Source organism: Copidosoma floridanum, unplaced genomic scaffold, assembly GCF_036245765.1.
Source record: "Copidosoma floridanum isolate Cflo_tuat_1 unplaced genomic scaffold, Cflo_Japanese_pri ptg000005l, whole genome shotgun sequence".
In the NCBI taxonomy this organism is placed as follows: domain Eukaryota; kingdom Metazoa; phylum Arthropoda; class Insecta; order Hymenoptera; family Encyrtidae; genus Copidosoma; species Copidosoma floridanum.
The window spans coordinates 7,847,819-7,991,997 of record NW_028321882.1 but is presented as its reverse complement, the minus strand read 5'-3'; the positions used below and the strand labels follow the sequence as shown (position 1 = coordinate 7,991,997).

The 144,179-nt window shown below is 34.0% G+C and overlaps 1 protein-coding gene across 1 annotated transcript; it reads right to left on the bottom strand.

Moving 5' to 3' along the window:
- Positions 1 to 29,604: 29,604 nt before the first annotated feature.
- LOC149375665 (uncharacterized) lies at positions 29,605 to 32,210 on the bottom strand. Its single transcript, XM_089598082.1, has 5 exons — positions 32,094 to 32,210; positions 31,575 to 31,977; positions 30,403 to 30,878; positions 30,107 to 30,345; positions 29,605 to 30,049 (listed from the first exon to the last, which is right to left on the bottom strand). The coding sequence occupies exons 1-5, from the start codon at positions 32,208 to 32,210 to the stop codon at positions 29,605 to 29,607; spliced, it is 1,680 nt and encodes a 559-aa protein (XP_089454208.1).
- Between the last annotated feature and the right edge of the window lie 111,969 nt (positions 32,211 to 144,179).

Genomic DNA, 144,179 nt, shown 5'->3' with positions numbered 1-144,179 from the left:
ACATAGGGGAATTAGTATAGGAATACAGCAGGCGCGTTTAAAAATTATACGATAAAATAATAACCCTATACGATTCGGACATGACACTATCAATCGGGCAACGACACGCATTAAAGGAGAGCGCTAAAAAAGAAGTAATAAAGCAATATACGTACGGGATACAATCACCTTACAACTACAGGGTAACATGCCTTAAACCGAAAACGTTAGGCAAAGCTATAGTGGCCACGCTGAAAATGAAAAGCGACTTAAGCCTACGAGAAATAATGGTGGCACGAATCGAGGCCTAAATATACCAAGCGAGAGCAGAAACAAGAGATACAGACGATCGTGCGAGCAGCCACGAGCAGGCAAAAATACGCGACACAACAGATAAAAATAAAATAACAGGGGACTATCCATATTGCTCTTATTGCAATGGATACGGGGAGCATGCTACAAAAGTATGTATGAAATTAGTAGCAGACGCAGCGAATAAGAGAATTCAAAACCCAGACATAAAAACAAATGATCCACCAGTGCAGGTATCACAAGATAAACAAAACGTAAGGGATAAAAATTGCGCTTACTGCAAATGCAGGGGGCACTATACAAGCGAATGCTGCATACTAGTAAGAGACGCAGAGAATGGGAGAGTAAATTGGAGTGACGGACGCGAACAATTTAACAACGATAACATACCGGAATGATTATAATTACCCTCCTAATACGTATAGCCAAAACTATAACAACGATTATAAAAGGAAGAGGAGTTATAGGGTATAACAATGCAGGCTACAACAGATATAATAACTACAACAGAAACGCTGATTACTCAAGAAATAATAATAACAATTTCAACAACCGGTACGGTAACTACAATAATTTTAAAGAAAATTATAATTATAACAGAAATTATAATAGAGATAAAAATTATAACGACAGAGGACCTCTGAATGGAACGAATGATGCACCTGATGAAAAAATATCCACGCGTAGCACGGAAAATTTAAGCTCGCAGGACGCTCGTCATGCTCCCCAAGCAGCGAGCGGGTCCCGAGAATAGAGAAGGAGATAGAGCATTAAATATAAACGGAGTCAGCTGAAGAAGAGGAGCAAGCAGAGTCTAATAAAATACGCATCGGAGGTAAAGATAGCGAGTCATCACGCAAAAAAAAATATACGAGAAATGAAACAATTAAAGTATCGCTAGAAACAGACTCGGAACAGGCTCCTCAAATGGCTGAGAATGCTCACAAAAAAAAAGAATTGTAACAGAATTTGTAACTAGTAGCCCTTTAGCTGGTGAAGAAAAATCCATGAAAGCATAAACCTACCCCTCCGCAAGGTTAATATATTGAGTACTGGAAGCACACCACCATCAGTAATATTAAATAGCAATCAGCTGCAATCTTATAGCGCAAAATTTTACGCAGATACTAGTGCCGAAGTATCAATTATAAAAGAATGCTGTCTCACTACGGACACGCATACAGAGAGCAGAGAAAAAGTCCTAATAAGTGGCATCACACATGGAGCACGCTGCACGTAAGGGACGACTAAAATACTTCTTAACAATATAATAATGAATCTGCACGTAGTACCCGATACCTTTCCGATAGAAATGGAAGGCATTATTGGCTGGGACGCATTTAAGTTGTATAATGGCCTCATAAGTGCCGAAGAGAATTATCTAGAATTAAAAAGCATCAGAATCCGATTATTAAAACCAAAATATTTAAAAATTCCCGCAAAATCAAGAACAATAATATTTGCGCGTATGAAAGATAAGAGCAGCCACGTACAAGTCAGCTGCGTCCCTCTACGAAATGTAAGGGAGAAAATTTTATTTGGAAATTCTATAGGAGAAAATGAAAACTTTTAAATATATGCAGAAATCATAAACATAACAGACAAACAAATTGACGTGCCAGTACCAGAAATAAATGTTTCCGAATGTGAAACCAAACAAGGGGTGGAACCATTCAGCATCGCTGGGGACGACGCTGAAGGGTTAAACGAAACCATGATTGGGCTTTTTAACACTAAAGATTCAGATGGAAAGGTGAAAAATAATGAAATTATAAAAAAAAGAAATGCCGTAAGCGAAAAAAATAATGATGATATAAAGAACAACATCGAAAATTTCAAAGATATTAAGAAATCGGATATAGCGGCTCGAGTTAGCAAAATAATGGAAATCGTCGATACATCTGGCTGCAACATGGAAGAATTTAACTACATTCGGAGCCTCATAGAGTACAATCCGTTCGTATTTGGCCTCGACGGCGAGCCACTAAAGGCTACAAACTTACTTAAGCATCGAATAACAACGGCAACAGAGAAGCCAATAGTCGCCAAAAGGGTACGCTATCCAATAAAACTAAAGTAACAGATGCAAGTAGAAATAGATAAACTACTGCAGCAACAAATAATTGAGCCATCGACATCTCCATGTAACTCAAATATGTGGACTGTCCCGAAAAACGTAGGATCAAACGAAGATAAACGCTGGAGGGTCGTAACAGATTTCCGGCTATTGAACGAAATAACAGTCAGTACGTGCTATCCACTGCCATTTCAGAATGAAATTTTGGAAAATTTAGCAGCTGCTAAATATATAACCGTGGTAGATCTGAAGAGCGGGTTTTTCCAAGTAGAGATTCACGAGGAAGACGCTCTTAAAACTGCGTTCTCAGGACCAAACGGACATTACCAATATAAACGAATGCCGATGGGATGCATAGACTTACTAAGTACATTCATGCGAGTGATAACACTGGCACTAGTAGGCTTACAAGGATTGGAGATAGAGGTATATATGGAAGACATCATGGTATTCGCAAAAAACTTGGAACAACACAAAATAAGATTCAAAAGGCTCTTAAAACGGCTAGCCGACGCAAACCTTACAATAGAGCCAAGAAAATGCCAATTCCTTAGAAAAAAAGCGAAAGTGCTCGGTCATATTGTAGGCAACGGCCAGATTAAAACAAACCCGGAAAAAATTGAAGCTGTAAAAAATTTTCCTAAACCAACAAATGCGAGGAAAATGAAACAATTCCTTGGGCTGGTGGGGTACTATCGACGCTTTATCAAGGACTACGCAAAAATAGCCCAACCTCATTCAAAGCTTACAAGAAAAACAGCCGAATTTAAATGGAAAGAGGAACAAGAACATGCATTTACAAAACTTAAAAACGCTCTGTGCAGTGAGCCAGTGCTGAGGGCTCCAGACATAAACAAACCCTTCATCGTAACAACCAACGCATCTGACTACGCCATCGTAGCAATTTTGAGCCAGGAAGAGACAGGTAAAGATCACCCTTGCGAATATGCATCCAGATGCTTGAAGGGCAGTGAATTACGATGTCCGACATACGACAAGGAATTGTTGGCGATAGTGTACGCCAAGGAGCGATTCAGGCCATATTTGTTCGGTCATAAATTTACAGTCATAACTGACCATAAACCACTCAAACATTTCTACACATCAAAAAAACCGGACTTAAGATTCATAAGATTGAAGGCAGAACTCCGTGGATATAAGTTCGATATTGTTTATAGACCTGGACAAGAAATCGAAGCACCGGATGCTCTTTCTTGCAATCCAGTACTCAAAGAAGGGAAAGAAAATCCAGAACTACCACGCCGGGAGCTATACGAGCTTGCGGAAAAACAGGAGGGAGACAATCACGAAGACATAAGTGCACCACCGGCACAAATATATAAAATTCGTACAAAGAGACAGAGGAATCTAATACGAAAGAACAGGAAAGTAAAAATCGAAATGGCTGACTCAGACGAGCCAGGCAAGAAGACAATTAAAAAGAAGACCAGAAAACTTGGAGAAAGCGAACAGATATCAAGTACCCACAATTGCAGTAGTACAGACACAGGATCAGAACGGAAAATGATGGAAAAACAAAAAGATAAGGCAGATAAAAACACCCTTACAGTGGTAAATGATAAAGAAAAAATTCTGTCGCAAGGACCAGTGGACGATAAACTGGCGTACATGTGCAAAGAGAAAAACATGGAAAAAGAGGTAAGAACGACTAGCACACCATTTATCAACAAGGGTGTAACAAAGAAAAGACAACACAGAACCCGTAAACGACAGTTAGATACTCTACATAGGAAAATTGCAGATTTATTTAACACCGCCGAGCAACTGCACAACTCAAAGAAAATTATCATCGCGCATTGTGATAAACCGGCAGCAACGCAGAGGGATACCGAGCAAGAAAGACATTGGGGTTACTAACTAGCGCGGAATAGCGAGGCAGCAGAAAGAGCGGAGAGAGAGAGAGAGAGAGCGGAAAGCTAGGAAAGCAATAGGGGAGACAGCAGTAACAAAAACACCTGACAGAGACAAAGAAAGCGTAGGGAAATCGGAAAATAAAGGAGGGGTACATGACCAGAGAGAGAGTAGAGACAAAAGTAGACAGCAAGTAGATAAGCAAGTAACGGAAATGACCGAACAAAGCCAAACGGCACCGAACGAACACGAGAGCCAACAACCGCCAGATACACAGGTACCCAACGGCGGAAACGATAAGTATAATAATAACAAAGGTCAAATTACCAATTCAAGGTTAATATTTAATGAATCAACCAATCGATTCCGAGCAAAGGTATCAATCGACGTTGAGAAGAAAGACATCAAAGGAAAAGAGGGCATAAGAATTGATGTATGGGAAAGCGATAGCACACCAACCGCAATGAATGAAGAAGAGGATGCAAAGATTCGAGTATCGGGGACCCAATGCGCAGAACCTTACAGACAGCTAATAATGATCGATGTCTCTAGAGACAAAAGTTGTCTGTTCCATTTTCTAAAACTTCTATACCGATTGACAGAATCAACAGACGAGCTCAGAAAAATTGTACGTGGGTCAGAATAGATAAATAAATGTAAGGACCCAGAAGGAACCAAAAAAATATTAAATAACAGCCATAAATTTGGCAACGGAAAATTTGCTTTTATATTTTAACAAGAATATGAAGCAAACATATGTATACACTTCAAAGTATCACCCGATAAGATAGTATACCAACCATTCATGGGGGGGAAAGACGAAGAATTTAAACATATGCATCTCAGTAACCAACACTATCAAGCCCTCGTTGAAGGTACTAGCGGCGATCACTCACCCAAGGATGATAATGAGAATCAAAACGACGATTTTGATACCCAGGAACCTCAAGATAACACAGAAGGAAATGTTGATGGAGATAGCAATGATACGCCATTAACGAACAAGACGAAGAGAACGATGAAGAGGACGCATAAGATACGGAGAGCGAGAAAAAGAGTGAGAGAGAGAGGAATAAGGAGTGTAGGAGCTCAACGAAAAGCGCATAAGGCCCCCACCTGAACCACCATCCTCACTAGACCAATAGTATATCGTATAGGAAGTCAGGATACACAGAAATGTACGTGTATAAATATATATAAGAAAAAGCGTTGTTTTTCATTGATTCGCGGCCCTCGGACAAGCCACGAGAGAAAGCAACAAACTATACGGAAAGAAAATATAAAATAACTAATAACTACGTCACCAACAGTCATTTAAACAATTAGCACCCTCCTTTTCTTAAGAAATAATATTAATAAAATACAGGAGAAAAAAAAAAATAAAGAAAAATAAAAAAAAAAAAACTTTTTCTTGTTGTAACCTTCAGACGCACGCGCGCAATAAAGGCGAAAAAAAAAATTAAAAAAGAGAAGAAAATACTTACGTGAAATTTTTATTTGGCTGTACAACATCCAACTTACAGAAAAATGAGTAATAGGATAAAAGATATAGTTATTGTATTTTGCAACCCTTAAAAAGAACAGGCATTGTCAAAAAAAAAAAAAAACCAATAAGAAATATTGTTTATAATAAGAATATTATATGTTTGTACTCGAAATTATAGGAAAAAATATAGTAAGAATAATTATGAACAGGTGAATAATAATTTTTATTTTTGTTTTCTATAAGGAAAAAAACAATAAAAAAAAACATTGTTAACAACACAAAAAAAAAGGATTTAATAACAAAATAATTACAAGTACAATCACGATTGAATGTGACGCACTTCAGAACAGTGTTATTAGTAGATTTCAAAGGACGTGACACATGCAAAGTTTTAAAAAAAAAAAAAAAGATCTTATTTTTTAATAATTTTAATTTTAATTATCAAGAAGTACGGTTGCAATTAAAAAATTTTTTCCAATTGCGCACTCAGCTATAATTCGTCAATTAGTCTATTCAAGCCAATCCTGATACTCCTTACCTACTATCAAAATCAACGGTTATCAGAGTATGACAACAACTACTGAAAATTCTGGCGATTCGGTTACACAACGAGACTAAAATAAAACTCAACAAGGGAAATAGTCACACACATTTAGTTTGGAAGCCATATAAGATAAGATTTCCGCCACTGTATAAGGGATCAAATCACAATTAAATCTGAAACAAAATTTCACCATGACAATAACAGTAGCATCTACATGCACGGTCATACAACATAGCAGAGCCTACAGAGGATAGTTCTCAACAAAACAACAACAAAAAAACATATTTATACATTACATATGTTAATACATACGTGTTATAAGGGAAAAATACTACAATACAAGTCATCAGTCTCATAAACGAAGCTAGAACATGCCAAGCGGACACCTGTGATGAAAATTCCTCTAAACCCACAGTAAACATAAAACATAAATTGCCAGAACAATGGAACAACCCTGCTACAGAAGCACTACACAATACTATTAGTGAATGCTAGTACTACTAGGGCAGAAGAGATACACACCAGAAAAAAAAAACAACTCGATTATGACAACGTAAAGAAAAGTGAAAAACTCTCGTATTGTCTGACCTAGATACATGTATCCAGAAAAAAAAGAAAACCAAACATTTGCGAATTATACGGAAATGAAAAAAAAAAAAAAACCAACAAATTACCGCCAGAATACCAACGAATTTCCTATAAATTTCCCTTCCAACAACATACATGGTCACCAATCAAAGAAAGAAACAAACATGTATTATAGCTGAGAAATATTTCAAATTGACATCAGACGAAAAAAAAGACACATTTAATATATGATTAAATCGCGTATGCAATCAACACATCCTTCAGAGTTCACTAATGTACGCGAAAAAAAAAAAAAAAAAAAAACAACGTTACATTTAATAAGAAAATTAGAATAAGCATTTTGTACACGAAAAACATAAAAATAAAATTTAACATGAGGCCAGAAAAATATAATGTGTAAAAGGGGTGCAAAAAAAATAAGTACGTAATAGCAAAATCTATTAGCATATAATAAATAATAAACAATTCGTTTATATCCTGTTACGTTGGGTGCAAAGATTGACTCAGCTTGCCTTCTCTTTCTTATAGCAATAGTCGAATTTAAGTGCCATTCCCACGGGGGGCCCCGCTATTTACTTGTTATAGAATGATTTAAGGTAACAAGCGAAAGAACACCAGTTAGAGAGTCAACGAAACGTTACTGGACAATAGGTTGGCACTGAAACCAGCAATAATTTTACAGGAAGGTATCAAGACAAATTTAAGTGGCGTACTGATACAAGGGCAATGATTGTCTAAGCAACCAAAACGAAGAAGAATTTATTAATAATAAAATAATTGAACGCAGTAAGACCTTGATCCTCGACATCCTTGACACAAAAAAAAAAAAAAAAAAAAAAAAAAAAAAAAATATGAAATTGACAATTATATTAATTTTTATCCAATGCAAGAATAAACTGTTTCATAACCCTGTATAGTACATATGTACATAAATAATAAGCAAAAAACTGTAACTAAGCGATTATATAATATAAGTAACTGAGCGAATTCTAAAATAAATTTTTTGTAGAAGGGAAGCGTGCAAACAATAATCAAAAAAATGTATACACATAAAATACAGCGAATTAAACCAATAGAGCAAATAGGGATAGAGCGCTTTAAACCTGCCTCTTCTTTCTAACCGAAAAATGCTATACAACACAAACAACATATCACAGACATACACGTCGAAAAGAAAATTGCCGCCGAGGACGTCAGCGTCGTGGCCTCGGACGTGTTACGTACGATAGCATATAGCTATGCGTGCGTGGGCTTCTGCTGGCTTGGGCCTGAAAGGTAGGGGAATAGAGAAGAGAGGTGATAGGAAAGGAGAGAGAAGGGACAGGGAGATCAGCTAGAGACGCGAGAGGGTAAGGACGAAGTCCACGAGACGATAATACACGTACAACTTCCCTCAATGATAAGTAATTCTAATAAAGCATAAGTAACAACAAGTCACGCTTCTATTTATTCCCGCACCGAGAATCTCACGTAACAATTATGTTTAACACACAAAAATCACAACTTCGAAAGTAATGAGAATTTGTTGCTTTTTTTGAAGCCTACAAAGTCATAGATTCTACTGATCAACTTGGAAATTTATGCGTGCCATTGCATTTTTTTTGTACAAATCATTACAGTATGTATTTATACTTTTGACTCATATTTTTTAAGAATGATGCATGAAAAGCACGTTCATAAGCTATTGATTAAAAAGTTAAAAGCTCTATTGAAGAGACTTATTCCTTGTTGTATGTTACGAACAAAAAATGCAAAATACATCGAAAAAATATAATAAATTTTTTTGTAGGACTGTATATATTTTATAAATGAAAATGAATAAACTAGGGTCTTGGAGATTGAAAAAGAACTAACGCAAATAGTAGTTAAATGAATGCAAAGTTACAAAAACTCTTTCATTTGTAGAAGAATGATATTTTAAGTTTTCCCTTTATTCATAAAATCAGGTAATCCCAGACATTTGATTTCACAGTCATCTCTTCCAAATTATTTATTTGTTGGTATTTTTGGTTTAATTCTTTTAAAGAAATGTAAGAAGTCTGCTAAACTATTAACGATCGGCTAATTTTAACCCTCAGTGATTTGGGCCAGTTGATTTAAAATTAATCCATTATTTTTACCGTTAGCTTAATATCTGTTAAACCTTTACTAAGCTACTAAACTACGAAATAATTGTCTAAAAAAAAAGGCCTTTCACACGCACAAAACTCTGTTTTACGTTGCAGCTTGCCTGTCCCTCTCACAATACGTTCATGAAAAAAAAAAAAAAAAAAAAAAAAAAAAACCAATTAAAAAATTAGAAAATTAGAAAAATAAAGTAGTAAGAACCAAAAAGTTATGAGGTAAAGTGTAATTGAGCTGTCAGCATCATGCACCGTGGACAAAAGCTGATTCTACTCGGCTACCATAGCACTTGTACGTTATAGAATGAAAGTCACACACAATTATCCATAAGGTAGGTAAACTCATGTATTTGTTTAAACTTACATTTTTTTGTAAGTTATTTAAGAAATATTTATGTGGTTAGCTACTTATGTACTCGCATGAAGAGTAAAATAATTAGGACTTGATAATAAAATACTTGGTGAAGAAGATACACGAGACACGTTTCGAGAAACTGGCTTCATTTGTCTCAACCTTTTAATCATTCACAATTGTACTAGTAGCGCCATCCACGGTGACCTCGGTACTACCAAAATTCATCGCCAGCCCATCTATGCTAAGTGGGCTTCTATAAGCGTCTATATTCGTTGGCGTTTCGTCAACAAAAATAACAATCATCAATATGATTTGATGTTTCTCGCTAAATTCTAGGAGTCCCGAGTGGCATACACTTTTTGCTACCGCTCTTTCACAGTATTGAATGCACTTTTAACATTACAAATATTGTAAGGAAGTTATTTTTTGATTAAATTAATTTTTGTCTTTAATACTTATCTTTATAGCATTTTTATAAAGATGCTGTTACTGTGCAAGATTGCTTGCCTGAGGTAAAATTACCACAAACGTAAAACTTCTACGAGTATTTTATACACTTTTGTGAAGACATTCTATACAAAGAACCTTACAACTGATTTTTAACTTTTTTTGGAAAATGTACACTAACAAGCATTACTGCCATAAAATTAGCTTTGATAGGATAAGGTACTAGACAAGCTTTAATTTTGAACAGTTAAGAGTTATAAATCTGAATAAACGAGACTTTGGTGACCAAAGCTAACATTTTAAAAATATTTACAATAATAAATTTAAACAAGTGAATTAACACACAGTAACATTTTATTTCACATGCTGTTAAATGTTAAAAAAAATTTTTTTTGTGTTCTTTTCAAGGCTCAGAGAGTTTTAGTCACCAATAATTATTGTTTGAAAGTCCTTTATTATTTGTATTTTTAAGATCGTATGCAATAAGAAATAAGAGATGTTAAGACAATTCAGGTTGTGTAGGGTGGATAAGATACTTATAGTTTAGATATTTTTGTATTTAAACGGGATTTTTTTAACCTCATAAGTCAAAAGTATCAACTTCTTTTTAACATGCACGATGGAAAGTAGTATTGTAAATTTAAAAAAAATGCTTTGATTGTGATTTAAAAAAAAAAACCTTAAAATTTGTTTCAAAGTTATATAAGGTTATAATTAGTCAGGGAAAAAGTACTGTTTGTAGATAAGGTAAGACATGTCAGTTTAATCGAGAAAAAATACAAAACATTTTTTTTCGTATGTATACGATTGCAAAGTTCAAACTTCTGACAGATTTTTGGGCACTAAGAGAAAAGGTAGAGTACTTGTGGACTAGATAAAGGTACAATCAATAAGGCAAGAATACCCCACCTTTTTCTTATATATGTGATTGTCTTATTTAAACGTAGTATACGCTTTTAGGTAGTAAGAAAGCGGGTGACGTACTTATAAATTAGGTAAAACTATTTAATGAAAACCACCCAACTTCTATTTAAAATATGATTGCAAAGTAAAAACATATTATATGGTTCTAGAAAGTTAGAGGGTGGGTAGGATAATTGTGGATAAGGTATATTCTGACGAGAAAAAACATGTTACTTTTGTTAAATGTAATAACTGTATGACATAAAAAATTAAAATTTATTGTACGCTTTGGAGTAGTGGAAGAAGAGGTAGTTTACTATGGTTTAGGTATTTTTTATTATCATACATGATTCATAAAGCTTTCTAAATAACGAGCATTGCTTCTTTTTAAGAAGCTATGCAATAAGAAGTAGAACTGTATTATTTTAAAAATATGCTGTACAAATGTTCTAGATTTTATTTTAGAACTGTACATAATGTTCCTTATTGTCTGATTTCTAACTTTTCTCTCTTTTTTTGAACCATTAAAAAGATTTTTTTTAATGATTGTCAATGAGACTTTACAAATGCGTTGCTTTTTTAAGATTCTAAATCCATTAGTTTTCTAAAATCTGTACGACAATTGCAAAAAAAATAAATTTCATCTTTTTTGTGAATTTTTTTGGTCTTTTTACACTTTTCAAGCCATAAACAAATAATTTTTAACTCGTATCTCATGTGAATTAACTATGACACAACTTTATTTCATTCTATCGTTAAAATAAGGTAAAATGGGGTATGTAGGACAGCGCAGAAAATGCAGGGTGTAGTGGGACAGGAGGAAAAAATCGTAACTGGTAAATTCATTTGTCAAAAAATATTCTTAAAAAAATTTCCTAAAATTCCTTTATCTTTGAGCTAGATAAGACTTCCAAAATTAATTGTGGTAAGCGTTCAAGGGAAAATGAAAAAAATGTATTATCAAGCTGTCAAATCTCTCATTTGATGTATACGTCTTAAACGAGGCATTTCGTCCATTTTAGATGTAACACTAAAGTTGACTATCAAGATAATATACCGAAAAGAAACTTTTTTCGTGCGTTTAAACTATTTTTATGTTATGATATGACACACAGGAACAAGTCTTATTAATTAGATCTAAAAAATAATTACTTCGTCATTAAATATAGCCTGTCCTAGTATATCCTTATTTTCTGCAAACACCATGTGGAAATAAAACGAGGCTTATAATTGCTGTCCCACTACTGCATTCTTTTTTTTTAAATCTAAGTAGTAGTAGGACAACTACTTAACAAGACCAAATTCTTTTTTTAAGGACTGTGGTTTCATGCTTTTCACTATAGTAATCGTGCGAGTGTCATCAGTATAATCTTTAATAGTAAAATTAATCTCAAATACATTTGTAGGGTATGTAGTTAAGTAAATGAGAGTATTGTTACCTGGTAAATAGACATAATTTAATACCTAACCTCAATACAATCTGTATTTATTTATCCTATCTAATGTAAAAAATGAACTTTGCAGAAAATGATATACATTTTTAATAATTAATCATCATCATACTAATATTAAAAAAAAACTGAACAAAATTAATACCTCTGAAAATTGTCAACAGAAAAATACAGATATTAGTTTACTCACATTATATTTTTATTTGGTATTTCAGCCTTTAAAACTTGCTTCTTATCTTCACAGAAAAATCAAATAATTCTTCTTGAAAAGATGTATTTTCTGTAATCAATCCTAATTTTAAGATTAACAAGGAAGCAGCTAAGAAAAACTGACCCATGTCGGTTGCTTATAATTTGATACAATTATTAAAAAAAAAAAAAAAAAAAAAAAACAAAGAGAAAAAACATTGAAAAAGCAGTAGGTTTTGGTTATAAAACAAGAAAAAGAAGGAGTTAAAACGCTCAAGAGTACAAAAAAAATTAAAACAAAAAGTTTTAAAAGCATAAAAACTGTTAGCAACAAAAAAAGAAGTTAACTTAAACATTAAAAACTAAAAAAAATTTTTATATAAGATAACCGTAATAAAAATAATGACTCACTAGCATAGGAAATATAATAATGTTTATCTAAACTAGAAGGCAATGAAAAAGCATTAAATGCGAGTGAAGTTCATTTATTGCAGATCAAAATAAAAAGGAAAAAAGAAAAAATTTTAAATCAAAAACCTTAGAAACTAATATTTGTTTTAAACTTGTGTTCGCTATTATTATTTTCGTAGTTTGTATTATTAAAAATTATATTTTTAGGTTTGTGTTGTATTAGACAGTATTTTTTTCTTCATTGTGAATGGACATGGTAAATAGGGATTTTGTGATATTGTTGAAAAAAATATATTAAAGAGAAATCTCTATCAATCTATTATTTTTATTATTTTTATACTTTTAAGGAGGCTTGGGCAATTTTGAATTAAATGCTGGCTAGGTCTGAAATTCAGAGATAAAATAGAGAAAGTTTGCTAGATTTTTTTAGGAAAACAAAATAGGTAGGTCAATACATTTATTTTCGAGAAAATCGCTTGTGAAAATTCGTCATTTTAACACGCAACCTTACGGAACCCAAAATCCAATAGACTACCGTACCGCAATAAAAAGCTGTGGGCCCACACATTAAATTGGTACATGTACTTAAAAGTGTAAAGAATCTATTATTTAAAAAAAAAAATAGGATCAACACGTTAAATTTTGAGAAAATAGCGAGGAAAACATCGAGCATGAGAATTGTTTTGTTCAGGTGCTGTAAGTGCGCACGCGCTGTACATTCATAAACATACAAGCATGAAAATTTAAGTCTAACACAAGTATAGGTATATAGTAGCAGATGAGAGCAAGAGAATAGTGTTGTCAGCTTTATCGTGGCAGGGCCATTTTCTTTACACGAGGTACCTCGGGAGAACTAATAAATTTTTTAATATCGATTTTTTCAATGACTTTTCCGAAGATTTCTCCCTCCAAACTTTATGTTACAAGTTTTAGTTCAAAGACTGTTAGCTTAAAATTTATCAAACTTACATCTTGTACGATTAAATATCTTAAAAATACGACTTGACATAGCCTCTTAGAGAGCTAAAGACAGAGTTTTTTGAACTTCTAGGTTAGGATGTAAAAAAATTATAATGAGCTATAGCAATTCTGAGTCAAAATTGGAATGAAGCGACGCAAAATCAACTGAAAATTACAATTTTTACCCAATATACAAGTTTCACATCAAGCTATATAAATTATTCATACAAATGCATAAAATTTGTATTAACGATACCAATATCAGAGTGTACAATGAATGCCAATACAGCCCCTAAACCTAAAAGACTATTGATCTCTTAGGAAGCCTTTGAGGTTATAGACTTGTAAGTAACTAAGATGACTTTACTGCAAGAATTGTATGTACGTACGCTGATTTATGTATAAATTGACCTTATAATTATTTTGAAATCCTATAATACAAAGTTAATCTGTTTGCCTATGAGGCAGTGAAAAAACGAAGACAAAAATTTCAATGTAATCATGTATTTCTTTGTACTCTTATATAGATACGTGCCCAATCAGAATGCTGGCTAGCTTTGTAAGACAGGAATTATATGAGCCCAGTTTTTTCTCTGTCATAAATAATATTGTTAACCTATCGTACAACAACAAATAGTTTTTGATACAGTTATGCATTTCCAATATTTTTTGTGGTAGCACTTTTAATTCCTAGTTCATCTTATTAGGAGACATAACATATTTTGATGCAATTTAGGGTCATTCATTAACAACGTAAGGTCTTAATGAAAAAAAAAGATTCCAGAAATCTCTAAATGACTTTACTTGGGGGAGGGGAAGCCAGTATTTCATAATATTTTAATAATATATTTTATAGTGTTAATAAATTAAATCACTGAGTCTTAAGCTTTTGAACGACGCACATACTGCTCCATCAATGAGTGACAACCTGCGCAATACTTCATGCTATCTTAAAGTGACAAACACGTAGCGTACATAACATGCCACGTCCATACTGACAGCTCTTAATAGTATTGTGTTTAATTTTTGCTTCCATACACTGTCATATTTAAAATGGCTAGGTATCGAGCTGTGTACGATGTGTTTGTATAACGTTACTTAAGTGAATCATCTTAATAGTGTATTCGAAATAAGGGCAATGCAAACAGACAGGTTTATTTTTATATAAATACGCATACGCATGTACAATTTTTTTTTTTTTTTTTTTTTTTTTTTTTTTTTTTTTTTTTTTTTTTTTTTTTTTTTTTTTTTTTTTTTAGTTAAATCATTATTGTAGATATAACTTTTTTCTTACCTTTTTTTATTACGTTTTTTGTGGCCGTCTACTTCTGCAAAAATGTACTAGTTGTGATAGCCTAAGGTCTTTTACCACATTTACTGCAAAGTCTTGGACAAGCTGCAGCAGTTGGACACCTATTGATGATTTTGAGAAAATTTTTGATGACGTGGAGAAAAATTAGGTTAATGCTTGCTCGAAAAATGAACTTAGACGGAAGTATGAGACCCTGCTACTAAATGGTACGCAATAAAATGTAAATTCATATTAAGGTCAAGTATTATCTGTTTTGTTAGCAAGAGATGTTGAGTTGGATTAACATGTTGAAACTTAGTTAAAGAAAATAGGCAAAGGACTATTAAAGCAGCCACTATTTCTTAGAAACATAAAGAAAAATGCCATTTACCAGAAAAAATATTTAAAAAATGTCATAGATAATTCTTAAAAACTGCTATTTCTAATTCTAGAATTGATGTGGGATTGAAATCTGGATGTCTCTGCATGAAAAAAAATCAGCACAACTTACTCAATGCTGTTACAATGGCTGTCATCTACTAAACCACCACTTATGATCACTGTCAGACAAATAAAATTAAATGTTATAAGACTTTAGATGAGTTGCAGTCTACAGTGCAAAAAAAGGATTATACTTTTTTTAAAAGTGCTCTTCATACTAAGTTTATTCCCAAGAATTCTCGAACTGGACAAAAAATATACCATATAGTAACAGTACTGGCTCTTCTCTCCAAACCGAGCAATGATTTGCACAAACAACACCCCAATGGACAGTTTTATACTGCAACTTTAAGTAATTAAGAATTGCTTGCATCGATACTGTGATCTAAGCAATATTCCTTTATGTCTTAAGATAACATGGCGCGGGTACTAATTGTAATTTGCACTGACAAAGAGCAACAATCTTTTGTCATGCATCATAACTTTATATTTGGAAAGAGGCATAAACTTACACTCTCAATGTACGCTGAAATTTACACGAAACCGAAGGGTGAAAGTGTTTCTGATATTGTTACTTATAGTGGCCCAACACTTATTGCAGTTTCAAAATAAAGGAACGCTTAATCTAGTGTTGCGACTTATGCCTATGATATTTACACAATAATTAAGAAGTTAAGCTTTACAGAGATTTTGAAAGCTGGAACGGGCAGTGTTAAGCCAGTTATGATTTTTACTGTAGATGCTGGGCCAGATAAATATCTGACATATATTATACTTCAGTTTAGAAATTTTGTACGCGTATGTTGCTTCAATAAACTGGGCTTCATTTACCTCTTTTTTACAGGTATCCTGAAACCATCGGATTTGCAACTAAGAATTTCGGAACGTTTAATTGAGAAGATATATTCTTAGCAAAAAGTATTCTAGGGCAAAGTGGTTTTAATCGAGTTACACGAAGGATGGTACCATTAAGTGAACAGCTAACGGGTGTTGTCTTTGAACACAGAACTAGCGATACCTGATTCTGTGGATGCAAGGTGGTAATCTAGATATGGCAGGAAGTCTCAGTTTTTTTGCAGACGAAAAGACTTTTTTTTATAAACTGAATGTATTAATTTTAAAATATTTAAAACCATTCATAATATATATTTTATTTCTTATAGGTTGTGAAATATGACGGTGCCAATTGCTGTAGGAAACTTTGCAATGATGTCAAAATAATCCTGAAAAACGAATTTTTCTCACACCTATAGAGTATTTTCCAGTTTTGTCCTCGATCCAGTACAGGACGTTTGGGCGCATCAGAAGAGCTTAAAAACATACAGAGTGCTTATTTCCTGCCACTCTTTATTTCGTCAACCATCATTACTTCCTCTGTGACCCTATCGCATGATTACGCTTATGCTTTACTACAGGGTAACATCAAATGTGTCTACAAAATGTGCAAATCGCGTTGGGATTCAATTATTAACTTTTAAACTTGCAATTATTTTCACTCCATTTTACTTTATCGTAGCTGTATGGGCTATACTTTGCATTAATCACGGCCTTATACAGCCACTATCATGCTGTCTATTCTCGCTATCTAGAAACTTCTTAAATGAGACTTTAGCAAAAACAGTCAAAGAGGCCCCCAGTGTATAACAATTAAAATAGTAATACTTGTAAAGAAAACGATATGCTGTACGATACATTTTCTGATTGGTAAACAGGATGTTGAATTGCTACGAGAATTTAAAGTACCCATAGATGTGCGAGACAAAATTCTGTCTACTGCTACTATTGTTGCTTACAAAGTGCGGCTGGTACTTACTAACTAGGAAGCATGGATTGTCAATTTGCATAGCCCTGACGATTGATACTCTTAAGACTCATTTTTCTAAGATTATTTTAAATCCAGTCGTTTGTAACATGATAATAAGATTTCCTTACTTATGGATTCTGTTTGATTTACGTTTATTTATTGACGTCATAAATGATCGATACAGAGCGCTGATACGTGGCTGCTAAGTTTAGCAGAGTTTACAACGTAAGAGTGATACACGAGGATAGAGCTGTCAAGTCAAAAGAATGTGATGGCAACTATACTGGCCTGACTCGGCGTTTTCTTCTACACTGAAAAATTTTTTTGTAAGCAGCTCAATCATCATTGGAAACGCAGCACCCCCTCTATCTTTGTTTGACCTCTGCCTCGGCTCGGGCGCGCTGCGCATCCTGTGAATGGAGTGGGAGTCGCTACATATGTCGTAAGGAAGCTGTCTTACCGTGTAAGAGAAATCTGCTCATAGCTATATATAAGAATAACGTGTACGCGTTATTCTTATTTATAGTCTCTAGGTCCACCTATAGGTCCTTTGTGAAATGCTGTAGCCTTTGAGCTCGAAAAAAGTAATCGTGAGTACGTTAAACTTAATGACGAGTAAACTTGTTTTTTTTACTGGTGAGAAGTAACCTCTAACAAGGCATCTCGTATACAGTGAACAGCTTACAGCTGGATGCTTGTGTACACTGTCAAATTTTTATCAGTTTAATACATTTTGTTTCATATTCCTAATGTGCATAAGAGAGAAAATAATCTGTGTCATGCAATGACAAATTTTTAGGTTAGTCTTATTAAAATTTTATCACAAAAACCCTTACCTACAAACAGATCACGTAAATGAAAAAAATTATGCGCGTCTAGAAAAAAATCCATTTTGTTTATACAAGATACGTTTTTTTGAGAACGCATCACTTATCGGCTACCGCACGGCTCCCGCAGAAGGTTCACTGCCTTACTTACTCACCGGGTGAACTGCTTAACATTTAGGACAGGCTGCCTGCCCTGAATGAAAAGGTAGCATTCTCAAAGAAGCGTGCAGCATTTCTGAATGGATAGTACATAGCTGACAGCGTGCTTTGTCAAGGAGCTTACTCAGTTGGGCAAGCCTCACTCCCTACGTTTTTTCAGTGTACACTCCCTTTTTGACCGTTGATGAGCAGCTGCTGCAGCATGCCGGGTCTTCGTACAAGCGGCTGAGGGGGCAAGACGGTAGGAGCCGTGAGATACAAATCAATAACCTGCTCGCCTCGTTTCGTAAACGATTTAAACTCCCACTTGCCAAACTGGATAAACATTTAGTGTTGGTGTCCGTGGGGTTAATGTCGTCGCGGTTGGAACAGTGAACTGGCAGTAGGAAAAGCTTGCTGATAGCTTGGCAGGCAAGGGCCGGGGTGCGCTCTGGCGCGTGATGATAAGTCTCCATTTTCTAGGAGGGACGTGCCATCGCGCTCCTGGCGTCGTAAAGACATGCCTTCGCACTAAGGTAGTGTGGCTCATCGTATTTATATAGGAGTCTAAGAAGGTCAACCTTTTTCTCGGGAGTACATCTAACCAAGTCGGGCTGGTTGGCCTGAGAATCAACCCAATAGCTGCTGAGCAGCTCCAGTCTGGCCTCGAAAAGACCCATACTCCAAACTTTCATGCCTTGAACGGATTGTGCAAACTGGTTGAGCACCTTGAGAGGTGCTTGCTGCGTGAAAAAACCGTCTAACCAGCCTTTGTTTATCCTAAAGAGATCACATGTGAGACTCGTCACTCGTCTTCCGAGCGGAGCCTGATCACACATTATACAGTTAACAGTCTGAGCTGAATAATTGCGTTAGAGCGTGGGCTTCACGACACAAACTGCATGGCAGTTTTCTAAACGGTTCCCTCTAAGGCCATCACACGAGGACTCTCCTGAGATCGCATTGCTCGTTACTTGGTGCAGCTTCGTACGATTGCATCATATGAACTCAACGCCCGCATTCTCTCCTATCCTCGCAGTTTTTCGAACGAAGTTCTTTATGTCACGTAACTCGGGGGGCTGAAATTCTAAAACCGACAGATTTTTTTTTTTTGGAAATGAAAGTGGTTTCACCCAAAGTCTCTTCCTTTTAAGTTTCCCCCCTTACCCCGTCCCCCTCACCAACTGTTCTCTATACACTTTCCCTCTCCCCACTACATATGTATATTTTCCAACCGTGCCGTAGTACTCTTCTCCACACCTTTATCTACCATTCCCCCTCACACTTCCAAGCAATTATTAATTTCCCACAATAATTTTTATTTGACTTTGAATTTTTTCTTTTACAATTCTAAAGAAAAAAAAAAGAAAAAAAAAAAAAAAAAAAAAAAATTTTCCAATAAAGAGATTTAAACTCTCGACCTCCTGCATGTGAGTCCAGTTCCTTACTCACTCTACTACGAGCGCTGCCAACTTTAACAACTTTGTTTCTTGTACTTATCGTCTGGTTTGTAACTACAATATTACACTTTTATATGCATTCACTGATACTACTTTAAATTCATGATAAATTATGTATTTGTTTTCTAAAAAAAAAAAAAAAAAAATTTATTAGCATAAATATGGTTATGTCAATTAAACATAATAAGGCATGTTATTACGCATTAAATGTTTGTATTTTATGCATTTGATGCATAAAATACCGACTGATTTTTATTAAACCTGAGCTTTTTTTTGGCATAACAGTAATGCTAATAATTACTGTTATAAATAAATAAATTATTAAAATAAAGGAAACACAAAAGAATGAAAAAAAAGTAATAAAATTAAAAATGAAAAAAAAGGAATGTTATATGAAAAAAAAAAGGGAATAAAAAAAAAAATTGAATATAAATAAGAAAAAAATTAAATAAAGGAAATAGAAAAAAATGAAAAAAAATGTAATTCAATGAAATATAAAAAAAAATAGAACAAAAAAAAAAGATAAATAAATAAAACAAGAATTATAGGAAAAAATGAAAAAAAAATGTAATAAAATATAATATGGAAAAAAAAAGAAATATGAAAAAATAAAACAAGAAATAAAGAAAAAAAAAAAAAAAAAAAAAAGAAAAAAAAACAACAAATCAGGGGGGATAAATGGATCATGGGACCCACGGTAAGAAGAAAGTTCTTTAAACATGAGATGATTATTGACACAATTTCTCAGGTAACAAGGGGGTCGCCAGACCCACAGGAAGAACGAAGCTCTGTAAACGTTAGTACTGCGTTGAAATTGTTTACTAAAACAAAAAGTTGAAAAACGAATAAAAAAAAAAAAAAAATATTTCACTACTCACAATGGTTAAACTTCATGAGTACTGTATTTTTGCACGACGTTCTCACGAAGTTCAACCATTGTGAGTAGTGAAATATTTTTTTTTTTTTTTTTTTTATTTGTTTTTCAAGTTTTTGTTTTAGTAAACAATTTGAATGCAGTACTAACGTTTACAGAGCTTCGTTTTTCCTCTGGGTCTGGCGACCCCCTTGTTACCTGAGAAATTGTGTCAATACTAATCTCATGTTTAAAGAACTTTCTTCTTACCGTTAGTCCCATGACCCATTTATTCCCCCTGGTTTGTTGTTTTTTTTTTCATTTTTTTTTTTTTTTTTTTCTTTATTTCTTGTTTTATTTTTTTATATTTCTTGTTTTTTTTGCATGGCATGACTCTGTCTGACTGCATCACGTGCAACAGAGGCCCAATTTTCTCGATGCGAGCTCAGATGCAGAGAATTTTGTTCCACATGCAAACAACTTACTTACATTGCAAATACGATGATGCAGTTCTGGCTGTCCCTAGGTTGACAGAGACCTTGAGGTAACCTGTCCTCAGCTGCACGATCTAACCAACTTAATCTGGCTTGAAGGACCAATGTTTGATTTACTTTTATTTATTGACGTAGTGGATAATCGAAACAGAACGCTGATGCGTACGGAGACCCAGTATGCTACCACAGCTGCTCATCACTGGTCAAAAATAAAGAGTAGAAGAAAACGCCAAGTCAGACCAGCACAGCCACCATAATATCCTCTTAACTCAACAGCACTGTTCTCGTGTATTACTTTTACGTTGTAAGCTCTGCTGAACTGAGCAGCCACAAGCGGCTGAGGGGGCGAGACGGTAGCAGCCGCGAAATACAAATTAACAGATTTCGACAGGTAAAATTAACATATTTTCTACGGTACTCTAAATTTTAGCTAAAATTAAAAAATGTATTGTCCATGGATTAAACAATTATTGAAAATAGTAGTAATCTTTGTTTTATTTTAAATAATGTTTTCTACTGTATTAGACAGTTTAAGCTTTTATAAATGACATTCATTTATTTTTATGGTTCTTTTTTCTTTCATCTCTTACTTTGCGTAAGTTTCTTCAATAGATAAAACAATTCAAAAGCGATGTCTAGAATGAATGTTTTTATTTTAATAAAATAATGTTTCTCCTTTTAAGGAGGCCTCTTCAGGATATATTAATAGCTCTATCCATGTAGGTGCCTTGTGCTTTTTAATTGTTTTATCTATTAAATATTTGTTTGTTAAAGAGCTTTTTAGAAAAATTTTTAGAATGATTTTACGTATAAAGGTAAACAGGACCTTAGGAAACTTAACGTATCTTTATACAAGGATACGTAATTTAGTGAAAGGCTACTTAGACACTTCACTACACTTGAACTTTTAGTAATAGGTACAATATTTTCGCATTAAATAATAGACTCAATTTATCACCATTAATTTTCACAATTAAACCACTATTGGAACACAGATATAGAAGGTTTGGGAACTTGAGAATCAATTTGCTAGGAGCAATTGTTAAAGTTATAGGTCTGCACATGTCTTCACAATAAAATATGGTTTATTGGTCAAGAAAAAATATTTATTACTTTTTTAAATGATCAATATCCGTTTGAACTTGAAGCTACAATTTAAAAAGCAGTTTTATGTCACCTCAAGTATAATATCTTTTGTATACGTGACAAAACTATCCACAATCACTATTATAAATAATCATAGCCTATAGACGTCATAATAAGACTTATACGAGGTAATAAGAGTATTGTAAAATAAGGAAGCTACGTAAAAGTTGAATTAATTCATCGTACTTATGCTTTTAAAAGGGGACTACTATCTAGTAAATCAACATTATTTTTAGGTAGTAGATATAAACTATAAATCGTCAGCAATTTCTATAGTTATGTGCGTATAAATTTATTTTTATTTTTAACATCTATAGGAATCTGCCTCAAACTATAAGTGCTTCCTGGTAAAAGCTACCTTAAGTCAGCAGAAAAAGCTCTGGACGCCCTTAAATATTATTGCCTTTAAAAAAGGCGTGAATATTCTGTTGTGAGTTAATTTTTTCAATTAATTATTTTACTCTAACAGAAAACAAATGACTTACATGGTCAAGAAAAGTCCAGATTCTCTTTATACTATAATCTCAATTACTAAGATTGTTAATAAACATGGGTAAAAGCACTTTGTACCGAATTTCGTAAAAATGATGGTTTGCATTTAAAAAATTGCTATTTATTAATATAACAAAACTGTATTTCGAATCAACGGTACATCATGTCACTACAGCACAAAGTAAAAAAATAAGCGCCTAAAGGGTGCAATTGTTATATGTTGGTACCTGAGTCATATGAAATGTTAACCTTACCGAAGGTGAAAAGTACAATTTTACGCTTATAGGCACACTTTGCATCCAGCAAATAACTTTAGACCCTAGGGGGTGACAATGGCGCAAAGTGTGACGCGGGGTAGCAATGCGGCAGTTGCAGTTTGTACCCATGGTAAGAAATGGTAGTTTAATCTAAGGGGCGAGGTTGTTGTACTGTATGCCCAAGGTAAGAACGACATTTTTTGTATTAAGGGTGGAAAGTACAACTGTGCGCCCGTGGGTACAGTTTTGCCTACCAACTACTTTTCGCCCTAGGGCAGGAAAAAACTTTGGGCCTAGCAGAGCCAAAATATTTCTTCCTGCCTGTGGGTGAAAAGTATACCCTAGGGCGCAAAACACTGTGCCCAAGGGATAAAATGGTAGTTTTTATACCTGGTAGTGTATCTGGCCAGGGCAATCACTAGGCCCAAGGGACCTGTAAAGTAGGGTCTGACGAATTTATTGTTCTTGCACTGATTAGGGCGCACTAGGTGCAAACCCTATTTTTCCTACTGCGGGTGTACTAAACGTCTAAATGTTTAAAAAATCGCCCAAAGTAAGAGAAGTACTTTTTTTTACATTGGAAATTTTTGAGGGTTATATGTGCCATTGGTAGAAAAAAAGGATTCGTACCTGGTACGCATACAATTAGGATAAGCACAATGAATTTTTCGAGCCTGGTGCTTGCCCTGAGAACATGCACCACCAGATACAAAAACTACTATTTCCTATCTCGAATGTTTTTAAGAGGCTGGTATGTCCTTGGTAGAACTACTATAATTTGCCACATGAGAGCCATCGCACTGCAGCTACCTCACGTCTTACGGACCTCACTTTGCAGGTCACTTAAGCTGCAAAATAGCCCCAGAGACGATGGCACTTACCTAACTAAGACTACTATTCTGTACTTTAGGCAAGTTGGGCAGCGTGAGGAAAAATACATTACGAAAAAACGTAGCCACTCACAGTGTAGCCCAAGCCCTCTTCCATAATTTCGTTTTATACACTTTCCCTCTCGCTGCGTTCCTCTCTCTCCCAGTACGCGCTACTTTACTGTCTACTGCTCCGTCTTTTTCTCTCTCTCATGTATGCCACGTGCTGACTTCCCCTCATGCTGCTACTTTACCTATGAATATATACACATGTATCATAGGTATGTATATTTCTACGCTACACCTAAACCAATGCGCTTACTTAAGCTGATTAAGGTGCAATTATTGAGGTGCAAAAATATATGTTACACGGATTCTTACAAACAATTTTTATAATTCTAAAATAAAAAGTCATATCTCAAAGGCAATCCTACATCCTGCATATTCTAGCTATTAATATATTTACTATCTGTTCTTTATCGTGTGTTACTAGAATTATTGTCACTTGACCAAAACCTATATTATTAATTTTGAGAGTTGTAGAAATTAGATATAATCACATTAATTAGTTTGAATTAATTTTAATCACTTAATTTTAATAAGGAATAGTGGATTATCTTACTTTTATGGCAGACAAAATTAAAAAAAAAATTTTTTTGTTATATACAATGCTTTTAGAAAGAATTGATTCTACACATACAAAATCATAGCAAATGCACGAATATAAGTTATTATTTTTCGGGACAGTATGGTAAAAGTTTTTGCTTTGTTTTGCATAACATAACCATCAACAATTAGTACATGTATTAGTTTATACATCATAGCAATAATGGTAATACTTAGAATGCGCGAATCACGTGTAACGCAAGTAGTACGTGTAAGTATAGGTAATTCATGCACGTACATTCTTGAATACGTTATCATACTAAAATTTTTACTTCTTTAATATTAAATCCTTAAGGAGCTATTAAAGTAAGGTGTAATTTAATCTTAGCTTCTGTTATACAGAGCTTAGTTACGCGTAAGCAGGAAGTTTGACTTCTGCCAGGGATCCCGTCACCCACGCCTGTTTTTCTTTGCTCTTGAAACATATTAGCTTAATAAAATGCAAACTAATGTTACCAAAAATACGAACCCAAAATACTAAAACAAATTTTTACTTATGATCTAACTATATGGAGGGAGAAGTCATGCATATTTCTCATGGTGCATGTGAAAATGATCTACGATAAGAGAAGACTAGTGTTAAAAGCATCAAGCTATATACTTTTGTGTCAATGCACTCTATGTTCCGATAGCAAGAACTGTAACCGTGGACTACGGTCATTAAACTATAGGTACTTTCTCATGTAAGCTACAGCCTATATAAATAGTGTACCGTTTTCCAAACGCGTGGACTGTAGCCAAGAATAAAACGCACGAACTGGCATGGTACACTTATATGTAATATACAGCCAAACTACATAGCAGTTGATTCTCTAAGCGCATCTGCAACCGTGAATAAATCTTATAGAGGCATTGGTTCTTTTTCTATCACCCTCTTGCGCTTTGTCGATGCTTTCTCTGTGTCTGTCTATACATGTATGACTGTTAATGCCGCGACTTGTTGCTCAAACGACGTTTCCAGCCCTGATGCACGAACTGAGGTTAAAAATATAAATGCAAAGATCGATATTTAAAAATTGAAAATATTGTTTGCATGCACAGTCACTTTTTAATTTTTTCACATGCATGTAAGGAGTATAAATAGTAATATTAACAATTTTTACATAGTCAAGTTGCCAAGTAATCACTTTACGCTTTTAATGTATGCATTAAAAATGCTTTAGCACTCACTTATTTTAGAAAAAAAAGAAGAAAAAATATGTTGTTAATTTTCTCGGTTTTATCAATAAGAAAACTTATACGTAACATTAAAATAACTATTACTGGATCTTTTAACAGAAACATAAGTTTTAATTTTTGAATCAGTACTTATTCTTGGAAAACCATTTACTGTAGAAAGTTTTTGATATAACGGATAAAGATCTCACATGTAGTATAATACAAAAAATTCTTATGTATGGAAAAACATGTATATTTTTGAGATAGAGAGGTACATGTGTTGTATTTAAATGATTATTTACTATTTTTCTTATACTGTTCATTTAAAACAATAATCTTTCTGTGTTAATTAATATCAACCTCCTGACAAGAACAGCACACTGCTTAAGCGTTATTAAAAATGAAGTATCATACATAGCAACTCGATAAGATTTGTAAAATTGATTGAATTTATAATGTACAGATATACTAGAAGTCTTGCAAAGCAGATGCAGTTTATTTTATTGCACACACACATTACAGTCGACTTTCGCAAATATTATTTTTCAATACTGTAATAAATATTATACATACATTTCATAATTTACAGCTTTTTCTTTTTTTTTCTCAGCTAAGTAGGGGCTGAAGCACTTTTTTGGCGTATTTTAATTGAACTGATGACTTATTGGTAGTTAACACTTCAAATCATTAAATCAACTTACATTGGACCTTATTCATTGAACTTTAGTTCCTTAATGGTCTTAAAAACTTTACATTTATACAACAAAAAATTATATCCACAATGACTGGTGCACACATAACCTCTTTCCCTATGATGGTATTATTGCGGATACCTAGTTGGTTAGCATTAAAATGGACCACAACAATACGTGCACAATAATACATAAAGGCCCGCAATAATGCTAGAGTTGACAAGTGAACTTCAAAACCTCTTTTTAAGTTGATATTCATGAGTTTATACATTTATAAAAGTGAAATTTAATTATTTTTGAGTCTAACATTAATAATAAAAAAAATCACAACGATTTGAAGCACTGATTTTCTTAGACAATCAGTTAAAGCCAACCACTAAAAAAAAACCACGATAACACCCCCGTTTACCATAGTCATATTCTGGAGGATCAGTTTCATCGGGGCACAATTTTCTGTTACTTACATAAAAATAAAATATTGCAAGTGGCAGTCACCTGTCAAAAAATTAGTTATTCTTTGGAATTATCTAAACAATGGAATGTTAAATCAACAGAAAACTACAGGATACATACAAGACTATGTGACTCATGAGAGGAGTTGAAATAGCAATTAGAAGCTTAACTGTTTCTTAGTTACAAATAATAATTATTTTAACTTTAGGAGATGTAAGCTCTTATCATAAATAAATATCAATGTTTTTAAATTATAAAAAATAAATGAATACGAGCTTGAGCAAGTAAGTTCTGTTGGTAAAAAGCAAGTTCTCTTTTAGTTATAAAAATAAACTTGAATACTTGGATAAAAAAAAAGCGCAGAAAAAAAATCTTTTTACAGTATTTAGTTCTCAAATACTTTGCATCGAGTTCAGCTTGTAATTAATTTTTTTTTTTTTCACAATATAGGTCAGTCAATAAAAACGTCCAAAATCTACATTATTCTTGACATTACAATGTTTATTCAATCTCAAAACATACTAAATTGTAAAAAACATTTACCCTTTTTTTACGACAGTAGAAAAATTGATTTTAATTTTATGAACAGTACCAAATGCATAAATTTTTTTTTACTCTTAATAATATTGTTAACTTTTGTATATACACTACAAATACTAAGAATCAAGGACAATTTAAAGGAGGATTTACATGTGACTCAGGATGAAGACGTCACTAAAATGAGATATATTATATTGTACGTAGTATTGTGCCGAAATGTTACAAGTTAGTGATTTATAAAATTTAGAACCTATCTTGTATAACAGTAGCTTGTTACTGACAGAACAAAGAGATATTTGACTTGAAGTGGGCAGATATCTTAAATAAAATGTTACATAATATTAATTTTTACTGATAGGTCATACATTATTATCTTATATAATTGCAACTTATCTTAAACTCTAATATCTTGTTACCGATCAGAATAAAATCTCTATACGATTTGGTTAAAGGCATGACTTTATTTACATAACGTGATATTTAAAATCATGTCTATAGGTATTTAGTTTGTAACATGCGATTAATACCTTAATGCCGTTTACGCTCACCTAGACTACGCCAGAGAGAAAGGCTGGAGAGAAACAGGGGGTGCGTACAAAAGAGAAAGAAAAAGAGAGACGAGTGTCTTGCTATGAGTATTAAAGCTGAATGCTCTGGACTATCAGGCCAAAAGGGATAAGGTATAGGTAGGGCTTTTACCTGCCATTCTTGCCTAAATAGTACACCAAGTCATGAAGAAACAGCCTCGCCTTCGCCTTGTCAGCACCTATCATCTTACGCCTGCGAGCAAACGACTTGCCAGCAAGATACCGGGCCAAGGATAAGTGTTGAGAGATCATCTGCTCGGCCAACAAGCGTCAACACGAGGCTAGAAAAAGCCAGGTAATGGCAGTGCGTGCGAAAAAGTCATGATAACTACGTAATTTTCCTTTGTGCCTGGTCAAATTATTGCGTGCTATTGGCTCCGAGAATTAAGCCTTTCCTTTCTACACGGGTCTTGCTGTTAATGCGATCGAGTTAAATACACTGACACATACACACATATACTTTTGTTCAAAATGGACTGTATTTCTTTGATCTTTTTCTTTTTTTTATGAGGAGCGAATGACTCAGGGAGCCAGATACAGGTTGAGGAGACAAAGAAAATGTACAAGAGATGCGGAGAGAGAACGACGAATATCGTTCCTCTGAAATAGAGCATGCACGTGACAAATGTTTAAAGTTCACTATGCTTTATTATGAAAAAAAAACAAAACACTCGATTTGAGTTAAGAAGTCTTCGCGAATAATTACAGTTAACAATAAAAAAGATCGCACTAACGAAGTTCATTAAATTAAATTGAACGAGGAGTACAAATCATCGTGACTGATACACAAGGTGACAAGAATTTCTGGTGACTAAAGTAAAGTACGCCTATTTGAGGCACAACACTAAAGGCAACTGGACTGCACTGTGCAAGCGACGAGGGCGAGCTACTGTCGCTACCGCCTCTAGGCTTATTCTTACCTCTCCTGCGTGACTCACTCGAGCACTCATTGGCTAACGCTGACATCAGTTGATACGAGTGTCTCGAACACCGTGAGGCGCGTGCGCCGCACTATATCAATCCTGAACATACTCCCCGCTTGATTTATCATATCAACGAGGACAGAAATCAAATTTTAAAACTAACTAAGAACCGCTGTCCTTTTACAAGAAAATAATTAATAAAATAGTTAGACAATAAATAAGAAATCTTTAAGCCGAGCCATAGTTCTTATCACATTTGAGTTTGTTATCTCTCAACTGTTTTCTGGTAAGTAATAAAACTAATTTAACTATGGGTCTGGTAAAAGTGGAATTTGCAGTTCTCAACTTGACTACTCGAATCAAACCGTCTGGACCCGAGTAAGTTCTGACGATCAAAGCTAGTGGCCATTGTCGCGAGGGAAACTGGGAGTCCTCAATCAGAACTAGATCACCAACCTGCACAGAAGGTCTCTCGTGAGGCCACTTTTTCCGAGCTTGAAGGCTCTGCAGATATTCGGTAGACCAACGCTTCCAGAAAGATTGAGCCAGTTGACTGATAAGTTTCCATTTATGGAGCGTTGGAACTCGTTCACTGGTACTATCTACCTCGGGCAACAGAAACGTAGATTTTATGATTAAGAGGTGTGCTGGGGTTAGAGGAAACGAATCAGTGACATCTAACGTTAATGGAAGCAAAGGGCGAGAGTTTAAACAAGCTTAAATCTTACAGAGTAAAGTGCAAAACTCTACAAAGGTGAAGATTTGTTCTCCCACACTTCGTTGAAGATGGAATATCACCAACATAACGGCTGCTTCCTAGATACTTTCAAAGTGAGGAGCATGCGGCGGGTTAAAGTGCCAGTTAGTCCCTAATGATATTAGACTTTGAGCTAATTCAGATTCTTTCAATAGGTTTTTTAGAGCTAAATCTAATTCCTTTGCAGCCTTCACAAAATTGCTGCCACATTCGCTAAAAAGATCAGAACAATTCCCGCGCCAAGCTGTCATCCGTTGTAAGGCTGCAACGAAGGACTCAGCAGTGTAGTCCTCGACCACTTCTAAATGGAGAGCCTTAGAGCTGAGACAAATGAACACAGCTATATAACCCTTCGTGGTCCCCTTTCCTCGAGTCTTTGACAATCTGATGGCAAATGGACCTGCATAGTCCACACCGACTTTACTGAAAGCTGGAGCTCGTCTTACTCGTTCAGCAGGCTGCTGAGTTAAATTGGAGGCTTGGAAGCGACGACATTTCAAACACCTATTGACACAGGACCGAACACATTGTCGACCATTTTTTATCAAATATTTAGCTCACAATGTGGTCAATGTCAGCTGTACGCCACCATATAAAGTGACCTCGTGGATAGATCTAATAATTAAATTGGTGAAATAATCGTAGTGGGCCAGAATGAGAGGATTTTTTATCTGATCATCTAAAAGAGAGGCTGCCAAGCGTCCACCAACTCGGAGAAGTCCCTTGCTTAGCACAGGTTTTAAACTGGCTATTTGACTATTAGAAGGTAGGGAAATTCCCTCAACGAAAGGTTTAGACTCCTTACTATTAAGAAGGCGCAATTCAATTGGAAAGTGTAAACCTTGATAATAGCTTACCCAAAAAAGAGTTGCATTGTTTATTTCTTTAGTGTCTAAGATTTTAGTTGACGATTGAAAGTGAGCCGAAATATCAAGGAATTTCAGTTTACTCAATTTATTCACTTGATCATAAGGGTACATTGAGACGTTCAGTTTCGTCATTTGAGCTTTGACACAACACTTGAACACGAATCTTAACACATAAGCTGAAACAGCTAAAAGTTTCTTCAAAGTTGAGTACCTGTGATACAAAAACCACGGTTTTTGAACGACTTTATCATTGGTTTGTATCGCAACACAAGCGTGAGCGTCCATTCGAGTAGCTAATTTAGAATCTAGTCTGAACGAAGGGTAAAGTGGTTCAATTTTCTGTAGGAACGAAGGTCCCTTTACCCAATGCTCCAGTGCAATAAATTGGCTTGGTTTTACTCCACGAGACGCAACATCTGCGGGATTGAGCTTGGTCAAAATATGATGCCAGTGAGCAGAGGGTACTAAGGTGTATATGTCAGAGCACTGATTAGCCACAAAAATGGGCTACCGTGACGGTACATCCTGTAACCAATACAAGACTTCTTTAGAATCGGACTACAGATGGACTGAATCAGGAACACGAGTATAGTTGTTCAAATAATGATTCACCAATTTGGCAGCCAAATGAGCAGCACACAATTCAAGTCGAGGAATACTTAAAGTCTTAGGTGGTGCTACCTTTGTTTTGGACAAGAGCAAGGCGACAATGACCTCACCGTTATTATTCACTACTCGAGAATACATTACCACTGCGTACGCTGTTTTAGAAGCATTGGCGAAGCAGTGTAATTCCCATTTAACCATATTGTCGGTAACACCATTCCAGCGCAGAATTCTTACTTTATTCAAGGTAGGAAGTTCCTTATACCAGGCAAGCCAGTCTTGAACTATGAGCTCTTGAATCGGTTCATCTCATGACAGCTTCAAGAGCCAAAGAGATTGCATGAATGCTTTAGCCGAAATCACAGTAGGATCTAACCAACCCAATGGATCATAAAGTTTTGATATCTCCGAGAGAATCTTTCTTTTCGTCCAATTATCTACTGGCACTTTAGTTTCAATCAACGCCTTAAATTGAAAAAGATCCAGAAGGAGGTTCCAGCTAAGACCCAAAACTGAAGTAGACATAGCAGAATTTTTTAATTCCAATAACGAACTTGCGAGCAGAGAGGGTGGCAAATCATCTAGCAGTTTTGGAGAATTGGCACTCCACTTTCGAAGAGGAAAACCTCCTAATTTAGTCAATTTTAACAATTCGTCCCTACGCTGAATGCTTTCAACCAAGCTGTGACCTCCGGACAAAATATCATCCATGTACTTGGATTTCAAAAGAGTTTCGGAAGCTAAAGGGTACTGATTCTTGCAATCCAAAGCTAACTGGTTTAGAGTTTGAGAAGCCAGATAAGGCGAGCTAGCTAGGCCGTAAGTTACAGTAGTTAGAAAGTAAACACGCAGAGGTTTGGACTGATTATCTCTCCACAGTATAGCCTGATAGAGTTGATCATTTGGATGGACTGACACTTGCCGAATCATTTTGGCAATGTCAGCTGGAAGACTTATCTATAATATCTCCAATCAGCGATTAGATCAGCCAGATTTACCAATAGATTGGTCCCTATGTGCAAGTACTCATTCAAGGAGGGACACAAGAAAGAACGAGAGGAACCATTAAATACCACTCTCAATTTCGTAGTACCACTCGACTCCTTGATAACACCATGATGGGGTAAAAAGCACTTAGCCTTTTCAAAAGATCCTTTGACCATATGCCCTGATTCCAGATATTCTTCCATGAATTGGACATACAGTTCGCGAAACTAATGATTCTTACTAAGTTTAGTCTCCATTCATTTGAGCATAGCTTGGGCAGCTTTGAAAAATGTTTCTTTAATTACTTCGGGTGTTTGGTCCTTGAATGGATAACGAACAACATATCGACCTGAAGAATTCCGAGCGTGATGTTCAACAAAATGCTGTTCGCATTGAATCTCTTCAGGTGACAGAGGTAATACAAAAGTGAAGGGTTCTTTAACTTGCTAGAATCGTTTCAAAACTTCGAAAACTTTGTCATTCTCAGAACACTTTAACGAGTGAGACACGTTCTTACTGTTTTTAGTGGTAGTTTCAACCAGGCCTGAAACGATCCATCCAAGCTGTGTATCAGATGCTATGGGTTGGAAAGAATTTCCCTTAACAACTTCTTCCTCGATAATAACAGCATGAACAGTTGATCCTAGTAACATATCTATTTTGCGAGTTTTAGTGAACTGCGGATCAGCTAAGACCAACTGGTGCAAGTGCTCTACAATTGTGTCGTTAAACAAGTAGGGGGGCTGGTAAGAAGTTACTTGTGGGAGGACCAAAGCTTCTATTTTCAATTTAAATTTTGGATCCACAGTTGAGCCCAAGAGGAGTGAGACCTTCCTTTTGCTATTTGAAGAAGTCTGACTACCAACCCCAGTCAGGGACACGTTAATCTTAAAGCCACGCAAACCTAATAAAGAGCCCAAAGACTGCGAAATGACTGAGCACTGGGAACATTGATCAATCAGAGCTCTGACTTGAAGATATTCACCTAGTGAGTTGTGAACGTTGACTAAGGCAGTGGCTAATAAGACACCAGTTGGTGTTTTGAGAAACGAGCTATTGACACAATTATTACAAGATATCTCATCAAATGATGACTCAGACTCCTTTACCGCCGTTATAGCCAAAAGGCCTTCTTACCAGAGATCCCTTTATCCCTTCTACTCTGAGTAGACTCCTCTTGTTCTTTGTACAGAAGGGTATAATATTTTTTTTAACATTTTTGACAAGTTCGAGTAGAACTACAGTCTTTAATTCAGTGAGAACCCAGACAATTAAAGCAACGATGGTGGATTTGTAAAATCTCGCGTTTTTCAAGCCAAATCATGCTTCAGAAAGTGTCACAATTCCAGAGAGGGTGAATGTCCTCACAAACTATGCAAGGTTTTTCATTTCTTACAACCTCATCATTAACAGTAGCATGAGACGAGTATTTAGATTTGAAGGTAGACTTGAGTTCTCGATCGAAGGAACGATCTTGATGTGACTCAAGAGTTTGTATCTGATTGTAAAAGAAAGATCTTGATTGATCGAGGGTTGGAGGCTCTGCCACACTGCCAATATGTTTAAACCACTCCTTACGAAGACTAGAATTTAACTAACTGACAGCTAAAGCGACTGTAACGTCTTCGTTACCTTAATCTTGCCGAAGAGCTGAGAGAGTATCAACCGCCCTAAAGACCTCTTTATTTAAACGTTTTACTTCTGTAAATGATTCCAACTTTATAGGTACTATAGACAACAGCTAACTAAAATAACTATTTACTAAGCGCTTATTACTATTTTAATGCTCAAGAAGAGTATTCCAAGCCCTGTCATAGTTACCTTCAACTATACTGATATTTTTAATCAGATCAAGCGCATCTCCTTTGACATGGGTGCATAAGTGTTGGAATTTAACTACAGGAGGATACTCTTTTCTGTTGTAAACTAAGGCTTTAAACAGGTCGCGGAAAGACTCCCAATTGGCGCATGAACCGTCAAAATCCGGAAGGTCTAGTCGGGGCAGGCTAAGATAATTCGGATTTATACTTGGATTTATAGGATCCGGTGATGGCCGAGGATCGTCAGTCAGGGCTTTACGACTTAAAAAATCACGATACTCTCCAATCTGACTATAATAAGCCTCCTTGGTCAGGTAAAACGTAAAACAACTTCGATCTGAAATCAGTATGATTCAGATCAAGATCCTCCGATTCAATGATTTCATCATGGATTCGTTTGAACTGTTCGAATAAGTTCTTTAACATATCTAATCGAGCAGATAATTGACCTGCGGTTATCTTTTCTGGTTTCCTTTTAAAATTACCGAAAGAGTTACAGATTTTTTCATAGGTCAAATTTTGTTTATCATATTCATCCATAATGATAAGGAAGAAATCCAACAATCAGATCGAATATTAATAACTATTTACACTCAAAAGAAGTCGAGAACTAGCTATCAGCTCGAAGGTACAAAACTAAGATAATTATGTACAGAGACTTTACACTAATACGACTATATTAAGATGAAAACAATGTTGACAGCTATCAGGCTATGCTTGAGCCTGCAACTTACTATGCAAAGAAACTATTAAGACAAGAAAACAATATAAAAGGTCATCAGGCAATTTTAAACCAACTTCTCAAGTCAGGAGAAACTGTTTTGAATCAAGAACTAAAAGATTGACAGCTATCAAAAGTATTGAGCCTGTCACTCTAAAGCGAAGAAATTATAAGTGGGAGAGACTATAAGCGGGAGAGACTATAAGCGGGTGTACTATAACACAGCAAAGACTGAAGAGTTGACGGCCATAAACTACTCTTGAGCTCGTAACCCAGCAAACAAAGTATGTAATGACCACCAACTAGTAAGTTAAAGTATAAAGGGGCTAAGTAACTATATAAATGAGAACTAATCAATGCAAAGAGAGGGTATACGAGAACAAAATAACTATTAAACAATTTAACTGAGGTAGTGATTCTGAACAGTAGCTAGATCTATAGAGGTTATAGCAACGTACTTGAAGGCAACGATAAACAAAGGCGCAGTTAATGCAGTAGTGTATCGACAAACGACGAGGAGATACAAGTAACGATTACTAATGCAATACAGTACATTTAGCAGACCAGATTCGATAATGAATATAACTATGATTGAGTTCAGTGACTAAGGTATCTGCAACTGAGAGATAACAATAACTCTTAAAAATAAATGAGGTTTGTCTACACACTAAATCGAATTTTATCCATTAATTTAAATTTCAAAGTGGGTTCGCAAAATTACTATCAAGTTGATTTATCTATAATTTTCAAATTTATCTAACATATGTTAGTATTTCGCAAGACAATAATTAACTAATTGTAGTTATCAAACTATTTCAAAAGAGGTATGTTATTATAATTAATTTTATGAGTACTCAAGTTTGTAAGTGGAATACTAAATACTATAATTGAAATTGAGTTTCAAATTCACATGAAATTCACACCACCAAACTAATTATGAATAGTCAATTGTCTATTTTCACTAATCACAACCCTTTCGCGAGCACTCGTACTTATCTGTGAGATATTCATATAACTCTGCAGCAACTAAGGAGAGCCAAAGATGTACAGCAATCAACAATCAGCACTAAGCGGCAGCTGGGCTCGTGGCTAGCATCTCCTACCAGACGTAGCGGTATAGCATGCCCAGAAATTCCAGGTACCAGCTCGGACGAAAGGCCGTTGTTGATTAGCATCGAGGTGATGGTCGTAGGCTAAAATTTACGTGACACGCACGCCAACTTTAGTTAACATTCAACTAATGTTAACGTGAAGAGTGCGCGTACGCAACCTCCTCATGTGTGTAGGAACAAGGGAGAGAAAACGAGTCAAACAACAAGGCTCGGAGTCCACAAGGAGAAAGAGAGTGGGAGAGGGGGAGAGAGAACACAGAGCTCCGAATGCTCTGCGGCATTCGCCCTCTCGTCGCTCAACTATATATTTGCTCTCTCCCTCTCGCACGCGACTATGCGTGAAGAAGACAATATGGCTGCCGAAAAGGCATAAAAGGAGCGTGCTACTCTAATGGCGCAACCAGCACGGTACAACTTCGTGGGTCTCCCAACCGTATCCGGCTCAAAGGACAATGTTAAAAATGGACTGTATTTGTTTAATTTTCTTCTTTTTTTTATGAGGAGCGAATGACTTAGGAAGCCGGATACAGGTTGAGGAGACAAGGAAAATGTAGATGAGATGCGGAGATAGAACGATGAATATCGTTCCTCTGTAATAGAGCATGCCCAAGACAAATGTTCAAAGTTCACTATGTTTTATTATAAAAAGAACCAAAACACTCGATTTAAGTTAAGAAGTCTTCGCGAATAATTACAGTTAACAATAGAAAAGATCGCACTAATGAAGTTCATCAAATTGAATTGAACGAGGAGTACAAATCACCGTGACTGATACACAAGGTGACGAGAATTTATGGCAACTAAAGTAAAGTACGCCTATATAAGGCATAACACTAAAGGCAACTGGACTGCACTGAGCAAGCGACGAGGGCGAACTACTGTCGCTACTGCCTCTAGGCTTATTCTTACCTCTCCTGCGTGACTCACTCGAGCACTCATTGGCTAACGCTGACATCAGTTGATACGAGTGTCTCGAACAACGTGAGGCGCGCGTGCCGCACCATATTAATCCTGAAAAACTTTTGTACAAGACAAATTAATATTATTTCCAGTCTTATGATCACTAAATGTTTGTGTCTTGCTTTGCGTGAGCCTTTTCATGTACGAAGCCCTTCTGGCTACTCTTTGTTTACGAGATTGTTTTAGAGATCTTAACTTCCAACAGAGAGTTGTCAGCAAAGAATTGGCCTTCTGTTGTCACTTACGTGGGCTCATGTGTTAACACTCACGCGCGAGCATCTTGAGTTAAGCCACAGCTAAGTTGGCCCCTCAGCAAGCAGATGAGAGCAAGGAAAAATGGATTCGTTGTCCATGTTGTTCCATGATTGTGTTTCCGAGGGTATCTGGGAAGAACAGTCCTGGTCAGAGTACTCCTTGCATAAATTACTGGCTTTTAGAGCTGTAAAAGAGTATAAACGCCCCATTACAACTGGCGCCTGACCTTGCGGTTTGTATCACGTGCTCAGCAGAGGCCTTACGCTTTCTAGATTACATTTACTGAAATTTAACGTTCTGTTATATCACGTTAGTTGATTTAACATAATAAAATGTAATGTGTGCACGCTTGGGATTTGTCAAGGTTATGCGTGATTACATGTGGGCTTGGCAAGAGAGAGAGAGAGAGAGAGAGAGAGTCGATTTGTCACTGAGGGCACGAGCACGTGTCTCACTGTTGTTCGTCAACGAGAGCTTACATTTATTGTGTACGTTCGTTACCCGTATATAGTCCCTTGGTTAGGGCTTTTCATTGTTGTTCTGATTTTATGTAACAGCTAATTTATATTTTCTGATAAATCGTTTTTCTTAACGTTATCTTACTACGTTTTATGTTTGTTGTTTACTATGAATAAGATTTGTTGCCAAAGCTCAAATCAAGGTGTACAAGCTTACTTTTTGGCTTTAAGGAACATTGAGTTTGGCTGAACGCCTTGTTGACCATGTGCGTAAAAATGGAGATAAGTAGCTGTGTGTAGGCAGATACACACAAACACGATTGTATGTATCTGTTTCTGTACTACATAGACTCTACACAAGTGGAGCGGTACAGTTTTTACGCATAAAGTTTCAATTAAATCTCTATTTAGGAATCAAAATTTGTTAATTTTTTCAAATCAGATCTTTCGTTCTTTTTTACTTAAACTGTACAGCTTAAGGTGGCTCCAGCGCCTAGTGCCGTATCAAAATGGGAAGACTAAAAATTAATCATTATTTTCTTTAAAATATGGTACAAAATTATCGTAGAGACCGTTGTAAGCCATATTCTACATTTTATCTGTTACTTTAGTGAGTAAATATGAAAAAACAAAAAAGTTTTATGGTGCCTTAATTGATGAACTGTTACGGTACGCTCCTGAGTTCAAGAGTAGTTATACCTGTATATATGTACTCTGCAGAATGCAGACAGCTGAGAGCTGACTTGAACTCGCAACTGTATACTTAGTCTCCGATTATTTCAAGATTTTGTTCGATAACAAGACACTTTTCTCATGTCATCGAAAGCTGCGTAATGATATATATATAAGATAGTATGTTTTTTACACCTTAAGGGTTATTTATATAAGTGCAGCAGTAGGTTGTATATTGCGTAAGCTTGCATTTCCTATCCAACCCGTCTTAAAACTACGATTTTGTAAGCATGATTTCTCACAATTTTCATCGTCAACCTTAATTTTTTTTTATACGAATAGAAAGATGGGAATTCAAAGAATATAATTCAATTTTATTAACCTCGGTTGGGTTATTTATAATTTTAACATTTAGGCCACTGGAGCCACCTTAAATGAGATATTTACTATGTTTAATTAATGTTTAACCGTAGAGTCAACAAAGATGAGTGACGACGGGCCACAGGCCAAAGAAATCATAGAAAATTATTGTCTAGATGTCACAAGTCGATTTACCTTTAAAAAAATTTAAAACGGCGCTCGGACAGCTCAAGAATTGAGAAAGGTGCCAGACTAGCATGCTGGTTATCTAAAGAGTATATTCCTTATGATTTTATAAGGGAAATCGATCAGATCGAAGGTAGGACTAGATGATGTGCCATTTGCTCCTCGTTCATTGAAGCTACATTGGACAAGAAGCTCAAAATACCTCAGGAAAGTGCAAGGGAAAATGGTGAAAAATTTCACCCACTACAACTTTTAGATGCAAAAGCAGTGCAGGAAAATCAACACCGCATCTACCAAATAAAAGTGGATCACTCCGAGTGAGTAGTCTAAAAGTGATCATTACGAGAACGTAGCTGGCACTTGTGAAACAGTTATCGACGATAATATAGTGAATCAAGGGAAGATGGCTAGACACACTGAAATCACAAAAACACCGTTTTTACAAACTCCAAAATATCTCTAGAAAAAAGGGCCCCACCTTAATCCAGATAAAAAAGAAAAAGTTTTTTGGCTCATGACTTATGGTGGTGAACCGTTTAATGTGCCCACAGAATTAACCAACGAAGTTTTACAAGTAAAAAGTAAATTGACGATCTGCACCTTATCTGAAATGACCAAGAAAGAGAAATAAGAAGGTACAAAGAGTTGATAAATATCAATAGTCCCCTCAAAAATTCGTCGATATTAGCAGCAAATCGAGCACGTTTCACAGATGGAAAAAATAATAAAGTACAATTCCAAGACACCTTCATGCAGTACAATTTAAATAGTGAGGGTTTTGGTCATAAGACTAAAGGGGAAGGACATTAGAAGGAGAGGTAGACTACTCAAATTAATGCTCAAGCAACCAGCAGCTTCAATATTAAAAAACAAATTAGCGATCTGGTCCAAGTAGTGCGAAAGTGGCACCTTAAGTCCACAAAAAAAGGAAAAGAGAGCTTTGACGGCTTTTGTATAAAAGTACAGGAATGCTGAGAGTCTTCCATCGTCAATCTTTCGGATGATGAGATGCTTCGAGTGGTATCTGCGCTTCTCAGCGACGATGCACTTCTCCAGTTTTTCAACGAGAAATCGAGATGAAAAATCTACACTGAGTCTCTGACTGCAGCAAAAAAGTGGTTCTTTATGAGAGATTTTCAGGTAGTCTTCGATGCGTATGCAGCTCAATTTTTTTTCAGGGAACGAGAAGTTTGACCTTGAGATCACCGCAAATTAATTAAAAAGTTAAATTCAACTGGCTTCAATCGGCTTTGCCAACGTGACACCTTTAGAGAAGGAGCAAGTCCGCTGGCTATTCAACAGCTTAAAAAGCGATGAGGCACCTCTTGGCTGTACTTCGTGGATCGAGTACGATATTGGGCTGACCACAAAAAAGCCAAATTAATAGTGTTATTACCCAGTGTCAGGAAAAATACAGAAGGAGATGTACGTGCAGGTGGATAAAATTCTTAAGAACGAAGTGATAGAGCCGTAAGACAGTAGCTGATCAAGCGCCGTCGTGATAATCCAAAAGTCAAACGGCAATAACCATTTCTGTGTCGACTATAGGAAGGTGAATGCTGTATCAGAATCCGACGCATATTCCTTACCGTGTATGAAGACCATTCTTTGCAAGCTTCGCAAAGCATGGTTTATCTTCATACAGGATTTGAGTAGCACGTACCATCAAATACCATTGGCCAAGCATGCCTGCAAGATTACCGCTTTTACTGTGCCGGGAAAGAGCTTCTTCAATTATTGCCAAGTGCTTTACGGTTTAAGCTCTGCCCCAGCTATGTTTTAGCGGTTCATCGACACAGTAATTGGTCCTCCACCCGAGCCCTTTGCCTAAGCTTATCTTGACGACACCATTGTTGTCATCAAGACTTACAACGAGTACTTAAAGTGGCATAAGCACGTGTTTATGAGAATGAAAACCGCGAGACTTACAATCAATAGAGATAATAGTGAGTGCTGTTGCAACGAAGTTTGATAACTAGGAATCTTTGTAAACTGTGAAGGTTTTTGCCCTGATCCAACAAAAATTGAGCCGATGGTGGCCTATCTGGCGCCCCAGAATCTTAAGCAGCTACGTAGCTTTTTAGGCATAGCTTTTAGGTACCGGAAGTTTCTGCCTGATTATGCCTTCGTCACTGATCCTATGACTCAACTTCTGCGGAAAGACTGTAAGTTCAAATGGACTGAAAAGCAACAAAATGCTTTTGAGCACGCCAAGGCTCTTATAGCCTCTGCACCGGCGTTGCAGAGACCCCTTGTCGACCCACCGTTCATCATCTGAACAGATACCACTTTGTATCATGTTGTACTTGGTGCCGTGATCATGCAAGAGATTGATGCGCAGGACCGAGTGCTCGAGTACGCTAGCCGTAATTTGAAACCAGTTGAGAAAAATTATAGCGTTACTGAAAAGGAATGTCTCGCTGTGCTCTGGGCTATACACTAATTTTGCCTGTATGTGGAAAAAAGTCACTTCAGGGTCATCACGGACCACTGTAGCCTCCATTAGTTGCATAGTATGCACAATCCGACAGGATGACTTTCACGCTGGGCGCTTGTGCTGCAGAACTATAATTTTAAGATAAAGCATCGAAAAAGTGCCCTAAATCACGGGCCAGATGTGCTCTCGCGATCATACAAAGAAGAGAAAGAGCTTACTGTTGGAGCAGTGCAAAACACTGCTAAGCACGTGAGAAAGTGCTGAGTTTGCCAGCAGTTTAAAGTATAACAAAAGTTGCCAGCCTGGCTGATGGGCAGATGTATAATCCCTGGCCCGTGGCAAATAGTTTTAGCAGACATTATGGGCCCATTGCCACGCAGCCCACACGGGTACGAGTATATTATAATTTTAAAAGATTTGCTCATAAGTAAATCGAGTCTGTACACCTGCAAAAAGCCAATTCAAAGGCTGTTCTAACCGTCATGAAAAAAAATAATTTGTGGATTCAGTGTATTTCTGGAGCTTCTCATCGATAATCAAACGGAGCTTAAAAACCACCTGGTTAACGACTACTTGCAGAAATGGAGCATTGCACACTGCTATACAGCTGCATAGTACCCCGGGTAATCCCAGTGAAACAAGTCAACAGGGTCTTCAAAATAATAATTAAGTCTTTCATCAAAAAAGACTACCGTACCTGGGACATAAGGCTTGCAGAGCTCGTGTTTGCCTATAATACAAGTAAACACCAGTCCACAGGCTTGAGCCTTGCCATTCTCAACAACGTCCATGAGCCTCTTGCTCCAAATGCTTTTAAGCTGCAGGCATACAATACGGTAATAAACTTCCACGAGGCCATTAATGAGTGGAAAAATCAAACTACACGCTTTTTACTCTTGCATAAAGAAGTCTACAAAGCTGCGAGACGAGCCCAAGAGCAACAAGCTGTGTATTATAATGCACTTCGGCGTGATGTTCAGTTTCAAGCAGGTGATAAAGTCTAAGAAAAAATTGAGCTCTGTCCTTGGCTACTAAAAATTTTGCGGCTAAACTGGCACCAAAATTCGTTGGACTCTACACTATTCATAAGAATACGGTCACCAACTCGTACCATTTAATGAACACTAAAAGTATGAGAGAAGGCCCTGTCCATGTGCAACAGCTGAAGGCCTACTCGTCGGATGAAGATATTTCTGGAAGCGAAGAAGACAACAAAGTTGCAGAGCCACCCTTACTGCTATGAGAGAGCGAAAAATTGGCGAAGCGTGACCCACCATAAGCGAGCGTAGCTGCGGAAAGTATTTGCGATGACACGTCTGGAAAAAGAGGTCAGAACTGTCTATGAATGAAACCTCCCGCAACCCAGAGGGCCAATATTCCGTCATTGAATGACACTGTAAAGCCTAGCAATGCTACGGAATTGGTTAGACTAAGACGTAAGCGCCTGCCTAGACACACTAGTGTACAGACCAATGAACCATCAAATCCCGAGAATAAAATAGACCAACTGCTGCCAATCAACGTGTGAGGAAAGCGCAAGCATGGGCATTTGAAGAAAGCCGCTGCGTTAGCCTGTTAGTTGCGCGTTCCGATCCTTTTTTTTATATTATTTCATCTGTTTTTTCTATCCTTCATGCAACATTCTATACTTTTAATTAACTTCTAACATTATTTTTCTCCGTGTTTTGTTTTATCCATTTCTGACGAAAGGCCATACGGCCTTAGGAAAAGTTAGAAAGTTCCTTTTTACTTCATTTAATCATTCTTTCATAAGTAATTATACTGCTTCTCCAACTCTTACCCTGTTCTTCCTCCTTTCAACGTTTCGCAAGTGAGCATGCAAAGAAGAGACGCAGAGGTACAAATCTTCTGGGGCGGGGGTGTATTGGATATTCAAGCAAATTCGCGATCGTAAGCTTATGTGAGGTAGTCCACTGTTTACTTCTCACTACTTTTTTTAAGTGTAAAGAGGAACTTATTAATATTGAATAAGTTTGTTTCGTTAAGCTTGGTGTTCAATGTTTAATAAAGTGAGAGACAACTTGGTCATTGTTACAAACTTCCTAAACTTCCCTCTCTCCCTTGCTGCTTATCAAGTGGTAATTAAAATCTAAATCTTACAGTCCATTTCTTGAACTCTCTATCTTCAACAGGGTGTAACCGGCGATTAATACTCGAACACCGTTAACGCTCACCTCGACTGTACCAGAAAAAAAAGCTAGAGAGAGAGGAGGTGTCATAATGTGTACGAGATAAAAAAAAAAGGAGAGATAACCGTCTTACGATGCGTATTAGGGCGGAACGCTCTGGACCATGAGGCCAAAAGTGATAAGGCTTAGGTAGGGTTTAAACGTGCTTCTCTTGCTCGAAAAGCACACCAAGTCACCAAGTAACAACCTCACTATCGCCTTGTCAGCCTCATATTACGCATGATGTAATGTGGCTTGCTTTGGTAAAGGAGTATTTCTTTGTGTTAACATAAATTTATGTTATTTGGCACATTCTACAATTGTAGTTTTTCCAAGACTCCTGCCAGTTCTGTAGCTTCTCACCTTCTTTACCGTCATTATTTGGATAAAAAAACCGGTTGCAAACAGCACAGACTATTCTAGTATTACTAGTATCACAGAAGCAGTAGATATTAACTTCACCTGTTTCATTAGCGTTCTCAAATAAAAACTTTCGCAATTTCACACGGTAGTAGTCCGCGTCAAAATTTACATTGAATTAAATATAATGCGCGTTATAAATCAATTCATAAATGACAAGCATTCCGCAATCATAGGCATCGTTTTACAATGAATAAGGTACATCATACAGTGAGTGCCACCAACTCGTACACGTAGAACATGGTTTTCTTAAAAAATGTTGAAACTCATTGCTACTTCGGGCTTCATAAGGATAAGTACAATACACTTTTTTTAAAGCTTTGTGAATGACGTACAACCGCCAATGTGAGTTACGGAAAAAGGGTATGACATACATTCTTTTTTTTGTCCCAATAGTATGTTGTGCCTATATTCCTTGCAGTGGTTCAGTTGACAAATGACCAAAAATGTAAAAACTGATTTTTGTGGATAAAATGTACACGTTTGTAGATACATCTCGGGAAAGTATGCAAAAAATCGCATCAATAATTATGTCATCTACCCTTGCATTTGTTCCCATGTCTCCTTGCAGTGCTTTGTACTGGTGCCCAAAGAGTCCTTCGAAACTATCCTTACTAATAAGGTTGTCAATTATCAAGTATTTTTCTATGATGTAAAATTCTGAAGGATTCTCATAAAAAGCCATTTGTGACATTTGACTATTAGCCAACTTGTCCACACTTATCTCTCTCACATTTTCATAGTTACTGGCTTCTTCTACAACTTTAGGTACATCCATCGGTCTTATGGGCTTGCTCGCAAAACTGCCTAACAGTTGTCTTTTACATTTTATACAACGGTTAAACTCAGAGGCAGACATTTTACAAAATGAGCCCATGGCCAATAAACCCTCTATAGACTTAAGTTCCTGCAACACAACTTCATTGTATTTGACTAAAACAGGAGACGTGGTCAAGTTTTTAATTACATGCATTCTGCAAATCGCTTTTATTCCATTTAAATAATTAATTTTATTGTACAATTCCTTTTCGTAAATCACCTACTGATCTTGCTACGTGCAGACTTCCTACTTTTTTTGGAGAGTGTACTTTTGAAACAAAACGTTTTAAAGCTCGGGTATAAGCCTTAGACATCATTTGTATCAAAGAACAATTCATGAACGACCTCTCGAGTGTCTTGTATAGATGAAAAGATTTCCTTACTTGGACTCAATTTTACATGTATATAGCATAAAAATTAATTCTATTATCATAACAATATCATATTTCAAAGTTTGCAATGAACAACTTTTTTATGTCTTCATTAACCTTGATAAATAGGGTGACTGATTTTTTTTAAACATGTTGCATGTTGTGCTTCCTAAACTCTTCTGGCTGCATTACCACAATCTTTTGGCAATATATATGATTGCACATCAAAATCGTGATTTGCCTCTCTTGTATGAACAAAAGTTTTAGCTGGAATCATGTATTTCTCTAGCCACTGTCTGACCATACGTGCAACCTCCTCTCTTTCTGATTTAGCCTTTTTAACTCTATCTCCTTCGTCTTCATCCATTTCGGCCTCATCAGTGCCGTCTCTATTTATTTTGACTACTTCTATTGTGCCTATTGTCATAGAAAAGAATTAGATCCAGGCGTCCAGTAACTTTTTATTTGCCATTTGAATGTGATTTAAAACGTGAGATACATTACGCGATAAGCAGCACCACTATGATGGTTGAAAGCTGAACTATTTCTACTACTTAATACATGGTCCAATCTGTAGACGCAAAATACAGTCAAAACACCAATTAAATATTCCATAAGCTTATTAAATTCATCCAGTTATGAAGGTTAAGGATCCCATTAATACGTTGAAGGACAAAATGTAGCAAATGCAAAACATCTTTTATCACGCCATTAAATAAGAAACGTCGTAAAAAAAATGTGGTCCGCTAATGTTTGAAATCAAATAACTGCTTTAGAAAACCATATGAGCTGGAATCTTAAATAAGTTCTACAAGCTTTAGGAGAGAATTTTATAATACTGTCATTGTAGCCATTCTTACCCAACTGGTTCTGCAGAAAGCTGTACGCAAATTAAAGGTATCTTAGTACATTTTTAAGGTGTATAGGTTATAAAATTTAAACAATATCTGACTCTGAAGGACATTAATTTTCACATAAGATATCATACATTATAATGAAATTATTTAATAAGTGGTTGTCTTATCTAAAGTGTTTCCTCTGCCAACCAATATTGAAGTAGTGACTTGGTTATGTTTTACGCCTTGATTCAATTATCTTCAAAAGTACTATAATTATTCAGCGAAAAATAAAAAATAATTATATTTACACTGAAACTATTATCACAGTTAGATACACTACAAGGGAAGCACTGGCGCTTTTGCTTATTTATTTAGAGATGGAAAAAATTGGTGCTATTATTTACTACTGTCTGTCACCAGTACCATTTGAGCTACATACTTAGTAGTAGAATTGAGAGCAAGCAAGCGAGCGAGTGAATGCTGCCGTGCACATATGTATCGATATATATATGTATGTATGCACGTATACCAGCTGCGGCACAGGCAGGTGATCTGTTCTTTCTGTCTCCCTTCCTCTCTCTACTTCCCTCTCGCATGCGCACAATAATGCGCCGCAATTACTCTATCTATATGTATAATATAGCATACTTTCTTAATATAGCATCTCTATAAATAAGTAAAGCAGACAGTCAATTGATCCGAAAAATCGAGCGCGGAAGCGAACGACATCAAATAGTCGAGTGGTCACCAATTTGATTACGAATCGCGGCCAATGCTGCTTAACTTTCCAGATCAACGATTCTGCAACTCTGCCACTGCACCACCATATCGATAGTAAGTACTCCTACTGCTGCATGGTGGAAAGCGTAACGTGGCTATAATACGGGCTACACTGGGTCTCTATTACAGCTAAGGTATTGTCAGGTAAATAATGTCTGACACAAAACGTCGCTTGATCTCTTTAAAGTCATTTAAAAAAATTGTAAAATCGTTTTTTTCCAATTTATCTTTTCGGATGTATACATGCATGTAAAAAACGTACGTAAAATATTAAATACGTATGATACGACAACTTAACTTTTAAAAACAAGAAAAAACGCTGTATGTTAAAAGGGAAGTAAAGTTGGCTAAGAACAACAATTTTTATGGGTCTCTTAAAAGGGACCTACATGAGAAGCAAAAATAAAAAAGGGTTTGACTATAAATAAACGTAACCTCAGTTTTTATTGTATCTTAAAAAAAACAAGTCAAAAAAAATCTTTTATTTAGTATGGCATGTTTAAAAATTAATAAAGACGTTGACAAAACCCCTGAATGATTTGTGTTACAACATTACCCCCTTAAATTAGAAAAACAGTCGTATCTTGAAAAGACATCCAGATAGGTGAAAAACAATTCTACGTATAGAAAATAAGTATTGAGGTACAAAAATATGTTACACGGGTTCATACAAATAATCGTAATAAACCTAAAAACAATGAGTCATATCTCAAAGGCAAAGCTACAACCTTTATTTCCTACCTATTAACTAATTTATACTCTGTTTTCTTATAATGTGCTATAAGAAAAATCGTCACGTGACCAAAATCTATATATTTTTTATTCATTTTAAGATCAGAAGATATTAGTTAAGCATGGGTGATCTTAATTATTAAATTATAACTTATTATAAAAAACAAATACAGAGAAAAATAACTATTTTACAATGGAAAACAGCTATATGTCTACTATTTCTCTTAACCGAAAAAAAATATAGTAAATTATTTTACTTTAATAATAGCCAAAATTTTTCTTAAAATAAATTTTGATTTGTTAGATACAAAGATTCAAACAAAAATTTACTCTGCACTTATAATGTCATATCAAATGTGCGAATAAAAATTTTTAATGAAAGGGATATTTCTCTCACCAAATGGGACAAAAGTACCTTCTTTTGGCGAAGTATAGTGAAAATTTTTGCTTCATTTTGCATTACATGACTAATAATCCTAACATATATTACGTATATCATAGCAAACATAAAGGTAGTTAGAATGCGCGAATCGTATCATAAGTAATTTATCAAGGTATATGTATTCTATGCACGTACGAAATCCAATACGTAATAATATTACAATTTTTACAACTATAATTCGAGATTCTCGAAGATGTATTAAAATTAGATTTACTTTAATTTTGTTAGTTCTTATTGGATCAAGTTTGATAATATATAACTTAAAATATTCACTTCTGCCGGGGTTCTGAGACCCACACCTGGTTTTTTTTTTGGCAAATAATACTTATATCTAGAGAGTGGTAATGATGATCAATACAAAACTGACACGCTTTAGAAAAAGTTCGAAAAATACGTAGAATACGTCTATTTACTTGATTTTAACCAACAAAAAATCTCGAAAAAAATGGCCGTGAAAGACATAATGCAGAGTTAAGATTGTATAAGATAAACTAGCCCGCTTGTCGACGGCCAGCAGCAAGCAACGGCCACAGAGCGTCAGAGTGCTGGGAGAGGAAAAAGAAAAACGGCCAGTACAGCTTTCACTTGGCCACAATTTTGTTTTTTTCTACGTCAGACGGCCAAGGAATATGACAAGTCCCAATAAAATATTGATAATAGGAAAATAAACAATATTTTTAAGAAAAATTGCATTTTTGCACTATCGATGACTTTGTACTGATTGCACCTACTATTTATACGTTAGCACTAGCTTGGTGAATCAATTATTGCACCTAAATAAATGAGAATTGAAAAAAAGTGTTTACTTAAAAATGTTGCCAGATAGTTAGCTTGTAGCATTGAATTATATGGATAACAAATACTTTAAGTAATACTCAAGAATTCTCTCGTTTCTAAAGAATTTTGTAATTTCAAAGTCTAATTGGCACTCATAGCGATAATTCTATTACTTTCATTGAAATAATACATTTAAGGTTACAATAGAAAAATAATACTTATCAGAGACGTAAAAATTATAAATATGTCATGTACAAAAGTAAGAAATACGTATTACTACAAGAAATGCCTATTACACATAAGTATTTTTGTCACATCTGATTTCATGTTATAGTTGACAAAAAAAACTTACTACAGTGGGCTCAAGAAAAGAAGAAAAATTTGTAGAGTTAGTAAAAAAAGACATATGACCAAAGTAAAAAAACAATAAATTCCTAAGATCGCACGCTTATCGCCCTCAGCTTCGCATTAGACTTTACCTACAACCTGAGACATTCTTTATTTTCTCTCCCTAGTTATGTTATAAACTTTTTTTCCTTTGTATTTTTTTAGTTTAGTATACTTAAAACATAATGATCCAAACAAAAAAAGAATAATAAAAATAATTATTTTCTGCATCGATTTCAAGAGCTTTTTGCATCTTTAGGGAATACATACCCTTAACTTGTATAACATTTAAAACAATGTGAAAGGTCACTGTTTCTGAGACACTTTTTTTCTACATAAAAAGCATCTCACTTGTGCCAGTTTTCTTATGAAGCCTGGAAAAAAAGTATCGGGCTATAACGTAAAACAAAAAAAAAGAGAAAAAAAGGCACGTCCGATTCTATAAGAATGATTGCTAAGAGTACCAATATAATTTGGAAAGTCAAAATATTCTCGAAGCGATAGTTTTTTCAAGTATTAGTAAAACGATTTGATATTTATGAAATTTATTGAGACATGTAGAATATCTGGTGACATTAAACGTGTACATTTTTTTTCTTTATTTATTAATGAAGATGTAATAATTGACTCGCTAAGCTAGTCAGTGTTGCCATATACCTAAGCCTTATCTTAGGTGCTCTCAGCTAGTAGCGCAAATGCAGAAGAACCGTGCTCTCTTTCTCTCTCACCGGACAGGTTAGCAAACTGTTTAATTTCTTAAGTTAAATACGTTGTCTACTGCATCTTTTATTCAACAGCCAGTTGTCCATTAAAATAACCTTTTAAATGAAGTGGTGCGTTAAGTGTCTTTTTTATTCATAACTAGGTAAATTAATACATGTGAAACATCTGGTGACATTTAACGTGAATCTTTTTTTTTAATATTTATATATGAAGATGCAATAATTAATACGCCAAGCCAGTCAGTGATGCAATGTACCCAATACTTCTCTTAGGTTCTCTCGGCTAGTACCTAGTGCAAGCGCATACAAAACGTGCTTTCTCTCTCACCGGGCAGGTAGGCCAACTCCCTAATTTTTTGAGTTAAAGAGTTAAAACTAAAAATAGCACTTTATCTAGAAGAACATAACTTGCTGATTCATCTTGTTAATTACTTGATACCTTGTATACAGAAGCTCTGCAAACAACCAAAAATTGTAGAGCAAATAGGCATGAAAAGGGACAAGTGTGCAAGTTTAATAAACAATGTTTCAGGCGCTCGGGAATCTTAAAATGTAGTAAATACTTTAAAAAATCTAAGGTTTTTAATTTCAGTTGATGAATCAACAGACATTACATTAAAAAAAATTTTTGCATAGCGATTCAATATTTAAATTATGAAACGGGTAAAGTAGTTTCTGATTTGTTACATTTATTTTAAATGGACGTGAAATTGTGTGATGCAAAAGAACTCTTCCAAGCATGGGAGACATTTTCTACAAACCTTGAATTTCTCTCAGTAATGAAACAAGTTTGGAATGCGACAATGCAAGTATTGTGACCAGCTAAGAAAATTATTTTTTTCCTTTTATAAAAAATAAAGTTTCTTATCTTATTTTGTTTCCTTGTTTTTATTTTACTTCAGTTTAAGTTGCAAAAAAAAGTTGCACCAAAATTTTAACGTAGTGCCAAGCTTTGTTACCAACGATCTTTTAATACTTTTCTAGTAAGCCTTAGAAATGGGAGAACTTGAAAGAATTTCAAATTTTCTCAGAAACTTCGACAAAATAAGTTTTATAATTATCCTTAACAAGATGGCTTTCGCTTTTGTATTTTATTGGCCAAGTTTTTAATAATTTATCAATTTTAAAAGCCTTTTCCTTACATAAATTTAATGACAAGTATGCTGAAAGTGACGATAAGGAAAATAAAAGCTCTCCTAATTATATTTATAACTTACTAAGAGATAATTCAGTAATAGCTCATTAACATTTTTTACATTATACTTTACTTGATATAAATGAGCCTTATGGACTTTTTCAAATTAAAGAACTAGTCATTAATAAAAGAGGAACCCAATGTTCAAAAGTTTTTGTAGCAATGGGCTCTAATTTCTCACCGATGCAGCACTAAAAAAAATAACTTAAAATTTTAATTACAAAGTAAGCGCAGATGAAAACTTCAACCCCATAAAGCATGTGACCGTTGATAATGATTGTAATAACATTTTGAACAGTCTTTCAGAACAAGGTGCTGTAGGAGTTCAAAAAACTGCTTGAATTTTTTGTGACTGCTTTCAACGAAATCCAGAAAAATTATTTAAAAAACGATAGAAAGCTTCAAACAATTTTTTTTTTAAACCTACAAATGCCTTCAATAGTGAATTTTGGAGTCGGAATCCTAACTAAATTGTTGACTTTCATACTTATTTTCTGTTTTCAGATATTAATTGTGAATTATTAAAGAGAGAAATTTCGCAGCTGCCATCACGTTTAGATTTAAATGATTCAACTATTTGCAATGTTGAAGAAGATGAGTTTTGGAAAAAAATTATTAATCTACGCTTAGAAAATAAAGAATTAAAAATTCCAAGTTTAAGAATTTCAATTTTACAGATATGAAGCCTAAGAAATGGAACAAAAGAGATAATTATTTACTCAACGCAATTTGTTTTATTTAATCTTACTTTCTGATTGGAAGTATTAATGCAATCAATTAAAAAATCTTTAAAAAATACCTTAAACTATTCTGCTCTCAAATGTATAAACGGGATTTAACAGACGATCTAGAAATCAAAATGCAAGGCAACTTGTAATAAATTAGGTGTTTGGAAATTTTGTTAACCTCAGACTAATTAAGCTTAAAATGTGTTCTTTCATTTTTTTATTTCATGCAAAATTAATTTTTAGCTATTTTTATTATAAAGTGCAATATTTAATATAAATTTTTTTAATTTAAAGCTATAATTTAAAATAATTAGTGTCTGTAAAATAACTACTCTGTTTTGTATCGATTGCAATTTAATTGGAAAACTTATATCTATACATGGAATTAGATTTATTTTAATTATGTGTAATAAATATCATAACTTTACTTATTTACTTACCTTCACACTATAAAACTATTTAGAAATGTATAAAATAGTTAATTAATTTATATCACTTTACGGTATTATTTAAAAATCTAAGATTTTTTTGTTACCATTTAAATAAGTTGACTTAAGGAATATTTGGGAAGATCTTGTCTTATCCATGTTCATGAAAAATAGTTGGAGTTTATCAGAGTAACGTAGATAGTCACTTAACAAAGACTGCTTAGAGGTGTAGTAATTTGTTTATTTATTAAAATTATGAATTTAATACTTCTTTACAGTACGTATATACATTTCAAAGTTGATGATTGTTTTCAAGTAGATTTAATACTAAGGTTAATTATCCTGTTTTGGTTTTTTCAAATAAGTGCTTTTTAAGATATTGATTGAATTATCATGATAAGTTAATAAGGCCTACATTAGATACCACAAAAAAAAAGTTACAGTAACAACTAAAATTTTTTTATGAGTACAGTTTATTAAACTTTTACTTGTTTGTAAGCTTAGCTTATTCCAAAAAAATAATTTATTTATTATTAAATTATTTTTAAGTTACTCAATTTTTTCAATGTATTTTTAGTAAAAGTCATAGCTTCATCAATCAATTTCTAATGATAAAATTATTTCGTCATTATTTCTTGACAAAAAAAAAAAAAACGGGCCCCGACACTTACCACAAGGTGTCTAGAAAAAAGTATCTCCAAATTTTAGTATTTTTATTGTGCATTTAATTTTGTCTTTGATAGTTGATATTAATGATACCAAGAATAATAACAATAAAAACATGTGTTTGAACTTTCAAATAGACGGTATAATTTAGATTTATAGCCAACACGGCCTCACCTTGCGTGAAGGAGACTGTGAGAAGAAGATTTTAGATTTGAGTCTACATGCAAATAAATCACTTTATAATAATTCTTCTTTCCTAGTAACATTGATGAATAACTTTGTCTCATAATCATTTTAACACTTAGTTAAACTTGTTCACTTGTCGAAACAATTTTGCACGCAAGATTCTTGATATAACGACGTACTTAAATAAATCTAGTATAAGCGATCTCGTCGATAGCGCTTAGTAGCTATCGACCAAACTGAGCGAAAGATCGCGGCCACATATAAGGAAGTGAGGAAGAGAGACGCCTGAACGGTGAAGAGGCAGTAATACATTGAGAATACGTACGGACTTTCATTGGTCAACTTCAAAGGATATTCTAACAAGTATAAGGTTACAATTGGTCGACCAAACAAAGCCTTTTATCAAGGTACAATAAGCTGAGCGAGTGGTACATGCGCACAAAGTGGCTGCAGACAGTGACGAGCAGTGGAAGAAGCGTGAAGAAAGGTAAAAAAATATTAATTCAATTTCCAACAACATAAATAATAATATAAATAATCATAATAAGAATAATAATCAAAATTATAATTATTATTATAATAATACTAATAGTAATAATAACAAGAATAATAATCATAAAAAAATAATAAAAAAAATCTGAATAATAATAATAATAAGTCATGGTTAGAAATTGAATAGTACCAAGCTCCGAGTCAAGCGTGAGTGAACTAGTCCACTCAACCATCAAAAGACGCAAGTAGCTATGGTCGAAAGAAGTATTTAAGTTGGAAGAAGTTAGCAGGTTTTAGTTAAAGGCTAGGTAAGGGAGCTTTCCTACTCCTACCGGCCCGATGAGAGAAAAAATGTGGTTATTCTGCGCTTGCGTTACTAGCCAAGAAAACTCAAAAAAAGTCTTGAGTGTTTCCCAGCACTAAAACAGTGCCAACAAATAACTAGTTTTTAAGGGCTTGAATGTCAAGTGTCAATACATATTAAAAATTACAGTTTTAATTGCCAACTTACATACAATATGTTAAGATTCGTGTTTGCTTTATTGAAATTTAAATTGCGCGACATCCGGGCTGCTATTGTACGATTGAAGGAATAAGTAAATACAGTTTTGTTGTTAGTATTGTCATTGGAACGAAATTCTCCCCCCTTAGCGGTGGCTAGATCGCGGCTTCGATGGCACTTACGAGGCGTTGCTGGCTCTCTCGCTTTTGAGACTTTGACCTGTTAACATCGCTTGAGTAAATTAGGATCGTTGTATAAGTCAACTAATTGCTTGTTTTTTCGATGTCATTTTTCTAAATTCGAATCGTCTTGGTTGGCTTCTATATGGTCACAGGTATTTTGTATCGACTCTTACTTTTGTTTCTTCTCGCTCGCTTCACATAAGACAAAAGTTATTCGTTTTTACTTTTCACGTTTATCTATTTTTCATTAAATCAATTATATTCAAATTACTCTGTAAATATTGTAAATAGCCGTTGATTCTATAAATATTTATTTACACCAAAACAATTCGCTTCCACTGCTGAATTCATTTGGTTATTTAATTTATTAGTTTAGCGCTACGTCTTAAGGACCTTCTTTGTCAATAAAAAATTGGTCAAGATGCCTCTAATATTTTGGTAGCAGAGCGTGGTTTGGTTGCACACATTGCATATTATGAATTTTTGTTACATGTTGTTTCTCTTAAATTTACGTTTCTGCCTTGTTTTCGTACGACTAGCTTTTAGTATCAAGTGTTGCTCGAGGAAGGGAGAGGTAGCTGAAAACCATCGAGAAGTTGGTGTTGACATCGAGAGCCACTGTCGCTCAGCCTTGACAAAGCGGCTCCCACTCTCGACGCTCGGACGACGGTTTCAGGCTTTTCTTCTGCCACTTTCCTGCCGAGCGGAGAGGGGTGTGGGGTCATGCGTTGATAGACTTTTCTTCGTCTTCTCACTGTAACGCACAGCGTGCGTTCATCGAAAGCTAAAAGGCTGAGCGGGAGGTGAGAGGGGGGCTTACGATGGCAACTAAAAACCAGGTATACACAGTCTAGAGGTATCAGCTTATCTTTTTCGTTAAATCGTCAAACTTTGCAAGGTGATATTGGTATTTGTCTGGTTTGTCTTGATTTTTTTGTGACTGTTGAAATAATTTTGAAGAGAATGTTGGAAAAGTGGTACACTGATCAGGTCACGCTTAGAAAATAGATAAAAAATGCCTTCGCGAATTTCAAAAAGAAAGGGAGAGCCTATATGACGTTAGGGCAAACTCGTGCACGCGTCACACAGTTAGATATGGATCTTGCCGATTTCAAACAGAAACACGCAATTATACAAGCAGATGAAAAAATCTTGCTTTCTTATGAGTATTATGAAAAGCAAATAGCTGAACAAGTGTTTGAAGCATATACTGACGCGTTGGGTGAGTTCAATGATCACATAATTGATTTAGAAAGTTCACCTTGTGTTGATCATAGATCGAGTAATACCGAAAAAGTAAATTTTCCTCCTCTGTCGCTACCAACGTTTACTGGTAAACACGAGGAGTGGGAATCGTTTAAGTAGCTGTTCATCGCACTCGTAATAAAACGTGAAATGCCCAAGGCTGTCAAATTGCAACACTTGTTGTCGGTAGTACAGGGCTCAGCGCAGAAAAGATTAAAAGGCATTGAAATAACGGATTTAAATTTTGTCTTTGCATGGGAAAAATTAGTACGTAGATTCAACAATACTCAAATACGTTTATTTAACCATCTTGAAAATTTAATAAATTTACCTGTTGTGAAACCCGGAAATTTGCCTGATTTGATTCAAATTTTGGATAAAACTGAAAAATCAGTTCGTGCATTAAAAGATCTCGAATGTCTAGTTATTCATTACGATAATTGAATTATACATTGCGTGATTCTGAAGTTGGATCCATTGAGTCGAGAAGGTTGGGAGATATCGCGTGAGAGCAGGGCTGCGAGCCCTACCTACACGGAGCTCGTTGCCTTTATCGAGAGGCCCACTCAGTCTTTGGAACAGGCTCACGTATCGATTGATTGTGCTCTGGCTCGCAGGGGCGAAAAAAGTGTACAACCTTTAAAAGGACAAAATAATCAAATATTGGCGAATGTATCTACTGAAAAGGTCGGGAAGTCTCAAAGCGAGTCGAAAACAAAAAAACGATCAGTAGTATCGTGTGTTCTTTGTAAAGAGAGTCATTTGTTGCATAAGTGTCCTCAATTTAAGAGACTGTCTCAGCCGGAAAGATTGAATGTCGGCAAAAGGTCAAGATTATGTTTGAATTGTCTTTATGACTCACATTTTTTTTAAAACTGTCCTTCTGAGAAAAGATGCTTGTCTTTGTTATAGAGTCGGTTATCACGGATCTTGGTATTAGAGGACTGCCGTCGTCGTGCTCAGTCATTGGTATTGGGGAAAGCGAAACGAAACCAATAGGTGAATCGACGGTAGCGATTCGTCCAGTCACAAGTGTAGCCTCTTTCGATGTTCGCATGCTAGTAATGAGGCTGCTTACTCGATACAGTCCTGGTAGATGTACTGTGCGAGCTAAGTGGCTGCATATAAAAGGGCTCGTGTTGGCGGATCCGTATTTTTATAAACAACAAAGGATAGATTGTATAATTGGGGCAGACATATATGCGTCAATAATGTTGAATGGATTGATAAAGGGACCTCAAGGTACACCACTAGTACAAAACAATATATTCGGTTGGATTTCGACCGGTGAATCATCGGGGCCGCTCTCTGTTAGCAAAGAAACTGTGCGCGTGCTGAACGTTTCGGTAAAGCACAGCCTGTCGAGTTTGTTATGCAAGTTTTGGGAGATCGAAGAGATTGACGCGCTTAAGCCGTTGTCTCCTGAAAATCTTTACTTCGAGGAATTGTTTGTGTCTACTAACACTCGAAACATAGAGGGTCGATATATTGTTCGATTGCCTTTTTCGAAAAAACCAATTTCGTTGAATTCTCGCGATATTGCAATTGCGTGCTTGGCAAAATTCGAGGTCAGACGTGACAAAAATGCTTGTCTCGCGAAAGCATATCGCGAATTCATTGGCGAATATATTAGTTTAGGGCATATGGAGCCAGTTCCAAAGCATGATAGTAATAAATCGTCGTACTACATGCCACACCATGCCATTTTTCGCCAAGGGAACCCGGATAAAATTCGTGTAGTTTTTAACGCCTCACAGCGGGCATCGTCGGGTCAGTCTTTAAATGACTTTCTCTTGCCAGGGCCAAAGCTCCAATTGGATATAACAGTTGTCATTAGTAACTGCAGATTTTTTAAATGTGTTTTTGTGACTGATATAACAAAAATGTATCGTCAAATTTTAGTGCATCATGATGATATCGATTGGCAGCGAATAGTTTGGAGGCCGGATCGCTCTCAACTTATTCAAGACTACAGGGCAACAACCGTGACGTATGGCACCACTTCGGCGCCGTATTTGGCTCTCAGAGTTCTCCAGCAGCTGGCTCATTACGAGGGTGGTGCATGTCCGGAAGCGGCAATGATCCTGCGTGATTAGATGTACGTCGACGATGCATTCGGCAGAGCTGACGACATGGGGTCTGCTCTACGCTACAGGGATCAGCTCATTACGGTTTTACGGTTTTGAAATCGGCTGTCATGTTGTTGAGTAAGTGGGTGGCCAACGATGCTGCGCTGTTGGGAGGCTTGGACTCGCTGGCTGACTCTGAAATTTCGTTCAAAGTCGAGGAGAGTGTATCTGCGCTGGGACTTTTGTGGCAGCCAAGGGACGACGTCTTTGGTTTTAGAATTAAATGGGCATCAGCTGGATTGGAGCTGACCAAAAGAGGAATTCTTTCAGATATTTCACGATTATTTGATCCTATGGGTTGGCTGGCCCCTGTATTGATTACAGCGAAAATTGTGTTATAGGATGTTTGGCTTTCAGGGGTCGATTGGGACGATCGCGTGCCTAGAGAGCTGTGTAAGAAATGGTCTGGTTCTCGATCGTTGCTCGGAGATCTTACTCAGATCAAAACACAGAGGTTGATTGGAGGGGCCAAAACAGATGGATGGACTTTGCATGGCTTTGCAGACGCTTTCAAGCGCGCATATGCGGCAGCAATCTATGCTGTACTACCCGGATGCTCGTCTTCTTTATTAATAGCAAAGACAAAGATTGCACCAGTCAAGGTGCAATTACTTCCTAGGCTTGAATTATGTGGTGCTTATCTGCTGGCTCACTTAATTGGAGGTACCCTGGCCCGGTTAAACAGACCGCAGGACGAAGTTCACTTATGGACAGATTCAAGGATGGTTTTGGATTGGCAGGCCTCACACCCGTCTCACTGGCAGACATTTGTTGCCAACCGTGTTAGCGAGATAGTATCATCGCTTCCTCAGGCACAATGGCATCACGTCTGCTCTGCTCAGAATCCTGCAGACTGCGCTACTCGAGGAGTCACGCTGACTCAGCTCTCAACGCATGATCTCTGGTGGAGGGGACCTGCTTGGTTGGTTCTATCAAGTTCAGAATGGCCAATGCTCGACGTCGGTGATCGTGCGGAATTGTTATTGGTGGAGAAAAGAGAGGCTGAATTTGCTGTATGTGTGGTGCACTCTGACGAGGGGTTGAATGTGGTAACCAAGCTTGAGAAATATTCAAGTTTCTCACGAATACTTAGAATTTTGGGGTATTGTGGACGTAGGTTACATGCCGGGGGGAAAAGAAGCCTTGGTAAGCTGACAGCTAGAAAGTATACTTGGGCTCGTCTTGCTTGTTATCGCGCAATTCAATCGTACTGATTTGCTAATGAGAAAAAAATTTTGTTGCGGAATCAGGTGCTTCCGAGATTGTCACCCTTGGCACGTCTGACACCCTTCGTATGTCATCAGGGCCTTATTTGAGTCGGGGGCAGGCTCCAGGAATCGTCACTATCATTTCAAGAGAAGCATCCAGTGATCTTGCCAGGCAGAAGTTTGTTAGTGAGACGACTCATCGAAGAGGTCCACGCTCTTACACTTCATGGAGGCACTCAACTGATGTTGTCTCATATTGGCTGTTCGCTGTGGATAATTCAGGGTCGACGGGTGGTATCCGGCGTTTTTCATCGCTGTGTAAGGTGTCTGTGGTCTTCTCAGCAACGCACTCAGCAGCAGATGTCCCCTTCGCCAGCAATATGACTGGAGCCGCAGCGTCCTTTTGCATCTGCAGGCGTAGATTACGCAGGCCCTGTACCGGTGTTATTTTCGAGGGGTCAAGGAGCAAAAGCTACAAAGGGCTATACCGCAATTTTTGTTTGTCTTGTGACTAGAGCAATTCACATCAAGATTGTGTTGGATCTATCAACGGGGGCATTTTTGCCAGCCTATTCAAGGTTCGTGGCTCGTAGAGGATGCTGTTCTGTGATCTACTCCGACAACGCAACGAATTTCCGAGGGGCGGCGGTGGAGCTGAATAGAATGTTTTTAGTTTCTTCAAAGTTTATCGGAGAAGTCGCAAGTCATCTGGCACTGAAAGGCACGTCATGGAAATTCATCCCTCCCCGCGCCCCGCATTTCGGGGGATTGTGGGAAGCAGCAGTGCATAGCTTCAAATTTCATCTTCGACGTGCAATGGGAAGCGCCACTTTGACCTTTGAGGAGCTATCAACGCTTGCGGCTCGTATAGAGGCGTGTTTAAATTCACGTCCTCTCTGTACTCTTAGTGGAGACGCTTTGGATCATCTGGCGTTGACTCCTATACATTTTTTGGTCGGATCTGCCTTGCTGTCGTATCCTGAGCCGTACGATGAGTCACATTGCTCCACTAGTTTGAATCATCGCTGGAAGCAGATTGCTAATATCCGAAACTCATTTTGGTCTCGTTGGCGAAAAGAGATGTTTAATCAGCTTCAACAGCACAATAAGTAGCTTAAGCAGGCTCCAAACATCAAACAGGGGGACGTCATATTGGTAAACGTCAGCTTGCTCCACCAGCTCAGTGGCCATTGGCACGAGTACTGCAGGTTCATCCAGGAAAAGATGGTTTGGTACGAGTGGTTACCTTAAAGACATCAAAATCGGTTTTCGTACGCCCCGTGGTTAAGCTTATTCGATTACCTACCGAGTCGCAGGCTAAAGAATGTTTAAGTAAAATTAAATCAGGACAAGAAAAGTGATGGTAAAGTAAATTGATGGAATAGGCATTATAAACTGTAAAATCAAAAACTGTAGTGATTCATGGACTATAAGTGTTGGATTTATTGTTATGTTGTATATGAACCTATTAAGCATAGAATTATATGATTAGATTTTGATTTAAAATTTTAGTTAAGTCAAAAATGAAAATGCATTGTTTTTATATTGTTCGTTTCGATTGTAATTGCGGCTCAGAGCTACTACCTGTTTGGTTTTTGTTGTTTGATAAATTTGTTTTTTTTATAAATTTTGCTTACAAATTTCATTAATTTAAAGTGTTAAAAAAAAAAAAGGGAGAGATTTCAATTTAATTCAATAAGAATTTTAATAAAAATTCTAATGTTAAAGCTCTTAATGTGAAGCGAGTTTGAGTTAAAATTTTTGTTATAAAGCATTGTAATTTGCTGACTGAAAGACAGCAAGGCGGGCAGTATGTTTAGATTCGTGTTTGCCTTGTTGAAATTTAAATTGCGCGACATCCGGGCTGCTATTGTACGATTGAGAAAATAAGTAAATATAGTTTTGTGGTTAGTGTTGTCATTGAAACAAAATTCTCCCCCCTTAGCGGCGGCTAGATCGGGGCTTCGACGACACTTACGAGGCGTTGCTGGCTCTCTCGCCTTTGAGACTTCGACCTGTTAACATCGCTTGAGTAAATTGAGATCGTTGTATAAGTCAACTAATTGCTCGTTTTTTCGATGTCATTTTTCTAAATTCGAATCGTCTTGGTTGGCTTCTATATGGTCACAGGTATTTTGTATCGACTCTCATTTTTGTTCGTTCTTGCTCGCTTTACATAAGACAGAACTCATTCGTTTTTACTTTTTACGTTTACCTATTGTTCATCAAATCTAAATTCTATTCAAATTGCTCTGTAAATATTGTAAATAGCCATTGATTCAATAAATATTTATTAACACCAAAACAATTCGCTTCCACTGCTGATTTCACGAAGTTATTTAATTTATTAGTTTAGTGCTACGTCTCAATGACCTTTTTTGTTAGTAAAAAATTAGTCGAGATGCCTCTAACACAATGATTTTTATTATATTTTTATAAGCAAATTTTAATGTAAAAAAAGAAAATGTGATTCAGGATCCAGTGCAATTATTAAAAAATCATCAAAAAAACAAAAGTGCACTTTTCCTTTAAAACATTTTTTTTATCCCATTATAAATCTTTGGTAAGGACTTGTTATATTCCTCAGGTGTCTGACGCAGAGCAAAAAACGAGATTACGGCAAAGTGCAAGCCGTACTAGCCGTTTCCCCTTCTCCTTTTCTCACGCTCTGTCGCTCGGTAGCTGTTGTTTGCTGCTGGCCGTCGACTAGCGAGCTCGTATATCTATACACAATTGTCACTTTACATGATGTCTTTCACAGACGTTTTTCTCAAAATTTTGTGTGGGTCAAAATCGAGTATACGATCATTTTTATCGATGTTTGTTTTGCTCTTCTTCCGAATAGTGTGAGCCATTTTTTGATACGCATTACCTTTCGTAAAAAACAATCATGTTGGTACAAAAAAAACAAAGAACTCGTATACTTAAAAATCCAAAAATGTAACCGTCACATTCCACAACCTTGATTTACCTGGTTATTATTAAAAAAAAAACTTAACACACCATTTTATTTGAAAGGTTCTTATACTCAACGACTTGCTGTTTAATAAAAGATGCAGCAGATAACGTATTTAACTTAAGAAATTAAACAGTTTGCGTCCGGTGAGAGAGAGAGAGAGAGCACGGTTCTTCTGCGCTTGCACTACTAGCTGAGAGCACCCAAAAGAAGGCTTAGGTATATCAAAACACTGACTAGCTTAGCAAATCAATTATTGCATCTTCATAAATAAATAAACGAAAAAATATCTTCGTTTAATGTCACCAGATATTTTAAATGTCTCAATAAATTTCAGAAATAACAAATCATTCTACTAATACTCGAAGAAACTATCGCTTCGATAATATTTCAACTTTTAAAATTGTATTGGTACTCTTAGCAATGATTCTTAAAGAATGGGACGTGACTTATTTTTTTTTTTTTTTGTTTTACGCTATAGCCCGATACTTTTTTTCAGGCTTCAAATAAGAAAACTGGAACAAGTAAAATGCTTTATATGTAGAAAAAAAAGTATCTTAGAAACAGTGAAATTTCACATTGTTTTAAATGTTACATGAGTTAAGGATATGTATTCCCTAAAGATGTAAAAAGTTTTTAAAATCGATGCAGAAAATATTTTTTTTTACATTATTTTATTTTTGCTTATTTCATAATATTTTAAGTAACTCATCACTAAATTAAAAAAATACAAAGAAAAAAAAGTTCATCACATAACAAGTGAGAGAAAATAAAGAATGTCTCAGGTTGTAGGTAAAGTCTAATGCGAAGCTGAGGGCGATAAGCGTGCGATCTTATAAATTCTTTGTTTTTTCACTTTGGTCATATGTATTTTTTTACCAATTTTACAAATTTTTCTTCTTTCCTTAAGCCCACTGTAGTAAAACTTTTTGGTCAACTATAAGATGAAATCAGATGTCACAAAAATACTTATGTGTAATAGGTATTTTTTTTAGTGCTACGTATTTCTTACTTTTTTTTAATGACATATTTATAATTTTTACGTCTCTGATAAGTATTATTTTGCTATTGGCATCTTAAATATACATTATTTTTATAACAGTTATAGAATTATGGCTATGAGTGCCAATAAAACTTTGAAATTTCAAATTTTCTAGAAACAAGGGAAGTCTTGTGTTTTACGAAAATCATTTGTTATCCAAATAATTTAATGCTACATGCTATTTATCTGGTAACATTTTAAGTAAATATTTTTTTTAAGCTTTTATTCATCAAGATGCAATAATTGATTCAAGAAGCCAGTATCAGCGTATGAATGGTAAAAAAAGACTTGAAAAACAAGTGTTGATACATTTTGTAAAATAAACGTTTTGATTGTCAACTAACATTCAATGTCTTTTATATTTTTTCAAGAAAATTTCTCTCTTCTGAAAGAAAGAGTGTCACGTAACTATCGACAGAATACGCCATAATCTAATCAACCGTGAGGGATAAAAGGTGGTACATTTAAATGTACATATGAGATAAAGTACACAAGCGCTGGATTATCGAGGTCATTAAATTCGTTTGGGCTAAGATTGACTTTCAAAATTGAATCATTAGATTTAGAATAAATAATTATTAATTAAAATAATTTGAGGGTTTGGTGCATGGAGCGCGCAGGGAGTAAGGCCCCCTAGTTATGTAAAAAAAAAAATGTGATTCAAAACCCAGTATAGAATCATCGATAATGCAAAAATGCACCTTCTCCCAGAGACATTGTTTACTATCCCATTATAAATATTTCATGGGACTTGTCATATTTCTCGGGCGTCTGCCACAGAGAAAAAAACGAAATTGTGGCCAAGTGCAAGCCGTACTAGCCGTTCCCCTTTTTCGTCCCCTCACGCTCTGCCACTTTGTGGCTGCTGCTTGCTGCTAGCTGTCAACTAATCAGTTAGTAAATCTATACGCAATCGTCTATTTGAATGACGTCTTTGACAGACGTTTTTTTCAAGATTTTTTGTTGGTCAAAATCGAGTATATAATTGTTTTCTGTTTATCTTTTGCTTCTCTTTCGGATAGTCTAAGCTATTTTGTGATATGCATTACCTTTCATAAAATACAATTATGTTGGTACAAAAAAATAAGGAACTCGTACACTTAGAAGTCCAAAAATGTGACCATCACTTTCCACAACCTTGATTTACCTAGTTATCAATAAAAAAGACACTTAACGCACCATTTCATTCAAAAAGTACTTTTATTGGACGACTTGTTATTAGATGAAGGAAGCAGCAGACAAAGTATACGTTTGCTGTTTAAATGCTTGTTTGGTGACTATTACCCTGACAATAATTTTTCTATACTAAATTACTTCTAAAACCTGTTTTATACAATATTATGACTAAAATTATTCACCAGCGTTTCGAACAAAAATCAGAGCAACTTTCTCACTGATTGTTTTCCAACTGTCAGCAATAAACTGCCGTCTTTTACTTTTTAAAGATTATTAAACGTGTACCTTTGTAGAAATAAAGAAATAGAGAGAGTCTCACTTCATTACTCAGTACTAGTCGAGTGCGATTTTGGGTATTTGATGTGGCTACTCACGTGTTTTTCTCCAAAATCGTTATAATGGGATAATTGCACAAAAAACGATTAGTCTTGACCATAATATTACACAATGTAATCTTACTTTTGCTGTCAATAAAATTTCTTGCAGGATTCGATCAATCAGCAAAACTTTTTCTCGATTTTACAAAAATGTTCATGACAGTTGAAACAAATGCAGAAGAGTTAACATACCTTCGTCCCTTCTAGTACTTCTACCTCACAGCCTCTCTTCCCTTTTTCCTCCTTCTTTTTTCCTCTCTCTCTCTCTTACTCTTCTTAAACTGTAAGTTAACTTTGTGCCCTCTATACACTCTGTAGCAATTTGTGAAAAACGCAGCAAAAATTTTCCACTCTTAATGAGAACATCAGCACATAGAACAAATCGTGATTGAACAATGAACAAGATTAGTGGTGCAAGTTTAAACGTTGTTTATTGTTATCTGACAAAAGGAAGGACTATTTTACTCAAACCAAGATTAAAATCAATGGGATTTTCATATTTCATCAAGTCATTAGGTAAAAAATATCTTCTTAATTCAGCTTTAAATTGATTTTTAATTTGTACTGATGACTGCGCTAAGAATAGGTAGACCTTTTACCAAAAATGTGAGGGAAACTAGTTCAAACGTATTTGCTTTGGGTAGGGTAGCGCCAGGGCCTCGAGTAGCTATTAATGGAACTGCTATAACGCATGTAAGTATGGATGAGATATGCCAGAGATCTTTTTTTATTAATTTTAGCAATGTTTTAAGCTGTGTATGTGATGTTTAACGTCAAATTGTTAAAGGTGAACGTATTTGCAATGAAAATAACATTGTTTTGTGGTATCATTGGGCAAAGTGACAAGAATATTGACTTTCTTGCAGTTGTACTACGAATTTCAGCTCCATATTATGAGACCATCGAAGTTGAAGGAGAACTATCTCTGGAGAAGAATTATTTTAAAATATTAAATCGCTCTTGTTGATGTTTTGCTGGTATTCTTGAAAAGTGTAAGCACTGTTGGTGTTTTAATTAGTTTAAGTTAGTAAATATAGGGTGCTGAAGGTTACTTATTTGAGTTGACAGTGACAGAGAAAAAAGTTCTTATTTAACTTCTAAGTACAATAATTGGAGAAATGAAAATGAAAATTTGCACTCATTTACAATGGGGGTGGGGAAAGCTTAAAGGTATAGGGTGTGTGAAAAGTTTGTTTCTCAATTGCTTGGATAGTCTTGAAAACATTTATAAACGACAATTTTTGTATTTTTATTATTTCGATCACTTATAAATACTAACATATTTATGCTAGATAACATTAAAATAGTTAAAACTCATGCTAATTTTAATAAAGACATTAAACCCAACGATAATATCAAAATGACCGATAGTCAACATGGCTAAAAAACTGTTTTGATTGCCATCGGTGTTAATCCTATTATATTCTAAGTTTAGTTAAAAAAGACAAAATTTTGTCATGGGAGCAGCTTAATTTTTTTTGTTAGCCACATCTTTGAGCTTTTTCTACCCATCTACATTGTGATTCAGTAAAAACTAAAATTAACGTTTCTCCAATTTTTGTATTCAAATGTAAGATAATAATTTTTTTTTCTGACACTGTCAACTTAGAGAGATAACTTTTACCACCATATTTTTACCCACTTTAACAAATTAAAACACTAATACAGTGATCAAATTTTCTAAGAATACCAGCAGAATATCAACAAGAGCATTTTAATATTTTAGAACAATTATCTTTGAGAGTTCTATTTTTACTTCGATAGTCTTGTCATTAAGAGCTAAAGTTCATAGAACGACTACAAAAAAGTCAATATTTTTGTCACTTTGGCCAATGATACCACAAAACATAATATGATTTTTATTGCAAATACGTTTACCTTCGACAATTTTATCAAAGGTGGTGAGCCACTTTAAATGAGGAAGCATCGGTAATAAGTAAATCAACTGTTTTGTAATAACGTTTTTTATTTGATAAACACAATGCGCCATCTGGCAAGGAAATATCGGTGGTTACAAACTCATTTAATTGTTAGCATAATTCATTTAAAAGTGCTATACCATGTTTCATACGTTGGATTGCATGCATTTTAGAGTAACAGGTGGGGTATGGATAAAGTGAAAAATTAAAACCTGTCACCAATAAAACAGTAATTGGAAAACGTTATAATTTGTAAAGGCCCTAAGTGTTTTTATCATGTAGCTTCACTATGGCCATAATCAGCTTCGTTGGTATGTCAACATTGCTAAATACACACAATTAAATTTATACCTATTGCAACCTAACTTAATGCATATTAAATACAAAATTTTCTTCTTAAAAGTGACACACACCTCAAAATTAAAAATTATTTACTATCCCAAAAATGACTGTGCAGGCTGCTCACGGTGTGAAGAACGGTATACTACGTCAAAATCTTCAAGTATATTTTTGTTTATTATTGAAAATTATGTGGTACAGTTAGGAGCTAATACAAATCAAGCAGAAATACCTGGAAGAAGTGAATAAAAAATTTTTTTAAAAGATATACAACATTTAAAATTTGAGCAGTCGTAATAAACACAAACTGTCTTTTTTTTTTCAAACATAACATCACAATAATTTACTTCTTTAATCTATGTAAATATTAACTCTGTTAAGTATAAATCATTGAAAAACAGTCAGTTATAAATAACAAAAGATTTGTCTATTTCTTCACGTCACAAAATTAAATTTTATAAAAAATCAGAGCCAAATTCAAAATAAACTTTTTTTTCTCATGTTCAAGCATTTAGTACAATTAACAAAATCGATTCTTATGTTCAATCTAGCCATACTATGAAATTTAGGGCACCCAGTAAAACTTAAATTTCTTACTATGCGCTTCGCTTACATCTACCCGTCATTAATAGTACACGAGTTTAACTGAAATACTTATTAAAATAAATTGTTATCTTTGTTTATTAAGTTCATCAAATTCGGTACTTAAAATTTTGGGGAATGACTAAGATAAAATTCTTAGATTCACGAGGAATTAGTCTCGTAAGACACCAAACTTAACTGCCACAGGGTATGGGTTACGTTCTCCGGTATCACAATTTTAAAGTAATACTTGTATAGGCGTGTCATGCATGAAGGTAAATGTACGATTTTAGACTATGACCTTAAGAAAAAAATGATGAAAGTGGATTTCGCTTGATTTTACCCCTTTACCTTGCCCCCCATGACGTACTTCCAGTTTTCTTTGCACCACATGACGTCACATCACATCACCATGCCACAAATTTTAAATTTTATGAATTTTTTATTTTTTTTATTTTAACCAATTCTAAAAAAAAAAAAACAGGAAAAAAAGTGTGCCCGATGTAGTACTCGGATACTTTAATTTTTTGTACAGTTTAATGCTTATTTATACTCTTTTTTTTTTTTTACTGTGTATTAACTCATTTAGTTTGATTATATATTAATGAGGTCAGTAAAAGTACGTTTTACATAAACTGGTGCGTATAGTGTCTGCATAATTGGTAACTATGGAACTCGATCTTATACAAAATGATGGTAAAGTTTTCGGCTTTCTAAGTGCACGGGTTGTATGATTTTTTTATTAAAAAATGATTATATCTAGGAACTGGTAATGCAGATAAGAAAAAGCTTACACCATTGGAAAGAAAAGCAAAAAATGCGTAGAAAACGTCTATTTACTTGATTAAGATCCACACAAAATCTTGGGAGAAACGGCCATGAAAGACGTAATGCAAAGTTACGATTGTACATAGATAAACAAGCCTGCTAGTCAACGGCCAGCAGCAAGCAACGGCCGCGGAGCGGCAGAGTGCTGGGAGAGGAAAGAGAGAGACGGACAGTACGGCTTGCACTCGACCGTAATTTTTAACTAGAGTTTTTGTTTAAAAATTTTTTTGGAACGAGAGGTTGTTATAGTTGAAACATACTTTATTTATTTAATAATCTATTGCTGTAAAAAAAAAATTTTGCTACATTTTACGTAAATTAAAGAAGAGAGAGGTCCACTAATTAATTTTCCGAATGAATATTGTAACTTTTAACTTGTATTTGATCATTCTACTTATAACTTATAAGCTATTTTTCATTCTAAAAGAAAAGTCTTATTCAGGACCTAGGGCAATTAATACAAAATCATTGATAATGTAAAAATACGCTTTTCTTTGGAAACAATTTTTTCATCCCATTATACATTTTTCATTGGAACTTGTCATACTCCTCGAGCGTCTGATGTAGAGAAAATAACATAAATGTGCCCAAGTGCAAGCCGTTTTCCCTTTTCCTCTTCCAGCACTCTGACGCTCTGCGGCCGTTGCTTGCTGCTGGCCGTTGACTAGCGGGCTAGTTTATCTTATACAATCGTAACTTTGCATTATGTCTTTCACGGCCGTTTTCCTCAAGATTTCGTGTGCTACAAGCTCTGAAGTGCTGTAGCAGGTTGTGCTCTGGCTAGAAATGTTTTCTGGTATTCCACTAGAGACGTTGATGTTCCGAACGCCTGTTTTTTCGTGGCATTCGTTTATTTTGGGGATTCGGGTAAAAACCGATTTATCTCGCTTGCTCATGAAAGAAAAGTGTCAACGGTAGCCAGGACGCCCTGCTGCATGACGGACTCCTCTGTTCTTGCTGTAGTGCCAATGATCGACTGCGATGATTGTCTACTTGATAAAGCATGTTAAAACTACTCTTCACTATCTTTGGTTGCGGGTGGCTTCAATTTTACCTTGATGCTACCCAGCAGATCTTACTAAACTAAAGCGCAAAGCGAGCTTATTTCCAAAAACTTTGAGCTTATTTATCGCTATTCTTATTAACTTTTTCAGGAAAAAAACTATGCAAAAACCATACGAAAATCATAAAGAATCAGTATGCAGAATTTCAGTAAAACCGGTTCACTAGTTCTCGTGGTGAGCAATTACAACGGTTTCAGCGATTTTGCTTGATATATTAGTAAGATTTCTTGTAGCGTTAAGTTATATGATGTTTTGTGACCTATAAATACCTTATGAAAAATTCTTTTGACTACTTCTCAGCTCAACGCATAAATTTTTGAAGTTTGGATGAAAATTGGAAAAGTGTTTCTACTTTTATTAAAGTTATAATTTTTTTTTTTATAGTCCTTAGAATTAGTCCACAAGTCTTGCACAATTTTTCTGAAAAATTTATGTAGCTGATATAAAGGATGATATTCTTAATCTTTTTTGAAGTCTACACTGACGAATTTTTCAATTGGTTTTTAATTATGTACTACAGTTGTCTTTAAATATTGCAAGCCACAAAAGAAATTAGAATCTAAGTATACACAAATATATTGGTACAGATATTCAATGTAGTTGTTAAAGAGTACGAATAAATCATCAAGTATTTAGAGGCAATTATTTTTATCTTTTTCTAAAGTTGTATCTATAACACAGGCCTGCAAGAAACGGGTTATTTTTTTATCTTTTTGATTTAATAGTCGTATCCTGAGTATTTTTTCGCGCTGAATCCAAATCTGTTGGCCAAATTGCCCTATCACGTCAGTATTTTGAGCAATCCTAACCTAAAAGTGCCAAAAAGCGTGTTTTTTGCCCTTTTGCGCGTTGAATATCTCAAAACTACAAAATAATAAGGCAAATAGGACAACAGGATCGTTTGCAGCATGCCAAAATCTACAGGAAACCATATCGAAAGCCTGAAATTTGAAAAAACTTTTTTTGCAATACTGAACAGAAAAAATTCTTGGCGCGAAATTGATGATTTTTATTAAGACATGATACCATCGTTGCACCTCGTTTTTAATAATTTAAATTAATACAACTTATGTGATTAATATTGATAAGGTCACCTATTATGAGCACATAAAGTTCTGCTATAAAAATTCAAAATGGTGGACACAAAATGGCGATTCTTTTGAAATTTGTTTCTTGTTACTTGAAATGTATTTCATCTGTTCAATCAATTCGCAATAATAATTATAATAATAATAATGATAATAATAATAATAATAATAATGATAATGATAATAATAATAATAATAGCGATTCGGTTGGTTGAAATCATCAAATTTCATCATTTCTTTATCATCTGTCACAGTCTTCCGCCAAAACGGAACCTTACTGTTCCCAATTAACAATATTACTCTTTCACTTATTTCTTTTATTTCTATTTTATATCAACAACCTTTAGTCTTTTTATAAGAACACAGCACGATTTACTCAATGGAGAAGAATTCAGTAGTATATTTATGTACACGTAATGTGAACTCCATCAGTAACCCGGTTTGCAACAAAGCAAGTATTGTGCTGTGTTTTTTTGTCGTTAGCAGCCAACTTCATAAGCTAAACAACACATATGCTAAGACACATTTACGAAAGAAGACAGTAAAATAAAATAAGTCGAAACTTGGACAAATTGAGTCATTCGAAATTAGTTTTCACTTTGATCAAAGCAGCGATGTCATCTGACAATAGCATACGAAAATGACAATTGTTGTGGTATAGCGTCTAATTGTAAAATAAATTGTGTATATACACGGTATGCCATTTTAATCTATGCATCTAAATATTTCGCCAGCGGTGCCACCTATTAAAAAATGACCTTAACAAAAGAATAATATCTGTGTTTCTTACAGTTGGAAACAATCACTTTCCCATGTTATTAAACGCCATTTTGTGTCCACCGTTTAGAATTTTCATAGCATAACTTTATGTGCTCGTAATAGGTAACTTTATTAATATCAACTACATGAGTTTCATTGATTTAAATTATTAAAAAACGAGGTGCAACGATGATATCATGTATTAGTAAAAATCATCAATTTTGCGCCAAGAAGTTTTTCTTTTCAGTATTACAAAAAAAGTTTTTTCAAATTTCACGCTGTCGGTATGGTTTGTAGAAGATTTTGGCATGCTAAAAACGATCATGTTGTCCGATTTGCCCTATCATTCCATAGTTTAGAGATATTCAACGCGCTAAAGGGCAAAAAACACGCTTTTTGGCACTTTTAAGTTAAAATTGCTCAAAATCCTGACGTGATAGGGCAATTTGGCCAACGGATTTGGATTTAGCGCGAAAAAATACTTAGGATATGACTATTGGACTGCGAAGAAAAAAATCTTGCAGGCCTGTGTAATCTTTTAAATCAAACTATACGAAAATTGCTAAGACACTGAAATAGAAGTCACCTGACAAAATAAAAGCATCTTTTGTTATTTTTAAAAATTAGTTGCTCGGGCAGGAACATACCATTACCTTCCATAAGTTGTATTTTATTAACATTAGAAAAAATATAATCATTGTCAGGGGATGCACATTTTTGGTAATCTATCAATATGCGTAACAAATATTGTGCATATGAAGTGTTAATAGTATGATAGCAACCAAAAACAGATGAAAATTGAATGGATTTTTTCCTTTATTTAAACTGTACATATACTCGTTCCTGGTCAATACTAAGGGCAAATTTATGATAATGTGTAAACATTTTCCCAAAATGACAACAATATTATCAAGGGAGGTACCGCACCGACTACCTTGGTCAAGGTAAGTGTGCGCAGTAGATCAAACTATTTTGAACTTTTTGGGTAGAGATCCACGCCAATGTCCTATCTTGTAACATTAATGTTTTGTTGAAACTTAACAATTTTTTTTGGTTTCCCTTCAAAAACCCAGTCAATGGATAATCTTATCGAAACTTATACCTAAATTTAATCAGAATTGTAGAATAAAAAGAAATTAGTACAATTTCCCGTAAGTGGCTATATGAAGATTCAAAAAACTGTTTTAATAATTCCTTAATCTGAAATTAGTCCAAGCTCTTGAAACTTCGCACGTACTCTATTTATCAACTCAACAACTTGAGGACTACATCTAAATAAAGTCCTTTAGTTACTTTCTTATGCTGTGGTACCTCCTTAATTCTAGAAACGCTAAAATTTCAAGTACATTACGTCATTGAAGTAAAACATTTTTCATAACCATTTTTCTTTCATTTTTAAATTTGGAATTTGGGTGATTATAGTTTACTTGATTATTTTTTGTGTAGCTTTGCTAATAACAAGTTATATTATTGATGTAGTATTGTTATATGATAAACATGAAGCATCACCAATTTTAAGAGTTTGATGGTAGTAAAAACGGCAATTAAGGAAAGAATTAGGCAAAAAACAATACGAAAATAAGAAGAGAAATAGCTAAAAGTAATTGTCTTCTAAGTTTGGTTAGAAAAATACAGCAACTCCAGCTACCTTCAAAAGAAAACTGTGATTTCTAGCTCAGAAAAACGAAGTTGAAGTTAAAGTTTGTTAGATCTTGTGTTTCAATGAATATGTCTTTCAGAAATATGCTTGGTATGATGAAGACCATCTAATCTGAAAAATGTAGAGGAAACGTAGACTATGGAAAGACTGCCGCATGAAGAAAACGAAGTCTTGTCGGTTAACTGTGAATGTCATGGTGGAGTATGCGGAACAGCTCTTAATGAGCACAACACGGGAAAGTCCTTTTTCTATTTGCGTAGATGAGTCTACTGATATTGCAATGGACAAAAATTTGGTAACTATTATCCTATATGTTGCCAATAACAAGGTTAAATGCAGCACATAAGAGTCACTCCCTCTGTTTAAAAAAAATAAAATAATATTATGTGATACTAATCGTCTGTATTAATGCATTACTCAATTGTTTGCTGATCATAATGTACCATTTTATAATATTGTCGCAATATGTTCTGATTAATATCCAACCATGGTAGGTGAAAAAAGTGGTTTTAAGAAAAAAGTTGCTAAAACAGATCCTGGAATAGTTTGGATTTAATGACCAGCATACAGTACACACCTGAGCATGCAATATGCCTTCAAAGAATTTTTAAAATAAGTAACGTTTTTGATTACTATGATATTAAAAGTAAAAAAAATTTTCAATAAATAACATGACTTTTCTCTCTTACAAACAAATGAAATTCCCGAACATAAGTTGTTAAAAAATTGTGTTATACGCTGGTTATCTTTCAAAAGTTGCGATGAACACATTAAAGAGCAGTGGTCGGCTGTATTGCAACTTTTACCGATTCATCAATGACCGGTCACGCTGATGCCACCGAAATAGTAACATAAATGAACGAGAAACATATGAAACTGTATTCTTGTCTTTTACAATATGCTTGCGCTCAATCTTTTATTTCAGCAAAAGCATGTGATTATTCACGTAGCACAAGATGAAATTGTGAAACCGTAAAAAATGATTGCATTGTGTATTCTAGATTAAATTACATTTGAACCACAGCTGCTGAAAATAATAATGTAATCAATTCAGATTATGACTTACTTTTTGTTGATTTCTACGTAGGAGACAGAATCAGAGAATCATTTCTGAAATTTGGGTCAGATTTGTGACAGTTTTGTAGAGATTCATTCAGTTTTCTCATCAAATTATGTTTACAAATGAAAAAACTGTTCCAAAATTTTAATAATTTTGTTTTGAAAGCTGCGAAATGTCTTTAACTAGTAAATCCTGTGTTAGAAAAGTTTTAAAATAAAAATTCAAATATTTTTAATAATTTCACGGAGTGTTTTAAAAAATAGTCTAAAAATAACAATGAGAGCTTGCTGGATAAGTGGAATACAGTACACCTAACCAACGTTCCTGACGATTTAATGGATTCTTCGAAGGTTGTTACATTTTGGACTAACGTTAGCGATATAGTAGATTATGGGATAGGTACTAAAACTTTCGAAATTATTAAGAAATGTATTCAAACCATTTTTACAGTACTGCGTACACATGCAGACTGCGAAAGAATGTTTAGTGCAATGAACAATTGAAAAACTAGTTAGCGTAACAAAGTAATCTAACAAAACGGTAGACAGTTGCTTGAAAACGGAAAAGTTTGTTAAATTAAATTTAAAAAATGGAGTTTAAGAACCACCAGAAAGTTTAGTATAAAAAGCCGTCGAGGAATCCAAGCTCTAATTATTGATCTTGCATGGTTATATAACTAAAGATATCTGTAGTTTTCATTTGATTTCATTTTTATCCAATTTCAACAGATAGTTGTATATAATGACTTAAAGTGAGGCGTATAGTTTATTGCAATATTGTATTTCATTTTTTAGAAATCAAATTTCCTTTCGGGACTAATACACAAGCGTTGGTTGAATTCTTGTGCAATTGATGTTAAATTTTTGTACGATTCTTTGCGTTACTTCGCCATGGTGAGCCCACTTTATTTTAACTGTTATCATGTATCTAATTTTATTATTATTCATTCATTTATTATTTTCTGGCTTTTGACCAAATTAATTTCGCTCTTAATCCAAAATCTTCCTGAAACATGATAAACTACTCTAGTGATTCACCACCGATGTCATAAGGAGGATATCGAACGCAAAATGAATACAACAACAAAAACAAATAAGTATAGCACTAAAAGTATTAACAGAACCTCTAGGACAGTACACATATTTTCATTTATTCATAACCTTAAGTAATTATCCTGTGCTCTCGGCTAGAACGATGGCAACAATAACCCTTAATATTCTTTCTTGTTCGGTCTTATATTGTAGTCTCGGGTATTCTTTCCCTTGGTCCTTGATTTAAAGTCTATTTTCTTTGTGCTTCAGCAACTACTTGTTTAACCTATCCCTCTCTTAGAAGTTCCGTATTTACTTCATGGCACGACGCTATGTGTTTTTCCCAAAAATTGCGAAAGTGGATAGTTTACCGTTGACAAAGATCTAAAAAAACAGCTTCCTTTAAATTTTGTTTAATGGCGATGACCATCTCACTTCTGATACTGAAACTGTCATGTAGGATTCTACAGTCTTGGAGTGCGCGCTAAATTAATAGTCGAGATACGTACTAGTACCAACTTCTTTATTTATCCAAAACGAGAGAAAAGCGTGTTACGTTTGACCTTCGTCCATGCCGGTTTTAACCAGAGAGAGAGAGAGAGAGAGAGCCCTCTTCAGCATCCCATCTACTTACCCCTTTGTTCTCTACCGTCACAATTGTCTTTAGGAGACCCAAGGAAGAGGGGGTGCATATACGTGTAGCTATGATACCGTACGTGACAAATACCATATTTTGTGTTATGCTACTCGTATGTATTATCAAGACGAACATTTTACCACCAAAATTTTAAAAGTTGGTTTATAATTGTTTTTATTAAGTGATATTTAACGTCAGAAAAATGAAAATTTTATTAAAGTTTCACTGCATCAAAAATTTTACAACAGCTCTGAAACTTAGTAGATATGTGTTTACCGTAACCACGAAACTACTCAAAGTTTTTCGCTTAAAAATATTTTTAACTGTTTAAGATAGGCGTTTACTTTAAAAAAAGATGTTAAATGTTCGATCCCATCTTATCCAGTTGCCATCATCTGACAGGGCCCAGTAGAGGCTACACTTCTGTCGTTCTGACGTCTAGTTTATGAATTTATGAATGGCAAAACAATTTTCGCAATTTTTTATCAATGTGTTTTACAAAATTGCCACTTTTTGTCAATTTATCTTTGATATCTCATTAACAAATTAATTTATTGTTATTAAACTGTTATTCTCTGTACGCTGGAATTTTTTTATAAATTAAAAAAAAGCTTATTGTTACAAAATGTTCACAAGCTGAAATGATTTTTTAAATTGTATTTGACGCCATTGGTTTCTTTAACAACACAGATGTTTGAAATTCGAAGTGTAGGTAGTTAAATACTTAAATTTTTTACGGCCAAAACGTCGCTTTGTTTTTCGATGAATACAAAATTTAACAGAACCTCCATTAGACAAAATTTAAACAATTTAATGTAATTTGTTCTTTTAAATACTATTTATTTTAGTCATTTTAACTATGTCCAGCGTTAATTTTATTATCGTTTTTGAAGTTTTTTTTTCGAGTTAGAGGCCAGCAGGATGTTGCATTTTCTGCTTTTTCTACTATCGCTGGAACCACTTTCAACGGGCCTCGTTTGCTGAACCCCGCTCCTTATCATAGTTCAATACTATTAATAATCTCGATGCGCACTCGAGTTATCTCAGCTATTACGTTATGCCTTACGTGTATAAGGTACTCACAAAATGTTCAATAAACATGCATGCCTTAGGTATAAATTATGCTGTGTGTTTTCCCGATACACTTTTGTTACATTAGTTTGATAGTTGAAGTATTGTATTTATGGTGTAGGTAGAATGCTTTCTAGTGACATGCAGTAAATATAGCGGTGATAACGTTGGCTTGTACTGTAAGATAGTGGTTTAGAATTATCAAAGACCTTTTCTGGAAATCAAGTATAATATTATAAATGTATAATAACTAAATGTATATAAATTTTTTTTTCCGACTTTGTCTGCTACGTTAGTCCTTTTACCTGGGAAGAACAAAGGTTAGTTTTCATTACGTTAGTACTTTTGTAGGCTAGTTACTTAAAAGTTGTATTTCGTAAATAATTAATTTTTTTTTTTTTTAATATATCAACGTTTTACTATATCAATGTGTATGCTTATTATTGCTCCATTCCCTAATTTTATTGTAAGGTTACTATTACCATGGATTTCTTTAATTTTAAAAATTCTGTTATAAAATTAAATTTTTTTCCTGGGTTCTTTGAGCTAGTAGACTGTTATTCTAATTTCCAAATTCTGGGGCTTTGACTTATTTTCATAACGTGTTTTTGTATTTTGTGTTAATATTTTAAGTCTGTCACGACCTATTTTTTGTATTGTACGTAAACAGCAAGCAAGGTCAGGAACATATAAGCTGGATGTTTCTAACTTAAATTCATCTGGAAGTGGATAAGAAGAAGGTGACTGTCTACCGAAGACAAGTTCAAAAGAAGTAAAGCCTGTTGCTGAAAAAACAGAAATATTACAGTCGTGCATTGCAAAAGGAACTATTTTATCTCAAACATTTTTGTTTTTAGATTTAGTTCTCGAAAAATCGTTTAACATACCGTGGATGCTCTCTTATAAACCAGTTGATCGTGGGTAATATGCGCTAGTGAGACCTAAACGGAATTCATAAATTTCTGATAGTCGTGTCAATACTCAATTAATAAAACTTTTTAATCTGTCACTGAGAATAATTCGAGGAATGTCAGAAGTTGAAATTAAATATTTTTGTAACACATCAGAAATAGTTATTGTTTGTATATTAGGAACAGGAACTGCAAAAAAAAATTTTGTAAGTAAGCATTACAACGTTTAAATGTGCTTATATCCAGATGTACTTTGTGGGAAAGGGCCTAGTGTATCTATTGCGACCTCGTAAAATACTTCTAACAGTATGTCTGTAATTACCATTGGTTCTCTAGTTTTTGTATGGGCTAATTTTTGTTGCTAGCAAATTTTACATTTTTTTATGTATTCCGGAATGTCGTTGCGCATTTCTTACTAATATTATTTTTCTCTCATTCGTCTATAAGTTTTTATTACTCCTCTATTACATCCGAATAAGCTTATATAACATTCAACTAATATTTCCTTTATATCTTCTAGGGTTACATAGAAACATGCACCAAAACAAATTTTTACTGTAAAGAACTGGTGACGTCATTCTTCGTATAAAATTGATGGCATTTTTCCTCTAGGGAGGCTATTGGTAAGCTCAACTTTCCTAGAATAACAACAGCTGTTAACTTCTCTTACTGATATTACATATGTAAAATTTTCAAAGCAGGTTCATAAAATGCTGGGATTAATTTTGTCAGTAGAGTTTTTGTTTACAACTATGAAAAATATGTAACGTCTCCCAATTCTGGTTAAACATCTAATAATTCTTTTCTTAATATAGCTCTTATATTTTATGGTAGTTTATTGTTTATTTATTTTAAATTTACAGTTTTAGAAATAAAATAGATATACTTACCTTTAGTTGGGATAAAATTACCACGAGGACTTAAAAATGTTAATTTATTTGTTTCATAAAATATATTAGAGGTATTTCCAACGGGACTTATATTTTTTGTTACTTTTTCGCTACAAGCTAAGTTTCAATTTTGCTGCATGGGTCCTAACGCTGCTGTATGGCTTGTTTGTAGTAAAATATTTGGATTTAAAGTTTTCTTAGTATCGTAATTCATTTCATTTTTTATGTTTTTCGATCAAGACGGGTTTTCGTCTCTTTTTTCATTACTATTTTGTTCTATAGGTGATAAACTTCTTCTGCATAGATAGTTCATTATTAGAGTTTTGTAATTAATTTTTGGTAGAAATATTTCTATGTAACTTAATTGGAGATCTTGTTCTTATAAGACTTTTGTTTGCAATAAATTATTTTATTGTTTTATCAATCCATTTATTCACTATAGTAGGAGAGATTACATTTTGAGGAAACGATGGAAGCCAACTTATTTTTTCTTGATTTAAGTAACTGCAGTTATAACGTTTGGAAGAAGATGTTGGTAAAGATAGCATTTTTCCAAGACTGCTGTTACTTGGTTTTTTAGTTTTCTTATCGTAACTATTCCACAATAATGAGTTTTGATGTCATTCTTTAATAAATATTTTTTGGTCGCAATCTTTATCAAAGTGAGTGTTATTTTTTTAATTCGCATAACCGTTCTTTATTACTATTTGTATTACTTATTAACAAATTTTCGAATAATGTCTCTAGCTTGGCATGTACTGGGTTTGATTGAAATGTTAGTTCATCTTGGTGAAAAACCTACATTTTCTTCAATTATTTCTTTAATTTTACTGATTCACAATTTTTCATCTCTTGAGTTTCCTATTATATTCTGAGGGGTCTTTTCTTTAAGTGCATTTATTAAACTTAACATAAATGATCGTTCTTGTAATAGTATTAGCGAGTAGTATTGTGGGTTACTAAACTGTGAAGTAGACGCGGTGTCGAGCTCGAATAATAAGTCTTGTATTTAAGCTCTTAGTGCTTCTTTTCTTTGTCTCACTTTTAATCTTTCTGTTATTGTAGATGCATTTCATTCACCCTGTCCACCTTCTATACCCCAAGGTTTTATTAGGAGTGTATCTTTAGATTTATTTTTTCTTACTTTAGGTGCTGATTGTATGCTTCTAATGGTATTGGAATGAGACTGATTAAATTCTGACATATTTTGTCGAGCTATCGAAGTTTTAGTTTGTTTACATTTTATAAGTAGCAAAGAAGCTTTCAATGATTTTTTTTTGTTCGAAAAATTATCTTTATTACTTTCGTCTTTATTCCATTTTATTGCATTTTTTAATGAGGCGTCTGCTTTTGTATTTAGTCTACTAGGTTTGTACTTATAAGTATAGCTGTAACTTTAAAATCTCACGTTTCTTTTATTTAGCCTACACATAAGGTCTTTGATAGACTTAATCCAGTATAGTAGTTAATGATCTTTGTAAACCGTTAATTTTCTGCCGTACAAGTAATGTCAAAAATATTGGACTGCTACAACTACTGCAAAGCATTTTTTGTTGTTGTCAAACAGCTTCTTTCAGACTTATTAAGAATTTTTTATATTTACGCAATTCAGCGATCTTTTCCTGGTTCTCCTTTGCTTAATACTGCTCCAAAAGCTTGATAAAATGCGTCTGTTGTTTATATAAATAGCTCATTCAAATCGGCACCAGCTAACACAGGTGCTTTGCATAATTCTCTCCTTAACTCTTCAAATCTTCTTTGCTAAGTATCTGTCCACTCAAACATCCTTATTTCCTTAACACGGACGTTAAAGACTGCAATTTCTGCAAATTTTTTGACAAAACGACGGTAATAGTTCGCTAATCCTAAGAACTGTCCAACATTTGTTTGAGTTTTTGGTCTTGGAAATTTTTTAACAGCTGGTAATGTTTTTGAATCTAGTTTTACTTCGCAGTTTCTTATTTTATGTCCTAAATAAGTTACTTTGGGCATTAACGATTCACATTGATCAAGTTGTAGTTTTAACTTTAACTGTGAAAGTTTTTTAAAAAAATGAGTAATTTCTGTCACATGATCTTTCAAAGTTTTTAAGTATACAATTTTGTCAACAAGAAATATAAATAACACAATGCCTTGCAGTTCTGATAAGATAATGTCCATTAGTCGTTGAAATATTGCAGGTCATTGCATAGTTCAAATAGCATTCCTATATATTCATAATGACTGATAGGTGTGCTAAAAGCAGTTTTATGTCTATCTGCAGGACCAACTTATATTTGATAAAATCCACTGGCTAGACCAAAAACAAAAAGATTATTGGAGTTTTTGATTCGCTCTCATATTTTAGAAATGTTCAGTAGTTGATAAGCATCAGGGATAGTTTTCCCGTTTAGTTTACCGTAATCCATAACTAATCTGTAGTTTTTTGTTTCATCAGGTCCTTGTGTCGTGGGTACTATCCAGAGAGAACTACTGTAAGAGCTGTATGATTTTATGACTTTACCGTCTCCTAATATTTTTTTCTATTTCAGTTTTAATTTGTCAGTGTAATGATAAGGGGTAGTGGTATTGTTTGACATATACAGGATGGTCATCAGTCGTAGTTTTTTTATGTGTCATAATAGAAGTACGAGGAGCTGGTTTGCCTGGAACGTGAATAAGTGAGCGTATTTTTTTACAATGACTTCTTATTTCTGAAAGACTAGCTTTTGAGTGATGAGATCTTTTTAGCTTATCGATTATAAATTAAATGCGATCATTTATATTGTTTAAATCTTTTTCTTCGAAGTAAGTGTTAAACAAGTCTTCAGATTCCATGACATCAAAAGGCTTAAGTTCTTGCACGACTATTTCTATTTTTGTTGGCTCATCTCTTGCATTTATAACTATTGTATAACAGTGACTTTCTTTGCAATCAATCACTACCTCACCTATATACACTCCAGGTTAGGTAGTAATTCCACAAAGATAAGCATGGCCGGTTATTTTGTTTTCAGTCAGTACCTTAATAGCTACTCCCGTTCTGGCTGGTAAATTATAACTTCTGTTCTTATTTACTTTACATCCTCAAGAATTATAATAAATAGTATCACATGGGGGTGAGGGTATTTTATTTTCATCGCGAAATGGAAAAATAAATTTCTTAAAAGTAGATTCCAAATTTTGTTTGGTTTTTTATCTTAAGGGTTTTTTTCATTTTTTAATTAACTTTATAGAGTTAATTTTATTATTGAGTTATAGAAAGAGTATGGATTGAAATATATTAAATTGGTTTGCTTTCTTCTACTAATGCCTTCAATTTATAATCGATTCGAGCATGTTTTTGTGTAAAAAATAGATTTCCTAAAATACATACATTCTTAATTGGCGATTCTGGACTTATAACGTAAAATTCAAGATTTGTATCGAATAAATTTAGTGTTATTGTAACTAGAGTTTATATTGACTGTAGAGCTATTCCTTCTTATTTAATTGTATTATTACAACTAATTTCTGTACCGTTCCTTCATGCATTAAAACTGATGACATTTACTTTTGCCCCTGAATCTAATACAAAATTTTTCCAAATCTCTCCAAAATGTTTTGCAACGTTATTTTACTGCTGGTAAATTTCCTATTGTTCTTGCTTAAAAGGCTCTGTCAATTCCATTGCCATTATTGATTCCAGACGCGTCATCTGATTTGAACTCGCAGTCGCGTCCAACCGTCGAGTCACGCTCTCGTTTTTTAAAGAGTGATGGCGGGAGTTTTGGTATTGCTCTTGATTATAATTTTGGTATTGTTTTTGGTTGTAGTATCGAAATAAAGCTTGTTGTGAGAAAGTATAGCCTTGAGTATAAGGATAGAAATGATACATTTGAGGGTAGTAAGGCGGATAAAAGGGTGGTGGTTGAAAATATAAAGGTTCTTGGAAATTTGAAGAATAACAATAGTGACTAGGTTCATTATTTCAGGGTGGTGGTGGTGTACGGCTTGATGGCAGAGTACTCAATCACCGTTGAGGTGCGTAGCTAGGTGCGGGATGTACAGTTTTTTAACCATACTCGTCTAATTTTGGTTGAGTCACAATGACATCATTTTTATTGAAGGTATTTGGAAAAAATTTCTACTGTGGGTCAACGGGTTATTAAAACTGACGTTTTTTTTTTGGTGGTCGAACTGAGTAGAAAGAGGAACAGGAATTTCAGTTACGTTTGGTACCAAAGATTCGTAAGAGTCGTAGAAGTAGAGGTCGTGGGTACAGCTGTGTAAACATACTTGGCCTGATTGTATACTGGTGGGCGAGTGCGTTTAGTAAGTAAAGCAGCCGCTAAAGCTTTAGCGATATTTTTGGGTTTCGAAAGTGCTATAGTTAATTGTCACGAGTTAGGTCAACTATCAATAAACGTTTGTAGTGCTTATTTTTCAAGTTGTGGTTTTTGTGTTGTCCTGAGTTTGTCATCATTCAATTAAGTTGAAAGGGATCTTAAGGTTCATGCTGTAAGAGAAATTGTTCAATTATTCTATGATAAAAATTTCGAACTGTTTGGTTTTGTTTTATTCTAGTATTTAAAAGTTTTGCCATGTATTTATAATACGATTTGGTTGGTAAAAATTCTTGTTTTAGTTGTTTTTTTAACTGACCCATTGATGCAAAAGTAGAACCTACTAAGCTCTCTCGAGCTTTGCCAATGAGTCTAGAAATAACTGTTCAAAGGTACATAGGTTTTTTAGCGGCTGTTATTAGAGTTCATCTATTTTCTACATCTTTTAAAAGTCTTTTAAAGGAGTCAAGTATCCGTCATAAAAAGGTATGTATTGAGATGCTTTATTTATGCACATTAATAAATTAATCAGTCATACTTAATCCTTGTAAGATATTTATAAACTGTTGTATAAGAGAGTTGTCCACTGACGAGTTTTCTTTAGTTTTTTAGGCATTTCTATTTATTTGTTTTTTTTCTTATTTATCTCTGTATAATTTGTTATTAATTGTAGTAATTTTTTTGTTGTTTGCTTTTTTTTTCCAACAAAACTTAGATTTGAAGAACACACAAGGAATGCCAATTTTTTATGACCAGACTTTTTAGAGTACGGTCTTAACTGTTTTATTCAAGTATTATTCGTGGGTCTCTTAGGATTTAGCTCGTGAGATTTAATTGTTTTTTTTTTATTTAAGTGATAATCTTTATTTTAATAATATAGTGAGTTTAAATTTTTGTTTTCTTAATTAAAAAAATTAAATAATAATTTATTCTTTTGAATACAATTTCCTGAGGTCACTTAAACAAGATTCATCGTCAATTTATTACTGATAAATAACTTACATCTCGATGATGATGTTCTCAATACGCACTCAAGTTACTGTAGCCAACACCTTATGCCTTACGTTCTAAGGTAATTACGAGTCACATAAGTCAAGAGTTGACTAAGACTTTAGAGGACAGGTGACAGACGTAAAGAGAGCGATTTTTTCTGTTGATGATACGTTTTTATAGCATCAGAAGAAGTAAAGAAGGCCTTTGGTTGAAGGAAATAAACCAATAAGCGATGTTCTTGTAGACTGCGTTGACAGCAAAACAGTAGGCTTATACTATGATGTTACATGTTATCATGTCATATATTAGGGAATAACTATACAAGAGTATTAATCACATTTTTCTAAAAAGTGTGATTGATTTTCTTGGGTCAGTGATGATGAAAGCTTCCGTCAGAAATGTAAGAATACCAAATACAAGTTCAATTGTGACAGTAAGTTTACAAATTTTTAAATTCATTTTTCTGGGGATCTTACAATCAATTTTGAATATCATAAAATAGTGTGTTGATTACAAATGTTTAAATCGGTGTTATTAGAAGTGGATAATCACTGGGCAAGTACATTATTTATTTATACCTACGATACAATTTATTTATTTATACGTATAATACGATTTTACTACATACGTACATTCTTTCAAAGAGTTTGGCTGTACCATATGTCAGCATATTATTCAACATTCACCTTGAAGCTATCACACTCACACACATATAAATAACGTATGAACTTCTCTTGTCAAATGAGCTTGCTTTAAATTCACAATACGTCTAATCTGAATTTGACAAACAAATAGCTTTTAGTTATAATCTAATTCGCATTAACTGGGGATCTCACGTAAGAATTATGAGTTGATATTAATAAATTATGAATTGTATAATTACACAGATCATATTTTGTTGTTAAGGCAATTTTTATTTACACATTTTATGAAGCCGTTGATACAAAATAGTTTTGTTAATAGAAATAGAAGGAGTACACAAGTACATTTTTATAATTTATTCGTATCTAATCAAAAGTTCGTTTGCGTGACATAGGAGCACAATGCTGCTGTCAGTTATTTTATTTGATTTTTTTATCTCTTTTTTTCTCTCTTACCTCAATCCCGTTTTCATAAATGCAGCGGGAATTACAAAAAATCGAGACACATACCGAGTCCTTAAAGGTACACCAAAACCATTAAAAAAAACAAAATGAGAAATGATAAAGTAGCGTGTACCACATCATAATTTCATACAATGTAAAAATAGTACAACATTTGTCATGCTGATCTTTATCTTTTGGTTGTTCATTTTGTCTGTAAAATGCATATATTCCAACAATCATCATGGTTTATTTTAACATTAAAACCCTTATTTAAAGCGCCATCCACAAAAAGCATTAATTTATTTGTAATAAGTTAATTAATTAATTATCAGCAAAATCAATACAGAAGTTCTTAATATTTTAAAAAGGTCCAAAAAAAATTAAAAATGGCCAAGATACAACCTTTTTTTTTCAAGGTGTGAATTCAAGGTCGTTCGATTGAAAAAATTCTTGTTAAAAATGACAAGCATATTTTTGTGGCTTGATCCGATGGTTGTCAATAAGTTTCAAAATAAGCCTAAAAAAATATTATATTTAAGAAAAATGCAGTATATAAACATCCAAGTATTCATTTACCAACAGTATAAATTTTAAACCTCTGTGTTGTTAAATAAACATATGGCGTAAAAAACAAGTAACAAATGTGTGGGACGAGTCCCACAGTAAGAACAAAGTTCTCGCATATTTATTTAGACGTTACACGTATATAATAAAATACAAGGTTTGTCAAGACATGTAAGTTGGATGTGTACTACTTTTTGTGGGTTACGGCTGTATATATCTTTCATAAAAATTTGTCGCTTATTTAACTTATTCTCACAAAAAAAAAAAAAAAAAAAAATAACTAGTCGTCAGGGGTCTATGGACCCTAAGTCAAAACAAGATTGTATTCACTTTTTTGTAGACGTTGCCTACATACAATTATGATAAACAGGATAAAGTAGCAACTTAATAAAAAAAAATGTTAACAATTAAATATATTTGTCTTTTACACGATAAATAATAATAACTTACAAAACCATTAAAAAACAACACATTATATGGAGAAAATTGACTAAGTTAATCAGTTATTTAGGCATGCATTAGGTTCGAGTGCAGCAATCAATTCTCATTCGTGCTCCAACATGTCTTACCAAATTCAAAAAAAAATATAAACATAAATTTAGACTGTATCAACACAACAGCCTAACTATTTTTGAAGGTTGTAATAACACTTAAATGTATCACTTTATCGAATTAATTAACAAAGTTTTATGACTTTTCTCTTATTTGGAAAAGTAGCTTTTTATTGTGCAACGTTACATTTATGTTTTTCACGGTATCTTAAAAATTGACGTAGTAGTTCTTTTTACTCCACCAATCAAAAGTTTTTTTGTTAAAAAAACTTTTTTTGATTTTAGTTACCATGAGCGTGTTATAATAGTAAATGATAAGTTAACACAGATGTCTTTTTTGTAGAAAACTTAATGACAAAAAAATTGAAAGTCGTAAAATTATTCTATGAGCAATGAAAGCAGATATAAAAGCAAAATCTAAATATATCAGTAGCAACTGATCGCAAACTATTTAATAAATAAATGAAGTTAACTTTTTATTTAAACAAAACTATTTTTCTCGTATGAGTGGAAAAATTCTGTGAAAAAAATGACCAATTCTTTCTTTAAAAAATAAAAAAAAGTAACGAAATTAATCGTATTTTTTGTTTTTTGATGATGAACTAATCAAATATTTTTACAGCCAGTCGCATCAATGCAATAGCACGATGTGCGGAAAGCGATAAGATACAAATACGTTATATGTTAATTTCAGCTATACGTGTATACTTAGACTAGCCACTGACAACGTGTATGTAGTGTTGACGGTACGTGGTGCGAAAAAAAGGAGCTATTGGCCGAGTTCAACCAAAGGAGATTGAACAAAAGAAAGCCGTTTGGTTCTTTAGTGCGCACGTATACAGAGAAAGAGAGAGCTGCACACTTGCCAAGGCCCTTACATACTCTTCCACGAGCGGTCCTAAAATTGGAAGTTCGATTACTGCAGGTTGTGATGTAGTTCCCAACTTTTTTTTTCAATCAATTTATTCTTACTGTACGTAAGTTAATTTGGTTTGATTATAAATTAAATCATTAAATAATCTATCTAACAAAATATTTTTTTGTGTCAACTATTTGTTCAAAAAACTTGGAAATTATTGTATTTTAGCAAAGCAGCTTTTTTATGTATCAATGAATGTTTTATAACTCATTATTGATTTTATTGACCTTCAACTAAAGATAAGTAATTGTTAATACAATTATTTTATATTTTTTCAATGTTCCTAAAAATTACAAAAAAAATATTTCTTACTGTACAAGTACAATGATTAATTATTATTATTTTTTTCATTCTTTTACAATGTTTTCATTCCTAATGAGAACGTTTCTTACATAGTTACCAGGAGAAAGTTCAGAGAAATGAGAGCAGCACAACCATGAGCAGTTAAGCTGGTAATTATTTTTGTTAATGTAGATGTACTCACATACTTGCTCTCAGGGATTCTTAATCCTCTCGTTTCATATTTGCATAAAAACAAATTTGTAGATCTGTTAAAAAAATTTAATGGATTTATTTAAAAATAATATCTTGAAACGAAAAAATTCGGAGATTTTTACAGATCGTCAATCGTATACATGCAATTTGACGTGATTTTTCCACATTGTTACATGTTAAATTGCGATAAAAAAATATACAACATCGAAAAAAGGGTACAGTTAAATAAGCCTCAATTATTTTTGGTTATTTCTTATACTATCATGAATAAATATTCAATGCAAATACTACCTGTCCAAAAACAGCTATGTGTGATGAACGCCTTGTAGGAACATTCACTGCCATACCACTACTTCTCTATTGAAGAAAGCGGTACTGCAGGATGGTTTTCTTGGGTTATCAAAAACAATTACATATTTAATATAAATATTAAAATACGGACACGAAATAAGTGTGTGAGGGTAACGTTAGAGATGTTATAAGTATAGGCAGTGGGAGAATGTTCTTACATTATCGGGAGATTCGATGAAAGCACACAGTCTTGTACTGGAAAGCCCATTTCTTGTAAGTATTGTAATGTGCCCTAATATATTGTTAACTATCGTTATTCTACTCAATAATAAAATATTAATTTGAACCTTACTGAATGAACATAGATATACTCATGTATACGATAATTGCACCATCCTTGTCCACAATATTGTTTACAGAAGGTATTTTCATACTTATAATTGTAGTGTATTCCATATTATTTAAAAAAAGTATAACTGCATACTTGGGTACCTCAGCACCCACTGCCCACTGAGTTTCTTTAACTTGTAACAAAATTTCAGCTTATAGAATGTACCAGTTTTATGCTGAGATGGTCATTTTTAATAAAATATTCTAAAAAAACTATCCGTAAAAAAGTAAGTCATTTGTAAACACCATTTTGTTGATAGAAAACTAGAAAAACTGTTATGCCGTCAGTAAATCTATTAACAAGACGTTATGGCAATAAAAATGTAGTCCCCACTGGGCTCTGTCAGATTACAGTAATTGGATGGAATTGAATTCAACAGTCAACATCTTTTTAATAAACTTATGCCTTTCTGAAAAAGTTGAAGTATTTTTCAACGAAAAAATGTAAGTATTTTTATGCTAACGAAAGACACATTTTCACTGAGTGTCAAAGCTATTAAAAATTTGTTGATGGAGTAAGAAATCAATAAGATTTTTTATTTTTTTGACGTTATACGTCAATTGTTTATAACAATTATAAATCGATTCTCAAAATTCTGGTCATAAAAAACTTATTTTACTTATCCATATTAATAGCATAACACAACACATAGACCTTGCTATTTGGCTTATAGATATAATCAAAAAACGCTATTTTTTAGCCAATTTTTGCATAAAATCGTTTAAAAAAAGGTATAGCTAGCATTTTGAATGAGCACTTTTTCAAAGATGTGTTTGTTATCACCCAACAGATCCAATTAACCATGTTAGACACTGTTTGGAATTTTATCGAAAATCAGCCTTCTTAGAATCTAATTCTATTGGCGTACATTCCAAGTAGTTTAATACTCTGCATCACACAGATTCTCACAATAATTAAAGTATGCCCCGTATGTCAACGTTATTATTAAGGCCCTAGGATCTTGTTACTACCACTTTGTACTTAATATTAGACCATAGCACTTTACTGGGGTGAATTTGAGTATTGTCTGCAACTGCAACTTTCTGTAGCAATTGATTAGTACTTATTACCAGTACAAAATAAAGGGCACACGTCTTTTGAAGCAAGAAAACTTATTTGTTTTAATAAAACAGATTATGTAGTGTGCAGATATATCTACAAAAGTGTGTTTTATGCGATAAGTTTAATTAGGTCATTTAAAAATGGCATAAACAAACTTTCACAATATTTAATATCTGGCCCCTAGTAAGTGAGGTAAGCTGGCAGTTATAGCTAAGAAGGCATTACAGCCTTTTTTTAAGTATCCATGTGGATTTTGACGTGGATTTCCATGTGGATCTAATGTGGATTTTTTATCGATTCAAATGGATTCCTCATAAAAATCCATGTAGATTTTTTACATTTCGTTCATTTGTTTGTACAGAAGTCCGCAGGGACTTTCCAGGTAGTAATTTTTCTAAAACTTACGTAAAAAAATTGCTTATGTAGAATAATGCCTAAACTAAGTTTTCAGACCTATGTACTTTATATTACTTATTGCATCTATAAGAAATAATAAGAATAAATTTTGAGTCAATGTGGGTGGGCTCCTTGACAATCCATGTGTATTTACATACTTTATAATGTTTCTTAACTCATGGTTTTTCTTATAGGACTTAAATAGTGGACATTGCCTCCTCACTAGATTGCTGTTAAAAAACATATTTTCCATGTTACTTTTTTTTCCTAGCTTGGGCTTCTTTGAGGGTTGGGTGTGCCCTGAGTAGAAAAAATAGGGTTCGCACCTACGGCGTATCCAACCAGGGCAAGCATAAGGAGTCCTTCGGACCCTGTTTTGCTGGTCCCTCGGGCCTGGTGCTTTTCCAGACAATATGCACCACAAGGTACGAAAACTACTAGTCTGTGAGGTTATGATACCACAATTTAAACTACTTTGAACAAAACTAAAAGGTTTGGCAAGTTTGACACATCACTAAATATTCTAGTTACGTGCAATCTTTTTAATTAAACTAATAGTGATTGATAACAAATCTGTTATGACTATATAGTTTAAACTAAAATAAAGGAAATTAAATAATCTTTATCCATTTAATTGTGCATTTTTTCAGCACTCATGTCGTCTTTAAATAAAAGTTATAACTCTATCTTAGCATTCATATTTTTGACAACATACAATACGTTATTCAAGTGATTGCAAATCGTTTGAGTATTTTGGATGTAGGATCATTGTCTTTTGTTTTTTTTTTTTATTTTAATGCAAAAGCTTAATTTCAAGATGGACTGTTTCTGCATCATACAAAGAAAAATAAAAACAAAAATACTATAAAATGACACAACTTTTGTCTTGATAAGTTATAAAATCAATTATGAAGTGTCAAGTTCTGTTTTTTATAAAGGGATTCTAAATACAAAGTTTTTTTAAGAACTTTAAGCTTTCTAATACACAACCTTTTTTACTTTGCACTTATCTATAGTAATGGGTGTTCGATTTAGTTATTTGAATTTAAAGGAGCTTAAAGGTAGGGTCATAAAAACAATTTTGCTTCCTGCAGTATAGAGCGAATGCTACAAAACTAATAGCCATTTTTTTTTGAAAATATAAGTATTATAGAAGAACAAGAAGTATTTCTGTGTACGAGGTAGTTGTACGTGAAAATCTCAAAATAGCATAAGTACTAATAAGAATCTGTACATATCTGAAAGCGTACAAAATAAGTTTATTGGAGAATTTATAACATCCATATATTAAGCTTCCACTTCAAATGCTTATTGACAAATTTTCCTCAAAATTTAATTTGTATTTATAAAAATCTCAATTTGTATAGTATAAATGAAGGCTTTGATACTTATGACAGCTTTCTATATTTGATATAAAATATATAATACTATTTTGTACGACAAAATTGACATTCTGCTCATTGCAGATGTGATAGAGATCCGTTACTTAACTTAAAGGATAGCAGGCGAGTAAGACTCTGCACATTAGGTTAAGTTCAAGCTGCTCACTAGCATAATCATGCTTGTATTTATGAAGCAAGATATCAGGGAAGGTAAGACAATTTTACAACGACTACGCCAAAGCCAAGCATAAGCTTATGAGAAAAGTTTATAATTCTCAAGCAGAGGACAAATACCTTATATATTTCAACGCAAAAATCTTGTATGCGTGACAAATAACGTAACTACTAGCAAAAAGGAGCTTCCACTGAGTTAAACATATCACAGAGTAGAACTTTCTTAATATACTAGATAATAGTAATGGTCATATATGGAATGTAAATATGAAGTATGCAGAAGCGATACAAAATAATTATCAACATTTATTGTCTAACCAACAATATATCTTACTAATATATAAAGCAGAAGCGCTAAAACCGTTGTAATCACTAACCGCGAAAACTACTGAACCGATTTTGTTGAAATTTTGCACACTGGTTCATGATACTTCCTAGATGGTTTTAGTATAGTTTTTATCTTAAAAAATTTAATAACAATAGCAATAAATGAGCTCAAAGTTTTGCAAAAATACGCCAGCTTTTCACTTTAGTTCAGTAAAATCCGCTAGGTGGCGTCGACATAAAATCGAAGCTACCTGCAACATAATTAAATAAATGTGGTTATAATAGGCCGGAGCGTATCCAAAGAGGGATAGTCAAGCTTCGTTAGCTCAACAAGCTGTATGAAGAATGCTGATGATAGTCTGGCAGCTGGGTATCCTGGTTGCGGACGACACTCTTCTCCAAAGGGGAAGGGACCTAGGGGTCCCTTCACCCTGAATCTCGAGGAGTGCGTTAAAAAAAAAAAAAAAATTGAATTCCAACTTATGCCGTCTCTGCCACAATACCAGGAGACAAATCTAGCCAGAGCACAATCTGCTCCAATTCATCAGAGTTGTAAGTTGTAAGGGAGTTTCACCATTCTACCTGGTGCAGTTAGAGAATTGGTGGCTACAAATGTAAGCAAGGGAAGAAAACAGCTCTGAGCAGTCTGAGCTCTGAGGGGCATGGGCAGTCACAACGGCTACCTTCTTGGTCGTCGCGTCCCCAATGCGCTTACCCACATACATGTTCCCGTCTAACGATGAGCGGTTGGTTATGCGGGGAACGACCCGAGACGAGATATTCTTTGGTCAGCAGCGTATCTTCCTCCATCACAGTCTCCGTACATCGAGACTCCCAGGGTAAGAATCAAGCAACCGTAGCCAGCTCTTCATCATCAGGAATGAGAATAGCCTGGAAGTTTTACCACTGGCCATTTTTAGGGCCATTATAAGTATTAACGTTCCCTATTTAACCATCAATTTCATCGGTTCTTTTTAAGATCCACCTAAGTGTAAATTACCTTGCCAACAAATACATTTTTATTACCATTTCCGGAAGCGATTCGTCGACTAAAAGACTATATTAAGTAAAGACGGGCACAATCAAACCAAGTAAGCCATTCACTAGCAGACGTCACCTTCGGAGTTGTTCTTCGCAAGGCTGGAAAACCCGGTGACCGACGACTCTATATTAACCTCTTGACTCTAAGCATTTAACCAGGAATCACTGATCCTTTCCAAGGTCTGCGCTGGGCAAATCTATAACAGCTATAAAGGAAAAAAAACTTGAGCCAACGGGACAGCCTCCACTGGACAAGTATCACTAACCAATCTCCCCATCTAAGATCATCAAAACAACTGAATCTGGAAATAAAAAAGGTGCTTTAGACACTAACGTCTTTGACGTTATACCGGGAGACGTTGGAAAAGAGCACTACAACTAGCCCCAAAGCTTCGGACTTCGTAATTTTTCTTCCAATCAGTCTGTGTCTTCAACAGCAAGCCAGAGAAGATCACCCTGAGGTATCCAGGCAGTCACAATTGCTGTTAACTGCAGTCAAGAAAGAGTTTACTTAAGAAAGTCACCGCTCTTTTTTAGGGCCATCGGACGTCGAACTACCTAGCCATTAAATATATTAAAATTAACAAAGTTGACTGAAAATAGCCTTTAGAGGTCATAAAGGTCGTAAGCATGCCAATAGTCGCAAAAGAGTATATTGGAAAGAAAACTTCAAATGTATCTAATTAATACAATTTGAGGCGTCAAGAAACTGACGCAGAAAATTTATCGAGATTGAAACAGCAGCGTCAAAATCGACAACTAAAGAATCCATTACGTGAGAGACCAGCTTTTCATTGTACCCTCACAGCAATCTCTGAAATCTTTAAAGATCCTACTTCAGATTTTTTAATGAGTAGAAAATGTATTTGTGTTTTTGTGGCAATAAACATGTAGGGTTTAAGGTCCAGGACTTTGTTGCTCTGGTAATAAAATTGTGAGATATGAGAAAAAAAAAATTTTATTTAATATAAATTTTTTGGGGGTTTAAAATCTTAATAGCTTTAAAAAATAGCCGTTTTCGTGAATTACACGGGAGAAACTGTAAATCAACGGCTTCTTATGGCCACCGATTATTTTATGGCATAAAGAACGCACGGTACTTTTCAGCCTAATTATTTTTTGAATTTTTACACCTCATTATTTAACCAAATAAACTATATGGATTCCGAAAAAATATGTTTTTAATAAGAAGATTTTTGTTCTGAGATGTATCAGGAATATGTGTAAAATTTCTAACTGAAAATGTTTCACATTACATGTCAACACACTACGGTGTTTTATTTAGTAAGTCTCGGGCGAAGCCGAGACGGGGGGCTGCTAGTGATTTCATATCACTCGAAGCGATAAGAGCTCATGAAAACATGAAAAAATAAAGATCAATAAGATTACAAAGTCTTAAAGCAGGTTTTTTCATTTATACTAGCACTCCAGAAGATTCATACAGTTCTGCGTTTTAGAAAGTGTCTATGGCTTGAATTTTATGTAAATCACAACATGAAAAATAAAGACAAAGTTAAAATAAGTTTCAGAAGATTTTTTTAAAACTTATGATGAACACTGTGTATGGTGAGACCATAAAGAATGAAGCAAAACAAGTGGAAATCAAGCTTGTAAAAAAGTGGTAAGTGCGCTATCGCGTAGAAGCACTCATTGTGTGACTAATTTTCCCACTTTTTTAATCTTTGCTAATAATCTTAAAGCTTGACTATTTGAACCTACAGGAAAAAGTATAACATAACCAATGTATTTTGGTTTAAGTTGAAGTTGACTTCATGTATCAAAGACTCTCTTATACAACTTCCAATGATAGTATACAAACAGAAGTTCCGATGAATGCAACTTCTTGTATACTTATACTGACAGTTCACTATATGAGATTTATAGTCAAAATATCTACAATATTTTAAAACAAGGCATTAAATTCAATGTATCTTATTATTTAATAAATAATTAATTTGTTCTCAAGCTTGTGGAGAGATAGTACTCTAGTTTATTAAAGATTAAAAATGCGGCAATCACATCATGACAGAGTTCGTTGCACTATAAATGAAAATGTTATAAACTTTGTGCAGAACTAGGATTAAATTAAAAAAGTGATGGGTGTCAAAAAAGCTGTTGTAAGTACCAAAGTTGGCCTTAAAGACTACTTAATTTGTCTCTTCAAGAAGTCTAGAGCAATGTGTCTGAAAAGCCACATTAGCTCCAAGCTTCCCATTGTCCATCTACAAAGCAACATAAAAAAAAGCTTTTTATCTATAAGATGATAAAAGTTAATCATTTTCAGACAGCAAGGGTACGCTACCATGAAACTACATCACACTTAAAAATAAAGATTTCTAACTAGCTGATATTCTTGTTTATTTAAATAAAGTGGATCAAGAAAAAAGAAAGGTGGTTTAAAAAGTAGGATAAATATGAGTAAAGAATAACGTATTATTTCAAACAAAGCCTTATTTTTCGGCAAAGAACATTTTTTCACTTGACAAGCTACAGAGCTTTTTTACTTTCTGAAAGTGGAAAACTTCAAGCAAAAATTAAAGAATTTTTTTTTAAGAAAGATTACAATTTTCTTTGTGTCTGTCTCGTGCTGTTTCAGTATAATTATAGTTAATTATGTTTCAGTGAAATGGTCTTTGCTGTATTAAACTAAATCACCAACAATAACTGCCGTCTTACAATAAGGTTGTCACTGTAAGAGAAGAAATAGAAGAACATGATGACAAAGCTTAAAACGGTTAATACCCGCTTTAGATACAGAATAGTCATAACTATGAACAATAAATTTAAGATCTGAAAGCTAGATCGTGTTTTAAAAGTAATAAAAGCTTATGATATGTGTGCAGTGAGCTTAGAAAAAGGGGTTTATGAACATGCTTTTTTTACTTCTTATTAATGTTATAACAAGTTAAAATTTGTATGTTTGTTAATAAATAAAAGAAGAAGTTTATGAAGGTCAAAATGCTTAAAAGGTTATCCATTACAAGCTGCAGCACAGGGCCCCTCGATTTTTCCTTTTTAAGATAATGCACTTATCGATGCAACTGTTGAGTTGTTCATTTAATTCAAAAACTCTACATTTCCCATATAATCACCTTATTCATGACTTTTTCTTACCACATATGTATATATATATATCTTCCTATATTATATAGTTAACTCAGTGGGGAATTCCACACAAACCCCCAACCGCCCCCCATTTTCCCCCACAGCCCCCTACCGACCCCCCACACATTTTTTCATGGCCCCCCACCCCCCACTGCCCCCTCTATTGACTCCCCACAAAATATTATATGAATAGTATAGAAGTATGGTATGAGTCTTTATTCAAGCCAGAGGGTTCAACCACGTATGGCTTCATGGAATAATAACAGTGTATGTTTTGATATTTAATCAAATAGTTACAGATTACTGCACAATACTATAATCAGCTAAACTTAAATACAATCAATTGTATTTCGATTTACTGGATCCCTTGGTTTTTTTGTAAGCATAAAGTTTTTGGTGGGCTGACTTTTTTTATTAGCATTTTGTAACGTTGCATTTAACCAGCCCTGTCAATGTGTTAAAGTCTATTACCACATTTCTACCAAATCACATGGAAATATTGTATAGTATTTTTTCTTAAAACATCCCACTTTCCCCCACCTACCCCCTATGGCCCTCCCACTGACCCCCATGAATTTTTTCATGGCCCCCGCTGCCTTCCCACACCACTTTTTTGGAACCTGACGGTGATCATACCGTCTTTACCTATCTTTGGACAAAACTGTCTCATTGCCATAATTTATTTCATCGTCAAGAAGAAATTAAAAAACATAAATTGATTCATAGGGGGTTGTTGCGCAAAACATCATTATTTATACAACTAAGTACGTTTAATAACCAATTTATAACAAGTTAACAATATTTTGAAACCAAATAATATATACACATATATTGCTGCGCATAATTATTATATTATCATCACTTATATAGTCCTTTATGACACAATTCTTTTTTTTACGTACATAAACTTAAGTTAAATTTAGAGTATCATTAATATAAACAATGAAAGTTTCGCATCATCTTATGAGTCATCCTATAAAGCCTTATGAAATCACGAAGACTCACGTCCATTTTTATTTTGTTTTAAATTAATGCTGAAATTGGTACAACAGATGAACACAATATACATTCATAATATGTATTATTAATTAATAAATTTTACTTATACATAAAAAAATAATAATTAAATCATGTTATGAATATTAGATACATTGTTATATTCAAAAATTTCTTTCCAAACTATATTTTCAATCTTTAAACTGTTTTCTCTATCGACTTGAACAAAAATTCCATTTTTATTTTTGCATCTTGATAAAGCCACGTACAATTGACCATAAGAAAATAGAGGTTTTTTTTAGTATAATCCCACATTATAAAAACTTTGACCTTAAGACTTATTTATAGTCATAGCAAATGCTACAACTAATGAGAATCTTTTTCTATATAAAATAAAAGGTAATGATAAAGTATTTCCAGTATTTAATGTAATTCTTGGAATGAAAACTTTATTACCAATTTTTTCTCTCGTTACTATTTCGCCTTTTACGTTATACTTCAGTAATTAAGTAATTCGCAATCGTGTACCGTTACATAATCCGTCTGATATACTCAAATTTCGAATTAACATTACTATTGTACCTATTTTAAATTTAAGTTCATGAGGTGGCAAGCCTTCACGAATGTTGTTTAACATTTCTACGGGAAAATTTATATAAATATTATCATCTAATTTATCAACACCTTTATATGTTGCAGTATCGATGCTGTAATAAGTTTTAGTTTCCCCATGTAATTTACTTAAAATCTTATTGTTTGAAAAAAAGTATATTTATTATGTAAGGTTAGTATCACGTTATTGTCAAAACAGTTGCTGTAATTACCAAATATTTTGGTACAGACATCATCTGTTATACAGGATTTAGAAATGTTAAATGTTTCTATGTCCCCTTCTCCAATTCTTAACAATAACTTTAAAAATTCGTTATTACTAGAACGTATGTTATTTTGTTATCTTAAGATTCTGAAAAAGTTCCATAAAAATGATGATTTAATAGTTTCTTCTATTATTATAGTTTTATTACCATTTTTTATAACTGAAAGAAGGATGTGTCGAAAATCTCCTCCTAATACTATTAATTCATTACCAAAGCAAAGTTTTGTATTACACAAGTCTCTCAACGTTCTATCAACGATTTCTAGAGATTTTTTTGGAATCATAGAAGCCTCGTCCCATATTATTAAATCAACTTCCCTTAGTTTTTTTTTTCAGTTTCAAATTAAAAAAATGCACTTTTAATATTATCTAAGTCTAGAGGTAGACGAAAAGTTCTATGACTGGTCATACCTTTTGGTAGAAATACAGATGCAATTCGTGTCCAAGCCATTGACAAAATATTTTAACCTCTAGAAATAAAGTAATAAATGAGTGTCTTATATAAGTAGGTTTTTCCGGATCTATCAGGACCATCTATGAAATATACTTTTTTATCTTGTTCACAAATAGTTTTAAAAATTTTTCTGTGATTTTCATTTAAATTTGTGTACACTATATCGAACATTTTTTTACTGAAAAATATTTCCTCAATATTGCAATTATTTATATAGTTGTTAATGGTTGGTGTCGGTAAACTAAAAGACTCACATGATTTACCTTCTGATACCAAAATTTGATTAATATGTAGAAGAGCACAATTATTATTATCGTTATCGAAGTCTTCCGTAAAACATTTTTTATATTCATTCCATATTTTATTTCCTTGAATGTTTTCTGAAATCAAAAACCAAGCAAAAAATTGTCTTAACTGGTATGGAAACATAATTGTTATGGCTTCTTCAAAAATGTTGTCGATTTTAGAATCATGTTCTATTAAACCCATTGCAATTGCAGTATCCCTGAAATTTTTGTATGTTATTTCATTATGTTTTTTAACGTCTTCAAACGATGTAGCCCCATGTAATTTATTTAAAATAAGTTTTAAAAAAAGCGTTCATGATCTTTTAGAAAAACTATGTTTAATCTACCAATAGCAATATTTTTCAGTGTAACTTTCCTTTTTTTCCAAATTTTAAGTTTATTGTCAAAAATGTAATGTTCTGGAATGTTAACATATTTTAGCGATTTTGCAAAATCATCTACTTTATTTAATTCAAACAAAGCTGTAAGGGGTGTTTAATAATTTTTTATTACATTTTTTATTTTATTTTCTTTAAATATGAGTTTTTGTTTATTTTCAAGATAAACAGCTAGATTTACAACTGTATGACTTCTACCACAAATTGGATAATCTTGAAGTCTCCAAGCTGCTTCCACTGGACTCACATATCTAGCATCTCCAAAACTACTAATTGTACTCTATATTGATACTGCTTTGTATTGATGCACAATATTTAGAAGTTGGGGGGTTGGCGCGCAGTGCGCGCAGGGGGGCGTGAGCCCCTCTTGTATATATATATGTATATACATATGTGTGTGTGTAGATATTTAAATTGTGGTATTTCTTCTCTGTGAAAACTATCAGAGACCAAATACTTTCTAAAAATGGGACCTTATAAGCAGTAAACTGTTTAATTAGGCAGTTGTACCTGTAGCCTTTTTCCAAATAATGTTAAGCTTTTCTCACATACCCTTTACCATTACCTATAACTTTTAACCATTTGATTGTTTTATACGTAACCGTTAATGTTGGTGAAACTTAAGCTCAATTGAGGGCTGTGACATTTGCAGATGAGCACTGTAGGATTTGATATTATTTGGTTAAGTATCAAGCTAGTTGTAATTTTTATAAAAACTTAACTTTGTAGACATCTTGTTTTTTAAAATGAGATGAAATCGTTAACATACAAAGGTTTTGTGATTCCTGTGTGATAAAGAGCGATGGATGCTAAATTTTGACAGCATGTCTTATATAAATATGTGTCATTACTAAAGCCCATATCAGTGAAGAAAATTTGATACTTGTAAAAAATTTTCTTAGCTATATTAACAGATTATAAAATTATTAAGAAACTATCACAAACTATCTAAGTGCCAATTGTTTCATGCATCATCGTCTACGTACTAGAAAGCATTGTCAATCAGAATGATAATTTAGTCAATTTTTGTAGAAAAGTCATAACCGTGAGGTTACATACAAAGCCGTCATCGTAATAAGGATGGTTAAGAACAATCAAAAATAAATATGTAGTTAGCATGTTGTTCAGCAGGCAGTCAATGACGAACAGTCAAACTTTTAATACGTCAAAATAAAAGACAACCAAAGCGTCAAAACGATTTGTCTCTAACAAGTCAGGCATCAAAAATCAAACAATGTCATGGAAACTACCTTGTAAATAACTATTTTGTTGCCTAAAGCATCGCAGGAACTCAAAATATTTAGTCTTCTATCACCATTGGTAAATCTATTGCAAACTATGAGAATAATGATTCTGAGTCATGCGCATCTATAATTTGTGGTAAGAACTTTGATATAGGTATACCAATTCAACATCAGGACCTTCATTTACAACCATCTCACAGCTTATCAAATATTTATGGAACACGAAGTAACGCCAATAAAAATATAGCAACTTCAAACATTATAGGTATGAGAATTCGAACCTGATAAACTTTACCTGATAACGTTTTATTACTTAAAAGTGTTATAGATACTTACTCTTACCTACAACAGAAAAGCATATCTGGGCAGTCAAGATATCTAATTAGTTAGAAAACCAAGAAACGTTTATATGCTTTTTCAATAATCTAAAAAAATTAGACAGCTGCTATTGCTAGGAAGCTTAGTCACTACAACATAAGGAATGTGAGACTTTTTTTGAATTTTAAATGTTATTTTTATAGTGATGTCAATCCGACCATGACGAAAAACTAGTTAGCACTATTGTATGACATGTATTCTTATTTTCTGAAATAATGTTATAGTAAAGAAATCACACCTTTGTTTAACAAATATGATTTTCTCAACGTCACGTCTTTGATTTTCATTGATTGTTAATTGATTGTTCAAAGCAACTTGAGTCTTTGTCGAAAGCCGTAAGAGATGTGCGTTTAGAATTTTAATTTTACACTAATTCTCCGGCCAACACATTAGTCTACGGCTTGATTCTGCACGATTGTATTGTTTTCTATAGTTTAATGAATAGAGACGTTAAGAAATTAGTGTTGAGTAGGGGTGCCAATAATACTTTGAAGGCATTACTCTTATAACATAATGTATCATTGGATCATTATAAACAAACAAGAAGTTAATAAGCGCTGACAAGAACAGTGAATGAAATTATCAAAAGAGACACCTACAAAAAGAGAGGGAAAAGGAAAATTAAAAGAGAAACTAGTATTGAAAAAGTGTAAGTGATCGAAAAAATTTATTTTTTAAAATACTTTTGTTTACTTGTTGCATAATTTGACTGTAGAAAGATTACGAGCTAGATGAAACTTGAACAACTTTGTATTACGCATGATGAGGAAAAATCTTAGTCAAATCGTTTATTTATTAAGGAACTCTATTTATTCATTGACTTTTTTATACACTTGAAAAATTTTTCGAAATTTTCGAAAGCATCCTTTGTTATTTGACGATACTGAGCGAACGGCACGTTTCTATAACGTTAGATTTTCATAGCATTGAAGACCAAACTGAACTATCAAGTCACGTGGGAGCGCGATGAGGTAAGATTGAGAAAGCAGACGAAGCCTCAGCGATCGCGCTACTATTTACTTCAGATTTGCATACTAGAATTTTCAAATACTGAAAAATAAGTATTTTTGCCAGTATGCCTGATGTTTTTTAGTTTAATTAAGTCTCTTTAATCCTAGTCCACAACTTTACCAAAAAATACAGGTCAAAAAGTCGTTAGAACAACGAAAACGAGACATTTGTATCTCGAAATGGTCAAAACAAGATTTTTTTAGGCTCAGCGTCCGAGAAATGGTCTTATCCTTAAGTTAGCCGCAAGCCAAATTTTTCCTGTGTAAGGTTTACCTAGGCGTGTTCTTAAAATCAAGCAGAGTTGCCAACGTTGTGATATTAGCTACTGGTACTTCCTAATTTTACAAATTTACAGTCGAAGATAGCATGCAGTGTTGGGAGTTCTCAGAGGCTAAGATGGTAGAGCGCTTGCTTTTCGCCTGGAGAGCTCGGGTTCAAGACTCCGTTCCGTCACTTCCTCCCGGGTAACTAGGTTGTGTTTTTAATATGAACTAATCACTAGGATATCATATAAAAAGGCTACTGGTATATATAATTTTACCGTGGCATGCAGATATGCAGTTTATAGGAAGACGCAACGATGCTTCAGAAGAGGATGGTGGTGGATATATCTCTCTCATAGTAAAATCATCCCCTAAATGATCAATAATACAAATAATGAGATATATGTGGCAAACCGAGGTCAAATGTATATGTGAGAGCGCGTGGTGGCTCAGTCGGCTCGGTCGTGGATTGGCACACGGGAGACCGTGGTTCGATTCCCAGCCAGTGCAACTTTTTTGGGTGAGTAGCTCTGTGATTTTTCACATGTGCTTTTTTACCACGCCATGCTCCTCGAGGAGTGTTTAGGTGACCTTCTCGCAGCAAAAATTGCCTAATTTCCCCCTACCCCCCTTCTATAATGGGAGGCCTCCTATCCCTGTTCCCTTCCTTCTCCAAAGTGCTAAGTGCCCTCAGTAGTGCCCTTTATAGGAGCCGTACGTAAAGCACTATGATATAAAAAAAAAAAAAAAATGAATTTGTGCGCTCTTACCTATAAGCATGTAAAATGTACTTAGCTATTTAAGCAACTACTGACAAGATGAGATGTTGTTAAGATAGGACACCTACCGTGGGAAAATTTTGAAAACGAATAAAAATGTTAATATCAAGAAAACTTCAATATCCTATTTATCCTAACCCTAAATTTCGTGTGCCTTAAATGCGAACACAATAATTTCAGTATTCAAATTAAAATCTAAAATTACTTAATTACTAGTAATAAACTTTATTATTCTTTTAGTATACTTTTTTTTGGCAATTTAAAATAAATCGTGTAACACAGCTGTAACGGTATCAACATAATCTGTTTGATGAGATTGAAAGCACTATTGATTTCCCAGAGTGTCCTTAATAAAAAGCTGTAAACCTAAGCCTTATTTGATTTAGCGATTTTGGTAGTAAATAATAATACGTTAAAAATCAATTTTACAAGTACTAGTAATAGGAAATAATTTAATAAAAACAGTTTTTAAGTAACTTCGATGCCACTTTTACTTTTGGATTTTATTATTACACAACAAAAAAAAGCAAATGATGAAAGGTAGTTGAATAGATGGTAAATTTGGAATTTTCGATGTTTATAATTACTAAGTATTTTATCTAAAAAATTTTTTGGAAGGAGTAATTGAATTTATATAGTAAGCTTAAAGAAAAATTGCTCAGAACGAAATGATAAAGTAGTTTAATAAGAAAAAGATAAGAACATCTTAGATAAAAATCCTAAGACTGTATTTATTAAGACAATTTATTTTATTTGGTGAATCAAGAAACTGTTTCTAAAAATTAACTGCATTCAAATATACTTGAAACATTTGCGAATGAGCAAATTTTAGTAGAAATTTAGTGGGACTGTTATAAATCACCATGGCTATGTTTTATAGACTTCGTTTCTATCTAGTACTTTCTACTATGAGCAACATTTAATATTACTAAGTTTTTTAAACGAAATATTTAAAAATAGTATTTTCCTTAGAAAGTTATGATATCCCCTTTAAAATAGTTTCTTACAAACCTTAAATGTTAGGTAAGTTTGATGTATTGAGTTCATATTTAGTAAGAAATTTCTGAACCTTTATACACACTGGCAATGGATAGTATTCTTCCTGATGAATCTGTAGCCTTAACAAGTTCTGAAATCAAGATATAAAAACGGTCAAGTTTTTTTTTGGGCAGCATACATTTTGTGTGACATTCGTAGTATAATACTGTTAAGTACTCGTACTTTAACAAAATCAAACTATAATATATTCCCCAATCACGGTACGGATGGCACGGTTCCGTATAACGTAGAGGATTACCTCATTGGTAATGTCTCCCTCGTACAGGGAGTCAGTAAGCCTAACCAAGGGTCAAAAAAAAACGTTTTATATTTTGATACTGCGAAAAGAATATCTGATTAAGAAATCTCGGAGCACGTACATAAATTAATTAATTTAACATCTGACGAAAAAGTATTATTACAAAAATCGATAAAAAAATATCATTTAATTTTCAGTGATTACCCTGGATGTCTTAAAAATTTCCAATACACCCTTACAATTGACGATTCCAAGCCAGTTCTTATCAAAAATTACCCGCCCCTATGCAATTTTGAGTTAAAGTCGACGAAGAACTTAAACGGATGCTCGAACTTGGTATTATTTAACGTTCTAACAGTCAATATATTAACCCTCTCAGGCCAGTGATTAAGTCTGATGGTATTGTCTGCCTGTGTCTCGATGCGAAAGAAATTAATAAATACCTAAAAAGTGATCACGATGGTGCTCTCGATATCGACGATCTATTTCGGCGATGTAACAAGATTCGTTTTATGACTAGTATCGACTTAACTACGAGTTTTTGGCAAGTTCGGTTAGCTGTCGAGTCGAGGAAATATACCATTTTTTTAAATAAGGAACGCAACTATCACTATTGTCATGTACCCTTCGGTTTAAAAATTAGTAGTGCTGCCTTTTGTCTCATTTAGATCAATTATTTCATATAATCATGCAAACGGGTATCACTGTTAAATTCAACAAAGTTAAATTTTTCCAATCCGAGTTACATTTTTTAGGCCATATACTTACTCGTGACGGAGCTCGCATCGATCCAGGTAAGGTGGAGGCAGAAAACAATTTCTTTTCCCTCACAACGTGAAACAACTCCAAGCGCTTAATGGATTAATCAATTTTTGCGCTAAATTCTCAAGTAAGTTGACACACAACCTACAACTGCTTCTCGAGTTGCTTCGCAGCACGAGTCGTTAGCATTGGGGAGAGACACAAGCTGCAGCTTTCCAACGGATTAAAGATATTTTCATGACTGATATGATGCTGGCCCACCCACGACTAGATCAACCATTTATCTTATACACTGATTCTAGTAACGTCAGTTTAGGAGCTCTTTTGTGTCAACCGGATGAAATAGGTGAAGATCGCGTAGTTTACATGGCCAGACGTACTTTAAAAAGAGCCAAAGATAATTATTATACCACTGAACTGGAACTCCTCGCGATTGTTTGGTCCTTGAAAAAATTTTGGTCGTTTCTATTGGGAGCTCAAGTCATCGTAAAAACTGATCACCATACGTTGTCTTATTTACTTACGTGTCAGCATTTAACTGGGGGACTTAAACGATGGATGCTAACTATTCAAAATTATGATATTGAAATTGTACATATCAAGGGTATAGAAAATAAGGCAGCTGATGCTCTAAGCAGACAAACGGAGGTAGATAAGATGAATTCCGGGAACTAATTTTTCATTTTTATTTAAAAGGCCCATATCCCTAACGCATCGATTATCGATAGTCTTAAGGATTAAGGAGGCGTACAGGATTGGGATCAAAAGATCAAAAAATTAAATGATTAGATACGTCAAGACGGCGGGGTGAAAGGATACCTTTACAACGAAAACATCCTTTATAAATCTGTGAGAAACTATCAAAAGATCCTTCTCCCAGAGACATTTTTTAAGGAACTTGCATGAGAGACCCATACAGTTTACGGGCACGTTGGTACTAAAAAGTGTGTACATATGTTGAGCGAGTTTTTTGTAGCCCTGAAACATAAGCACATAATTGCGAAGGAGATTCAGTCTTGTGACTCGTGCCAAAAGGTCCAAACATATACTGGACCGACAACATTTAAAACGCACCTGATTATTCCAAGCGAGCCACATGATCTTTTATCTATAGATTATTACGCGTGTAATTCATAATGTAACTTATGAACTTTCAGATCATGAGCGTCAGAATATCCGCGGAGTATATAACGGGTCCGAGTTACGGCTTTATTACGGGACCAATGGCGGGCAAATGCAGAAGGTGGCAGAGATTTAATCGGAAGATCAAGCGTCTGAGGTTGCAACTGGTCCAGAGAAACGTTTGGCGGCCATGCAAGCACTATCTAATGCCCTTGACGGTGATGTTTTGGTTTTGGATTTTGATGAACCATGGGAAGAGCTAGATGGGATGAATCTGAGTCAGTAGTCCCTCAAATCAATAAATGTTGAAAATCTGGATTTATTTTTTGTGTTTTCCCTTTTGATGAGTTGTCCCAGGGCTTCCCAACGTCTTTCTTTACGAGTTGATTTCAACTTTTTGTCTGATCAAGTCGCGTTGGTATTTTCATTTAGTTTGTTTTCATTAGCATGAAAGAGGTTTACCAACGTATCTGGCGAGGCCTCGAACATGCATCGCAAACAGTTGAGCAAATGCTCAAGAATGAAGCCAAACGTAAAGCCAAGAAGATTAGGCGCCGCACTTACTCTCACGCCCATCGGGAACGTCAAGGAGAACAACAGAGGGACGAATGCCTTTACGACTTATACCGCGGTCCCAGTTCATTAAATTTTCTGGAGATCCTGCCCCATCGTGAGTCTACTAACAAGGGTGGTCAGATGACTCGTAAGTTGTCAACTCAAATATCCGAATCAGTGACCCATGACGCATATTGCTAATCCCGCAAGCGTGAACAGGAAAGGTGTCGGAGAAACTGCCTTAATCGCATGTCCTTGGATCAACGAATAGAACGTTTTTGTCATGAGCACACGATGAGGAATATGCAGACTGGTGCCTGTATCGATTTAATGGACAAGAGCATTCCACCCTTTTTTCCGTATCACGTGTTGTCATCATTTTGTGTTGTCCTTGACAAGTGGATTTTTTTTTGTTATCATTGGGTAATTCCATTAGTTTACTTTCGTTTGTCCTAGGTCATGATGCGTCAAGTCAGAAACTCCAACCGTCCTCGAGTCCTCAGGGATTTAAGGCGCATCATCCGAGGTCTCGTTAAGGCGATGATCAGACAGGAAGGACGGCGCGTTTCCTTCCTTAGGTGTAAGAGAAGGGGCCGTCAGCAGGAAGTCTCCCGTTGGTGCTTCAAACCTCCTGTTCCTGAATTGGTGGATTTTACGCTCAGTGATGACGAGACTTCTGAAGTTCTTGATTCGAGGCACGTTATCGGGCCTGGTGACTTAATAAGCTTAAAGGATTCCTCTACCGTCTCATCTGATACAGGAAGAATCCACAAGTCCAGTTCCATCACTACCCGATTATGAAGATGACTATCCTTACTTGTCGGATGCTGATTCGATCACTTTGGATAAGATTTGGTGGAACCGTCTTAATTGTCAAGAATACATTACGTCCCTTTTAGTTCTTATGAAAGACCGATCCGTTATGCTCTCTTTTTCCTTATTCAGTGTAATTTTTGTTTATTCAAAATTATGTTCATGATAAAAAATTAGGGGGGGCGCTGCAAGGTTTTACTTATAAGTATACGTCAGAATCCTAATGCACATACATTTTGTTGCGCTCTTACTTTTGTTGATTTTTGGAAAGGTGATTTTCGGGGGAAAACAGTTCAGGTGGCTCGACGCAGTGTCTGTTTATAATACTTTTGCGCAATATATTTTCCGGGGGAAGAGTCGTGAGGTCCGATTTTCAGGGGTACCAAGGTGATGAGTCGGATCAAGTCAAAGGGGAGAGCAGTCTTTTTTTTGAGTTCTACAAGGGAACAGGGGGTTTCTCCTGATGATCTGAGGAGCCTTGAGACTCTTTGCGACATTAGACCTCGTTGTTTCAAGAGTGTGAGTAGATATCCCGTCGGAGCCACGAAGCTTTTTAACTCGTTCCCGAATTGATTAAGGCGAGTGGGTGGTAAGACCCCAGTTGTCTAATATATTAACTGAGTGGTGGCCCCAGTGCCAGCTGAGTGGTGTAGACGGTGTTCTCCTTTTTTATATACGTACTCGTTAAATCTGTGTTTTGGTTCTTCTTCCTGAATCCGGGACCATTGCATTTCCGGACGGGTAAATCTTTGATGTCCTTTTTTGCTTTGAGCCTCTGTGTACTTTTTTTTCGTAAATCTGATAGCGTAATTTTACATCGCATTATTTTAAGTGATATAAATTTAACTCGTGATTAATGAACATAGTGTTAAGAACCATAACATAAATCTTTACTTTTGTTTTGAATTATAAATAAGTGTTAAAAGGAATTAAAGTGTTAAAAATAAGTAACCCGTATTAGTCAAAAATCCGATTCTTGAATTGTAAGGTAATAGGCGCTCGTGCTCTCTCCCTCCAAGCATTCGCTACACGATACGTAGCGCGACCTGTATAACTCTCCAAATTTTCGTCTCTCGAGTATGTTAGTGAGGAGAAGTGTATTCGATTGACTACGCCGAATAGGATAAACTTTATTTGTAAGTGCGCTCGATAGCTGATGAGTCTGTCTTTATTCTTTTTTTTGTAAACTTTCCAAGTATAACAAATCAAGTTTCTATTTCTTTAATTACTTCTCGTGAAATATACGTTTTAATTGTATCACGTCCTTGTCCTTAGTTAATCCAATAGAAATAAATGTTAAAATCAATTTAGGGATTTCGGAGCCGACTATTACACCGTAAGAAACGGTACACCTAAGCGATCCACGTTGGCCCCACCAAAAGTCCTCGTGAAAAAGACGAGGACTTGCAAAACCCATGAACAGAAGCATAAAAAACTTATTAAATAGCACTGTGTAAGTCAAACAAAATTTATTGGATGAGACTAAAAACCACTGAACAATGGTTTTCGTACTTTTTCTGGAGATATATGTAGTGTTATAAGAATTTGAGGCTCATTCGATCTACTCGGTTGAGTTCTATATACAAATTGTAGTGAATTAGTGGATTTTTTTTCCATTTTAAAATGCATCTGAATGAAATTGAGGCAACAACTAATGTAACAATTAAATTTAATATTGAGCATCCAAAAATTATTGCTGTGCTTCGATAGCTAACTTTTTAGATTTTTAATGCTATATCCTCTAAGGTTTCATTCATTTTAATTAACGCTATTGCATCGTTTGACTCTGCCCATTTATTTATTTTGGTTTTTTTCTCCTCTTGTAGATCAACAGTGAAGTTATTATTGCCGATTTTAATCGTTTTGATATCAGGGAGGTTCAATAAATTTTCCCTAAACTGTAGGAAAGCTCTGATCTATAGTAGTAAGTATCTGTCAATTATAGTGTTGTGACTCTATATACGGTGTAGCCAGGAGCATGAGCAATACAGTTACTACTGATCGTTAGTATTCCCGTACCTTGTATTTTAATTTTAGTTGGTTGTGTAATTAAAAAATTGTTTTCACACACTACTTGTATCGTGGTGTTATTTTCTGCAGAATATAACCATTGTTCAGTGGTTTTTAGTCTCATTCCATAAATTTCTTTTGACTAATACAGTGCTATTTGACAAGTTTTTAATGCTTCTGTTGATAGATTTATGAATGAAGGAAATTCGCAAGAATTATTTATATTATCTTCGTAAATAGGCATATCTAGTCAGAAATATATAATCTTTTTATCTTTAATGCAATTATTTAAAAATTTTTCGTCGGTAAGGAAACAATTTTTAAGATTATTGCTAACGATCAGGTTACTATGTCAGGCTTCAATGCTGACATAAGCTTTTAAATCTGAGTGTGAATTTCTTGAAACTGAAATCGAGTGCATGGAATAATTACTGAACTGTTCTTTATCTATTAACGGGAAATGAAGTTTAACTGCTCATCAACCTTCTATCGTTACAGGGTTTGTTGTGCACAGTGCGTGCAGGCGTTTAAGTTTTACTGTTAAATTGTCCCATAGTAGAGTATGCTCTTTTTTCTATGAATTAATTTCGTTACAAACTTTTGATGGTTGCTCTTTTGGTATCATTAGTGGATGTACGTGTCCTTGTGACGTGCTTTTCACCGCACTGATAAGCGTTTTTTTCAGAATCTAGTATGAAAAATAGAGATTTTTCGAAAGAGTAAGTCCATTCTAATGCTTCTATTTTATACTTAATTTTTCTGTTATTACTATCTAATCAGCATACTTCTTTGATTAAACTTTCTAAATTTTTTATAACTTTTTGATTATGTCTTTTATTTCTCTCTAATTCCACATAAACTTTTTTGAGAGTAAGGCGTACAATAAGAGTCTGTTTTGCTTCTAAATATGATATTGTTTGGGCAGAGTCGTAAGAATTATTTATATCCATATTTATTTTATCTCGATCATGCGCATCCATAGATCCAAATAATTTTTTCGAAATCCACCCCATGAATTCGAGTGGTGCTTGTCTTATTATCATGTGGGTAGGAATAACTTACATTATGTTGTTAGAGTTTATTTCTTTACTATGTATTTGTATTTTAGGTGCAAAAAATAGTTTTAAATCTTCGTATGTTGATTTTGTTGAACGAATTATATTATTGAACGTGCATCTTGGTATTAAATTCTCGCACTCTTGATATTCAAGTACTCTAGTACACTATTCAAATACAGTATCTAGCTGTTCATGGTATAGTTTAGTTTGGTCTTCAATGCTACAAAAATCTAACGTTTTAGTAACTTGACATTCTGTACAAATTAGTCTGACTTCGTTAGTGTATTCATAATAGATACCCGGATTATTTACTAAAAGCATGTTGTTGTAAGGTTTTGCAGGTATCTCTCCCTTACTTTTGTTTATTCTAGGCCTGAGTGTTATCAAAAGCAGAAGGCAATGTTTTTTGTCAGCATATTAAACAGATCAATCTGCAACTAAATCTTGAATTTTTTTTTTTTTTTTATGGGTGGCAACGTTTGACCTCGCAATGTTATTATTTATAATTTTTTTATTTTCCGATTCCAATATAACGTTATAATTATTATGTATTTATTTAATTTTAAGAATTCCGTTATCAAATCTATCTAATTTTTCTTTTCGGGGCTCTTTAAGTACATAGACTGTCAATGCAACTTCCAAGTTCTGTGGCTTTGACTTATTGTCATAACGTGTTTTTGGATTTTGTTTTGATATTTTAAGCCTGTCAGGAGCTATTTCTTGTATTATATGTAAACAGCGGGCAAGGTTATAAGCATATGAGCTGTTTGTTTCTAAGTTAAATTCGTCTGGAAAAGGATTTGGTGAACGTGCCTGTCTACCAAATACAAGTTCAAAAGGTGTAAAGCCTGTTGCTAAATAAACTAAAGTATTATTCTCATGCGTTGCAAAAGAAACCATTTCATGCCAATAATTTTTATTTCTAGTGTTAGTTATCAAGAAATCGTTTAACATAGCGTGGCTTATCTCTAATGAACCATTTAATTGTGGGAGATATGCACTAGTGAAAGCTAAACGAATTCTATAATTTTTTGATACTTCTGTCAATACTTGATTAATAAAACTTTTCGATCTCTCACTTAAAATAATTCTAGGAATGTTGAAAGTTAAAATAAAATATATTAATAACACATTAGCAATAGTTATTGCTTGTATATAAGAAACAGGAACTGCAATAAAAAAATTTGTAAGTAAGCATTGCATTGTTAAAATGTGCTCATTTCCACATGTACTTTGTGAGAAAGGGCCTACTGTATCTATTGTGACCTTGTAAAATTCTTCTGAAAGTGTGTCTGTAATTACCATAGGTTTTCTAGTTTTTGTGTGGACTAACTTTTGTTCCTGGCAAATTTTACATTCTTGTATGTGTTCAGAAATGTCGTTGAGAATTCCTTCCCAATAATATTTTTCTCTCATTTATCTATCTATCTATCATCTCATTTATCTAAGTTTTAACTCCTCCTCTGTGACCTCCAAATAATCTAGTTAGACATTCAACCAATTTTTCTTTTCTATTTTCTAGGGTTAGATAAGAACATGCGCCAAAACAAATTTTTACTATAAGGGGAAGGTGACGTAACTCTTCGTATGAAAGTGATGGCATTTCTTCTCTAGAAAGATTATCGGTAAGTTCACCTTTCCAAAATACGAGCAGTGGTAACTTCCTTTACTGATACTGCATCTGCAAGAATTATAAAGCAGGTTCGTAAAATGCTAGGTTTTATTTTATCAGTAAAGTTTTTGTTCACAACTAGTGAAAATATGTAGTGGCTTCAGATTTTTGTAGTGATAGGATCTCCCAATTTTGGTTAAACATCTTATTATTCTTTTATTAAAATAACTCCTATATCTTATAGTAGTTTATTTATAATTAATTTTAAATCTACAGTTTAAGAAGTCAAATAGTTGTAGTTACCCTTTGTGTAATTTAATTACCACAAGTACTCAAAAATGTTAATTTATTTGTTTCATAAGTTATATTAAAGGAATTTCCAACGGGAATTATATTTTTTGTTACTTTTTCGCTACGATCTAAGTTTCAACTTTGCTGTATGGGTTCTAGCGCTGCTGTATGGCTTGTTTGTAGTAAAATATTTTGATTTAAAGTTTTCTTAATATCGTAATCAATTTAATCTTTCATGATTTTCAATTGAGACAGGTTTTCGTTTCTTTCTTTATTACTATTTTGTTCTGTAGGTGATAAGCTTTTTTGTATAAATCCTCAATAGAGTTTTGTAATATATTTTTGGTAGAACTATTTCTGTGTGTTTTAATTCGAGATCTTGCTTTTATGGGACTTTCATTTGCAATAAATTCTTTCATTATTTTATTGATCCATTTGTTTACTATAGTAGGAGGAATTAAATATTGAGGTGACGATGGACGTCAACTTATTTGTTCTTGATTTAAGTATCTGCAGTCATAACGTTTGGTAGGAGATGTAGGTAAAGATTGCATTTCTCCGAGAATGCTATTACTTGGTATTTTACTTCTCTTATCGTATTTATTTCACCATAATTAGTTTTGATTTAATTCTTTAATAAAATTCTTTTGTCACAATCTTTATTAGCGTAAGTGTTATTTTTTTCATTCGCATAACTGTTCTTTATTATTATTTGTATTATTTACTTGGTCTTGTACGGAGCATTGTAAAGAAGATTGAAATTTTAGTTTTGTTGCAGTTAAATTTAAAGTTTCTTAATCTTAAGAAGAAGAGTCATTATCTCGTTGAAACATTACAGATTTTTAAAAAATGTTATTAGCTCAGGATATTCTTGGTTTGATTGGACTATAAGTTCGTCTTGGTAAAAAAAGTACATTTTTTTTCAATTATTTTTTTTAATTTTACTGATTCACAACTTTTCATCTCTTGAGTTTTCTATATGATGGGTCTCTTCTTTAAGTGCATTTATTAAGCTTAGCATAAATGTTTGCTCTTGTCATAGTAATGGTACGTCGTATTGTGGGTCACTAAACTGTGAAGTAGACGCGGTGTCAGGTTCGGATAACAAGTCTTGTATTTGAGCTCTTGGTGTTTCTTTTTTCCGACTCACTTTTAATCTTTTCGCTATTGTAGATGCATTTGATTCACCCTGTCCACCTTCCATACCCCAAGGTACTTTTAATAGTATATTTTTAGGTCTATTTTTTCTTCCTTTTGGTGCTGATTGTATGCTTTCAATGGTATCGGAGTGAAATTGATGAGGTAGCAAACAAGCTTTTAATTACATTTTTTTATTCGAAAAATTATCTTTAATATTTTTGTCTTTATTTTATTCTATTGAATTTCTTGATAAGGCATCCGCGTTTGTATTAAGTCTACCAGGTTCCTACTTGTAAGTATAGCTATAACCTTAAAGTCTTGCTTTCCATCAATTCAGCCTACTTATAGGATCTTTTATAGACTTAATCCAGGATAGTGGTTCATGATCTGCGTTAACCGTTAATTTCCTGCCATATGAGTAATATCAAAGATATTGGACTGCTACACCTACTGCTTAGCATTCTTTTTCCGTTGTAGAATAATTTCTTTTAGCCTTATTTAGAGTTTTTAATATGTACGCAATTGGGCCGTCTTTTCTCGGTTCTTCTTAGCTTAATACTGCCCCAATAGCTATACTAGATGCGTCTATTGTTAATATGAATGGATAATTTAAATCTACGCATGCTAACACAGGTGCTTTGCATACTATTCTCTATAACTTTTAAGTTTTTTTCCTTCGTATATCCAACGGTGGATCCGATAAGGATCCTTCCATTCTTCTTAGAGTATGCTTGAACTGAATTGAAGTTCTTAATTTTTTTTTTTTTTTTTATCATTTTTGAATTGTTTTTAGATTTTTCTGAATTAATATATTCATTTCTTTTATATATTTTCAAACTTTTTGCGTAATGCTTAATATTACATTATATGCTAGCAGTAACTGCAGATGGTATAAAAAAAGCTGAATAAATGTGGTGTGCTAGTAATAAGCTTTGTTCAATTGACAGTCTTAAAAAATTTTTATAATTAAATAAATGTTTTAAGACACATATTCAGAAATTTTTCTTATCTTCACACCCATTTTATACTTATTAATTTATTACAAATTTTTTGTCTTGTTAGCATCATGCAAAATTTTCGTCTAGATTTGAATAAGCTGTATTTTTAATGAATTTCCGTAATTTGTGTGATGATGTAAGTTAGATCGAAGCTAATGGGCTCATACGTTTATTTTACGATGAAAGCTAATTAGTAAATACTTATCGTACGACGTCACTGATACAATAAATCTCCTATTTGTAGTATTGCATTAAAAAATTAAGTTTAAATTTAATACACACTCGTTACTTACGACACCTAATAAACGTGCAAAAAAGTATTTTAAGAATTATATTCAATATTTATGTATGTTGCTCTTATAACTATGTTACATTTCGTCTTTAGACTCTAAAACGCTCATGTTTATCAATAAAATGATATTGAGAACAAACTTCGCCCAGTTAACACATTAGGATTTAATCTTTCAACATTAATAGAAAGAACTTATTTTTAAAATTATGATAGTAGCATAGCCTAGAACAGTAATAAAAATTTGAGCTTGATTTACCCACAAATTTCATTAAACATACTATTTATATTTTTAACAGTATTCTGAATAATATGTTATACAATTACTCATACTTAGCATGATTTTTTTTCCTCGCCCATGTTAAACGCACTCTCATGTCTTAAAGTAAATAAAACGGTAGTACTACTTTCAAAGAATGTGATACTTTCATGGCCTACGGTTTAGCTAATTCTCTTATTGCTTGTTTAATAAATTTTTATGAAAATACAAACGAAAAATGACGAAAATATAATGTGTTCTTCTTAACACATACACATACAATGTGTCATGCACTAATCAGTAACAAAGCGAATAATTTGTGTGGAAATCATAGTGCACTGCAAAAAAAAATGAGAACAATAATGATGTGAAACAATCCACTGGTGTGTTTTGTGATCAAGTGACAGCGTCTTCCATTAATGCTTAAAATTGCTTACAAACTAAGAGTATTGCTGTTAAAAAAGTGCATTACTAACTACTGTAAATAAAACATCAAGTGTTAACACACCAAAAAATGTATTCCAAAAATCATAATGCAACGCCAGAACTAAATGGTTATATTAAAAACCACACGGACGTGCAACAATTCATAAATTCATGTGGTAGTTAGGTACCGATAGTTAGTAATTTAAGTTGCAAAAATAACTGAAATTTAAATGAAAAGTACAAATCACTTTCCTGTTACTAAAGATTGATATAAGAAAGGACGAGTTTTTAGAGAAATAATATGTGTCGTTAATTTTAATTTATTGTATGTAAACAGCAACCATAATACTTATATGTTCTACTTAAATAATGTACAGGAAAATAAAAGTTATATTTCTTATCAGTATATTACTTGAACCAGACAGATCCAAACACTGCAGGGTCAGATGCAGCATGGTTATATAATCATAAGAAATATGTCGTAAAGGAAGATGATACAAAATCGTAGTATGGTGAGTTATTTTTTGATATTATTGTAAAGTTAACGTGTTATTTGAATAATTATAATGTAGTGTTGGCATGAATAATGTGACTTATGAAATCAAAAATATTGATGGTGGTAGCATTGTTTTTAAGACTATTATAGATTTAATGATAAGGCACAACATGAAATTGTTCTGAAAAGAATTTCATGTACAAATCATTTACTAAGAAGCTTGTGCAAAAAACTCTAAATTACCCCTGAAACTATGCAACTTACGAGTCCTAAATGGATAAAAGGTTTTGTTTCCTTGAAAAAAAAATTATGTCAACTGTAATGGCTGAAAAAAAAATTTTTATGCTGTTTTGCAACAAAATTAAAAAAACTAATTTATGGGAGAATAGAGTTCTTGCGCTAAAATTAAAAATTTCAACTATTGTCAGTCGAACAAAAAGTGAATACAATCATTACGATGTCATCAGTAATGTTTATGTTGATAGAAGAGTATAAGGTGTTTGGAAATGGCACGCTCAGAATAATAAACTAGCTCTCTGGACTATCGGGTGTTTTTCTCTCATTCGCTGTTCTTCAACTAATTAAAATTTGGAGTAACTTATATTTGTGCTGCTAAATAAACTAGTCTGTGTTATACAACAGTTGCTATTTAATTTTGCCTATCCAAAATTGCATCACAAAGAAATTACACTAGAAAACGTTGCTTTTGTGTCGAGAATGCCCTGTATGACTTAAGTATCTACAGTGACAACCTATAACACAGTGTGACAAAAAATAATTAAAAAATCTTTTTATTTTTTATCGTAAAAACAGACACTTATGTATATTTGTAAAAAATATTTATTTCAGCATAAGACACATGAAACGGATAAGTTCTGAAGCAAGAAATTAAAAAAACAGTTGTCAACAACACATGACAACGAAAGTCGTTACAAAATAAAAATGTCTGTTACAATTTTACAGTACACTGTTGATGCAAAAAAAAAAAAAAAAAACAAAATAAGACTCTATTAAGTAGAATAAATAAACATTGGTAAAACGAGTGATACGTTTTATAGAATCGGATAAGCAAAAGCTATCAGAACAAAATAAGCATGGAAAAATACCAGTTGCAACAACTTATTCTGACCAGAACAACATTGTCATTTTGATACAAAACACGCATAATAACAATAGAACAGCAAAAAAAACACCGTACACACAAGCTTATTTAGGTAACAGAAAATAAGTAAACAGTAAAGTCCAATGAATATCGTTTTGAAACCACATTCAAAAAACACGCTAATTAAATAGTACGGTGACAATTTAAAGCGACAAATATAAGAAAGTGTCGTTGTATCACACATGAATAGGCGTTGAAGGCACCTATTGAGAAAAAATACACAATATTCTAAAATTCTATAAAAGATGTTAGATACTTTTCAGTAATAATCAAATATATATAATGACGGAAAAAAGTGCATTCTTCCTTTTTTGAACAATTGAAACCACAATTTTTAACAATGCTTCTGCTACAAAAACAAGAAAACGGTACGTTTAGATTGGTGTAAAAAAAAACTATTGTCATTTTTTTCACTACAATAATTTACTTTAGTAAAAACAAAAGCACTAGCAAAAGATTTGAAATCTTGTTCGCACATAACAAGATTGTAAGTTAACAGAAATGACTGTTAGAAACTTATGATACTAACATTATTAATTGCAATACAGCTGCTTTACTGATATTATAAAAAAAGAGTGTTTAAGTGCTTCAAAAAAAAGGAACAATAAATAAATGGATTGTTAATTTTATTGCTCAGGCGTTAGGGACTAATGAATTTTTTATTGAAATTATAATTGTCTGAATGAGTTGAAAGCTCATCTACCTGGCTACTTAAAAAAAATTTTTTTCTTATAAAAGAAATGATTCTTTAAGAATTTCGTTACGTGTCCTCTGCTGTTAAGGGTCCACTTTTTTACTTTTAAAAATAAGATCAAACAACACATTTCTCACTTTCGTACAAATTATACAAGAAATATAGAGACACCGACACTGCAAGAAAATCTTCTAAAAAATCTTAACATGTAACACAATGTCCTTTTTTTTGCAGTTTGCTTCCTGCATTCATCTTAACTAAATAATACCTCATGCTATTGCCAATACGACATGATGAATTTTTTGTTGTTTATCACTTGTTTATCGAAAAATTCCCCAAATCCATAATCAACTAAAGCCACATATACTGACAACTTAAAAAATGAGCAAAGTAACCGCACCAGTTACTATTCACTACACTCTTTAACCCTATACAACACTTACCCTTATCACAAGTACGCTCCCAAATACACAATATCCAGCGGACTCACACATCTACACGCACACACAAACACTCACACACACACACACACACCTAATATCACGAGATTTAATCTTCTCTAACTCTTTTTTAAGCGCAAGTCAAGATTAAAGCTTTACCTAAATACGCAAGGGCCTTTCCTCTTATTCCTTTAAGGGCAAGCTGGCCTCTAAAATTCTCTGTTATTTTCCTTCTTCTTTCTTCTTCTATGCCCTTATGTTTTCTAGAAAAATGGTCCTCACAGACCTGTCCCATGCAGGTAGATTCACTACTCTAGACTAGAGTTGAGAGAAAAAATGACTGTTGTGAGAAAAAAAAATAAATAAATAGACAGTCTCTAAAAGATTAAGATATACCGCATGATTGCATACATTAACATCGATTTTAAGCAGTATGACGTACATGGTAATCTTTTCATACACAGAATGAAACCTCAAGCCCATAAAAACGTACTGCTCTAATAGCAATTTTGAGTGTTAACGGTAATAAATAAATGGTAGATGACTAAAAGCAACTATAGAAATCATTGTATAACGACTCATATGTACTATTTATGACAACCAAGTAAGAAAGCAATTTTTTTCTTTTTTGGGTGTTTCATTTTTTGCAAACCCTTTTGGGCCCTAGGGCTATCTGTAAAAAACCCAGACTAGTGGTGAAAAGTTTCATTTTATATAAAACTACATGTATATGTTAGAGTCTTATCACAAATTTATGAATTTGAGTTAAGAAAAAAAAATTAAGGGCTGTAAACTTTTCATTCTCAAAACCATTTTCAGTAATTGTTCAATATTACATAAGTTAATATAGCATTTTTTAAATTTACAAATAGCTCAATATAAACAATAAAACCTTATATATAGAGTCAGAAAAAAAATTAAAACAACTAAATTGCCTGAGCACAGCTATATAAAAACCAGTATTGATTTTTTCTTTATGTTTGTCATTTAAGATATCATTTCGAATTATAAGTGAGAGCACCGTATAATTGTAGAAGCCTTTCTTCATCACCATGAAAAAAAAATATAACTATAAGTAAACTTCAAATCGGAATGTTACGAAAAATGCTAAAACTTAATAACCTTACATGATTAGTAAATGAAAGAAAAACTATATTAATAGGTGATCCTCAAGTATTATAGTCTTGCCTTGCTTATTATAAGTACACTCGTTTTTTTTTTAACCTCTCTAAGTGCTCTTTAAGAGTTGTTTCCAACTGACTACATTATTATATTTGTACTGTTGGCAATGTAGGTATAAAAACGTAATTACTACAATGTGAGTATAAAATGTATTTACTACATATGTAGATTAATTAATTGTAGTATATTTAAGTAATCAGATTAAAACTTACAAAACTTCTGCATAGTCTCGTGACTCGGGAATATTTTGATGTTTGATAAGTCATGCCCATAACATCGTGGTTCATTAACAATTAAAGGAATTTCTGCTTTGACGAGAAAGCAGAAATCTTTTAGAAGGTAATTCATTAAACTGCCCAACTATTTCTATTAGTTAGACTTATTTATTGTTAACAATATATTAACAGTAATACATACTTAGCCTTTTAAACTCGATATGCTAAGCTTACACGTGTTTGGTAGTTAAATACCAGCTAACTTAAGTAACAAAAATAATAAGTATATCTTTCTTGCTAATAATCCGTGTAACAAAGCATACTGGCCTCCATGTTCTAATTTTCTCTCGCTAATGCAACGTATATAGAAAGAGCAGAAAGTCAAAGCTTCTCCGAATTTGTTTGTTATTCAGGTGCTGTTCGTTAGCGTCCTGTTGTTCTCCTCTCAGCGTATCTAAAACTAGTTGAGTTGCAGAGACATAACAGCACCAGCGAAAAAGACAAGAGAAAGGCGAACGCAACTACCAAGACCCGCAGCAGCTGCTATGTTAAGAGTGACAGTGAGGGAAGATACGTGGCAGCAGCAACTGCAGTTGGCCATTGCTCGAGCAAGAGATTGTGAGTCAGTCTGAAGTTGAGCCTCGAGCTGTATGCTTAAGGGCGAACAGTAAGAGCATTCAGTGATTTGCAGAATTTCAAGGCGAAAGTTGAGAAAGAAAGAGAGAGAGAGAGAGAGAGAGAGAGAGAGAGAGAGAGAGAGAGAGAAGAGAGAGAGAGAGAGGGTTGTCGAAAAGGTGCGTAGTATTGAGAGAAGAGACAGAAATGAGCGCACGAGCCTAGCAGCTGCTGTGTTCTTCTAAGACGACGAGGTCTTTAGGTCGAGAACTACAGAAGCTGTTGAGACAAGAAGGAGAGGGTAAGAGAAAACGAAAAGAGAAAAGGTGAAGTCGTAGGCTAAACGACCTATTCGAGAACACCGGACCATATCGCACTAGGTTAAGCTCGCAGACTTTTGACCAGAAGGTAAAGCTAAAGAGACATAACGACAGTAAAGCGTAGACAGTGTGAGAGAGGGAGTAAGAGAGCGAAGTAGTGTGTGGGTTGACGAGACGTTATGAACGAGAGACCGCTAAGTGCATCCTTGAAGTGCTGCCATTGTTCGCGGGTTTTGTTGTGTGTGAAGGTAAAAAGCAGTGTTACGAGAGGAAGAGAGAGAGAGAGAGAGAGGGAAAAAAGAGAAAGAAAAAAAAGATAGTGAGTTTTAAGAGCCAGAGCCAGCTGGGCAGAGAAAAATAGAAAGAATACGGTAGGGTCTAGGATAGTGGACGAAGTGTCAGTATGTGTATGTTAGGGTGGGTCTAGTACGAGCAAGAGCCCTTCCTGGTCCAGGAGGAGCAGGACGTTGTGAACAAGCGCTCGTGACTTGCGTAGTGCGAGGTAAAGTCACTGCAGCACAGTCAAGAGGTAAAGCGTTGTGTCATGTATTGTGAATAGTAATACTGTGTATGAGTTATTAAGTAATTTAAATAAAAGAATTAGTGAAAGGTATGTCTTATTATAAAAGGGAAAAACTCCTGTGCCAATGCCCCTTTTTCAGAAGAAGATGCTCAAGTGGTAAGAGGGACAAAGGTTACGAACGTGATCAAGGTTTGGCAGCACTGCATTGATATCTCGTTGTATTTTCAGGTAAAGAAACAGTGTTACATCCAAGGTCTATTTGACAATGTGTCCTGCTTTAAAACTTTGAAATAAAGCAGATTAAGTTAAACGGTATTGTGGACATTACTATACTAAAAAATCGTTGTTATAGTATAACGAAATTAGTTTTGAAGCCCCGAACATTCTGACTAGGTTAAAAAAAAGGTGATACTTTTAATACATACTAACAAATTAACACAAAATTTTACAAGTAGAAATGTCAGAAAAAGCCCTAAAAAGTGGCAAGAATGGTCAAAGTATGTTTAATGTGCATGTTAAACTACAATCGTATTATTTTTTAATTTTGTCAAAACTTTTAAAATCCTGATACAATTTTTTTCTAATTCCATTATTTAAACAGTTAATCATAAAACATTTTGAAAACAAGTTAAAACTGACTATTCACTTTTTTGTTGCCTACATTATTACTTAATCAATTAGCTGCGCTGCTAAATACATGTATAGGATCAGGAAGCATCTCACCACGAACATCAAATGTAACAAAAAATCTTAAAGTACAGTAGATTGCCGATTGGAGATGTATTCGGTACTTTTAATTCTGTTGAATCAAACATTGTCCATCAATTACCTGTTACGTGATTGAAATAAAACCATAATTGCCATCCTAGAAAGTAGCAGAGGTACATTAATGTTTTATTTCCAAGAGAATAATTAAAATAAGTCGTAGTTCTTAGCTTTTTCGTGCTTTGTAAGGCTTAAAACATTTTTTATGATACAAATTATGTACAAAAGAAGTTTCAATAAAGCAGAAATGAGTCTATGAAAAAGTTGTTACTAGAATCGAAAGATGGTTGACTGTCAAAAACAGTGTCGCCCTACAAATATAGTCGCTTTTTTATTATAACTGTTTGATAAATGAAATAAGTGTTAAATGGTATTGTCTGAAAACTAACCCGTTACAGTTTTGACTAAACATTATAACAATTATCTGTAAGAACTGTAGCATAAGAGTAATTAATCCAGTATGCTTGTGTAATATTCATATCCATTTTAACCGCCAACAGATTCTCTTGAACACCCAATTGCTGTAAGTCCCATAAAAGCTCAGTTTATTCTGCATTAATTAACTTATTAGTTCATCACCATAACGAGATAAATGTCCAAGGTTCGAAGTTTAGTTTAAATTTTATAAAAGTCAGGTGACTTCCTAAGTGTCATACTATGAATCGTCAGTATTTTTCTTATACTTAGAGGTAGATTCTAAAATGTCTCTGTCTCTAACTACTAATTAACTACTAAGCAATTTTACTTTTTTTTGCTTTAATAAATTTAATTTTAAGCAAACATTTTTTTTTAATTCACCCTGTAAAGTATTCTCAGCCTGGAATACTTTTTTTACAATCAAGTTAAAATCAACAATTTTTCTGGACTTATAGAGAATATTTTCGTAATTTATTCCATATTAAAAGTTTCTCGTATATTCAAAGTTATTCCCCAAATATTGTTATGCGTTCAACGATCAACTTAAGGGTACATATGCTCATCAGCATTTTTTCTGATTTTTAGAAATCCTTGTTTGAGGACCCGCAGGATATTCAGAATCGAATATTCTTGTGCGCAAGATATACACTTCTCTTTACTCTGAACTATTCATGTTTTAATTTCAACCCTCAATATATTACTTCCAGCCTTGTTTCTGCAACTATTTCCTTTGCGCTTGGCTTAATTAAATTGCTTGCATAACTTTTCTCATTGCATAAGCTACAACAATTAGACTGAGATTTAATTCTTACAGAATCTGGCTTTATGACCCTAAATGCACCAGTAACGAGATCGTTGATTTTTTGTATAAAAATGGATAATTAATCTCTGCAGATTTAGCCAGTACCAAAGGTATTAATACAACCTATAAACATGATTTAATTGTTAATGACATAATCACATAAAAGGGCATACATATTTAAAAAAAAAAGAAGTTGAATGTTTTTCGTTTGTTCAACCAAATTTAAAAAAACTCTCATAAATTATATCAGTCTTACACTTCATCCATAAAACGAGGACATTTCGACAGTCGTCGACTCAAAATAACTCCTTTAGATCTTCAGTGTTGCCTAAAACTGTATTAATACTTCTTTACAACAAGATTTCATGAGTCATTCTAATACTTTATCCTTTTTGGCATATGTATATGATATGTGCAATGCGAAATTGTTCAGCTTAATCTACTGGATCAATATAAATGCAATCGTGAAGATAAATGACATCGTTATTCTGTTAGAAAGCGGTAAAATGACAACATCCTGTCGAGTTTGCTTCTTTAAACTCGCTTTTCCGTTTACTTGTGTAAAATGCTAGTTCTGACGATGGAAGTTGGCTTATAAAGCCAGATGTACTTTTCTATATTTAAAAAATATTATTGTTCTCTTGGTCATCAGTGGCAACTTTCCAAAAAATGAAAAATGGCACCAAACAATTCGTCATACTAAAGGGCAAGTTTTATCAAATAAAATTTAAAATTCATGTTAGAAAATGCATCACCAAGACTTATTACTTTTCGTCTCAATAACTAGTAACTAAAACAAACTTAAGCCAACAGTAAGTCGATAGAAACCTTTATTCTAAGTAAATGTTAGTTTTTTATTTATTTGCCAGCATACTAGCAATATAAGCTGTCTAGTTATTAAAGCAGTTCCAAATAGAAAATAGTTCATTAGCAATGAGTTATACTGATGATCGCAATGTTATCGTGGGATGGATATAAGTCGAAGGTACACAAATATTTAATGCCTCTTTTGGTATAATAAACAAATGTATTATAAAATACTATTGATCACTTTAATTTTATTTTGAGAATAAGATGTACTAATATCTTCTCTTTTCTTTTTTGCAATTTTCATAACGTCATTAAATATTCTTAAAAAGTTATACGAGCTCATTAGGTACAACACTTTTTTGCAGACTGACTTATCAATTTTTTAATTTTGCAATTATCTACAATATATTTGCAGAATCTGAAAACTAGAAAAAACGTAGTCTTATAATTGCTGTTATCTCAATTACTTATATAACTCATAAGTATGATTAAAAAAAAACGTTAATCAATTGAGAAATTTATAAGTGGACAACACTGCAAGCCATCCATTAGATAGATAGATGATAAAATTGAGCAGTAAGATTTAGCGTTGTGGAGCCTTTATGCACCAAACTATTAAGAAAGTCTTTAAAAATTTTAGTTAATTAACGTCTGTTTCTTGTAATATAATAATAAACTCCAAATATTAGTAAATTGCTTATTACTTTAAGCAATTCTAAGTTTGTACATAATTTGATAATTGAGTCATTTATGATTTTTCAAAATTTAAATGAATATTTATTCTACTAAAAATAAATTGATAGTTAAAATGTAGTTGACTGAAATGAACAAAAATTTCACAATGCAATCGTTTGTTATATCAAAAAAATATCTTATAATTTTTTTAAAAATATTTATTATAATGTAATACCATAACATTTTAGTTGCTTACTTTTCATTCAAATTAAATAAATTTTTTTTTTTCGTCCAAAAATAATTGATTTGTAACAAACAAATCATTTACTAGAACATGTTGTTATTGATTATTTATTTGTTGTGTTTGTTTTTAATTAAATTTTATTGCTTGTAAGAATGTACTTAAAGTTACTTTAACATACAAAAATCTAATTATGTACCAGTTTGTTAAGTCAAACAATATTTATCAAATTTGAGAAAACGTGTATAACCTCGTTATCCCACGATGAATTGTTTTTCTGCCGAAATAACAGTATTTCTTCAATCAAAATATAATATTTGTTGGAAATTGGCGCTGCCACTCGTCCTCTTCCACTTCCCCCCTTTGTTACTATTCCGTTCTTTCCCGCGTCCGTGTTAGCAGCTACGGTGCGTTTTAGTTGCGCTTTCGCTTCACCACAAGATAGATGTGCCTCTAGAGACATTACTGCTTGTTTACACATACTCAACCATATCCATTTGTATCTTTTTGTACCTTCCTTAATAAACTTCTTTTTTTCAAGTTTGTCCTAACTCTGTGTGGCCCTACCTCTCCGCTCTTCCATAACAGCCCACTCAAAAGCAATAGGTCATGGGCCCAGGACCGTTCCACTGCACAAGAGGGGAAGAAATCACAGGGTATCATCGAACGATTGTGGTGACACCAGACAAAGGAGAAAAGTGCTCATGTCCCTCTCCAAACTCAGTGTAGCCATGGCCACGAACCTCAAGTTCTTACTGCTAAGTAAGGAGAACTGAGACACCTGAAGAATCCAGATGCGTGCCGTTCTAATAAAGAACAGTGCGTGGGGATACGTTAACGGCTCCATCGCAATACCAACGATCGAAGAAAACAAACCGGATACAAAGTAGTATCTTGAGAAGTTGATGAACGAGGACTTGAAGGTCTAAATTTACATCGTCTGTGCCATTAGTCTGTCTGAGATTAAACAAGTCAATTCTTGCATAACAGCGAAGGAGATCTGGGAGCAACTAGAATCAATAAACTCGTCAAAAGAGCCGATTAGAAAAGCTGCTCTGCTCAATCAACTTATTCTAACTAAGATGGTAGAAAGCGAGGACGTACGAGAGCACACCAGAAGGGTCTTTGATGTGGTTGACAAACTGTCGCTTATGGACATCAAGATAAACAGAGACCTGCTCTTAGTCATGTTATTTCGTAATCTCTCTAAAAGCTTCGAGAATTGTGAGTGCGCCGTAGCGTCTCGCGATGAGTTACTGACACTGGAGATTCTGCGAATCAAAATCGCAGAAGAAAAGGACGCCAGAAAGGGGATTGAGCGCGAGCACGGCCAGAACGCAATCTTCGCAAATAAGGAGAGAGATAAATGCAAAAACAAGGAGGCATTAATGCGATGCTACATCTGCAAAGAAATTGGTCATTGGTTAAAGAACTGCAAGCAGACGGAAGACAGGCATCAGTCAGCGAGCAAAGTGGCGGATGTTGCGCTGTATTGTAGAAGCGGGAACGCTCACAAGGCTAAGCAAGCTGGAACTCAGACACAGCCCAATTTCTGGTGCCTCGATAGCGGGTGCACGTTGCACATGTGCAACAGTATGGACTCGTTCGAAATGCTCGAAAATAGCACTAACAAGCTCAACCTGGCAAGCAACTCGAGCACGGCAGTGAGGGGTAAAGGGGGCGGTAAAGGCATGGTTGGAACACGACGGAAAGGCCAAGCAAGTCACGTTCCAAAAGGTGCTGTACGTTCCAGACCTGCGATCTAACTTCGCTTTGGTCAGCAAGATAACCGATCAAGGGTACGCCGTAACCTTTTTTAAAAGTTACGCTGAAATCACGAGCGAAGAAAGGGAAGTGCTCCTCGAAGCAAGGAGAGTGGACAACCTGTACTACCTACAGAGTGGCGCCGAGGAAGAGTGCATGCATTTTATAGGCTACGATAAGACAGACAAACCGCTGAGACGGGGCTTCCTCCAAGAGTGGCACGCGCGTCTAGGCCACCTGAACGTGTCATTCCTACTTCAGGCAGTAAAGGATGGCACATTAAGCGGAATTATCGTTACTGACGCTGATCAAGAGTTTAAATGTGACGTATGCGTAAAGGGGAAGATGACCCGCCTGCCTTTTCCAAAAGCATCTTCAAGAGAGACCAAGGTGGGAGATATAATTTATTCAGACGTGAGCGAGCCCGTGCGCACCTCTTCGCTCGCCAAAAGCAGATATTTCTGCACGTTCATCGACGACAGCTCAGGCTGGCGCGAGGTAAGATTCTTGAAACAAAAGAGCGAGGTGCTTCGTGAGTTTAAGAATTCTCTCACCTCGACAAGCACGCAGCTAAGACAGAAAGTAAAAAGCATACAGTCAGATAATGGCCTCGAGTACGTCAACCAAGAATTTGACGAACTGCTCTAGAAAGAAGGTATGAGTCGGCGCCTAACGGCTCCATATAACCCGGAGCAGAATGGCATAGTGGAGCGTAGGAACCGCACCCTGATGAAGACTGCTCAATGCTTCATACTTCAGTCGGATCTGCCCGCATCCTTGCAGAGGCAGCCAGCACGGCTAACTTCGTTCGGAACCAATGTCCCTTGAGAAGGCTTGGCCGTAAAACGCCTTACGAGCTGTTGCACGGGAAGCCTCTCCACGCATCCCACTCCGTGATCTTTGGCTGCGAGGTCTACGTTAAGGATGGATGCATCAACAAGGAAAAACTAGAGCCACGCGCGAGAAAAGGTGTGTTTATTGGATATTGCAGTGAGACCAAAGGATACAGAGTATGGTTCCCGGGGAAGCTCAGGATCGAGGTATCAAGAGACGATAAATTCCTGGAGGACATCCCATACAAGTCCATCGAGCTGGTGAAAAGGGATAAAGGTGCCCAGGAAGTGGACCCGTTCAATACTGACTCAACATTCGCGGAGAAATCCGACGATGACTTCGACTCCACCGAAGAGGGTGACGCTAATATCTCGTTAGATTTTTGTGGTTTTTTACCGGAGGAACAGAGAGCCCTAGGACCAGGACCGTTCTCTGCACCGAGGGATGAGGAGAGGACCCACGCCGAGGCAGATGCCTATCTGCACAGCGATACACTCTGGGACACTGCCCTCTTGGCAGAAATCTCAGTCCCGAGAGCACTAGAAGCACAAGATTCCAACAAATAGTTGGAGACAATGGCAAGCAAGGTGGCGTCTATCCTAGAGAATGACACATGGCACTAGTGGACAGGGGTCAAGCTTCCAGCATTGTGGGAAGTCAGTTCGTGCTACGTACCATATCCGATGAGCACTAGCCATCTAAGGAGAAGAAAAAGGCAAGAGTAGTAGCCAAGGGATACACCCAAAATTACAAAATAAACTTTTAGGTGAATTTTGCGCTGGTTGCAAGGACTCCATCAGGCTCGTCCTGGCAACAGCCGTGCAAAGAAACTTGAACATACGGCAATTCGACATAGTTACTGCATATCTCAACGGACGCTTAAGCAAAGAAGTCTACATGGAGGCCCCCAACGAACTAATTAAGGTTTTGGAGCTTATATCACGGAACTCACTGATCGTCTCAAAAGCAAAGGACGCACTGAGGACCCTGTCAGAGGGGGATAAGATCTGCCACTTGAAAAAGGCGCTATACGGCCTGAAGCGAGCAGGACGCGCATGGTACGAACGTCTGGATAAGGAACTTTGCAGCGGTGCTGACTACCAGAGACCCCTGTGTACACGCTACAGGATCAGGGAACGAACTAATTGTCGTTGTATTCGTGGACGATATACTGATTGCTGGCCTAGATACAAGTAGCATCAAACAGTTATCCTCGAAGCTGCCTAAGACGTTTGAAATAAAACACCTTGGTGACCCGCAACATTGCCTCGGCATGGACTTCAAACGCGAACAGAAGAAGATTTTTATTTGTCAATGGACATACATAGAATCGATCCTCAGGCAGTACGGTATGGCTGACTCTCATCCGGTCTCAACACCCATAGCTTCTGGAACTAGGTTCAATAAGGAGGAACACCCAAGATTGAAAGGAGCCAAGTCTCCACCGTATCAAAAGCTAATCGGCAGTCTTTTGTACCCCGCCTTAGCATCCAGAACAAACACTTCCCACGCCATAAGTTGCCTTGGCCAATACAACGACTGGGTTGTGTTCATCTCGAGCGATGGGCCAGTTTGCTAAAAGTCAAGTAAGCAGCCAACCACAGTCCTGTCAACAACAAGCTCTCAGTGACACTACCAAGGAATTCATTCACCTAAAGCGCTTCATAGCGGAGTTAAGTAGGGTAAATCCTACAAGCATCAAAGTATACCACGAATACTTCGGTGCCCAGTAACTCCCCGCTAACCTCGTGTTCCACGCTCACACAAAGCACATCGATATCAGGCATCACTACGTATGTGAGGCCATTAAATCCGAAAAGACCTTTTCGAAGCAAATTGCCTCAGACAATATGCCCACCGACGTTCTTACGAAAAAAATAAACTTAGCCAAAAAAATTACACTGCATAGAGCTTCTAGGACTCAATAGAAGCTAACAAAGAAACGCAATGGTACAGGACCAATGCATCTAAAAAAAGTGTTGGAAGTTGACGCTGTCACTCGTACTGTTTCACCTCCCCCCTTTGTTACTATTGCGTTCATTTTTGCGTCCATGCTAGCAGCTACGGTGCGACTCAGTTGCAATCTCGCTTCACAACAAGATTGACGTGTCTTTAGAAACATTACCGCTTGTACACACATCCTCAACCATATCAAATTATATCTTTTTGTACCTTCCTTAATAAACAACTTTTCTACAAGTTTCTCATAACCCTGTGTGACCCTCCCTCTCCACTCTTACATAACAGCCTACTCGCAAGCAATGCAATTTAATAACTCGAATATTTTGACTCAAATTTTTTAAAATATTTAAGTCATTTTTTCTGAACTGCTTAAAAAGTCCAACTGGTTTGACCAACAAAAGCAAAAGTACCTTCAGACTCGTTTTGTTACGCTTATTGATCCAGCTGCTATTTTTCTGCTGTTTTTTGTATGAGAATAGCTAATATTTCATGCATGATTACACTTAGCAGTAAGAACTTGAGGTTCGTGGCCATGGCTACACTGAGTTTGGAGAGGGACATGAGCACTTTTCTCCTTTGTCTGGTGTCACCACAATCGTTCGATGATACCCTGTGATTTCTTCCCCTCTTGTGCAGTGGAACGGTCCTGGGCCCATGACCTATTGCTTTTGAGTGGGCTGTTATGGAAGAGCGGAGAGGTAGGGCCACACAGAGTTAGGACAAACTTGAAAAAAAGAAGTTTATTAAGGAAGGTACAAAAAGATACAAATGGATATGGTTGAGTATGTGTAAACAAGCAGTAATGTCTCTAGAGGCACATCTATCTTGTGGTGAAGCGAAAGCGCAACTAAAACGCACCGTAGCTGCTAACACGGACGCGGGAAAGAACGGAATAGTAACAAAGGGGGGAAGTGGAAGAGGACGAGTGGCAGCGCCAATTTCCAACAAATATTATATTTTGATTGAAGAAATACTGTTATTTCGGCAGAAAAACAATTCATCGTGGGATAACGAGGTTATACACGTTTTCTCAAATTTGATAAATATTGTTTGACTTAACAAACTGGTACATAATTAGATTTTTGTATGTTAAAGTAACTTTAAGTACATTCTTACAAGCAATAAAATTTAATTAAAAACAAACACAACAAATAAATAATCAATAACAACATGTTCTAGTAAATGATTTGTTTGTTACAAATCAATTATTTTTGGACGAAAAAAAAAAATTTATTTAATTTGAATGAAAAGTAAGCAACTAAAATGTTATGGTATTACATTATAATAAATATTTTTAAAAAAATTATAAGATATTTTTTTGATATAACAAACGATTGCATTGTGAAATTTTTGTTCATTTCAGTCAACTACATTTTAACTATCAATTTATTTTTAGTAGAATAAATATTCATTTAAATTTTGAAAAATCATAAATGACTCAATTATCAAATTATGTACAAACTTAGAATTGCTTAAAGTAATAAGCAATTTACTAATATTTGGAGTTTATTATTATATTACAAGAAACAGACGTTAATTAACTAAAATTTTTAAAGACTTTCTTAATAGTTTGGTGCATAAAGGCTCCACAACGCTAAATCTTACTGCTCAATTTTATCATCTATCTATCTAATGGATGGCTTGCAGTGTTGTCCACTTATAAATTTCTCAATTGATTAACGTTTTTTTTTAATCATACTTATGAGTTATATAAGTAATTGAGATAACAGCAATTATAAGACTACGTTTTTTCTAGTTTTCAGATTCTGCAAATATATTGTAGATAATTGCAAAATTAAAAAATTGATAAGTCAGTCTGCAAAAAAGTGTTGTACCTAATGAGCTCGTATAACTTTTTAAGAATATTTAATGACGTTATGAAAATTGCAAAAAAGAAAAGAGAAGATATTAGTACATCTTATTCTCAAAATAAAATTAAAGTGATCAATAGTATTTTATAATACATTTGTTTATTATACCAAAAGAGGCATTAAATATTTGTGTACCTTCGACTTATATCCATCCCACGATAACATTGCGATCATCAGTATAACTCATTGCTAATGAACTATTTTCTATTTGGAACTGCTTTAATAACTAGACAGCTTATATTGCTAGTATGCTGGCAAATAAATAAAAAACTAACATTTACTTAGAATAAAGGTTTCTATCGACTTACTGTTGGCTTAAGTTTGTTTTAGTTACTAGTTATTGAGACGAAAAGTAATAAGTCTTGGTGATGCATTTTCTAACATGAATTTTAAATTTTATTTGATAAAACTTGCCCTTTAGTATGACGAATTGTTTGGTGCCATTTTTCATTTTTTGGAAAGTTGCCACTGATGACCAAGAGAACAATAATATTTTTTAAATATAGAAAAGTACATCTGGCTTTATAAGCCAACTTCCATCGTCAGAACTAGCATTTTACACAAGTAAACGGAAAAGCGAGTTTAAAGAAGCAAACTCGACAGGATGTTGTCATTTTACCGCTTTCTAACAGAATAACGATGTCATTTATCTTCACGATTGCATTTATATTGATCCAGTAGATTAAGCTGAACAATTTCGCATTGCACATATCATATACATATGCCAAAAAGGATAAAGTATTAGAATGACTCATGAAATCTTGTTGTAAAGAAGTATTAATACAGTTTTAGGCAACACTGAAGATCTAAAGGAGTTATTTTGAGTCGACGACTGTCGAAATGTCCTCGTTTTATGGATGAAGTGTAAGACTGATATAATTTATGAGAGTTTTTTTAAATTTGGTTGAACAAACGAAAAACATTCAACTTCTTTTTTTTTTAAATATGTATGCCCTTTTATGTGATTATGTCATTAACAATTAAATCATGTTTATAGGTTGTATTAATACCTTTGGTACTGGCTAAATCTGCAGAGATTAATTATCCATTTTTATACAAAAAATCAACGATCTCGTTACTGGTGCATTTAGGGTCATAAAGCCAGATTCTGTAAGAATTAAATCTCAGTCTAATTGTTGTAGCTTATGCAATGAGAAAAGTTATGCAAGCAATTTAATTAAGCCAAGCGCAAAGGAAATAGTTGCAGAAACAAGGCTGGAAGTAATATATTGAGGGTTGAAATTAAAACATGAATAGTTCAGAGTAAAGAGAAGTGTATATCTTGCGCACAAGAATATTCGATTCTGAATATCCTGCGGGTCCTCAAACAAGGATTTCTAAAAATCAGAAAAAATGCTGATGAGCATATGTACCCTTAAGTTGATCGTTGAACGCATAACAATATTTGGGGAATAACTTTGAATATACGAGAAACTTTTAATATGGAATAAATTACGAAAATATTCTCTATAAGTCCAGAAAAATTGTTGATTTTAACTTGATTGTAAAAAAAGTATTCCAGGCTGAGAATACTTTACAGGGTGAATAAAAAAAAAATGTTTGCTTAAAATTAAATTTATTAAAGCAAAAAAAAGTAAAATTGCTTAGTAGTTAATTAGTAGTTAGAGACAGAGACATTTTAGAATCTACCTCTAAGTATAAGAAAAATACTGACGATTCATAGTATGACACTTAGGAAGTCACCTGACTTTTATAAAATTTAAACTAAACTTCGAACCTTGGACATTTATCTCGTTATGGTGATGAACTAATAAGTTAATTAATGCAGAATAAACTGAGCTTTTATGGGACTTACAGCAATTGGGTGTTCAAGAGAATCTGTTGGCGGTTAAAATGGATATGAATATTACACAAGCATACTGGATTAATTACTCTTATGCTACAGTTCTTACAGATAATTGTTATAATGTTTAGTCAAAACTGTAACGGGTTAGTTTTCAGACAATACCATTTAACACTTATTTCATTTATCAAACAGTTATAATAAAAAAGCGACTATATTTGTAGGGCGACACTGTTTTTGACAGTCAACCATCTTTCGATTCTAGTAACAACTTTTTCATAGACTCATTTCTGCTTTATTGAAACTTCTTTTGTACATAATTTGTATCATAAAAAATGTTTTAAGCCTTACAAAGCACGAAAAAGCTAAGAACTACGACTTATTTTAATTATTCTCTTGGAAATAAAACATTAATGTACCTCTGCTACTTTCTAGGATGGCAATTATGGTTTTATTTCAATCACGTAACAGGTAATTGATGGACAATGTTTGATTCAACAGAATTAAAAGTACCGAATACATCTCCAATCGGCAATCTACTGTACTTTAAGATTTTTTGTTACATTTGATGTTCGTGGTGAGATGCTTCCTGATCCTATACATGTATTTAGCAGCGCAGCTAATTGATTAAGTAATAATGTAGGCAACAAAAAAGTGAATAGTCAGTTTTAACTTGTTTTCAAAATGTTTTATGATTAACTGTTTAAATAATGGAATTAGAAAAAAATTGTATCAGGATTTTAAAAGTTTTGACAAAATTAAAAAATAATACGATTGTAGTTTAACATGCACATTAAACATACTTTGACCATTCTTGCCACTTTTTAGGGCTTTTTCTGACATTTCTACTTGTAAAATTTTGTGTTAATTTGTTAGTATGTATTAAAAGTATCACCTTTTTTTTAACCTAGTCAGAATGTTCGGGGCTTCAAAACTAATTTCGTTATACTATAACAACGATTTTTTAGTATAGTAATGTCCACAATACCGTTTAACTTAATCTGCTTTATTTCAAAGTTTTAAAGCAGGACACATTGTCAAATAGACCTTGGATGTAACACTGTTTCTTTACCTGAAAATACAACGAGATATCAATGCAGTGCTGCCAAACCTTGATCACGTTCGTAACCTTTGTCCCTCTTACCACTTGAGCATCTTCTTCTGAAAAAGGGGCATTGGCACAGGAGTTTTTCCCTTTTATAATAAGACATACCTTTCACTAATTCTTTTATTTAAATTACTTAATAACTCATACACAGTATTACTATTCACAATACATGACACAACGCTTTACCTCTTGACTGTGCTGCAGTGACTTTACCTCGCACTACGCAAGTCACGAGCGCTTGTTCACAACGTCCTGCTCCTCCTGGACCAGGAAGGGCTCTTGCTCGTACTAGACCCACCCTAACATACACATACTGACACTTCGTCCACTATCCTAGACCCTACCGTATTCTTTCTATTTTTCTCTGCCCAGCTGGCTCTGGCTCTTAAAACTCACTATCTTTTTTTTCTTTCTCTTTTTTCCCTCTCTCTCTCTCTCTCTCTTCCTCTCGTAACACTGCTTTTTACCTTCACACACAACAAAACCCGCGAACAATGGCAGCACTTCAAGGATGCACTTAGCGGTCTCTCGTTCATAACGTCTCGTCAACCCACACACTACTTCGCTCTCTTACTCCCTCTCTCACACTGTCTACGCTTTACTGTCGTTATGTCTCTTTAGCTTTACCTTCTGGTCAAAAGTCTGCGAGCTTAACCTAGTGCGATATGGTCCGGTGTTCTCGAATAGGTCGTTTAGCCTACGACTTCACCTTTTCTCTTTTCGTTTTCTCTTACCCTCTCCTTCTTGTCTCAACAGCTTCTGTAGTTCTCGACCTAAAGACCTCGTCGTCTTAGAAGAACACAGCAGCTGCTAGGCTCGTGCGCTCATTTCTGTCTCTTCTCTCAATACTACGCACCTTTTCGACAACCCTCTCTCTCTCTCTCTTTCTCTCTCTCTCTCTCTCTCTCTCTCTCTCTCTCTCTCTCTCTCTTTCTTTCTCAACTTTCGCCTTGAAATTCTGCAAATCACTGAATGCTCTTACTGTTCGCCCTTAAGCATACAGCTCGAGGCTCAACTTCAGACTGACTCACAATCTCTTGCTCGAGCAATGGCCAACTGCAGTTGCTGCTGCCACGTATCTTCCCTCACTGTCACTCTTAACATAGCAGCTGCTGCGGGTCTTGGTAGTTGCGTTCGCCTTTCTCTTGTCTTTTTCGCTGGTGCTGTTATGTCTCTGCAACTCAACTAGTTTTAGATACGCTGAGAGGAGAACAACAGGACGCTAACGAACAGCACCTGAATAACAAACAAATTCGGAGAAGCTTTGACTTTCTGCTCTTTCTATATACGTTGCATTAGCGAGAGAAAATTAGAACATGGAGGCCAGTATGCTTTGTTACACGGATTATTAGCAAGAAAGATATACTTATTATTTTTGTTACTTAAGTTAGCTGGTATTTAACTACCAAACACGTGTAAGCTTAGCATATCGAGTTTAAAAGGCTAAGTATGTATTACTGTTAATATATTGTTAACAATAAATAAGTCTAACTAATAGAAATAGTTGGGCAGTTTAATGAATTACCTTCTAAAAGATTTCTGCTTTCTCGTCAAAGCAGAAATTCCTTTAATTGTTAATGAACCACGATGTTATGGGCATGACTTATCAAACATCAAAATATTCCCGAGTCACGAGACTATGCAGAAGTTTTGTAAGTTTTAATCTGATTACTTAAATATACTACAATTAATTAATCTACATATGTAGTAAATACATTTTATACTCACATTGTAGTAATTACGTTTTTATACCTACATTGCCAACAGTACAAATATAATAATGTAGTCAGTTGGAAACAACTCTTAAAGAGCACTTAGAGAGGTTAAAAAAAAACGAGTGTACTTATAATAAGCAAGGCAAGACTATAATACTTGAGGATCACCTATTAATATAGTTTTTCTTTTATTTACTAATCATGTAAGGTTATTAAGTTTTAGCATTTTTCGTAACATTCCGATTTGAAGTTTACTTATAGTTATATTTTTTTTTCATGGTGATGAAGAAAGGCTTCTACAATTATACGGTGCTCTCACTTATAATTCGAAATGATATCTTAAATGAGCAGTACGTTTTCATAGGCTTGAGGTTTCATTCTGTGTATGAAAAGATTAACATGTACGTCATCCTGCTTAGAATCGATGTTAATGTATGCAATCATGCGGTATATCTTAATCTTTTAGAGACTGTCTATTTATTTATTTGTTTTTCTCACAACAGTCATTTTTTCTCTCAACTCTTGTTTAGAGTAGTGAATCTACCTGCATGGGACAGGTCTGTGAGGACCATTTTTCTAGAAAACATAAAGGCATAGAAGAAGAAAGAAGAAGGAAAATAACAGAGAATTTTAGAGGCCAGCTTGCCCTTAGAGGAATAAGAGGAAAGGCCCTTGCGCATTTAGGTAAAGCTTAAATCTTGACTTGCGCTTAAAAAAGAGTTAGAAAAGATTAAATCTCGTGATATTAGGTGTGTGTGTGTGTGTGTGTGTGTGAGTGTGTGTGTGTGCGTGTAGATGTGTGAGTCCGCTGGATATTGTGTGTTTGGGAGCGTACTTGTGATAAGGGTAAGTGTTGTATAGGGTTAAAGAGTGTAGTGAATAGTAACTGGTGCTGTTACTTTGCTCATTTTTTAAGTTATCAGTATATGTGGCCTTAGTAGATCATAGATTTGGGGAATTTTTTGATAAACAAGTGATAAACAACAAAAAATTCATCATGTCGTATTGGCAATAGCATGAGGTATTATTTAGTTAAGATGAATGCAGGAAGCAAACTGCAAAAAAAAAAGAAATTGTGTTACATGTTAAGATTTTTTAGAAGATTTTATTGCAGTGTCGGTGTCTTTATATACCTTGTATAATTTGTATTGTACAATTTTTATTATCGATCTTATTTTTTGAAAGTAAAAAAGTGGACCCTTAACAGCAGAGGACACGTTACGAAATTCTTAAAGAATCGTTTCTTTTATAAGAAAAAAATTTTTTTTAAGTAGCCAGGTAGATGAGCCTCCAACCCGTTTAGACAATTTTTTTTGAAGCACTCAAACACTTGTTCCTTTTAATATCAGTACAGCAGCTGTATTGCCATTATTAATGTTAGTTTCATAAGTTTTAAACTGTAACTTCTGTCAACTTAGAATCTTGTTATACGTGAACAAGTTTTTAAATCTTTTGCTTGTGCTTTTATTTTTATGAAAGTAGTTCATTGTTGTGAAAAATATGACAATAGTTTTTTTTTACACGAGTATGAACGTTTTATTTTCTTGATCTTGTAGAAGAAGCATTGTTAAAAATTGTTGTTTTAATATATCAAAAACAGGAAGAATCCACTTTTTTTTGTCATTACATACATTTGGTCATTACTGAAAAGTATTTAACATCTTTGACAAGTGTTGTTGACAACTTTTTTTTCATTTCTTCGCTTGTAAGCTTTTTATCTCTGCTTTTGTTATGTGTTTAATTGTGGACAAAATATTTTATACAAATATGAACTTGTGTCTGTCTTTATAATAAGGAATTAAAAGATTGTTTATTATTTGTTGTCACACTCTGTTATAGGTTGTCATTTTAAATACTTAAGTCATACAGAGCATTCTTTACTTATCAATACGAAAGCAACGTTTTCTGGCGTGGTTCAAAGGTGATTTCTTTGTGATGTAATTTTGGGTAAGCAAAATTAAACAACAACTGTTCCATAATACAGACAAGTAAATTTAGCAGCACAAATACAATTTACTCCAAATTTTAGTCAGTTAAAGAACAGCGAGTGTTAAAAAAACGACCGTTAGGCCAGAGAGCTAGTAAATTTTTTTGAGTTTGCCTTTTTAAACACCTTATACTCTTCTGTGAACATAAACATTATTAATGACATCGTCCTGATTGTATTAACTTTTTGCATGACTGACAATAGTTAAAATTTATTATTTTAGCGCAAGAACTTTACTCTCCCATAGAGCAGTTTTTCTAATTTTATTGCAAAACAGCATGAAAATTTTTTTGTATAGCCATTACAGTTGACATAATTTTTTTCGCAAGGATACAGAACCTTTTATCTATTTGAAATCTGTAAGTTGCGTAGTTTCAACAGTATTTTAGAGTTTTTGCACAAGCTTCTTAGTAAATAATTTGTACATAAAATTGTTTTCAGAACAATTCCATGCTGTGCCATATCATTATTATCTATAATAGTCTTAGAAACACTGCTTCCACCATCAATAATTCTTATTTTATAAGTCACATTATTTATGCTAACACTACATTATAAGTATTGCGATAAAACTTCAATTTTACAATAATATCAGAAAATAACTCGCCTTCTCAGGATTTTGTATTATCTTTCTTTACAATAGACTTCTCATAAATATATAACCATGCTGCATCTGACCTTGTAGTGTTTGGATCTGTCTGGTTACAAGTACTATACTGATAAAAACTATAACTTTTACTTTCCTCTTCATTGTTTGAGTAGTACATATAAGTATTATGATTGCTGTTTACATACAAAAATCTAAAATTAACGTCACATATTATTTCTTTAATAACTTATCCTTTCTTACATAAATCAATAGTTACAGGGAAGTGATTTGTACTGTTTATTTTAATTTTAGTTATAATTTTGCAACTTAAATTACTAACTATTGATATTTTACTACCACATCAATAAATAAATTGTTGCACATTCGTATGGTTTATTATATAACCATTTAGTTCTTGCATTGCATTATAATTTTTGGAATACATTTTCTGGTGTGTTAAGACTAGATGTTTCGTCCACCGTAGATATGAATGCTTTTTTTACAGCAATACTCTTAGTTTGTAAACAACTTTTAATATTAACAGAAGACACTGTTACTTAATTATAACATACACCAGTGGATTGTCATACACCGTAATGGTTTTCATAATTTTTTGCAGTGCACTACAATTTCCATACAAATTATTCGCTTTGTAAATAATTAGTGCATGACTCATTGTATGTGTGTGTGTTGAGAGAAACAAATTATACTTTTGTTTTTTTTTGTTTGTATTTACATCAAAATTTATTGCCAAACAGTAAAAGAATTAGTTCAACCAAAGGCCATTAAAATATCACATTCTTTAAAAGCAGTACTACCGTTTTTTTTTCTTTAAGACAAAAAACTGCGTTTAACATGGGCGAGTAAAAAAATTAGGCTAAGTATGAGTAATTGCATAACGTATTATTAAGAATACTGTTCAAAAGATGAATAGTATGTTTTATGGAATTTGTAGGTAAATCAAGCTTAAATTTTTATTACAATTCTAGGCTATGCTATTATTATAATTTCACAAATAAGTTCTTTCTATTAACGTTGAAAGATGAAATACTAATGTGTTAACTGGGTGAACTTTATTCTCGATATCATTTTATTTATAAACATAAACGTTTTAGAGTCTAAAGACGAAATGTAACATAGCTATAAGAACAACATACATAAACATTAAATATAATTCTTAAAATACTTTTTTGCACATTTATTAGGTGTCGTAAGTAACGAGTTTGTATAAAATTTAAACTTAATTTTTTAATGTAATACTACAAATAGGAGATTTGTTGTAACAGTGACGTAGTACGATAAGTATTTACTGATTAGGTTTTATCGTAAAATGAACGTATGAGCCCATTAGTTTCAATCTAACTTACATCATCACACAAATTAAGGAAATTTGTTAAAAATAGACCTTATTAAAATCTAGACAAAAAATTTTGCATGATGCTAACAAGACATGAAATTTGTAATGAATTATTAAATATAAAATGGGTATGAAGACAAGAAAAGTCTCTGAATATGTGTCTTAGAACATTTATTTACTTATAAAAATTTTCTTAGACTGTCAGTTTAACAGAGATATTACCAGCAGACCAAATTTATTCAGCTTTTTTTATACTATTTGCAGTTACTGCTAGCATATAATGTAATATTAAACATTACGCAAAAGTTTCGAAAATTATTTGCTTATTTGCTTTTTCTTACAGTAAACTTTATTTTAAATTCTTGGCTTGGCGTTGTTGTATTAGGTTTTACCAAAAGTGATGTGGGCAGTTGTGTGAAGGTGTTATACGTCAGCTAGCGTTGATCTACTGTTAGAAAAAATATGTTATGTTGTGGAATAGAAATCCTTTTTATTTGTCTTTTTATTTTACGTCATTGTTAAGGTATTCTCAAACGTTGTCTACTTAAAGCTTTCTTACTTTTGAATTTACTTGTCAAAGTAAATTATGTATAAACCAATTAAAATTTTAAATTTTGGAATGTTTTATATAATTTAGTAATCGTAATATTTTAAAATTAGGTCTTATTCAATGATACTAACTCCTATGATAGTTGGTTAGCCACTTAATTGCGAGCAAGCAGTCACAAGATCTTTTAAGGTTGACTTCACCAATGATTGTTATCGTAAACGAGAGTACTTGTGGTGATAACAATAGTTAAGCTACTTCTTTTAACGTTGGAAACTAAGTTGATGGTCCTTTCTTTTTTATTTTACTTCTTATGCCAGTCTCCGGTAGCCTGGTATACTAAAGCTTTTATCACAGATCTTAGTAACTGAATCAAGTCTCACATTTACTTGTAATGCATGCTTTTAAACCGTAGCTCAATCACTCAACTAAGTCTTACATCTGCTTAAATGGCGCAACAGAACTTTCTCTCTAACCTTTAGAGTTACATTGGAGCACTTGATAAATGAAAATAGGCGAGTATCACTATATGCTATGAGTTTTTTATACTTTTGCGCATAAGAAGGACGCATTAGGTTGTGGATTTCAACGACCAATTAGAACTTAACCTAATTATTGTCAATTAACAGGAGCACAGTCATGGTGCAATAATAACGCAGTTATTGATAATAAAAATCACTGATCTCTTGGATTTCACAGAAAGTACAAGTTGCTGTTGAAATTTTGTATAATATCTCTTACAGGCATACGCAGTTGATTATTCACGTTCTTGGATGTACCACTGCAAATTGAGGTTTTAAGATGAGCTTTTTATAAGATTATTGGAGGTTGCATGCACAGTTAAGTTTAAGTTTTGTGACGTTAGCTTGTTTAAAAGGCGTAAGTTATATATCTCGGGATTGCAGAAGCAGGAGTACCCCTCGATTTTTCAAGAATGCTGAGATTTTGCTTTTTATAATTTAAAAACGACACTTCGTGCTTCGAAGTAATAAATTCAAAGTATTAAATGATGGATGTCATACACGTAACGCATAAGAACTTAACATTTTTCCCCGTGTGCCATGTTATGTGAATTATGATTATTTTTTGTTCTTCCATTCTTCTTTTCATGGCTTTTCCTATGAATTATATAACTGTGAATAGAATGCCGTCCAAACTTATTGAATTGACTTTTATAACGGACTTGCATTACGTTCTTTCAATACCCCTCCTGATTCTTTGTACATATGAAATTTGAATTGTATTCTTTCAAAAAATTGCAGTAAACGTAATTTTTTACCTTGTTACTTTTTATTTATATTTAATCTTAGGTCTTCTTATGTATTATTAAATATCTTAACTCTTAAACTATCATGAAAATCTTGAGCTTTCAGTTGCAGATTACTGTTTGATGTATTCATGAGATTTAATCAACTGTCCGAAAAATGGTATGAAATTGTAACAAAACGAAAAATAAACGCTTTCATGACTCATATATATTAATTCGTGTTCACTTCAAAAAGAAATGGACGTAAAAACAACGACGCCACTTACTTTATCATGAAGCGAAATGCTTGTTGAGAAATTTTAAAACAAACTCACTACTATAGTTACCTTTTTGGGGTACAGATAATATTCTTAGTTTATATAAAAGATTTCAAATCTTAACAGCTATTTTTCTAGTTTTTATCTTAAACTATAAAAGGAACTCGCAATCATACGTGGAGGGGAAGGTTTGCTTAAATAAGCACAATCAATTTATTTTTAATTATCTTATATTTATTCAATTATATAATTCTAAAAAAATTGTATCTTTAATTTTTACATGTATTAATTGTATTTGAGTAATCGCGATTCTTTACGTTAATAATAAAAAAAGGAAATATATAATATACCCGATAATTTACTTAAAATTTATCCGCCCTTTTAATAGAGAATTTTACATAAATGACGATTTGAATTTTCCCTCCTTAATATCTCTGCTTAAATACGTTAGGTTAGACTAATACGAGTTTTTATTACAACTACGGAAGGTGAATGTTAGGTAACTACCTATCCTACAAAGTCACGTAAGGTTAGGTCGTTCTCAGGGCCCTTGGGTGTCTTGAGCACTGCTCAAGTCGTCGACCCAGGAACTTCGCCTAAGAACGTGGTCGCTAACCCTAGTGCCTTGACTACTTGGGAATGCGTCGTCTCCACGCTTAAAGCGGTCGAGCACTGAAAGTCCAAGTAGAAACTGGTTAGTGGAAATGTTACCTGTTGGTGGTGTACAACTTACTTTTTAGCTATCGGCCTTCGTACTTCGTCTCTTTCTCTTCCTTTGTGCTCGTCACGGTAATATACCGGTGCACGGGAAAGTTCCAGGTCTGGGTGAGCAACGGATTTACCGCGTCCCAGGCTCACTGGAAGAGGACTTTCTTTTTTTTACATTGCGCGCTGGTGCCTTTTATGCTAACGTTTTTTCCTTTTGAGTAGCAGGTTTTCCCTTCTTCGAGTGAACGTGCTCTAGCGTTTTCTTAACGTACTAGACGCACATTTCCCGCGCGTGGCGTTCAAATTTGAACTTTCGTATTTCAAATAGAAATGAAATATATGTATAAAAAAATGTGTACTGTTGAATTGTCTATTGGACGGATTTTTTATTACAAGAAAATATAATACATAGAAGAATATAAATATAAATGTAAAGCGTGTATTATCAATTCTAGGTGATAGAAGTGCCCCCTTACAGTACATATATTAATGTTTAAAAGTACACTAGTAATTCACAAATGAGTAGTGAAACGTCGCAAGGGAGTTCAACATTGAATTCTATAAAAAAATGAATGTCAAGTTATATTAAAAAAAGTAAAATACTCCAGAAGAGGTACATATTGTAATAAACGCAACTTAAACATGGAGCTTGATATTGTTTATTTCCACACTTTGAGAATCATATGTAGAGCATACTTAAATACAAATGTATCAGATATCTGTTGATATTAAAATTTTATCCTAACCTCTGTATGTCAGCAACTTGCATGAAAATATATTCTGGGCATTTTCTACTGTTACAGAGTTTGTTAAACGCAGCTATGAAAATATAGATATTTTTCTCTTGTACTTTAATATTTTATTCTTGATCTTTATGTAAATTGTCAATGGTGGTATGTAAAACATTGCTTTTGTCTCTTATCACTTGTCTTAACAGTTTTTCTGAAAAATTATGAATCTGGTCCCATTTCAAAAGGTGCCCATATTTCGTTTTTATGCTGGAAAATAGAATAACGCTACTTTGTACATAGATTTTAACAGTGATTATTATGTTTAATACAATTGCCCCAAGATTTTTAAATCACATTATTTTACATTTAAAAAATCTTATCGTTACGTTCTGGTTTAATATTTAAATGCCCTATTTTATTATTATGACTTGTTTTTGCTTGCATTTCTATTTTTGTTTGTTGCATTTTTTTAACAATTAATATTTCGTAAAGTCACTTAATAAGATTTTGTGGATATAATGAATGAGTTTGTAACCTATTATTTTTAGGGATCTTAAAAGGAATTTTCGACTCTCTTTTAAGTACGGATTTATCGGGCGTATTTATTATTGTTGTGTAAACAATTGTGTGATATATAAAGGCTATGAGTTGGGTGAAATTTTCCTAGTCATCATTAGTTTATTATAAGTTTTTAATTTAACAGCTAGGGTAGGTTTGTTGAAAATCGAAAAAGAAGAACGTTAAATCAGAAGTGCAAAGAACGAGACAGAATCAAATTTTTTGTCTTTTGTTTTCAAATTACATTAAGTCTTTCTAAAATCGGGCTTCATATATTTTTGAGAGCATCAAGAACGTGAGGTAGCTTTCGTTTTTTAACAAATTGCATAAAAAAATAGTTATAGCGAATATGATATCACTTCTTACTGATTTCTCATATTAGTTTACATTAAAGTTATAAGACCTCTACTCTACTGAGCTTTGACTAATTACATTTACGTACTGTGATTAATTTTTTTTTATTTATGTCTATGCAAACAAAGAGGTTGACGTACATTTTTTTAAAATCATAGGAAGACTTAAAAGTAATTTTAGTACACTCTATCGTAGTTTAAGAAAGAAACGTGCAAAATAAGATCATGCATAGTTCTCTTGACATTTGATTTGACGTCCTTCTTATTCTATTTTTGATAAATTTTACTTAGTCTACGCTTGAATTATTCTTAGGAATGTTAAGAATGTGCGCTGATTTCTCTTTTTCTGAGAAAATTTCTAGGTATTTAATAAACAATATCGTAAGGCTACAAAATCAGATTGATTCTATTGATAAGGTAGGAAACTTTAATTTTCTTCAGGTTGCCCTTAAGGTTTACCGTAAATGAAGATAAGGTCTTTTTACAAGTGCTTTCGATAAAGTGCTTGATCTAGATCTCTGATTAGGTGCAAGAACTAGTTTCATGTACTTCGTAAAATAGCACTATTGTTAACAAATAGTAGTTACTACTTAGTCTTATTTTTATACAACTGACAGTATCAATAGAGACCTAATCTAAGCCGTTAATAAGTGTGTCTGTAAGCACCCTAAGTTTTTAAATGCTTAGTCTTCTTTTCTGGAAATTTTCTAAGTACAGGAGCATAATGAATAACAATATCTCTTATTCCTAGCCAATAAAATAGTTTTTCTATTTTCCAACAAGTTTGGTATATTTCCTTATGTTTCTCAATAGAGCTGTCATGTGGAGTTTGTACTATTTCGTTCCATTTTTGAATTTTGTAAAAATCAGTTTTAACGTAATAGACAGTAATTTATCCTGACGTTTTATCAAATGTTGAAAATAATATTTTTGGTTTTTAATTTAGATTTAAGTTTGTATGCAAGATCTCTTTTCTTTGAAATTAGGAAAGTTTTAAGATTTTACCTAAACAATGTTTTCCCGAGTGATTAATAAGCTTTGGTAAGTTTTTCTGAGAGTATTAAGTTAAAAGGTAGTAAGCTAATAATAAATAACTAACAATATATAATATCGTATATAGATCGTAACAAATGTTCAGATCTTTTTTCATTGATTTTAAATAATTAAACTCTATTGCACCTACAGATCTTAACA

Coding starts and splice junctions, on each gene's coding strand:
- LOC149375665 (XM_089598082.1), bottom strand. CDS start 32,210: ATGGAAGAATATCTGGAATCAGGGCATATGGTCAAAGGATCTTTTGAA. Junction 31,978..32,093: donor GTACTACGAAATTGAGAGTG/GTATTTAATGGT, acceptor GAGATATTATAG/ATAAGTCTTCCAGCTGACAT. Junction 30,879..31,574: donor GCCACCCTCTCTGCTCGCAA/GTTCGTTATTGG, acceptor TATACACCTTAG/TACCCTCTGCTCACTGGCAT.